This window comes from Bos indicus x Bos taurus, chromosome 19 (genome assembly GCF_003369695.1).
Source record: "Bos indicus x Bos taurus breed Angus x Brahman F1 hybrid chromosome 19, Bos_hybrid_MaternalHap_v2.0, whole genome shotgun sequence".
Taxonomy (NCBI): domain Eukaryota; kingdom Metazoa; phylum Chordata; class Mammalia; order Artiodactyla; family Bovidae; genus Bos; species Bos indicus x Bos taurus.
In genome coordinates, this window is record NC_040094.1 from 57,066,508 (window position 1) to 57,204,628 (window position 138,121).

The 138,121-nt window shown below is 54.3% G+C and overlaps 4 protein-coding genes and 1 non-coding gene across 16 annotated transcripts; 2 read left to right on the forward strand and 3 right to left on the reverse strand.

The window, feature by feature from the left end:
• Window positions 1–7,799: 7,799 nt before the first annotated feature.
• LLGL2 (LLGL scribble cell polarity complex component 2) lies at window positions 7,800–43,314 on the reverse strand. 2 transcript variants are annotated; one of them, XM_027518722.1, is made up of 26 exons: window positions 43,182–43,314; window positions 32,483–32,573; window positions 20,598–20,695; window positions 19,334–19,415; window positions 19,013–19,128; window positions 18,567–18,725; window positions 16,672–16,834; window positions 16,406–16,538; window positions 16,025–16,079; window positions 15,304–15,458; window positions 13,615–13,832; window positions 13,440–13,507; window positions 13,163–13,316; window positions 12,969–13,073; window positions 12,063–12,355; window positions 11,798–11,948; window positions 11,366–11,516; window positions 10,606–10,722; window positions 10,338–10,504; window positions 9,642–9,906; window positions 9,228–9,381; window positions 9,016–9,044; window positions 8,745–8,792; window positions 8,489–8,531; window positions 8,314–8,375; window positions 7,800–8,147 (listed from the first exon to the last, which is right to left on the reverse strand). In XM_027518722.1, exons 2-26 carry the CDS (start codon window positions 32,555–32,557, stop codon window positions 8,140–8,142), a joined length of 3,069 nt encoding a protein of 1,022 aa, XP_027374523.1. In that variant the 5' UTR covers window positions 32,558–32,573; window positions 43,182–43,314; the 3' UTR covers window positions 7,800–8,139. The 2 variants fall into 2 exon arrangements, with proteins under 2 accessions (XP_027374523.1, XP_027374524.1); XM_027518723.1 differs by lacking the exon at window positions 43,182–43,314 and adding an exon at window positions 34,766–34,860.
• Window positions 43,315–44,341: 1,027 nt separating this feature from the next.
• TSEN54 (tRNA splicing endonuclease subunit 54) lies at window positions 44,342–51,740 on the reverse strand. 5 transcript variants are annotated; one of them, XR_003506875.1, is made up of 11 exons: window positions 50,767–50,876; window positions 50,442–50,606; window positions 50,267–50,330; window positions 50,098–50,181; window positions 49,641–49,739; window positions 48,506–48,558; window positions 47,477–47,569; window positions 46,639–47,282; window positions 45,759–45,831; window positions 45,330–45,446; window positions 44,342–44,844 (listed from the first exon to the last, which is right to left on the reverse strand). XR_003506875.1 is itself a non-coding variant. In XM_027518727.1 (11 exons), exons 4-11 carry the CDS (start codon window positions 50,161–50,163, stop codon window positions 44,694–44,696), a joined length of 1,284 nt encoding a protein of 427 aa, XP_027374528.1. In that variant the 5' UTR covers window positions 50,164–50,181; window positions 50,267–50,330; window positions 50,442–50,606; window positions 50,955–51,740; the 3' UTR covers window positions 44,342–44,693. The 5 variants fall into 5 exon arrangements, 4 of the variants coding, with proteins under 4 accessions (XP_027374528.1, XP_027374527.1, XP_027374526.1 ...); XM_027518727.1 differs by lacking the exon at window positions 50,767–50,876 and adding an exon at window positions 50,955–51,740 and having other exon boundaries at window positions 45,771–45,831; XM_027518726.1 differs by having other exon boundaries at window positions 45,771–45,831; window positions 46,778–47,282.
• A 236-nt stretch (window positions 51,741–51,976) lies between these two features.
• CASKIN2 (CASK interacting protein 2) lies at window positions 51,977–66,112 on the forward strand. 2 transcript variants are annotated; one of them, XM_027518735.1, is made up of 20 exons: window positions 51,977–52,120; window positions 53,246–53,796; window positions 58,214–58,265; window positions 58,809–58,906; window positions 59,269–59,414; window positions 59,517–59,612; window positions 59,700–59,830; window positions 60,017–60,125; window positions 60,447–60,555; window positions 60,777–60,871; window positions 61,314–61,575; window positions 61,704–61,825; window positions 61,937–61,997; window positions 62,111–62,202; window positions 62,400–62,510; window positions 62,589–62,690; window positions 62,769–62,907; window positions 63,046–64,494; window positions 64,587–64,809; window positions 65,195–66,112. In XM_027518735.1, exons 2-20 carry the CDS (start codon window positions 53,703–53,705, stop codon window positions 65,283–65,285), a joined length of 3,582 nt encoding a protein of 1,193 aa, XP_027374536.1. In that variant the 5' UTR covers window positions 51,977–52,120; window positions 53,246–53,702; the 3' UTR covers window positions 65,286–66,112. The 2 variants fall into 2 exon arrangements, with proteins under 2 accessions (XP_027374536.1, XP_027374537.1); XM_027518736.1 differs by lacking the exons at window positions 51,977–52,120; window positions 53,246–53,796 and adding an exon at window positions 58,038–58,128.
• TMEM94 (transmembrane protein 94) lies at window positions 65,921–102,611 on the reverse strand. Of its 6 annotated transcripts, none has more exons than XM_027518731.1 (32): window positions 102,078–102,611; window positions 89,043–89,175; window positions 79,377–79,496; window positions 78,532–78,659; window positions 78,118–78,254; window positions 77,756–77,958; window positions 77,239–77,390; window positions 76,631–76,733; window positions 76,320–76,406; window positions 75,997–76,113; window positions 75,566–75,622; window positions 75,213–75,317; window positions 74,953–75,117; window positions 74,557–74,772; window positions 73,719–74,034; window positions 72,991–73,164; window positions 72,529–72,631; window positions 72,199–72,416; window positions 71,102–71,283; window positions 70,844–71,012; window positions 70,513–70,628; window positions 70,303–70,402; window positions 69,851–69,959; window positions 69,497–69,686; window positions 69,191–69,268; window positions 68,855–68,940; window positions 68,344–68,425; window positions 67,978–68,126; window positions 67,801–67,895; window positions 67,610–67,703; window positions 67,282–67,452; window positions 65,921–67,120 (listed from the first exon to the last, which is right to left on the reverse strand). In XM_027518731.1, the coding sequence occupies exons 2-32, from the start codon at window positions 89,064–89,066 to the stop codon at window positions 67,048–67,050; spliced, it is 4,119 nt and encodes a 1,372-aa protein (XP_027374532.1). In that variant the 5' UTR covers window positions 89,067–89,175; window positions 102,078–102,611; the 3' UTR covers window positions 65,921–67,047. The 6 variants fall into 6 exon arrangements, with proteins under 6 accessions (XP_027374532.1, XP_027374535.1, XP_027374531.1 ...); XM_027518734.1 differs by having other exon boundaries at window positions 70,874–71,012; window positions 102,078–102,607; XM_027518730.1 differs by lacking the exons at window positions 89,043–89,175; window positions 102,078–102,611 and adding an exon at window positions 85,055–85,236 and having other exon boundaries at window positions 71,102–71,280.
• A 19,814-nt stretch (window positions 102,612–122,425) lies between these two features.
• On the forward strand, window positions 122,426–122,528 carry LOC113878609. The gene has a single exon (XR_003507038.1). It is a non-coding gene; the product is annotated as a U6 spliceosomal RNA (small nuclear RNA).
• Window positions 122,529–138,121: the final 15,593 nt, after the last annotated feature.

Sequence of the window (138,121 nt, forward strand, 5' to 3'; positions counted from 1 at the left end):
ACTTTTTGTTTATAACAGCCTCTCCCAACTTCCCTTTTTCCTCTATAAAAGAGATTCCTTTATAAAAAGTTTTCTTTCCTGCAGAGGTGTGTGTAGTTGGCATTAATTGCTGTCCCATGTTGTAATTCTTTGCTGGTAAAATAATTGGCTCTTAAAATTATTTTAGGTTAACAGACTTTTACGACTGAAATGGAGGCTGCCTTCATCTAACCTTTTGCTTCAATTACAGACAACATTGATTCCCTCTGTGTCCAGGCCGAATCAATTCCTAGAAGTGGAATTGCGAGGCCATAGGGTGTGTGATTTTGTATAACTCAGAGAGCTCCAAATTTTCCTCCGTGGAGGCTATACCAGTTTACACTCCCACCAACAAGAGAGGAGACCACCCATCTTCACATGGCACTGAGGCAGGATATCATCCAACATTTTTTCCCCTCTGAAACATGACAAATCTCAGTGCCCCCACCGGACTCCTGTGCCCCTGCTGACCTCTGGCCTCTCCTCAACTGGGAGCCCCACCCAAAATCACAGTGGGGGAGGCTGACGCTCCAGGTTGTGCCCTTTCCTTGGAGGGTTCTCCACTTAGCTCCTACCTGCCTCACACCACTAGACCATTCAGGTATGACCTAAATCAAATCCCTTATGATTACACAGTGGAAGTGAGAAACAGACTTAAAGGACTAGATCCGATAGACAGAGTGCCTGATGAACTATGGACGGAGGTTCATGACATGGTACAGGAGACAGGGATCAGGACCATTCCCAAGAAAAAGAAATGCAAAAAAGCAAAATGGCTGTTCGAGGAAGCCTTACAAATAGCTGTGAAAAGAAGAGAAGCGAAAAGCAAAGGAGAAAAGGAACGATATACCCATTGAATGCAGAGTTCCAAAGAATAGCAAGGAGAGATAAGAAAGCCTTACTCAGTGATCAATGAAAAAAAAATAGAGGAAAACAATAGAATGGGAAAGACTAGAGATCTCTTCAAGAAAATTAGAGACACCAAGGGAAAATTTCATACAAAGATGGGCTCAATAAAGGACAGAAATGGTATGGACCTAACAGAAGCAGAAGATATTAAGAAGAGGTGGCAAGAATACACAGAAGAACTATACAAAAAAGATCTTCATGATCCAGATAATCACAATGGTGTGATCACTCACCTAGAGCCATACATCCTGGGATGTGAAGTCAAATGGACCTTAGGAAGCATCACTACAAAGCTAGTGGAGGTGGTGGAATTCCAGCTGAGCCATTTCAAATCCTAAAAGATGATGCTGTGAAAGTGCTACACTCAATGTCAGCAAATTTGGAAAACTCAACAGTGGCCACAGGACTGGAAAAGGTCAGTTTTCATTCCAATCCCAAAGAATGCTCAAACTACTGCACAATTGCACTCATCTCACACGCGAGTAAAGTAATGCTCAAAATTCTGCAAGCCAGGCTTCAGGAATATATGAACCGTGAACTTCTAATGTTCAAGTTGGTTTTCTAAAAGGCAGAGGAACCAGAGATCAAATTGACAACATCCGTTGGATCATCAAAAAAGCAAGAGAGTTCCAGAAAAAAACATCTATTTCTGCTTTATTGACTATGCCAAAGCCTTTGACTGTGTGGATCACCACAAACTGTGGAAAATTCTGAAAGGGATGGAGATACCAGACCACCTGACCTGCCTCTTGAGAAGTCTGTATGCAGGTCAGGAAGCAACAGTTAGAACTGGACATGGAACAGACTGGTTCCAAATAGGAAAAGGAGTTCGTCAAGGCTGTATATTGTCACCCTGCTTATTTAACTTATATGCAGAGTACATCATGAGAAACGCTGGGCTGGATGAAACACAGGCTGGAATCAAGATTGCCGGGAGAAATATCAATAACCTCAGATATGCAGATGACACCACCCTTATGGCAGAAAGTGAAGAGGAACTAAAAAGCCTCTTGATGCAAGTGAAAGAGGAGAGTGAAAAAGCTGGCTTAAAGCTCAACATTCAGAAAACTAAGGTCATGGCATCCGGTCCCATCACTTCATGGGAAATAGATGGGGAAACAGTGGAAACAGTGTTTGGGGCTCTCACAGATGGTGATTGCAGCCATGAAATCAAAAGACACTTACTCCTTGGAAGGAAAGTTATGACCAACCTAGACAGCACATTAAAAAGCAGAGACATTACTTTGCCAACAAAGGTCCATCTCAAGGCTATGGTTTTTTCAGTGGTCATGTATGGATGTGAGAGTTGGAGTATAAAGAAAGCTGAGCGCTGAAGAATTGATGCTTTTGAATTGTGATGTTGGAGAAGACTCTTGAGGGTCCCCTTGGACTGCAAGGAGATCCAACTAGTCCATCCTGAAGGAAATCAGTCCTGAGTGTTCATTGGAAGATCTGATGTTGAAGCTAAAGCTCCAATACTTCGGCCACATGATGTGAAGAGCTGACTCATTTGAAAACACCCCGATGCTGGGAAAGATTGAAGGCGGGAGGAGAAGGGGATAACAGAGGATGAGATGGTTGGATGGCATCACTGCCTCAGTGGAGATGAGTTTGAGTAAACTCCGGGAGTTGGTGATGGACAGGGAGGCCTGGCATGTTGTGGTCCAGGGGGGTCACGAAGAGTCAGACCCGACTGAGCAACTGAACTGGACTGAACTGCCTCACACCCACCTCTCTGCACATCTGGAGCCAACCTGGGTGGAGCTGCCACAAGCACTCACGTTACCTAGGAGGGCCACTCAAGCCTGGTTTGAGCAAGGAGTTGAAAGTGCCTTGGCCTTTGCCAAGGAAGCAGCTGTCCTGAAGGAACACAGCAAACGGGTAACGTCAGTTACATGTGACTCATGAAACTGGTGTCTTTAAAAGTCTGTACGCTCTGCTTCCCCACCACCAGTACTGAGCAAGGCAAAGGGCAATCAGGTTCAGAGGGCTCCTTTCACCTGCCAAAAGTAGATAACGATCGATCGGTTGTTGCATTGAAAACGACATACCATTGCCAGCGACATACCTGGGTTATTTCACAAAACATGATGGTGAGTGAAGAAACCAGTTGTGAAAGAGTTATAGAGTCACTGTCTGATTCTATTTATATAAAGGACAAAAAGAGGAAACTGAGCTAAGTTAGTGCCAGGGTGGTGCCTGGGTTGTGGGTGGGAGGTTGGTAGTGACTAGGAGGGTCACAAGGAAGCCTCTGTGGGTGATACTGTTCAGTTTGTGAAGGTTTACTGGGTTGTTCTCCTTTGACTTGTGTTATTCTGTATGCATTTTATAATAAATAGCATAGAGAAAGAGCTCTGTTTTGTCCTCGACTAATAATGACGATAATAATAAACATAATAAACAATAGCTAACACTTCAGGGCTTACTGTTCTACATCCTTTACTACAAGTTCACTTAACACTTTGCTGCTGTTAGTCGCTAAATCGTGTCCGACTGTTTGCAACCCCATGGATTGTAGCCCACCAGGCTCCTCTTTCCATGGGATTTCCCAGGCAAGAATCCTGGAGTGGGTTGCCATTTCCTTCGGCAGGGGATCTTCTCTACTCAGTGATTGTACCCAAGTCTCCTGCATTGGCAGGTGGGTTCCTAACCACTGAGCCCACAGGGAAGCCTTCACTTAACTCTTAGAAGCACTCTAAGAGATGGGTGGTATAAGGATTCCCATTTCATGGATGATAAGACTGAGGCACACAGCTGAGTGTCAGAACTGGGATGCCCACTCAGTCTGGCTCCCAAGGCCTGGCAGGAGAGCTACCAGCTATACATGGAACTTCAATTTGTCCAACCCATTACAATGTGTCCTGTGAGCACTGGAGCAGACGGAGAGCTCCATACTCCCATCTCCAGTCTCCAGCCTTCTCCTGGGTCCTCCTCTCTCTCCTGTTGATCCAGGTCAGCACTTGTTTCTCATTCAGCTGGGACTTCCCTGGTGGCTCAGAGGTTAAAGCGTCTGCCTGCAATGCGGGAGACCTGGGTTCGATCCCTGGGTTGGGAAGATTCCCCTGGAGAAGGAAATGGCAACCCACTCCAGTATTCTTGCCTGGAGAATTCCATGGATGGGGAGCCTGGCGGGCCACAGTCCCTGGGGTCACAAAATGCTGGACACGACTGAGCAACCAACACACAGCTGGGAAGGCAAGGCCGCTTCTGAGCCCTTGAACCTCAGCTCCCTTCCCAAGCTTCATTTCATCCAAACCTCCCCAAACCTTAGGAAGGGGATATGGTCTCATTTCATAGATGGGGAAATGGCTCAGAGAGGGTAAGTGGCTTAAGGACATGTAGGCAGTAAGTGAGGAATTGGGGACCCAATTCGAGGCTCCCACCATGCTGCTCCACGGCACTTCTGCTGGGATTGGCTTTGGAACCAAGACAGGCTTGGTTCCCCGTGCCCCCCACCTCCTGGCTGTGTGGTTTCCAACAGCCTCCAGGGAAGTCCTCAGATAAACCAGGGGAGAGGGGCGCCACCCCCGCCTCCTCCTTCCCACCTGTCCTCTTCCGCTTTGCTCACAAGGGCTGAGATCACCTCCTCCACCTGTGTGAGTCCTCTTCTGACTCCACACACACTCCCTCCCTCCCTCCTGAGCAATCTCCTCCTCTCCTGGCCTCATCCACCTCACGATAACCTTCACCTCCTTTGTTTGGGTCTTAACTGGGAGCCCGGTCCTGTGGGATGTTCCAGATTCTCATTGAATCCTTACAGTCCTCTGAGGTCCGCCCTATTATTACAGCCCATTTTACAGATAAGTAAACAAAGGTGCAGGAGTGAGGTCAGATGACCTGCAAGGTCACACAGCCGGTCACAGACAAAGCCAGTGATAAAGAGTAGGATTGGCCCGACTTTCAAAGGTAGGATGCCGAAGGCCCTCAGATGTAAGTCTCCAGACCAACTGTCTCCAAGGCCCTTAGAATTGGCAGCGACCCTCCCGCTCACACACCGTCTATCTGGCAGCCTTCCTAGTCAACTCACCCTCTCAGTGCCTGCTTTGGCACTCTTGCCACCTCTTCCTGGACACCCCACTCCTCCACAGGGATTAATCCCCTTTCCAGAGCGCACCAAGTGCTTCCGTGTCTGCATGCCTAGCCACACAAATTGCCACTCACGTTCCCAATATGAAAATGTTTTCTGAACTGAAATAGTCGAACCACCACCATAAGCTCACTCTTCGAAGCACAATGTACTTAAGGCCAAGCTCATCCTTAATGGGCACAGGGTTAATCCATTTTCAAAATTTTCAGAGATCTCTAGGTATTTTCAGTGTGTGTGCTTGCTGTTGACTTCCTGTTCGAGCTGATTAACTGGATCATTGCTGCAGCCACAAAGCCCCTCTGAGCCATGGAAGTGTTGGCTCTGCCATTTTCTTCTGGTTTATTGGTGTTTGCATTATTAGTAGTATCTCCAATCCTTAGTTACTTGGCAGGAAACTTCATGTCACTTGTCCATTTGTGTGAGTTAACTTAGCTAAACGGATAAAACATGCAGAAGCCCCCCTAAACGGGCAGTCACAAAAGCATGCCTTCTTCCTAGGCAGGGGAAGGGCTGCCCAGCTCCCCTGATGTGACGTTCCCACTCCTTCCTTGGCACCCACTTTTGGTGCAGGATCCTGACCCACAGACTGAAGATCCCAGTGCCAACCCAAGTTCAAAACAGCAAAGCTTAATTTGTGATAAAAGATAAAGACGTCTTGGAATTACCTGTGGTCCAGTGGCTAAGACTCTGCACTCTCAGTGCAGGGGGTCCGGGTTTGATCCTTGGTCGGGGAACTAGAGCCCACAGGCCACAACTAACAGTTCGCATGACACACGTGAAGATCCCACATGCTGCAACTAAGACCCGGAGCAGCCAGAGAAAAAAGGATAAAGACATCCTGTGCATCAAACTCTTAAGATGTTTTCCCTGATCCTAACAGGGTCAGCACCATCATTAACCCATTAACCACACGGACTCAGAAACCTCGCAACAGATCAAGAAGGAATACTATTATCACCCAGTTGCCAGGAGAAACTGAAGCAGAGCAGGTAAGTAATTTGTCCAAGTGCGACTTGCTGGGGTTGAAGCTACAGTGGTCTCTAGAAGAGTTACTTTAGAACTCATCTCCATTGGGTCAGTGATGCCACCCAACCATCTCATCCTCTGTCCCCCATTCTCCTGCCCTCAATCTTTCCAAGCATCAGGTTTTTCCTAATGAATCAGTTCTTCACTTCAGGTGGCCAAAGTACTGGAGCTTCAGCTTCAGCCTCAGCCTTTCCAGTGAATATTCAGGGTTGATTTCCTTTAGGATTGACTGGTTGGATCTCCTTGCAGTCCAAGGGACTCTCAAGAGTCTTCTCCAACACCACAATTCAAAAGCATCAATTCTTCCATCTGGGTAAGCCCCTACTATTCCTCCAAGGAGAAACAAGGGAGCTTGAGTGGTCCAAGTTCCCAAATTCAGAGCCTGTCTGTAGCGGGACATGCTGGAGGGCAGGTACAGAGGATGCTCCCCCGGGGTGTCTGTCCTGGAACCTGGAACTCAGCTCCTCCTCTGCTCCCCATGCTAATTGGTGTCCTTCCAACAGGCCCTTTTCCAGCTCAGGCCAGGGGGTCTCCTGTGACTCAGGGCAGTGCCCTTGCCCCCACAAGGCTCCCAGGGCTCCCTGACTGGCCCCGGCATTTTCACTCACTTCCTGCCAACCACCCTTGGCTCTTCACTCGTTCCGCTGCAAGGAGACCATTTCCTCGTGTGCTGCTGTGCCTCCCTGCCCCCCAGCCAACTCCTGGTCACCTCTCCTGTCCCAGCTTATGCCTTTTTTTTTTTGGCTACTCCACAAAATGTGGGATCTTAGTTCCTCGAGCAGGGATCAAATCTGTGTCCCTTGCACTGGAAGCTCAAAGTGTTAACCAGGGAGGTCCCTCTAGTCACAGCTTAATGTCACCTCCCCAGGCACATTTCTCCCAGGCCCCCGGATTTCCCTCATCCTAACACTTCCTGCACTTGTAGGGACCATGAGTCCCACAAGGGCAAGGCCACCTTGTCTTGGCCACCTCTGAACCTCAAGCACCCAGCACAGAGTAGGTGCTCGATGAAGATGGGTGGGGAACTTCATGGTGGTCCAGTGGTTAAGAATCCGCCTGCCAGTGCAGGAAGACACGGGTTCAATCCCTGGTCCAGCAACTAAGCCTGTGTGCCACAACCACTGAGCCACGCTCTAGAGCCTGTGCCTCTGCAACGAGAGAGGCCACCGTAATAAGCCTTCGCTCTGCAACTAGAGAAAGCCCGTGCACGGCAACAAAGAGCCTGTGTGCCTCAATCAACACCCAGCACAGCCAAAAGTAATTTAAAAAACAAGATACCAGGTGGGTAAAGATGTAGGCCAAGAAGAATCAAGTCCTTGGCTTGTCGAGACCTTAACCTCCAGGCACTGACCCCACCTGGGTGGCACCCCATAGTCCTTCCCTAAAGTCCAGGAGAAGCCATCAGGTCAACATCCTGTGAGCATCTTCTCCTCCTGACAGCAGAGAAAGGCCAGCCAGGAGTGGCCAGGGCCCTCCTACGGCCCCCCACCCAGGGATGCAGTCAGACAGACTCAATTCGGTTAACTTGTTATCATTTATTCCCAAAGAGAGAAGGCATGTGGTATTCAGATACAACCATGTACAGTTCATGTATCTGATTCCAAATAGCATAAAAGAACCGACAGGTTCTCCTGAGCACCAACCTGGTCCAAGGGATGGACCCCAGAGGGCAAAGGCAGGGAACCCGCTAACCATCGTTTCTATTTACATGGAAAAATCTCTGCACAAGTTAAAAAAAAAATTAAAATCTTTGGACCAGTCTGGTGAAGAGGTAATAAGGTGTTTATTAAAAACTTTTTCATCCAGAGGCAATTAACATTTATAATTTAAAACCCAACCCACTACAAAAGGGGAGGGGGGGAAGGGGGGTTCAAAATTGTGCAACATTAACAAAGGAACCAGGAGAGTCAGGGCCCGGGGAGGGACAGCCCCGGGCCGTGGGGGTCCCCACTCTCCTGAGGCCAGGAGCAGCGGCAGGCTGGACCCTGGGGTGCCCCCAGCACCTGCACGGCCCGGTGCTGGGCTTCTTCAGGTAGGTGGGGCCCCGCGGAGGAGCCCTCAGTAGTGTGATCACTGTGCAGGCTGCACACACGTCCCGTTCACTCCGCTGCAGGAGACAGGAACACCAGAGCGTGAGCCCAGACACGGAGGCTTTCCGGCAAGCGGGGGCACGTGTCAGGGCTGGGATGAGCCTAAGGGTCCAGGAGGGTGGGGACGGGGCCTCCTCCTTCTCCCACACCCCCCAAGCCCGCAGCAGCGCCCAGGGCCCCTACCTCCCCCGTTGCTGAGGCTGTATCCCACAGCCACTCGCTGAGAACGCCAATCGCCACAGCTCCTGCGTGGGCAAAGTCGGGGCTGTCACCGTCCATGGGACTCTGGACAAGAACCCTCACGCCCACAGCTCTCCTGGCACTGGGGCCCGCCCCGGAGAGGCGGACAGTCACTCACCCTCGGTCTCCCTCCAGCGTGCTCTGGATCTCCTTCAGAACCCCTGCAGGGCAGAGGCGGGGAGCAGAGGCCCGGTGAGGCCGGTGCGGGTAGGGCCGGATGCCCGCCTCGCTCCCCCTTCTGCTGACCCGGTGAACCGGCCTGCCCTCTTCAGGAAACCAGCTCGCGTTTCCACCCTGGCCTTCCAAGTACCCCCCACCCCCACCCCCACCCCGAACATCCCTCCTGCCAGCCCACAACTCCTGCCCCAACTCACTCTCGTCATTGAGCAGAGCGTGCTCCATCACAGGGCCCGACCTCCGCTCTGAAAGGCAGAGGACAGGCCACGTGAGCCGTCGGCCCTCTGCTGCCCTGGCTCCCTCTCTGTGGGGGCGGGGGTGCTGGAGCCGGAGCCCAGGACCGCAAGGGAAACTGTGTGACCCCCAGCCCAAACGCCACATGACCACCTGGGCTCCCCGACCCTCCCCAGCTGCCCTCGCCGCACCTCTGCCCCCACATGCCCCCGGCCCCAGAGAGACCTGTCTTACCCTCTCCATCACTCTGGCTCCCTGAGTTCCTGTGGGGAAGAGACCATAAGGATCAGGAGGCCATGAGGCTCCCCATTCTGGCTGGGAAAGGGTGGGTGGGGTGGCTGGCTGAGTTTCAGGGGAAAGGGACTCTGAGCAGCCCCAGAGCGGGCACCCCAGGGAAGGCGGGGCGAGGAACGGGTGGAGCAAAGGCCACCTGCCCTTCCACCCACCTGGCTCGGCCCAAGGACTTCTCGGGGCCTGATCCGTTGCGTGGGCGGCTGCGCTTCTTTGATTCTGCTGAATCCACCAGACATCGGGGCTCAACTAGCCACTTGGTGGAAAGAGAGAAGCGCTCAAACTCGGAGGGTGAGATCAGGTAGAAACCTGGGGGTGGGGTGGAGAAGGCTGGCAGGTGAGGGCAGCCCGAGTTGGCCCTGCGGCTGTCAACAGCACTGCACTACCCACCCCCAATCCCCACACTGGGGGGTCATTAGGGATCAGAGCCTCCGAAAGTTCTCTGCCTAAGGAGCCTGGCTTTGGCCGAAATACCCCAGGCTGTCCTTCCCAGCAGCCCCCACGATGCAGTGGGAGCCCCAAACCTGGCCCAGGGGGTGGAGGCCCCGCCGGGCCCGCCCCCCACACACCTTGGCCGTATTTGGTGAAGACGCATGAGGCGATGCCGCTGACGTCCTCCCGGCGGATGCAGCTGTACCGCACCTGGGGCTTGAGCAGGGGCAGCGAGACCACCTGGACGTCGCCCAGGTTGGTGAGGACGGCCAGGTGATGCTCCCCATAGTCCTCAGCCCGACAGCTGCCGAAGCGGGCTGCGCTGACCCGCCGCACCCGCGAGCCCTCCAGGGCAGTCAGCTTCAGCTTCAGCCGGGCACTGACCTTGGGCAGCGTGAACACCTAGGGCGCAGGGCAGCCAGTCACATCGGTGGCTGGACCAGTTCGCAGTGCTTCATCCGGCCAAGCGAGGACTTCTCGCGTCCCTGCCCGGTGTCGCTGCTGGGCCTGGCCCTCTGCCGCCTACCCAGCTTCCTGGCGAGGCCTGCTCAGCCCCAGTGCTCCTGCCCTCGGCACTCAGACGTGTGGTTACTGTGCTTGGACTGTGAGGATGCCAGGGTCTCTTAGTTCCCTGTCTGCATCTTCTCTCCCTTCCACAGACACAAGTCCCGCTTCAGTGTCCCTACCACTGACCCTGCGGACTCCACCAAGACCTCGCTTCTCTCTGGTGCCTCTGCAGCCCTCACACAACTACATACACAACTTTAAAGGAGTCCCAGTGGTTGTCCTTTGTGGAGGGATCCCTGGGGGCCCCGCCTCCTCCCGTAAGGCACCTTGAACTGCTCCTCCGACACGACGAGCAGCTGGTGGCTTCCCTGCATGTCCGGGCTCTTTGACAGATCGTGGGCCACTTCCAGGGGCTCGGGAAGGGGCACACTGTGTCCGTCCAGCACCAGGATGCCCACCACGGGCGCTCGGTGCATTAGCTGGATCTCCTTGGCTGCAGGATGGAGGTAGGCGGTAGGGATGGAGGTGAGGTTGGAGATGCCACCCTGCTCCCAGCCTAGGCAGACAAGCACCCTCCCCCTGCCCAGCACTCACCCTGCTCTGCCCGCACTGGCTCATCCATTCTCCGCTCGGCAGGGGGCACGCGCAGGGCAAAGGCGTAGACAGTACCGCCATTGGTGCCAGCCCACAGCGAGGGGCAGTGGCGGGAACCTGCCAGGAGGCCAAGGTTTACATTTAACCCCTGGCTCTGGGGCTCAAGGGGAGCTGGGAGACCTGGCTCACTACCCGTGTGACTCCAAGTTCAAGCCCGCGAACTTCACAAGCCTCACTTTCTTCCTCTGTGAAATGGAGCTGCTGTGGGCCCTGCCTACGTCCTGGTGTAGACAGGAAGGGCCTGCAAGGCTCCCTGACAACCAAGGGCCCTGAGCAGATGATCCCAAGCCCAGGACTGCTCAGCCCTCGAGATACAGCAGCAAAGAGCCCTCGGCCCACCCTTACCCTGGCAGGAGAAGAGACACAGTCAGACAGCTTCCAGAGGACCTCATGCATGTCCCAATGCATGCAACCACTCTAGGAAGAAGCCACGCCACCATGTTATGGGGGAGAAGCAAGACCCAGAAAGGCTAAGTGACACATTCAAGGTCACGCTTCTAGAGCGCAGTGGGGCCTGGGTATGAAGCCAGGGCGACCAGACTCAGGCCGCATAGAGAAAGAGGCAGGTGCGGGGGCTCCAGCTCTGCCCGAGCTCACGAAGGGGCAACCCTCTTAAGGGCAAATCAGCCAGCAGTTTCCAACACACCCTCAAGCCAGAGGATGCTTGCCTGGGCTCCCCCATCTCAGACCAGCCACTCACTGTCCCTCAGGTAGGTGTCGGCGAAGTAGAGGGTCCGGACGAAGCCTGTGAAGGAGTCCTCTGCCGACCGCGCCTCGATCTTGCGCTGCACAGGCGCCAGCTCCATGTTCTGCAGGCCGGTCCGCTCTGCCCTGCTGCTCCCCTCCTGCACCTGCAGCGGGTGGGCGTGGCCTGAGGGTGGGCAAGGGCCTTCCTTCCCAGGGGGCATCGGATTGCTCCATGCTTCCCTTCCAGGGAGGACTGGCCACCGCGCCCCCCCGCCATCCGCCTGGTCTCATGGACCGGAGGATGTGACCCCGAGGTGTTACAGAGACTGCCGTTCACACTTGGGGACAGAGAGGCAGGGCGATAGATCCGAGGTCACGGGGTCAGGCGGGGGGTAGATGAGCCGGAGCCCGTGGCCGAAGCAGGCACGGCCGGCCCTGGCCTCACCTCTCCCGGAGGGCCGGCGGGCCGCCGCTTCCTGCTGGACGCCCTGCTTCGGCGGATCCGGCGGAAGGACTGACGCAGGGACTTCTTCAGGGACTTCACGCGGGACAGTGGGCCCTCCAGGGCGAGCTGGTCGCTGGGGTGCAGCGTGCACCTGGGGGCCGGGGGGGACGTGGGGCCGTCAGCACCGTCACGCTCTGGGGCACTCCCTGCCGATTCAGGCGCCGATCCCAGACCCGGTCCCGGCCGCCCTGGGTGGGCTGCTCACTTGACAAAGACCTGCCGCCTCTGCTGGTGGTCAAAGAGGCCGAAGCCATGGCTGGTGCCGAAGGCCACGAGCCGCCACTCGGAGTGCAGGACCAAGGAGGTGACCACGGCCGGGGGCTGGCACTGCACCAGCACGAAGGGCTGGAAGCCGGGCTCGAAGTGCACGGGCCCCGGGCGGGCACACAGGCGCTCGTGGCCCTTCCAGCGGTAGCCCTCCTGGTCCCGCAGCAGGTCGGCCTCCACCTGCTCCACTGTGTGCTCCGCCTCCTCGTCATTCAGCTCCAGCACGAGCACCTGGGCGGATGGCAGATGGGCTGAGCCAGCCCGGCTCCAAGGGACAGCTGGGCCCGAGGACCCCGATGGCAGGGGACCCAAGACACACACCAAGGCCCAGGGTCACAAGTGCCCAACCTCTGGCCCTTAATTCTGGCTTCTGGAGAAGTCACCATCCCAAAGGCCTCCTTCTAATGGGATCTGGGAACTCCTATTCACTGGGAAAAGTCAAGGGCAGGTGATGTTCCTGTCGACACCATCAGTGGGCACTCAGGAGACTAGCTCCTGGCCCAGTGTGTGCATGCTAAGTCACTTCAGTTGTGTCTGACTCTTTAGACCCCATGGACTGTAGCCCACCAGGGTCCTTTGTCCATGGGGATTCTCCAGGCAAGAATACTGGCATGGGTTGCCATGCCCTCCTCCAGGGGATCTTCCCGACCCAGGGATCGAACCTGGTCTCATGCCTCCTGCATGGGCAGACGGGTTTTTTTTAACCACCGAGTCACCTGGGAAGCCCAGGCTCCTGGCCCTGCTGTCCCCAACGCCCCCACACAAAGCTGAGAAGGAAGCTCCTGACCCTGGACCCTCTGACCACTCCTCCCCGCTGCTCCCCACGCCCAGCCCGGCATGCTACCTGCCCTGCTGTGCCGGCCACAGCCAGGTAGCCGCTGTATTTGCAGAGGAAAATCTTCTGGATGCCCAGCCGAGGATCGTCACTATAGGGGTCAAAGGAGCCCACCTGCCAAGGGAGAGGAGGCCCGTGAGTGGCCTTCAGCTCTGGGCCTGACCCGCCCCCACACTCCCTGGTGCCCAAGCTCAGGGCCTCACCTTGCGGAGGGGTGGCCACTCTTCCTCGCCCTGGGCACTGAGGCTTTCGTTGGGTTCTGTGTCGGTGAGGAACACCCGCACGGTGCTGAGTTTGTAGAGCAGCCGCAGGCAGACGCCCGAGGCGTCCCAGAACCGCACCGTGCCATCCTCATGCCTGTGGGCGGAACCCGCCTGCCGCCCGTCAGAGGGCTGCCGGGCCGGCACGCAGCCCTCTAGGCTCTGCTCCCACCCCGCACGTCCCATCTGGCAGGAGAAGAGTGCCATTGGCATCACCTACCCTGTTAGCAGCAGGTCCCTCTGCGGCGGGGCCGGGGCCAGGCTGGTGCCGCCGTCAATGGGCCACTCCTGGAGGAGATGATGAAGTTCACGGGCGGGGCGGAGCCTGCGGTGGGGCGGGGCTGGCCCTGGGGGCGGGGCCTGCCCTGGGCGGGGCCGGGCCGAGCCGCACATACCATGGTGGAGAAGTGTGTGCTCTGCCGACTGCCAGCTGCTATGATGCGTTCCCACAGCTTCAGTGGGATGTTGGAGACGTGGTGGGAGCAGGTGATGGCAGAGCAGTGCAGGGAGGCCAGGTAGGGAGGCTGGACTGGAGGCCAACCAGCCGTCTGCAGGTCAATCACCACCAGCTCCTCCTCGGCCAGCACCACCAGGGCATAGGGGTCATCGAAGGCTGTGGGGACAGGCCAAGGGTCAGGGGCTGCAGGAGCCACAAGGAAGCAGTGTACCCGGCCCGGCCCGGTGGAATCAGAGGCTCAGGGGCTGTAGCCAGGGAATCTGCATTTTACAAACAGGCTCAGGGACTTCCTTGGTGGTCCAGTGGCTAAGACTCCATGCTCCCAAGACAGCGAGCCTGGGTTCAATCCCTAGCCAGGGATTGAACTAAATCCTGAATGTTGCATCTAAGGATCCTGCATGCCACAACTAAGACTGGGCACAGAAAAATACATAAATTTAAATAAATATTTAAAAATAATAAATTATTTAAAACAGGCTCCAAATCCAACAATGCATAAAAAGAACTATATGCCACGACTAAGTGGGTTTCATCCCAGGTATGTAAGGTATCCCAGGTATATCAATGTTTGAAAATCAATTAATGTAATATATTGTGTCAACAGGCTAAAAAAGGAAAATCACATGAGTATAACACTGGGTGCAGAGAAAGTGTTTGACAAAACCTAATACCCATTTATGATTAAAAAAAAAAAACCTCTCAGTAAAGAGAAGAATAGAGGGGACTTCCTCAACTTGACGAAGAATATCTAGGAAAAAACCTACAGCTGATGTAATAATCGATGGTGAGAAACTTGAAGCTTTCCCACTGAGATCAGGAGCAAGGCAAGAAGGCCTCCTCTCAACACTCCTATTCAAGCACTAGCTAACGCAGTAGGACAAGAAAAGGACATAAAAGCTATGCAGATGATTGGGAAGGAAGAAGGAAAACTGGTTTTGTTCACAGATCATCAGTATAGGAAATCTAAAAGAACTGACCCAAAATTGGCCCTGGCTGCCAGCACGCTGTCAGATGTGAGGATGGAAGGGGCTGAGAAAAAGAGGAAAAGCAGGTTCACAGTCTCCCTCCAAAGAGCTGCCGGCGAGGCCTGCAGAGCACAGCCCAGGGTGACCGGAGCCGTCCCACAGTCCCCCTCACCCGGAGGCCTCGGGCCTGTCAGGTCAGAGCCGTCCAGGGACGAGTCATCAGGAGATCTCCCGCCAGGCCTCCTCTCCAGATTTCGACACCGGCCCTTTCTGGTCTTGCTTGTCACCCAATTTAGGAAGCTGACTCAGCGCTCTGTTGGCCTGGCTGAGCTCCAGGAGGCCAGCTCGAATGGCCCCACACTGCTATCTGCCCCACCCCACAAGGAGGGCTTCACTATGTCCAAGTGAGTGTTAAAGCCAATAGTGCAGATCTGGCCCCCTTTGGGCTAAGTCCCAGGTGAGCCACTGAAGGACAAGGAGAGCTTTAGGGCGGGTGGGAGGTGTGGCCAACAAGGACAAGCCCCAGGCCAGCAGGGAAGGAGAGGGAGCAGCCCCCGGTGGGGCTGAGGGACGCGGGGCGGCAGCGCTGGGATCACCTGCAGGCCCCCCCTCTTTGTTTACAGGTGGGGACCCGTCCTCCACACCCACTCCTGCCCGCCTACCAGCCGCAGGGTCCACCTCGATGAGGACAGTGAAGTCAATGACGCGGGAGGTGAAGTCGAAGGCTGTCTGCTGGCCGTTGTGGACCACCGAGATGCAGTGGCGGTCCCCGTAGCTGGCCCGCGGCATGCCACCCTGGAAGATGGTGAAGGGCAACCTGGCAGGCACAGAAGAGCAGGGGTGGGCTGGGGCTCACCTCACGGCTGAGCCAGCCGAGGGACAGTCCTGTGACTGGCCTCCAGGGCAGGGCCTGGGAGGGCGGCCAGTCTCAAGGCGAGTGTGCACTCAAGGTTCCCGGGAGAGGCTGGGGCGGACCCCTATCTTGTCCCAACTCAATAGCCCGGGAGAACGTGGGGGTGAGCAGCAGGGCACGCAGACTGTGGGCTGAGTCTCTGCCACCAGGCCCACTTCAATCAGATCCCATCACCCTCTATGCTTCTGTATCAAGTTTCCCTGTATGATTCTGTTTGGTAAGACAGAGTTTGGAAGCTGCTGATCTGAATTCTCTCTCCAGGAGGGTCAAAGGGAAAGAAAGGGAATTTTTTTTTTCAGGAATTTGCCAGAGAGAGATATGAATGGCCCCCTCTCTGTTGCCTGGAGGCCCAGATGTGGAACCCAAAGGCATCATTTATGCACCACCTTCCCCAGGAAGAGGCCTAAGCAGCCTTTTTAGCTCCCTAGGAAGACTCTAGCAAGGCAATAGGACAGGGCACTGACACCTACCCCTGCTTGGTGGTCAGCCAGAAGATTTTGGTAATAGCTTTGCAAGGAAAAGGACCTAAAAGAGAAGGAACGAGCTCGAACGCTCCTCCCGCTTTCAGAGGCCCGTGGGCCACAGCACCGACCCCCGCGCACCCACGGAGCACATCTAGGCTTAGGAGTCTTGGCCGGAGCAGTTCCCAGAGAAAGCCACAGAGTGGGTGTCAGAAAACCCGCTGTGTGGCTGTCATTACTGCCTTCACCCTCTCCACCCTCTCCGGGCCCTGGCTTTTGCTCCTCTGAGTTGGGCACCTACACCTGGAAAGCAGGAGGTCGCCTGGGGACTGGAGAGGATACTGCCCCGCTCACTGGTGGGAGGTCCCCGGTGGCAGGCAGAGCACTGACCATAAGGCACACAGCTTCGCAGGGGCTCCGGCTTCTGGCTGTTGCTGGTCAAGCGCCATTGGCAGTAGCTGCCGTCAGAATGGCAGCTGACGATCAGACGGCTGTCCCGCTGCCAGAAGACGTTTTCCAGTTGCTTCATGGCGGGAAAGAAGAAACAGCGTGCGTGGGCTGGGGTTGGGGGGTGGTCCCATCGCCTGCGCCCCCTGCCTCAGACAGGGGCTGGATGTGTCAGGTGGGCGTTGGGGAGAACCAGGTGGCACCCCTACCTGGCTGCTGAGGAAATGAGAGAGCACGCGGCTGCCCTGCAGGTCCCAGATGACGACGAGGCCCCGGCTGTAGCCGATAAGGATCTGGTTGGGGTCCCGGGGATGCTCCTGCAGAGCCTCCACCATCTCAAACGCCCGCCGCTGGCGGGCCTCCTCTGGCAACCTGGGCAAAGGGACAGTGTGAGCCAGGTCACCGGCACCGACGCAGCATGGCTGAGAGTGTCGGCCATCCATTAACTACATACACGGCACCTGCAAAGCAGTGGGCGCTGAATGTGTCAAGCGTGGAAAGGCTGCTAGGACGCATCATCAAGGGGAGAGAGAAGTAATGCATAGAGAGGGACAGTAATGCACAGAGATGGAGAAAACCCTCCAAGGATGCAGACACAGCGGGTACGACCACCAGGAAAGGCAAGGACGTGGTTTCTAGGAAAGTCCATGGGGTGGTTACCTCTGGGGGAGGGAGGGAGCTGTGACTGAGAGGGGCAGGAGGGGGATCCTGGGGGAGGGGGGCGGGGCTGGCAAAGTTCTGTCTTTTCCCAGAGTTGGCTGCATGGACACTCGCTTAACAAGAATCTGTTAAAACGTACATTCAAATTTAGTGCATTTCTGTAAGGCAGTGGCATTCCATAAAAGTAGTTTTTGAGCCCCACAAAACAAAACTCCGTTATCAGTTCTCGTGGCCTTGAGCCCCTCCTTTTCTGGGCCTGGAATGCTGATGTGAAGTCTGGAGGTGCTGCAGCCAACAGAAGCCTATGAGGCAGCAGGCATGGGACCAAAAGCCAACAGCAAAGATGAAATGGAAACAGCCCGAATCCTGAGGGCGCTTCTATGCTCAAACCCAAACCTAACTTGCTACATTTAAAACAAGGATTTAGACTCATAGGAGGGATTCCCAGGGCACTCAGGCTAGGAAAGCCCAGCAAGGGCTCCTCCCTGACCGACTAAATGCCCACTGGTGTGGGTGAGGTGGGCGCTGGCTTGGCCACACTGAGGAGCAGGTCCTTCCACTGTCCTGCCTGCAAACCAGGAGGCCCTGGTGAGCACCAGCCACGCCTGGCTCCCTGCAAACAGTCCTGCTCCAACCATGGTCACACTGCCCAGTGTGAGTCTACCCTGCCCAGTGCTCAGAGGGACCCGGACCCAGCCCCAAGCAGGAATCTTCCCAGCCCAGCAACACCCAGCTCGGCTTGACCACCACCTGGGGCCTGAGGACTGCGAGTATGACAGGCCTGGGCCAGAGCCCTAAGGAAGCTTGAGCCTGAAGGGGCTGCAAATCCCAGCCCTGCCGTCTCCACGGGCTCCTGCTGGACTCCTCCATTGCCTCCCTTTGGGACCTGGCACCCCCTCCCCACCCCCAGACCTGATCTGAACTCCTCTCTACTTCAGACACCACCGTCCAGGAGCAAAGATTCTGAAATGATCCCAAGAATCCTACAGGTTGTGGCCGTCAGGCGCCTGGGGCTGTGGAGCCTGCCTGCGAGTGAACAAGCAGCCGAGACTCCAAAACGTGAGCATCAGCGGAAACTGCCCATTTGACCAGGGAAGTCTGGGCCTTGTCTGCCCTGCAGCAGAGCCCCCAGGCTTTGAAAGGGGCGGTACCGGTGCCAGGAACACCGGGCTGAGAGCGGCATCGTTACACGGTCTTTGTGAGCCTCCTTTTCCTCCCCGTTAAATGGGATGACAAGTACTCCCAAGACCGATTTTGGTGCTGGGGTGCTAATACTTTGGAGGGCAAGATTCTCAGTTTGGGGGACAGGTTGGGGGGTGCTCAGAGTCTGCCCTCCTGTCCCCACAGACTTTCCAGGAGAGAAATGATAAGCTCCTGAGGCATCACTGGGGCGGAAGGGAGTGGGCCGCATCCACCCCGAGGGCACGAGGGGCCTGGGGCTCACCACTGCAGCACGGCGTCCGAGCTGATGGCCCGGTCCTCCAGCGTGCGGAAGGCTGGCAGCCGCACCGCAAAGACGTTGCCGCTCTCGGTGCCCAGGTAGAGCAGCTGGTGGGAGGAGTGTGGCAGGACCACAGTGATCTGCGTGGCGCTGGGGGCAGCCCTGAAGATGGGAAGGACAGCCTGTGAGCCAGCTGCTGCCCAGGCAAAGGGGGACCCACAGTGGGGGCAGGGGGTGGAATCCCCTGACTCCCTCAGTGGAGCCAGGGATGCCCAGGCCTGGGGTGCCCTTTAATGGCGTTCACGGCGATTCAGACCGGATAAACATATTTACTCTTTTCTGCCAAGGCTGCAGACCGATGGCAGAGAGCTGGGGCTCAGAGAGGATGGGGGGAGGTGGCCCGAAGCCCAGCCCGCTTCCTGGCTGGGGGCAACAAGACGAGTTCTCACCCTGGGGGGCCGCGCAGCGTGAACGTCTCATCTTCCTGCAGCTCTGACACCCCGCCTTTGACCTTCAGGCTCCACAGATGCAGGCTGTTGTCATCCAGCAGGGTGACCAGCTGGCACTGGGGAGGAAACGGGGTGGGAGTGGCCGGTCTCGTTAACCAGGGCAGGGCAGTGTTCCCGTGGCCTCAACACAACACACCGACACACTGGGGCTGCCCAGGGTGTCAGAGATGCGGGTCATGAACTGCGGCTGGGGAAGGGCAGGTTTGTCCCGGGTCCTCTCATTAGCACCAAACCCAGTAAGAAGGGTGTGGGGTGGCTCACCTGGCCAGGCAGGAAGTGGATCTGCACCACAGTGTTGTTCTCGCGGTGTAGGCCCATGAACTCCACACCTGGGGCACCATAGCTAGGAGGAGAGGGCTCAGGAAACAGCTCCAAAAGGCAGGACCCCCAACCCCCGGCCTGCCCTCGGAGTGCAAGTCCTCAGCAGAGGAGGGCTCCCTCCCCCAGGCAGCGGGACCCCTCTGTGTGGGGGGTCAGGTGGGGAGGAGGCAGCAGTAGGCCAGCCAAGGACAAGGTCCAGCAACCTGACCCCCGAGGGGCAAGTCAGCCAATCAGGGAGGGCTGCCTTGGCAACTGTCAGCCTGCCCACTGCAGCCCCTGGCCTCCCTGAATCCCAAAACCTGACCTGTAGGAGACCATCAGCCACCGCATGGTGGCACCCGTGAGGAGACACACAGCGGGCACCTGTGGGCCCACCCACGGCAACCGGGGAGCGCGAGTCTTAGCACTGAGAGCTGCAACCAGGATATGGCCGTGGGGCGGCAATGATTAACCAGCTGAGGGAGGGCTGAGCCCTGTGGGACCTGGCTTCTGCCCCCCTGTTCATACACCAGCCCCTGCCTAGCTCCCCGCCCCCATCCGGCAGCAGAGGAGCAGGAGGGAGTTTCAGCTTCGCCGAAGGAGGTGCCAGCTGGGCTCTCCCCACGTGACCCCTACCCCCACTTCCCAGTCCCCCTGGGTCCCACCCTGGGGCCTCAGGTCAGATCCAGGGGTGGGACTTCCAGACTTGTAGCCCAGCCCAGGCCAGACGGCCTGAGCAGTGATCCCCCGTCCTGGCTTCTGAAATAGACCCACTGGACCATGTCGACCCTCAGGCCAGGGAAAGACTGTAGGGACAACCAACCTGTGTGCGTGCGTGTGTGTGTCTGTGTAGACTGTCCCTGCCAGTGTGTGTGTGTGTGTGTGTGTGTGTATGTATGAGGGAGTGCACATGATCAGGGGTAGAAACTGGAAGAGCAGCTCCCTTAGCACAGCTCCTCTGACCCAAGGCCACCCTGTCTCTAGTTTGGGGCCAGTCGATTGATTCTTCTGGGGTGGGGGTGGGGAAAGAAAAACAACCACAGCACCACTGCTTGGCCCATCCCTGGCCTGCACTCGCTGCATTCAGGGCTGACTCCTAAGAGGGTACTTGGAACGTCCCTGGAACGAGAGGGGTCATCTGCAACTTCTTTTTATACGGACAGTGGAGGAGTCTTTTCTCGAATCTCACCAAGGCCAAGGCCCCCAGCCTTTCCAGAAAGGATACAGCTTGACAGCTCCGGAGCGGGTGCCGATGGCCAGGATGCGCAGGGAGGGGCTGTAGCCGAGGGCGCTGGGCTGGTGGGGGAAGCCATGCTCCACCGTCTGCAACGAGAACCAGGCATGCACGGGCCTGCAGACACGTCCCCTCTGCCCCTCCACAGCTGGGGGCAGGGGTCAGCGCCGGAGGGTGGAGCTGCAGGACAGAGCCACCCGTAGCAGGAAGGAGGAATTCAATCGCATCCGGGTCCCTAGCCGGACCCACCTGGGCCACACCCTCTGTCCATTCCTGACCTGGTCCTTGGCCACGTGGCCCTCACTGGGAGCTCATTCTCCCCAGACGCCTCAGGGGCCCCCTGCTCTCCAGGAACTCTGACACGGTTACTCCACCGCCTACACTGTGGGGAGCCCACCCAGCCCTCCTGCCAGGGTGTGGGGCAAGTCTGTGGGGCCGGCACAGGGCAGGCACCAGGCGGTTTGGAAGCCTGGCTGCATCACAGCTCCAGGTGGGCGTGTGGGGTCCAACAGAACCCACAGCCGCCCTTCCTGACTCTGGGCGACCCAAGGCTCCTCCGGGGCTGAACACCTGCCACTGTGAGCTCTCTTCCACCATCTTCCCCCGGTGGAAGCTTCTGGAGTGCTTGTCACAGACACATGCCTTTGCTCATTTCTCTTTCTAGAAATAATACATGTGGTAGAAAACCTGGAACATACAAAGGAGCCCGAGAAAGAGAACAAAAGTCACCCACACTCTCATGACCGAGCAACCCCTGCTAGCAAGGCCGTGTGTCCCACTGAAGACGTGTGTGGCTCTATACTTGCAGATAGCGACCTCAGAGGAAGGCAAACACTCTATGTTGTCACTTATATGTGGAATCCAAAAAAATACACCCAACCAGCGAATATAACCAAAAGAAGTAGACTCACAGATACAGAGAACAAACTAGAGGTTACCAGTGGGAAGGGGTCAGGAAGGGTATTCAGAGGTGGGGAGTGCGCAGTACAAATGACTGAGTCTAAGACGGGCTCAAGGACGTATCGTACAACATAGGGAATAGAGCCAACACTTTGTAATAACTGTGGCTTCCCCGATAGCTCAGTGGGTAAAGAACCTGCCTATAATGCAGGAGACCCCAGTTTGATTCCTGGGTCAGGAAGATCTGCTGGAGAAGGAATAGGCTACCCACTCTAGTATTCTTAGGCTTCCTTTGTGGCTCAGCTGGTAAAGAATCTGCCCACAATGAGGAAGACCTGGGTTTGATCCCTGGGTTGGGGAGAGCCCCTCGAGAAGGGAAAGTATGCTGGCCTGGCGAATTCCATGGACTGTACAGTCCAAAGAGTAGGACACAACTGAGCAACTTCAATACTTTGTTCAGTTCAGTTGCTCAGTCGTGTCCGACTCTTTGCGACCCCATGAATCGCAGCACACCAGGCCTCCCTGTCCATCACCAACTCCCGGAGTTCACCCAGACCCACGTCCATCGAGTCAGTGATGCCATCCAGCCATCTCATCCTCTGTCATCCCCTTCTCCTCCTGCCCCCAATCCCTCCCAGCATCAGAGTCTTTTCCAATGAGTCAACTCTTCGCATGAGGTGGCCAAAGTTCTGGAGTTTCAGCTTTCAGCTTCAGCATCATTCCCTCCAAAGAAATCCCAGGGCTGATATCCTTCAGAATGGACTGGTTGGATCTCCCTGCAGTCCAAGGGACTCTCAAGAGTCTTCTCCAACACCACAGTTCAAAAGTGTCAATTCTTTGGTGCTCAGCCTTCTTCACAGTCCAACTCTCACATCCATACATGACCACAGGAAAAACCATAGCCTTGACTAGACGGAACTTTGTTGGCAAAGTAATGTCTCTGCTTTTGAATATGCTATCTAGGTTGGTCATAACTTTCCTTCCAAGGAGTAAGCGTCTTTTAATTTCATGGCTGCAGTCACCATCTGCAGTGATTTTGGAGCCCAAAAAAATAAAGTCTGACCCTGTTTCCACTGTTTCCCCATCTATTTCCCATGAAGTGATGGGACCGGATGCCATGATCTTCGTTTTCTGAATGTTGAGCTTTAAGCCAACTTTTTCTCTCTCCACTTTCACTTTCATCAAGAGGCTTTTGAGTTCCTCTTCACTTTCTGCCATAAGGGTGGTGTCACCTGCATATCTGAGGTTATTGATATTTCTCCCGGCAATCTTGATTCCAGCTTGTGCTTCTTCCAGCCCAGCGTTTCTCATGATGTACTCTGCATATAAGTTAAATAAGCAGGGTGATAATATACAGCCTTGACGAACTCCTTTTCCTATTTGGAACCAGTCTGTTGTTCCATGTCCAGTTCTAACTGTTGCTTCCTGACCTGCATACAGGTTTCTCAAGAGGCAGGTCAGGTGGTCTGGTATTCCCATCTCTTGCAGAATTTTCCACAGTTTATTGTGATCCACACAGTCAAAAGCTTTGGCATAGTCAATAAAGCAGAAATAGATGTTTTTCTGAAACTCTCTTGCTTTTTCCATGATCCAGCAGATGTTGGCAATTTGATCTCTGGTTCCTCTGCCTTTTCTAAAACCAGCTTGAACATCAGGAAGTTCACGGTTCACATATTGCTGAAGCCTGGCTTGGAGAATTTTGAGCATTACTTTACTAGCATGTGAGATGAGTGCAATTGTGTGGTAGTTTGAGCATTCTTTGGCATTGCCATTCTTTGGGATTGGAATGAAAACTGACCTTTTCCAGTCCTGTGGCCACTGCTGAGTTTTCCAAATTTGCTGGCATATTGAGTGCAACGCTTTCACAGCATCATCTTTCAGGATTTGAAATAGCTCAACTGGAATTCCATCACCTCCACTAGCTTTGTTCATAGTGATGCTTTCTAAGGCCCACTAGACTTCACATTCCAGGATGTCTGGCTCTAGGTCAGTGATCACATCATTGTGATTATCTGGGTCATGAAGATCTTTTTTGTATAGTTCTTCTGTGTATTCTTGCCATCTCTTCTTAATATCTTGTGCTTCTGTTAGGTCCATACCATTTCTGTCCTTTATCGAGCCTATCTTTGCATGAAATGTCCCCTTGGTATCTCTAATTTTCTTGAAGAGATCTCTAGTCTTTCCCATTCTGTTGTTTTCCTCTATTTCTTTGCATTGATCGCTGAAGAAGGCTTTCTTATCTCTTCTTGCTATTCTTTGGAACTCTGCATTTAGATGCTTATATCTTTCCTTTTCTCCTTTGCTTTTTGCTTTTCTTCTTTTCACAGCTATTTGTAAGGCCTCCCCAGACAGCCATTTTGCTTTTTTGCATTTCTTTTCCATGGGGATGGTCTTGATCCCTGTCTCCTGTACAATGTCACGAACCTCCGTCCATAGTTCATCAGGCACTCTGTCTATCAGATCTAGTCCCTTAAGTCTATTTCTCACTTCCACTGTATAATCATAAGGGATTTGATTTAGGTCATACCTGAATGGTCTAGTGGTTTTCCCTACTTTCTTCAATTTCAGTCTGAATTTGGTAATAAGGAGTTCATGCTCTGAGACACAGTCAGCTCCTGGTCTTATTTTTGTTGACTGTATAGAGCTTCTCCATCTTTGGCTGCAAAGAATATAATCAATCTGATTTCGGACTGTAAATGGAAGTAACCGTTCTAAAAAATTTTTGTTTAACTTTGGGGTTTCCCTGGAGGCCCAGTGGTTAAGACGCTGTACTTCCACTGCAGGGGGTACAGGTTTGGCCCCTGGTTAGAGAATACGTATGTATACATATAAGTTTAAAATTTTTTAATAAAAATATAAAGTATAAATTAAAAAAACAAAAAAAGCAGAGACTTAGGTGGGACCGCACCACACGGATATATGCACACACACACAGCTCTGTATTCGGTCTTCCTACCTGAAGCCAGCCCAAGCTGTTCAAAGCACCCAAATGACTTTTAAAAAAATTATTATTTTATTTAAATTTTTGCTGCACTTTGCAGCTTGTGGGATCTTAGTTTTTCAACCAGGGATTGAACCCAGGTAATGGCAGTGCCAAGTCCCAACCATTAGACCACCAGGGAACTCCTAAAATGACTTTTAAATGGTTGAAGAATAGTCTTCAGGAGGAGGAACCCTAACTCACTAGGCCTCTATTATTGAGTATTTACTTTGTTACCCGAGGTTTTGCAACTGACGGTTACACTGATGACTATTCTTGCTCTCTTATCTCTGCTGTAACTAAGTATTTCCTTAGGCAGATGTCCTGGGGTGGAATTACAGGTTAAAAACGTATGGATGTAAACACTAGAGACTGAGATTGACAAACCATCTTCAGGAGGGTTTTCACCTGTTTCTTAGTCAGCAAACCTCAACCCCTGGTCCCCACCCCAGGGGATACTGAACCTGTAGAGCTAGGTTAGAGTGGGACACAGGATGTCAGCCAGCTAATTTGAAGATTTTTTTTTCTTTTAAACCATGGAGACTGTCCTGCAGAAAAAGGCTTCCCCAGTGAGGCAGCTCTCTGTAGCCCCAAGGCTCTGCTCTGGGCTTCACTTGGCCTCCAAGGAGCAGAAAGAGATAAGTCCTGGTGACAGCTGGGGCAATAGCTTAGCAAACCCAACTGCTGCCTGCCTGCCCGCCCTGACCAGTGGATCCAGGAAGGAGGCCCTGTGTTGGGGTCGACCAGGGGACGAGAGCTCCAAAGAGTGGCTATTCTGGGATACACAGGTGTGGGCCCCCGCAGGCCTGGTTCTCTGCCAGGGACACAATCTGCCCTCTAAGTGGCTGTACCTGGAAGGGGGCAGCAGTGGGACGGCAGGAACCCCCACCCGCTCCAGTCCAGGTTCCTGTTCAGCTATGTAAAAAATGCAGAGCCTGGAAAAGCCTTGGGGAGATATCAGGGTATCTGGAATGTAAACATTTCCCAGGAAAAGGAGGGTGATGCGGTGTGTGGGACAAGCTGCCCCAGGAGCCCCCCCCGGCCAGCCCCAGGTTGCTGGGGCCTCCCTGGGCTGACAGCATTTTCCCATCACCACCAGCAGCAGCAGCTCAAGGCCAAAGCCTCTGGAATTTGGAGGACTCTGGAGGAAGCACCCAGCAGGAGCCTGGTGGGGGGCCCAAGCCCTAACGCCCTGTAAAATACGCACAAGCCACGAGTAGATCCTGCGCCCTCGCAGTGTGGCTACCGCCACTAAGGAACTGAACTTCTAATTGTATTTAACTTCAGTTCAAGGATGGGCCCTCACAATTCAGTAATTAGAAAACTTGCCAGGTTATGTTCTTGGGTTCCAGAGCAACAGGGGCTGGAGTCAGGCAGACCAGAGCCTTGAATTTCCTTTTTCAACTGTAAATCTTCCAAATGCTAAATATAGATCACATATTCCAAAAGAAAACGTAATGGCCAAATTGAGATGAGTGGTAAATATAGAATAATCCTTTTTATTTTAAAAAATAATTTAAGAAAATCTAGTATCTGTTGACTACATGTTGAAACAATAACATTTGGATATATTGGGTTGAATACCTCATCAAAATTAAATTCACTTGTTTAAAAAACTGTAATGTGGCTCCAACAACATTTTAAATTGTGTACGTCTCATATTCCCATCAGACCAGGGTGCTGCCTTAGACATGTCTACCTCGGGGTATCGGTAGGAAAGTCAAGCCAAAGAGAAAACAGCTTTCTGTCAGGGGCTCAGGCCACACGTTATCCTAGCAATGCATCAGCAGGAAGTTCTCCTAATATCTCACCCGAGTCACTCCTGCTGCAGGTCACTCTTTCCTCCAACGCAGCGGGAGATAAAGGTCAGGTCTACGGTTCAATCTCTTGTACTCATAGCTCATTTCCTTTCGGGTCCTGAGGACACTATGCCACCCTTCCCTCCCAAACCACATTCTTTCTCATAGGCTGGTTTAGAAAGAACAGGAACTGAGTCAGGCCCACGAAACTTAGAATCCTCAGCTACCACTTAAAAGGTGTTTGCAGCTGCGCGGGCTACGTTGCCTCATCTCATGGGTGGTCCACAAGACGACCCTAAAGACTGCATTGAGCAGGGCTGCCTTTGCCTTGGACAAGATGAGCCTTAGGGCTCAGCTGGCCTCACAGGGCAGAGGCCTGCTCCTTAAGGCCACTGCCTCCTTCAAAGATTCTCTCTCATTCCCTCATATCCCTCAAGGCGTCTTCTCCAAGTTGACAACTTGGGAGGGACCAAAGCTCCCTCAAAAACAAATTAATGGAGGAATTCCCTGGTGGTCCAGTGGTTAACACCCCATGCTTCCAGTGTGGAGGGTGTGGGTTTGATCCCTGGTCGGGGAAACAAGACCCCACATGCCTCACAATGTGGCTGAAACAAAACAAAATGGGAGAGAATTTAATGGTGACCCTAACTGGCTCAGTCAATCCTAAAGGAAATCAATCCTGAACAGTCATTGGAAGGACTGATGCTGAAGCTCCAATACTTTGGCCACCTGATGTGAAGAGCCAACTCATTGGAAAAGACCCTGATGCTGGGAAAGACTGAAGGCAGGAGGAGAAGGGGACGACAGAGTATGAGATGGTTGGATGGCATCACCAACGCGATGGACATGAGTTTGAGCGAACTCTGGGAGATGGTGAAGGACAGGGAAGCCTGGCGTGCTGCAGTCCATGGGGTTGCAGAGTCAGACTGAGCAACAACTAACTGGTTGGGGCCAAGAGAGTGGATTCGAGTGTAATTAGTGTGGAGACGGGGGCTTCCCCAGGTCTGGGAGTGGGCACAGTGGCCCTGCTTCCACAGGCAAATATGACCCACGAACCCCTGACTGAGGCAAAGCGACATGAGGAATATGTGCTCGGGGACCCAGCAGAACAAGGAGCCATGGGGACCCCAGGCCAGTTATGAGGGGCCCCGGTGGTCTTGCTGGGGTTTGGATATGGGGAGAGAAGAGAGGTCAGTGAAAGCCTGGAGGGGAACAGGGAGGAGGTGGACCCTCAGGGCCAGAGACACTGAGAGAAGCAGAGGCTTCCACGAGGCACTGTGGCCTGCACTCTGGCTGCCCCTCATGCTCAGGTGCCCCTCCCTCCAACTCCTCTCAGCCTTTGAAGACTCGATTCCCCCGCCTGGAGCACTGGGCCCAGGTGGGCAGCGTTCCCCCAGGCACGGCAGGTATCAGACCTCCCTTAAAGGAAGCAGCCCCCAGGTACGGGAGGGGCTCAGCCTTGGGGTTAGGGGCCCCTGTGTGGACTTCTAAGGCACAGAGCAACCCCCATCAGCCCTCCGCCCAGGACGCAGGCCCAGCCCTCCCAGCCGCCTCCAGCTCCAGTTCAAAGCAGAGGCTGACCAGAGCCTGGCAGCCGTGGGCTGTCCTCCCCTACCTCCCGGGCCCAACATCCAGCCTACCTGGCACTGTCCCCGCCCTGCTACCTGGCTCAGGTGACCTCTGCCAAGAGAAGGGAGAACAATGAACGCTTTTGACAGGGAGTTGGGAAAGGAGAGATTTGTAGGAGCTGCCAGACTGCAACATAAGCCTGGTGCAGAGAGAAAGCCTGTCTGTCTCATTCGGGTTCCCCGGAAGGGAGAGAGCAGAGGGAGGGAGACAGCAGAGGTCCCCGCTGCCCCCAGAAAGGGGGGACCCTATCCAAGATCGAGGGCTGAGGAGCCCCTAGCACTTGCCGGGGGCGGGGAGGAAGGCTGCCCAGGGGCGCCTGGGGGTGTGCTGGGGGGTGGAGTGGGGGACAGGGAGGCACTGGCCCAGACTGGGTGTGGTCAGCCCAGATTCCTGGCGCTGGCAGCAACCTGGCCCTCCCTGGGAGCCTGTCACCTGACACCAGGGGCCCAGCCATGCAAAAGCCAGGACCAGACCGCCCTGGACAGGGGCAGCTGGTCAGGAACACACTGTTTGTTCAGGGCCTGGGGTGGGGGAGGGTGGTCCCAGGCAGGAAGGGCCCGGGTGCCCTTATCAGCCAGCTGGCAGGTCTCACTAGGGAGGCCGGGCCTCGAGGGATTTTTCAAGGAAGAGATTTTACTTGAGTGACGTGCCCTCGGGGTCCCTTCCTCCCTCCTGTGGGTCCCACAGTCCCTACATGTGGTCCCCGGCGGCCCTGCTGGCATAGCCAGCTGACTCCTCTGTCCTCCTGACTGGCCCGAGGATACAGCACAAGGCACAGGTGAGAGTCAGGGCCAGCACCCTGAGGCCTCGGCTGTGGGCAGATGGAACTGGGTGCTGTGTTCCGAGTTGGTGCCCCTCCAGGTGCTCAGGCCATGCAAGCATGGAGCCCTCAGTTTCACCTGCAGAAGCGGGAACACTACCACGTGAGTCGTCAGGAGGAGGCGAAGACGAGGCTGACTCTGTAGGGCATCAGCCATACGTGGGCGCCATTCAAAGCAATTTAACTCACTCAGCATACCACCAGGGTGGAGGGGTTACTATAATACCCACTTTGCTATGCTATGCTATGCTATGTCACTTTAGTCGTGTCCGACTGTGTGACCCCATAGACGGTAGCCTACCAGGCTCCCCTGTCCCTGGGATTCTCCAGGCAAGAACACTGGAGTGGGCTGCCATTTCCTTCTCCGATGCATTAAAGTGAAAAGTGAAAGTGAAGTCGCCTAGTCGTGTCCAACTCTTAGCGACCCCATGGACTGCAGCCTACCAGGCTGCTCCGTCCATGGGATTTTCCAGGCAAGAGTACTGGAGTGGGGTGCCATTGCCTTCTCCAATAATACCCACTTTACAGATGAGGAAACTGAGGAGCAGAGAGAGTGATGTTTCTGCAGTCACTCAGTGAGCTGGCATCTAGACCCAGACCACCTGTCTCCAGAGTCCTGGCCCCTGTGCTGCCTGGCCCCGAGCCCCCGGTGAGCCGGAGCTACCCTTCAGACAATCAGCCCCCAGCAGGGGCTTTCGAGCATCTGTCCACAGACAGAGCTCCTTCCCAAATACACAGGACATGCTGCTCTCTCTGAGGCACCTCCCTGGCAGCGAGTGTCAAAGAGTTTCGCCAGAAGATGCTGGAGGGAGAGACCCAGTCCTGGTTTAGAAGTGGGCATCTGCAAGCCGCCTGGGACTGGCCGATGATGGTGCCAAGTCCCACTTCCCAGCTCGGTGCCCTGCAGACCAGCCCTTCCAGGGCCGACATTGCCTGCTTCCCCAGATGTGAGGCTCTGAGCTCCAGCTCTGTGCATCCCACTGCCTGCTGGGACCTGGTCACACACCTCTGCTGGAGGGTGCCAAGACCCTCCAAATTCAACCTTGAGCCAGATAACATTCACAGCTGTGCTAATACTGGAACCACCAGCCACTTAGGCCCCTCGACTTACACACTAACTCATTTAATCCGCACACCAACACTGCGGGGTAGTTTCTACCAGCCTCTCCATTTACGGATGAGGAACTTGTCCAAGGGGGCGACAGAAGAGATGAGATGGCTGGATGGCATCACCAACTCGATGGACAGGGGTTTGAGCAAACTCCAGGAGATGGTGAAGGACAGGGAAGCCTGGCATGCTGCAGTCCACAAAGTTGCAAAGAATCAGACATGACTGAGTGACTGAACAAGAACTTGTCCAAGGTCACCTGGCTGGTGAATGAACCCAGGAAGGTACCTGACTGGCACCACGTCTGGAGACGTTTCTGGTTGTCATGTCGGGGAGGCAGGGCCGGGCATGCTGCTGCTCCTGAAGGCCCCAAATGTCAACAGTGCCAAGCCTGGCGCCCCACCGCCACTGCTGGGCCCCACCCAGTCAATGCAACATCTCCTAAGGGTTACCTGCTTCAGAGTGAAAGGTTGAAAAAAGTCCCAGAAGCACCTTAGCTAATAAGTCATAAATGAGATCGCTCACACCCCTGCTCAAAACCCACCAGGCTCTGTGTAGCAGACCCAGACTCCGAGGTTCCACCCTCTCTGGACCTCACGGCTGGGGGCGGGGCTTGGGCTCCCCCATCACCGAGGATCCAACCTCACCCTCCAATCCTGACCCTCCAGGCTCCACTGCTCACCCAGAGCCTAGATGAGTCTAAGGCCCTCACCTTCCCCAAAGATCTCCCAAGACTTCCCCCACTTCAGACCATCAGCCCTCTTCTTTCCACCAGATTATAAACATCCTGGAGGGCAAAGCTCTTATCTGAGATTCTCAAAGCCTCAGCCCTGGGCTGTGTATACAGTAGGTACTCAAAGCATGTTTCTCAGAAGTGAATGGAAGTAAGAAGGAATTCCAGGAGCCTCCCCTCCCTCTCCCCAGCCAGGCCTGGGGGTGGGGCAGCCGAATTTGGGGGCACGGTGGGGGGCCGATTCCTCTACCTTGGCCCCACCCCAGCTCCACCCTGTTGTTCCACAGTTGGAACTTGGGGCGGGGGTTCATCCCTCTTCGCTGAGCCTGTCTATCCGGTTTGCACCGGAATCAGCCACCTTTTTGGGGTGTAAGATCCCAGCGTCATCAGGGGCAATGGAAGGCAACAGCGATCACACCCAGGCCCCGTGGTGGGTGCTGAGGTTCTGAGACCCGCACTCAACACCCATGAGCTGTTCCCTTGGGAACGAGAATGGCAGCTCCCCCGTTCATAACACCTGCGTGTGCACACACACCCCCACCCCAAGGCCTAAAAGCCCCACCCACGGCTTCCTTACCCCAGTGGGAGGAGGTGTTCCTTTGGGGAAGCCCTGATCCCAGAGGCAGGTACCCTCAGAGCCACAGGTCAAGAAAATTAGAGGAAAACGGCAGAGCACAATGGGACCCTGACTAGCCTTAAACACGCCCCTGGGAGCTCCCTCTCCCTGGGAGGCACACAGCCCCAGAAAACAGCAGCTGGCACTCCCGGGCCACTGTACCCAGCCCTTAAACGATCTAATTCCACATGGTCCACATGATGGGCCTACGCAGTGTGTGATGGGCACTGGCTCCCCCCACTTCTAAGAGGCTAAGCTGGATTGGAAGCCCACCCGTCAGCATGGCCTGGAGGGATCCTGGGTGCCCCTCTGAGGGGAGGAGCACCTTGCTGCTCCCTTTCCTGCCATCTGCCTTCTGGAGGGGAGGCCGGGGCCTAGATCAAAGTAGAAGTGAGAGGGGCTAATTACCCCGGATTGGCTTCAGGTTGCTAGGTGGCCTTGGAGCTAATAAACCACGCTGTGCTCCTTCCCCTTTACAGCCCGGCTCCAGCCTTCCCAGGCCCAGCCTTCAAGGAAGCCCTGTGATCTTGGGAAAAGGACACTCACTTTGGGGGGCGGGGGGCTTAGGAGCAGGTTAGGGTGGGGACAGTCATATGTCAACCCACACCTTCTCACAGATGCCTCTCCCCACCCGCCCAGGCCTAGAACCCGCCAGAAGGAACCATGCCTCCCCCCTGCAGGGAACACCGTGTTTTCCTTTGGGGATGATTTGAGGAGGGAGGGGACAGCTGTAGCCTGTGGCCCCAGGGCTCCAAGGAAGCTGGCATCATGGGAACAGGACTACACTCTGCAGGACTCACTGACATCTCATCCTCCCTAGCCCTAAGCCTCCCCTATAACCCCGGGGGAGGTAGGCGGGGTGCATGGTTTTATCCCCACGTTACAGGTGGGGAAACTGAGGCTGGGAGAGATGGAGAGACTTGCCGAGGTCAGAGAGAGATGAGGGGCAAGGAGAGCCCACTGCTGGGCATCCTGTTCTCCTCGTCCAGGAAAGCTGCCACCCAGACCCCATTTCCAAAACCTAGATCCCGGGGGCACGGTGGGTGGCGCCAAGTAAGCACTCTAGTCCAGGTAAAGGCGACCCCAGTACCAGCCCCCGCCTGGGGGGAGGGTGACACCTTTTGTTCGTTTGTTTGGCTGCGTTGCACTTAGTTCCCCAACCAGGGATCAAACCCGCACCCTTGGCAGTGAGAGCACGGAGTCCTAACCACTGGACCACCAGGGCAGTTCCTGGGGGAGGGATACTTTCATGCCCGCCATTCACACCCAGCCGGCCCCCGGCTCCCCTTACCTTGTTAAACTGGAAGAGGTCCCTCTTAAGCCTCTCCCTCGCAGGGTCGTGTCCCGGCCTCAGGAACCTCCTCATCTTGTTGTGCGGTCCCCTGGGGAAAGCAGGGAACAGCTGAGTGCCCGGCGAGGGAGGCCCCAGAGCCGGGCCCAGCGCCCAGTGCGGGCAGCCTCTCTCCCCGAGCCTGCAGGTGGCTGAGCCCCGAGCCGGGCCTGCTTCACTTCACCCTGGGCTTCCCCATGGCCCATCCCTGGAGTGCGCCTCCCTAACAGGAGACTGGAGGGAGGGAGCCCTGTACCCGGAGGCCCACAGCCAGTTAACACTCTGACGCTTGCTCCCGGCCACCTGCGGCCCTTGTAAAGCCAACGGGAGAAGCTGGGGGAGGAAGCCATTTAGCCCAGCTTTATAGCAACAAGAAGGGCCAGAGGCCCCGAGGTTAATTAAGCTTAACTGTTAACCTGTTTTCTGGAGAACCATAAAACTCTGGCTACCCAGAAAGGGAAACTTCACAAGCCTCTGTCTCCAGAACCAGGGGGAAGTGGGAATGCAAAGGCGGTCCACCTGGGCTCACAGATCAGAACCCAGATGGGAGAAGGGAAAGGCCCAGGGGAACTCCCGCGGCGGGTCAGCACCCCTGCACAGACTCTTCCTTCCGACTTCAGGGAAGGCTGTCCGGGGGCTCTGGGCTGAGGCTGCTCCCACCATCCCACCCTACACCGGGGACCCACGCGGAGCTGGGTCCACCCCCACAGCTGCCGGGGCCTGCGTAGCCCCAGGCTTCCGCCCCACCTCCCTGTCTCATCTCTGGCTCTCCCAGGTCCAGCGCCCCTGGGCTCCGATGGGGTGCGCTGGTTTTCGCACGGGCCCAAGTGGAGGCTAATCAGGAGAAGAAACCTGCTCCCAATAAAGAAACCAGCTCAAAGCCCCCAAACCGCCCGCCCACCACAGAACGCATTCCCCAGTCCAAGGGGAACTATTTCTGGCTCATCCTTGGGGAAGAGGGTGGGATCACATGGGCTCCCGCTTCCGGCTTCCAAGAGCACAACCTCCCACTGACCACAGGACGCCAGGGCCTGTCCTTGGAAACACAGGGGCTCAGGCCCACCCTGGAAACGGCTTCCCATCTGGGGGGAGCCAGAGAAGGCCCCACTCCTCCAAGGACCAGCAGGCAGTCGGGAAACTCCCAGGTGCCTGCTTGACCCGAGGCCCTGCAGCAGGTTTGGGGAACAAACATGGGAAAGTCCCGCAGGCTTCTGGGAGTGACAACAGACCGGGTGCCGGGCTGCAGCAACCTCCTGGACAAACAGCTGAGCTGGTGGCCAGGCATTCCAGCCGTGGGGGAGGGTGCACCAGCTCATCAGCCGGCTGCCCCGGGCTCCTGGGGGTGGCACGCCCCCTCCCCCGGCCCTGGTCACTGAGTCAGAAGTCAGAGGAAGCCAGGAGGGTCGCCCCGGAGGAGGCTGCCTGGAGACTCTTGTAGGGGCTGGCGTCAAGTGGGCACGGGGCCGTCTGCACCGAGGACCCACACAGTGCAAGGGTGACGCTGCACAGCCCGGGGAAGACGTGCGGGGGTGGGGGGTGGGTGGGCAGCCCTACCTGGGAAGGGAGGACGGACGCTCCATCCACCCAGCTGCCCCTCGGGGCCCCAGCTGCCTACTAGCACTGAAACACACTTTTGTGAGTTAGAACAAGGTGTACCCGAACCTCATCCTGGGTGTTCACCTTCCAGAGGACTCCTTGGAAGATGAGTGGAATATCCCCACTTGGCAGACAAGGAAAGGAAGACCACAGAGGCTGGGCAACTCATCAAATCACTGGGAAGAGATGGACAGAATGCAGATTGCCCCCAGGAGTGGTGGATTCCCAACTCTTGGGGCTCTGGGAGGCAGCCAAGGAGGTATACGACAGGACAGAGGATGCCTGGTTACAGCCCCAGGATCAAAGGCACAGATGCATGTAGACACACTCCCACATGCCTTCAGCTCGGGGCCAACCAGGCAGCGGCGTGGCCGCCAGCGCGCTGTGGCTGGGCCAGGCTGGGTGGCCTTGCCTGCCCCTGTCACTCACTCCACCGTGGGCTGGGACACCCGTGGCCTCGGGGGACGGAGTCAGGACCTCAGTAGGTACACACTGCATGTGCTCCTCACTCCAACCCACCCTTCAGAGGAGCTCCCAATACAGAAGCACCGCTCAAGACGAGGCCTAAAAAGAGCCTTCCCATCTCGAAGGAGGACAGCTCTGGGACGGGCTGGACTCAGCTCCAGGCAAAGCCTCGGCTCCACTCACCCCAGACAAGCAGGTTCTCTGCGGAGAAGCTTCAGGAACCTGGGCCTGCCTGGAGCTTCCGGGGGTGGAACAGATGCTATCGACTCAACCGAGTCCTGAGCGGGAGAAAAAGACGTCAGGGAAAAAGCCCAGGGCTGGGGACGCAGAGCTAGGTGGCCCTCAGGCAGTTCCTGGAGGCCGAGAGCGCTGGTCTGCTGTGAGCAGTGGGCGCAGCGCCAAACTCCAGGGCCTGGCACGGAGTAAACCCGGTCCTAGGACTGCGCGTACAAGATCCTCTGACAGCCAGACGAGATCCTCTAGCTCGCCAAGCTTACACCCTGGCAGGGGGGTGTGGTGACTCACAGGTACACGAAATCAGTCAGCGGGCTGGTTTCAGGTAGAGATCAGAGCCTCCAGGAAAATAGGGGAAGACGCTTCGATGGAGGGACCAGGGTGGTCAGCAGGACCCGGTCAACCTTCCCGGGTCTGGGTCTCTGTGTCTGCCGTTCCTTCTGCCTGGGACGCTTTTCCTCCAGATGCTTTAGCGCCTCCCACCCTCGCCTCCTCCCCCGTGGAGCTCGCTGAATGAATGAATGGAGGTGACAATATCTCCACCCCGTCCTGGATGGCGGGAAGCAGTCAGCCATGGGAGGATTCGGGGCAGGGCGTGTCAGCCAGCCAGAACAAGCTTGCGTGTGCCTGCGGGGGCCGGGCACAGGCAACAGGAGGGATGCCATGGGTCGAAAGGGGGTCCTGGTGGGCCACAGCAAACAGCTTCAGTTTGTGCCCACTGGGAACTCCCTGACAGTCCTGGGCAGGGGCCTGACAGGGTCCGCCCTCTCCTCCCCAACTGTGTCCCCCTCTGCTTGGCCCTCTGCCCATCTGTCTGCTAGGCACCCCAACATGAGTCCCATTCACGCTGGTTTCCATGCTTTTGTCTCCACGATTCTCTCTGAAATAACCTTCTTGCCCCTCAGGCAGCATATTAAAAAAATCACCTTCCGTACAGCACAGGGAACTCTGCTCAATGTCATGGGGCAGCCTGGCTGGGAGAGGAGTTTTGGGGAAAATGGATACATGTATCTGTACGACTGAGTCCCATCGCTGTTCACCTGAAACTATCACAAGGTTGTTAATCAGCTACCCCCCAATATAAAAGAAGAACTTTTTTTTTAAATCGCCTTCTGAAAACATCTGTATTTGAACCCATCTTGACCATGCTCGCTCACTGTGCTCCCTCAGCGCTGGACCGCACCTTAGGCTCAAATGATGTCTAAAACCACCGGGGACCCAGGCACCCGTTGAGCTCCATGGATGCCCTCCCCCACCTTGTCATGCTGGTCGTTAAGCTACTAGGAAAAATCAGAGGCCACCTAAGCGGCCAAAAGCAGGGGACGGGTGAGGGGTGCTCAGCCCCACGACGGGAGGCAGACGGTCACGAAAAGGGCAGGAGATGATGGCTGTGGAAACATGTGTCCAGTGTATCCGGGAGTTGGGAAGAATCTACTGAAAATATTTACATAAGTTGACAACACACTGGAGGGGTTATAGGATTACCAGTGATGTTTTTCCTCCTTTCTGATTATCTACCTCCCAGGAAGGGCGATAAGAAGATCACACGGAGTGGGGGCCCAGGCAGCGGTCAGGTGTGAGGACAACCCTGTGCTCACAGCAGGCACTCGGTCCTGTTGGGGGACAATTACCCCTGCCGCCTCCCATCCCCCCGCCACTCTGGACCCCGAATTGAGAGCAGAGGCAGGGAGCAGACAGGTGGGTGGAACCAGCTCTGTGACCTCAGGCTTCAGGGGCCCAGGCCTGGGGTGAAAGGATGTTACTACTTTGCGGGCCATGATCAAGGGTGGGGGCGGCCGTGAGCTTCAGCAGGAAGGCCTGGGAGGGGACTGGCGAGCTCTCAGGTGCTGCCTACTTGTTGGCCAGATGTTTGTTGTTTAGTGGCTGAGTGGCGTCTCTTTTGCGACCCCAGGCACCGTGGCCCGCCAGTCTCCTCTGTCCAAGGAATTCTCCAGGCAAGAGTACTGGAGTGACTTACATTTCCTTTTCTGGGGGATCATCCCAATCCAGGGATCGAACCTGCCTCTCCTGCATTGGCAGGTGTGTGTGTGTGTGTGTGTGTGTGTGTGTGTACGTGTGTGTGTGTACCACTAGCCACCTGGGAAGCCCGCCTACTTGGCCACAGGCTAGTAAAATCACACCTGGTCTTCCCTTCCCATCCTCTGCTCAGACCCCACATGGGTGGGGGACCCACACATACCTGCTGAAGGCAGAGAAGAAACACACGCATGGGAGTGGGCTTGTCTTGGCTCCCTGCCCGAAGCAGCACTTCTGATTGTGTCACAGGGGGTTGGTTCTCATAACAGACGGCTCGGCCCACGCTGGCATGGTTTGGGGCACCTGGGCTCATTTATCCCCAGGAAACAAAGGCTTGACCAAGCCGTGCCAGCCTGTCCTGGAGGTGTGTGATGGGCCAGCCCCCCCTAGAAGGTCCCTCCATGGCCTGGGCTGCTGGGAGAGGCTACATCTGGAAGCAGCGCTCTGGACACCCGGGGCCCACGGGAGGGAAGGCTCCTGGAGCCCCGGGAGCATGATTCCCCTGTTCACAATCGCTGGGAGCACGTCTGGCGTGTGGCACAGCCCCGGCTCAAGCCAGCTCCCCACAGCCTGCTGCTGCTGAAACCGCCCTCCCTTCCCCGACATCCTGTGTGAGGCCCGCGTGTGGCTTTGGCCTCCGTCTGCAGGGTGTGAACACGCCCCTGCACCTCCCACCCTGGGGGAATGGTAAGGCAGGGCTCTAAGCGCCCGGGGCAGCTGCTGACCCCTCCAGCATCTGCCTGTGCCAACTCAGATGCCCATGGCTGCTTTGCTGGCGCCTGAGTTGTCCTGGGAAACCCAATCCCCCAGAGGCACCAGGCAGCCCCTGGCCAGCAGCTTAGCAACCAAACCTTGGCTCAAAGGGCACCTCTGTGGAGGTGGGACTAAAACAGAGAGGAGGCGGCAACCACGATACTGTCGTCGCTGCTGCTGTTAGGTAATAAAAGCGACGGAGGGAGCTGTGGCCAGATACTGCTTGAAGCACTCGACAAGCATCGCCTCATGTAATTCTCCCGGCTACTTATGAAACTGCTAATTCTGAGCGCTAGCAAGCCTGAGAGGAGTCCAAGTCCCAACCTGAACTCCAACCAGACTGCACAGCGTCTGCTCAGTTCAAGCCTCACTCCCAGGACAATGGGGCTCCCCAAGAGCCCTCACCCTCCCTGGCTGGATCCAGGTCAGTCACATCCCAACGGAGCCACAGGCCAGTCCTCCAGCCCTGGGTGGGCCCTCCTGCCGGGTGCGGGGGTGGGAAGTCAGAATGCCTGCGTCTCTCCACATCCCCATTCTGGGGGAGTCAGTCCTCACCTGCAATCTAACCCCAGCCTCCCTCCAGGGAAGTGACAGATTGGGACTGGCCAAGCACGGGGAAAAGCAAAGCCATTCTGGGGAGAAGACAGACTACGACTCGCCTGGGGTGGGGGTGGGTAAGCTGCCTGGTTCATCCCGTCAAGCTCCATAACACGACCTCCGACTTGCCTAAAACTTGGAAGGCCAACCCGTGGAGCTTTCAGGATATGTCAGCCCCGGGACGGACATGCCTCACCTTCCATGGTCGTATCTCCAGTGCTTAGAGCCCTGAGACATGAAAGTGAAAGTGAAGTCGCTCAGTTGTGTCCGACTCTTTGCGACCCCGTGAACTGTAGCCTACCAGGCTCCTCCGTCCATGGGATTCTCCAGGCAAGAATACTGGAGTGGGGTGCCATTTCCTTCTCCAGGGGATCTTCCAAACCTAGGGATCAAACCCAGGTCTCCCACATTGCAGGCAGACGCTTTAACCTCTGAGCCACCAGGGAAGCCTCCCTGACACATGAGAGGCACCGAATTTTATTTAAAGAACTCCCTCACTTCCTGTAGGGCTTCCCCAGTAGCTCACCAGTAAAGAATCTACCTGCAACAAAGGAGATGCGGGTTCCATCCCTGGGTCAGAAAGATTCCCCTGGAGGAGCGCATGGCAACCCACTCCAGTATTCTTGCCTGGAGAATCCCCTTGGACAGAGGAGCCTGGCGGGGTGCAGTCCATAGGGTCCCAAAGAGTCAGACACGACTGACTGAGCAAGGCAAGGCACCTTCTGTAAGCCTGTGCTCACGTGTGACCTTTTTGATGAAGCCCATCCTGACCCCTTTTTAAAGTTGCAACCTGCCTCCCTCCCAAGGGGTCTCAACCCCTGCCTCCACCTCAGTTCTTCCTCTATAGCTCATATTGCCTTTTAGCAGATTATTTATTACCTACACTTATTCCTGGCCACTCAAGATTCCCATCCTTTAGAACAGGAGTCCTGTGACAGCCGAGATCTTTGCTTGGTGCAAGGATTATGCCTGGTGTCTAAACCACACCGCACATACAGAGACACTAACAAATACCTGTTGAATAAATGAACAGCTGGGACTGAATGGGGATCAAGTAGGCAAACATCTTCTCCAGGTAGGAGCCACTGATCCCAAAGAGCACAAGGATGGGGCCGCAGGGGAACTTCCTGTTCTCGTCTCTGGCCAAGGCCGGGCCATGTGCATACCACACCTGACATGGGGCTGGGGATACCCTTATGGACCCTGTCTTAGCCTGATGTTCCAGAAGACCCGGCTCCTTGGCAAGGAGAGCCAACATTATTTACTAGAATCAAACAGTCCTGCGCCCAGATGTCCCTCTCATCAAACCCTGGGAACACTGAGTCAGGTGTCTAGAGAAAGTATCCAGTCTCTGCTGGATTCCTGAAGGGTAGAGTCAGGTGCCTAGCTGCTTCCCTGTCCCCACGCCCAGAGGAGCCTCTCCTAGCTCAAGAATTCACTGTGGCTCCTGGGGAGGGGAAGGAATGGTGTGACTCCTCTGAGGACCAGTTTCCTCTGAGACGCAGGGGGTAAGGGGGAGAGAAGGCCACCCCCAAGGGAGGTGGACAAAGGCCCACAGGGACAGCCCACAGGGAGGGGAGGCTCTCCCAGGGAACCCTGGGGAGCTGGGGCTGGAGAAGGGCAAACAGTACCGGTGGCCCCACGGGGACCCCATCTTCTGTCCCACACCCCACTTCTCTCTGCAAAGGACTCCAGGGCCAGGGAAAACAACGTTGCCAGAGACCTGCCGAGCCTCGAGCCAGAAGGAGCCCTGATAGTGCTATCACCCGAGTGAGATAAGAAGGCCTCTCCGGGCTGAGTACTCAGGATAAGTGGGTCCAGCCGGCCAGTGCCGCTCAAAGCAGCCAACCCAGGGGCAGAGGCCATGGGCCTCCAGGGCCTTCGCCGGGCCCCTGATTCGGGTGTCTCAAAAGCTGCGGCTGACATGTCTGGGAGGGCCCTTCTGCGGACACCACATTGCCCCTGACTCCCGCCAGGGATGCTCAATGTCTCCAGTGGGGTAGACGGTGGGGCGCAGGCTGATGGCAGAGGATCCCACCCTTCGCAGCTCTGCACACCAGCTTCTCTGTGGGAGGGAGGGTCCCGGGGCCAGGAAGTCCTGGCAGGAGATATCTCTTCCCTGAATGAGGTTGACGGAATGCACGACGGAGTTCAGAGAAAAATCTCGTTAATGGTAACAGAGCAGCCCAGGAACACGCTTCCCCTACCCACTGACCCCGCCACCCACCCACCCACCCACCAGGGTGCAGAATGTGTAACAGTCAAGCCCTCCCCAGAGCACAGAGCAGAGGAGATTAGATTGTACACACACACACACACACACACTCCCCCCAGGAAAGGCTGCCCCAGCTGGGGTCTGGCCATCAGGCCTCACTCCCGGCTTTTCTAAGCAGCAGCAGAAATACTGAGGGCCGCTGGAACCGAAGTGAAGTTAGGAGAGACCTCAGCCCTCCAAGAAGCAACAGCCTCATTCTCAAAGTTCTCATTCTCCAGAGGTTTTCAAAAATTGGGATTTCTGGACAGAGAAGCCAACTGCCCTCATGACCCGTCAGGGCTCAAAAGGCCCCGGCATCTGCCCTAAGGCTTGCTGCAAGTGATCGTATGACTTTTATGCTTCGTGGGGAGGCTGAGCAGCCCACCCTCACCTGGTGCCGGCCAGGACCAGGTATCTATGATATTTTTCATCCTCTTGTCAACATCTGTAAAAACAAGGCTCGCCGAGGTTTGGCATGGTTAAGTAACAGAGTCAAGGTCATGTAGTGAAAAATCAGCATGGCACAATTCAAAACTATACCTGAGTCTGGAAAGACACTAAAAATCTTACTGAGGGCTTCCTGGTCGTTCAGTGGTAAAGAATCCACCTGACGGAGACACAGGTTCAATCCCTGGTCTGGGAAGATCCCACATGATGCACGGCAACTAAGCCCATTTGCCGCAACTGTTGAGCGTGTGCTCTTGACCTCAGGAGCTGCAATTACTGAGCCCACGCACTGCAACTACTGAAGCCCATGCAGCCTAGAGCCCGTGCTCCACAACGAAAAGTCACTGCAACAAGAAGTCTGCACACCACAGCTAGAGAGTAGCCTCCACTCGCCACGACTAGAGAAAAGCCCGTGCAGCAGAGAAGACCTAGCACAACCAAAAAAAAAAGAAAAAGCAAGCACTACACCTGAGGCAAGACTATGAAGCAAGAGGGAAGATTTTTCCCTCTTATTTTACTCTTTCTAAAATGCTTCATTTGCCCCAGGGAGCTCCTATTACCTTTTAAATTTTTGAACCTATTACGGGTTATCTGGGATTAAGACACTTTTTAAACGCTACTAAGAAGTTGGGTTTCCCTTGTGGCTCAGCGATAAAGAATCCACCAGCTAATGCAGAACACATGGGTTCGATCCCAGGGTCTGGAAGATCCCCTGGAGAAGGAAATGGCAACGCACTCCTGTATTTTTGCCTGGGAAATCCCATGGACAGAGGAGTCTGGCGGGTTACAGTCCATGGGGTGGGAAAAGAATCCAACAGGACTTAGCGACTAAACAATAACAAAGGACTAAGTTACTAAATGAATAAAACTATATTAATCTGCTGCTAAAGGGGATGCTTCTTTGACTCAGAGAAGGTTAGGGATGCAGGATGACCCAGACCTTTTAAACAACTGCCCAGGGGCTCCCACCGAGACTGGCCCCGTCTAAACTTTAGAGAACAGCAGCAGGCACTCGAAGCACCAAGTTTGGTTTGACTCCTCACTGATGAAAGTGAGCACTGTGTGCAGATGGTTGAAGAAAACCAAATCTGAATGCCCTGTGCATAACATAAAGAAGCTGGCCCATCTCTTCCAGGACCATTCCCATGCTTCAGCTCACAAAACCCAGACGGTCTTCCTCAGAAGCCACTTCTGCCCTTGGCTCCCCGCTGAGCTGGGCCAGGGCTCTTCAGTACTGCTGCTCTGAGTCTCCCACCTGGGGTTTCCTGTCTCCATGACACACAACCCCTTCTTCTTCCCCTCTCTGCTCAGAATCCCCTCCCCAGATTGAAAAGACCCTGAGTTGTAAACTCCGGGAAGGGTGCCTAGAGCCTTGGTTAAGATGCCCTGCATCTGGCACAAGGATCCCCAAGGGAAGGGCGCTGAGTCTACGCCCCGCCCACCTCACCCAAAGCTCACCTGTCTCAGGTGAGAGCCTCAGGGGGCCACTACCACAGCTCTCCTGGTAACCGTCAGTTCTCCTCGCAGCCCAAGCTCAGGGTGCCTGGGAACCGTCCAGCCCCGAGAAAACCAAGAGCAAACTGCACTTTCTTTGACACAACAGAATTTCTCACTTCTCGCCAAGTCCCAGCGTCCCGCTGCGCAATCCCACCACCGTGGCTGTGGAAAAGAGGCTGGGTCTCCATCACGTCCCCCAAAGGGATACAAAGCTGCCTGGGGCGGAGAAAGGCCCCAAGACCCAAGTCCCTCCCGCGGGCTTCCTGCGTCCGGGGATTAGGAGGCACAAAGGGCCGGCAGGCAGAGGGCCCAGATGGCAGGGGCAGGGGCTAAGCCGCCGACGTAACGCGCTCCGGCCCCCGCGGGCGGAGAGAGGGCCGCTGGGGGTGCGCGTCGCCGGCCTCTCCGGCCAGGCGCCTTACACGTGGGGCCCGGGGTCCCGGGGCTCCGTCTCCGCCCGCGGTGACCCTCGCACTCTGCCGGGCCGAGCACCTGTTCCTCGGCTCTACCAAGCCAACACGATTGTGCAAGCCCGAAACCCAAGTTCTGTCTGTGATCGCCGGCGGATCGGGCACGGAAAAGTTCCCAGCCGCACTTTCTACAGGTGTCTGTCTCCCAGACGAGCGGAGCGACGGGATCCGGGGCGAGGCGAGCGGACCCGCGCGCAGCCCTCCCCGCCCGGGGAAGCCAGGGGTCCCGGCCCTCCCCGGCCTTCCCGCTCCGGCCGGCGGGCGCCCCGAGGGGGCGGCCTCGGCCAGGTGGGCCCCGGCCCGCACTCACCTGGAACCCCAGGCCGGCCCCCGCCCGAGGCCTCCGAGTCCTCCTTCAGCCCCAGCCACCGGCTCCGCACGCTCCGCCGCGGGCCCGCAGGCTGCTGGGCGGCAGTCTCCTTCCTGCTCACCTCCGGAGCGGCGAGCAGGGGGCGGGGCCGCCACTATTTACATAAAGGGCGAGCCGGCCCTGAGCGCCGGGCCCCAGCGGCCCCGCCCCCCGGGCCTGGCCCCGCCTCCGGGAGTCCACGGCCGTCGAGGCGGGGTCCCCGCGCCGGCGCCCTCGGGGGGGCGGGGCCGCGCTCGGGCCAATCCGCGGCTCCGTCCGCCCGGGGGCGGGGCCCCAGCCCGCGTGAATATGCACGAGGCGCTGTCGGCCCGCCCCCAGCCTCACCTGCGCGCACCTTGGGCCGCAGGACCTCCGCGCCGCGCCCAGTGTCCCGCCGCCTCCCGGAGGAGGAAATAGTTCCCGGAACGCGCGCCTGCCCCGGGCTACCTCCCAGGACCGGCTGCAGAGGGGAGCGGTCCCTCCCACGACCCGGCCCCGGGCTGCCCCGGAGGGAGGGGCAAAGCCCAGCCTGCTCTTCTTCTTGCAAGCGCCCAACCCTATCAGGGAGGGGGGCCGGTGGACACAGGGCCAAGTTTCGGGACCGAGAGCTAGGTGCTTTGGGATCGGGCGTCGCCGAAGCACCTCCTCTCCGGGCGGGCCCCAAGCCTGAGCCCTCCTCCGAGTCGTCGACAGCGGCAGCAGCAGCAACCGGGGTTTTTAGCACAACGAGGGAGGGCAATTGGAACGACGAGAGGGGAGAAGAACGGGGGGTGGAGGCCAGGCCAGAGGCCTGGGCCGTGGATGGCACGCTCCACCGCACAGTTTGAAACGACTAGCGTTCGAGCCACGCTGACGTGGCGCCTCTCCGCCGCCCCTCTACCCGGAGCCGTCTGCGTGGTGTAGTGCCAACCTCCCACTTCGGACTACCTTTCAGAAAGCCAAACTAACTAGAGGTCAGTGACTTCCCGGAGAAAGGCTTGGGGTCGCATTTCTGCCCTCCCACAGGCTGCTCCTAGCTCTTGCACCGGAGAAAGCAGCGCTGTGGGTGGGGAGGGCCTGGGGCCCAATTCCGAAGGATGGTGGGGTAGGGAGGACTCTTCCAGTAAATCCAGCTACAGCAGTAAAAGGATATATATATATATATTTTAATGGCTTTGGCTTTATCGCATGAAGCAGGCACACTCTCATTTAAAGGCACAGAGTCTTCTGCCCCACCTCGCTGGCCTCTTGGAATCTAGTCCTGAATTCCAAGGGGATTACTGCAAGGCAGCAGTCTCAGACCTGGGGCTTAGAAGCGCTGCAGCGGCCAGGTAGCGGGGCAAGGCTTTGCTCTCCTGTGGGCATCAGACACCCAAGGCCAAGGCCCAGACTAGCCTCTGAAGCTACAGATCAGAGTCTGGGTGTAGGAGGCAACTGCGATGGTCCCTGAGAGTGGACAGTCCAGGTCCCCCAGGGCAGACCTCAGCTGGGTGGTCAGTGTTCCAGATCCCTGGGCAGCGTGAAGTCCCTGAAGCTGTAGAAGGAGATGTCTCCATGATCCACCAGGGCAAAAATCAGAGGGACATCCCCACTCTGGTAGGACAACCGCTTGAGGGTGCAGAGGTCTGGGACCAGCTCATCAGATCTGCAAGAATCAAGGTTAGACTGAGACCTGGCCAGAGCCCACCCATAAGTTTGGGAAGCCAACCCTCCTAAGCTCCCAGGGAAGGCCGATGTATGACAGGAGTTGGGGGGACGAGAAGTCTGGCCCTGGGCTCTCCTGTCTGCAAACCACATGGCTCTGATTTTCCAAGTAACACCCAGGGCCCTGGTAGGGTAAGGAGACTGGGAATAGTGAGGGTCTTGCCTCTCTTTTAGCCCGGAAACCCCTCATTCACATCCTTCTGCTGGCTGAGCCTGGAACTGAAATGGCCCAGGAGAGAAGCTACTCGAAAAGGACAGGAGTGAGAACTGAGGATGAGGACGCTTGGGTTCCCGTAGCACTAACTGGCTGTGTGACCTCTCTGGACCACTGGTTCTTCTCAGGGACTGACAGATTAGCGGGGGGCATGGAGGGGACATCCACGTGGTTTACAAGAGGACTCGCAGCCACGCTCACTGGTCTCATACCCGCTAATGCACAGCCGGACATAGGGCTTGCCAGGGTTATTCTTTCGGAAGGTGGCCACGGCGTCAGCCTGGTAGACATCAAAACTGATCTCCAAGCCCCCGGGCTTCTCCAACAGCCTGAGGACAGAGTGAGAAACCTTAGGAGACAGGGGCACTCCTCTCCCACCTTTTCTTTCCATACCACCTTTTTCCTCCCCGTTTCAGGGAGCAGCCTCCTCCAGGGAGACTAAGGAGGAGCAGTGACCCTATCTCAGAACCGGTGGGATAAATCATCAATCTACTTGGCTCTTACTCCTGCGGATATACAGGAGTATTATTACCAGGGTAGGGGCCCCTGAAATGATCCCCCAGCTCATGCCCAACCTCAGGAGTCAAATCCCAGCTGCCAACTCCTGCTGGCGCCCCAAGTACTATAGAGGTGGGCACTACCTGGAGACTCACCGGGCACCTCCTTCAGCAAGGTGCGTTGTCTGCAGCACAGAGATCTGCTGAAGGACTGAGGCTACAAGGACGGTGAAAACAAGGCGCTCGTGAGGAGAGTCGACCATCCAGACTCCCTGACATCTCTGAATCTGCCATCTTGTTTGGGGTTGCCAGATTTAGCAGATTTTTTTTTTTAAAGTATAGGTATGTCTCATGCATGGAGAAGGAAATAGCAACCCACTCCAGTATTCTTGCCTAGAGAATTCCATGGACAGAGGAGTCTGGCGAGCTCCAGTCATGGGGTCACAAAGAGTTGGATACAACCAGGCGACCAACACACACGTCTCATGCAATATCTGAAACATACTTATACTTTAAAAAAAAAAAAGTTATTTATCTGAAATTCAAATTTAACTGCTCTGGCAATCTCACTCTAGTTCCTTACAACACAACACATTCCCATAAGGATTGTAGTCCTGAATATATTAGCACTGTTCTTGTCTTATTCTCTACTCTTAACATGTAGGGTATATAGGAGATCTTCCTTTCATTTGGCCAACATATCGCCCCCTTGTTCCCCTCTAACAGAGGTGGGAGAGCACAGGACCACAGCCATCCACATGCATCTTGTTTATGATTTTAAGGATGCGGTTGTAGTTTACATTCCTCCTCGCCTCTCCTCAGGCACAGACCAGGCTGTTTCTAAACCTTCCCAGGAGCCTCTTCGCTGCTTCCTGCAGTGGACAATCCTGTGGGTTCCACTCCACCTACCGCTCTCTCCTCCCCCATCTTCCTTAAGCCTCCATCAGCTGCAGTCAATGCACGCCGCTTTTAAAGGCATGTGATCCCTCAGCTGCCCGTGGCCTGTGGCAGGGTGATGTGGTACCTGGGGAGTCGGCGCGATCGGGACTCAGCAAGGGGGTGACAGGCTGGTCCCACAGGTGTGGGGGGCGGCTCTGGGTCTTCTGCAGGTGCCGCCTCTGCAGCAGCTGCTTGTACTCCCGCCAGCTGGAGCAGCGCTGTACCTGGGGGTCAGCGTTCACATCCTCGCGGAAGTGCTGGGCCTCTGCCTGCCGCTCCCGTTCCCGCCGAGAGAGCTTCTCCTTCCGCTGGTTGAGCCTCTGGCACCAGGACTCGGCGTCCGTCTCCCGTCCAGCCACGTTGGCCGGGAGCAGCTCAGGAGCGGGGGCGAGCAGGAGGGTATGGCGGCTGTCTGCAGCCATGTTAGGGAAGGAGATCTGCTCAAAGTTCCAGCGGGGCTTAGGAGCCCCCGTGACCCCGTCCTCTATTTTGCCATTCTCTGGGCTGCATTGTGCCCCCTCCCTGCCCAGACCAGGGCAGGGTTTCAGGGACCCCAGCAGCTGAAGGGGGCCCATGGGGCTCTTTATGGGGCTTGACTCCTGGGGTTTCTCCTCTGAGCGGCAGCTGTTCTGGTTCTGGGGAGGTGGGCTGCAGGTTGCTGGGCTCTCGGGTGTCCCATCCATCCCCTGCAGGGGGTTCTGCAGGGCCTTGGGCTTCTTATTAATGGACCTGAGGGAGAGGAAACGCAGCCCATCTGCTCCTGACTGCTGAGGTGCACATGACCTCCATAAGCCCTACTGCCTCCCTGAGCCCCTGCGGGAGCCACCCCAACCCAACTTTTAAGCCCAGGCATTCTCCAAGGTCCCGAACACCAGCACTTCCACAGAATTCTCCCTGTGGGGTGGCCATGCGGGGAGCATTACTGAGAGCTGGAGCTCCTCCTCTTCCTCTTGCCCTCCAGGCACTGGGCACCACCGTCCAAGTTCAGCTGCCGCTCGTAAGGGGACAGGACAGAGCTGTGGGTGAGAATGGGTGGGGGGCAGGCAACTGATCCACCTCCTCAGTCTGGTGCTCCCCTTGGAATGTGTGAGGGACTGGCCCAGAGTAAGTCAGCGGGCCAGGGCTAGAAGCATAACCAAGGGCTGGAGCCCCAGGCAGACCCCACACAGAGTAATGGGGGAAGACACAGGGGCCTCCCTGCGCATCTTTGTCCAGGCCTCTGGGTCTCATCAGTGGTACCTTTGAACAGAGGTTCCCTGACACCAGGGCTCCTGCAGAGCCAGCAATAAATAATTAACACTGGTGAGAAAAGTCAGGAGAACTGGAAAACTTGGAAAATAAAGAAAAATGAAAATAAAACCCATGGATACCAAGGTAACATTTTGTTTCCTACAAACACACATATTGACTGTCTTTCTCCATATCTCTGTCAAAAATGACACTGTACTAACATACTGCTGTTTGGTCCTTTTTATATTCAACAATATAGTATGGCCCTTTATTACAGCATTCTTCCCTGCCAGGAGTTTTTCTTATGGCTGTGAGGCTGTACTGTCCATTATAGTAGCCCTAGATACAAGGGGCTATTTAAGTTAAATTTAAACCTATTAAAATAAAAAATTCCACACAAGCCACATATACTGGACAACACAGACAGAATATTTTTGTCACTACAGAAAGTCCTATCAGATAGTGCTGATCTAAGGGATAAACTCTAATCTGTGTGACCATGTTTTCCCTGTTGGGCTTATACGAGGTTTCCAAGATCACTGATTTTGCAAAGTGATGGTGTTTTGTGTAAGCTCCCCTCAACACAGGTTCTGTGGGGTAGTGCTTTTGTTCTCTGCTCTTCCTCAGCAGCCAGCAGAGGGCCAGCACCCAGTTAGTAGTCAGTGTTGGGCTTAGTCGCTGGGGACTAGGATAAATTCGAGGGAACTAAGACAGGGATTTACCTTGGTTGGAATCGTCGAACCACATAGCCGAGTCTTTTCAGGTGGCTGAAGACCTCAAAAAAAGAAACCCGAAGTCAGACGTCCACTTATGGAAAAAAACTGTTCTCCAGACAGAAGCCATTCACCACACCCCGAGATTCCAAACCCTGCTACCGGCAGGACCATACTCTCTCATAAACACCCTCCCCACACTGAGGTCTCAAGTCTCTGAGTTGCTGTCTCTCACTGGCCTTACTCTGGGCACGAATGACAGCAGTTTCTTGATTTAAATGCAAATCCCCAAAAGCTGATAGCTGATGGACCAGGGAAAAAACTTAAGCCAGAATATTTTGATACCAAAGCTGTCACAAGTGAAGCTCCTGACTACAATACAGACAAGACAACAGAGGGGGTGGACATCCTGCCGCCCCACAACACTTCCAAAGATGGGTGGGTTTTTGGATGAACCACATGTTCCTCCATGTGGCCCTGCATCCATATATGAGCGATGTACGCAGGTATGCCCCAGCTTGCTTGATCTCTCAGTAGCATTCAACGTAGCCAAGCCCTTCTTCCTGAAAAGACCTTCTTGTGGTCTCTCTGATGCCCCCTCTCCTGGTTTTCTCCGTTGCTGGACACTCCTCACATCCATTATCTTCCCCCTGACCTCCTCATGTTAGAGTGCCCCAGATTTCAGACACAGACTTCTACTCTGGCCACACCTCCCTACAGCCCAGTGGAGTCTGAAATATCCATGCCATCAAGATCTCCACATTTATGTCTCTAGCCTTGTGCCCCTCCTCCTCTGTGTTTTTCTTGGCACTCAACTCTGAAGTCAAACATCCATTTGCTTTCTTACCTATACATTACCCAAGCGCCCCCACTAGGACATAAGCCCTTGTCAGTCTTGGAGCCTCAGCACGTGGCTTGTTGTGTAGTCACTAAGTTGTGTCTCTTTTGTGACCCCGTGGACTGCAGCCCGCCAGGCTCCTTCTGTCCATGGGATTTCCCAGGCAAGAATACTGGAGTGGGTTGCAGTTTCCTTCTCCAGGTGACCTACCGGGTCAAACCAGAGTCTCTTGCATTGGCAGGTGGGTTCTTTACCACTGAGCCACCAGGGAAGCTCTTGTAGGTACTTATAAAGGGTGGCTGATACCTGGTACTGCAGGAAAGTCACTGTGTCCTCAGTCAGCAGCAGCTGGTAGGCCTCTTGGATAGACAGCGGAAGGTCTTGGTGGAAGAGCTGGATGGAGCCCTGAAAGTGCAGCCCATAGCTCGGCTTGTGAACCCTCCCTATGGTGGCACGGCCAAGGGAGCAACTTCCCCACTCTGCTATCTGCGTGCTACACCCCCCACCCATCACGGCAAGAATCAGGCCGGCCAGGAAGGGGAGGGGGGAGAGGGAGGCAGCATCGTTACTAACAGACTGGAAAGCCTGCTCCCTGAGTGACATTCTTGTCTCCTGCTCTAGAAAGCAGATTACAAGACTCCCCCCCACCCCCCCACCCCCGCCATCCGAATACTCGGTTGTAGATACTTTTTCCCCCAGAAGAAACGCCCTTCCGGTTCTTTGGTCACAATCCCCTCTCCACTCTCCCAGGGGCCCCACTCACACACTCCAGCAGATACAAGGCCTCTTCTGGATGAAGCCGCTGCCGACCCTGCTCTGAGAAGCCCATGGTCTGCCAGAATTTACCCTGCGGGGGACCCAGAGCAGATGTCACAAAGGAGCCCGGGAAGGCAGAGTAGGCGGGTCCCGGGTCTCTGAGCCCCGCCGCTCACCGCAGGAGACTTCAACTCCACGAAGCCTTCTTCTGGTCTCCACTCGGCGGCCACCAAACTGCCCCTGGCGAGGAGCGGGGAGAGGGGTCCGTCTCAAGCCCACCGGATCAGACTTACGGGGTCCAGCCGCCCAGTCCGCCCCGGCTCCGCCCCCGCCCCGGCCCGCCCCTCTCACAGGCGCTCCACGCGCTCCTCGGCCAGCAGCTGCCAGAGCTCCTGGCGGCACAAGCGCAGCCGCTCGGCCTGGGCCTCCGAGCCGTCGGGGAGGAAGTCCTTGGGGCCATGCGAGCGCTGGGGCAGCTTCTGGGACCGGGAACGTGCGGCGAAGAGCTCCGGGGCACTGGGGGAGAAAAGGCCGCGGCGTTAGCGCCGCGCAGTCGGGGCCGCTCAGCCCAGGCTGGAGATCCCCGGCCCGGGTGCTCCGGGCCCGCTCCCGCGCCCACCCCGCGGCCACGGCTCCCGCCCCCCACCCCCAACCCCGAGGCCCGGCCACGCCGCACCTGAGCACGCGCCCGGCCGGAACCTCCACGGAGGCCGACTCAGGCTCGGGATCCATCGGGTGGGGCTGGCCGACGCTGCGCGCGCACCGCCCTGCCCCACCCCTCCCGCCCCGCCCACCGCCGGGAGTCCGCGCGGCCCTAGCGCGCGCGGGTTCCACCGCCGCTCCCCGGGGCTCCGGTCCACCCACCTGCTTCCCACCTTCCTGGGTGTCCTGGGTCCTAGCGCCCGGCTACAAATATGCGCCGCGATTACTAGGGGGCGGAGAGCTTGCTAGTTTCTGGATTTGTAGGAGCTCCCCCTCTCCTATCCCCCGCCCGCCTCTGGGGCTCCTCTCTAGTAGTTCTCGAGAAGGCTGGCGTTTGAAAGCGTGGTATGAAGAGTTATAAGCGTGACCCTCCCCTCCGCAACCCCGGACTGCCTAGTCCGCACCACCCAGGCTGGACCGGGAGGAAGGCGGGGTTAGAGAAAGGAGAATGCTGGGTTCCCCAATTCGGCTTCGTACACTGAGGGCCACCACGGGCCGCCAGGTGCAGACTATGGGGGCCCGCAGTTCCTTCAGGTCCTTCTGTTGAGTCCCTGCCTGGGGGCTCGGAAGCCGGGCTTCCAGGACTTGGGAGGGGCGGCGGGAGGCGCTGTCCGACCCACGACGGTGCTGAAGCGCCACCCCAGCCGGTCGTTAGCGCCTCCCGGAGCCTGGGGTCCCCGCCGCCGCCGCCTCGGGCCGTCCCCACACGGCCCGCTAGGTGGCACCATCGCTCCGACCAGGGGCCGTCGGCCTGTGACTTCGGGTCGCGGGCGGAGGTCGCCGCGGGAGTCCCGGGAAGGACGAGGGGCGAGAAAGAAGAAAGGGGGGGGGCTCCCCAAGTGGGATTCCTGGGTCTCGATTCCCGGCCCATCACATCGCGTCCTCTCTCGCACCCCGTCACACACACGGTGTCTCTCCCGTCCTTCTGAACTCCAGAGCCCCGGGTCGTGCCCGGACTCCAGTCGGGACCGAGGCTCGCTCTCTAGTCCCCGCCCCCTCCCCGCCCCCACCGCTTCACCTGGACGCATGCGCGGACGCTCGAGCCCGGGGAGGTGGGGCGGGGCCTCGCGCGGACCGGGGCGGGGCCCCGCGCGGATCGGGGCGGGGCCGCAGCCTTTGATTGACAGCCCGGCTGCGCGGCCGGGACGGTCCCTCCGCTCCCGATCCGGTGGGAGGGAGGGGGGAGGGGCGGGATTTCCTGCGGGAGGCGCCGAGCCGGCCTTGGAAAAGGAGGAGAAAAGGGGTGGGGGGGGGCAGTGGGAGCCGCCGTCCAGGGGGCCAGGGACCGAGCAAGACCGGCCGGACCCCCGGCGGGGCGGCTGGGAAAGGTGAGACTGCGGGGCCTGATCTGGGGGTCAGCACTCTTGAGGGCCGGCACAAAGTAACTTTTCTTGCGGGATCCGCGGGCGCCTTCATCCGTCGGGTCTTTCTGTCCTCCTCGCGCCAGTACACCGTCTCCCCGCATCAATCCCTCCGGGCGCTTGGCCCTCCCGGTCCTTCTCGCCGCTTTGTTCCCCGGTCGGCCTGGGCTGGGCTGGGTTGGGGGGTTGCGCGGCGCTGGACTGGCATTCCGGGGGGCGGGGGAGCCAGCCCGACCCCATGCACTGCCAGGGGCGCCCTCCCCCAATGTCGGGCCGCGGGCTTTGAGCTGGAGTGCCATCTGGTTTGGGCTTGGGACTTATGGGGAGTAAGAGGACCCCAGCTAGGGCCCCAGGCCTGCCGCGGGTCTCATGCCACGGGACTCGGGCAACAAATTCTCGGCCACTGAGAAACTGACGTAAGCTTTTCTAAAGTGAAGTCGGGACTGTGGGACTCAGATTCAGGCTTGGGAGGGCGGACAGCCCCATTTAGCAGCGGTACCCCAGCTCTCATCTCTGTTCTCTGCCCGGCTGTTTCTTCATCCCGCACTAGGGGTGAGGATGGGTCAGCAACAGGTGCTGTAAAGCCTCACTGTCCTGCAGGCAGACCCTCCGCCAGAGATGGGGGGCCATACCTCCCCACTCCACCTTCTGAATTCATAAAGAGCCCTGGGGCTAGGGCTTCCGGTGATCAGGGCAGAGCCTAGATGGGGAGGGGTGACCCCTACCAGTCCGCCTGTGCCTGACCCTCCCAGGCCCCACCTTCTGGCCCACCACTTGTCTGTGGGTGTCAGAGCCTCAGGCTGTGGAGAACAGGCTGCTGGCCCGACCTGCCCCCGTGCGTCGTGCTGCCAGGGCCCCTCCTGCCCCGGGTTGAGGTGCTGCCAGGTGCCCTGGGGCCTCGGTGACTCAGCCTCCCCCTCCCAGAACACCCCCTCCCGGCCTCCCAATACTCCTCTCATGCATGGCGGCTCCCTCCCGCTTGGAGTGGCTCAGCCCCTCCCTTGACTCAGAAGGGCAGCCAGGGTAACTTGGGGGCTCCCTGGAAGCCCTGTCCTGTTCTTTTTCTGAGCCCTGCTTCTGGAACCCTTACAGACCCAGCCTTCAGCAGACCCTCAGTGGATCACACCTTCTCCAGACCCCCGAGACCTGGCCGCCCCTGCTGCCCAAGGCACGAGGGAATGCTGGCTTCTCTCTGGGTGAGCACCGGTGCTCCTGAGCCACGTCGGGAAGATTGGCGCCCCCAGTCCCGGCCCATTCCTGGGCTGTCGGAAGCTGCAAGCTGATATCCGTCCAGATTTCCACACAGCCTCCACCCCATCAGAGATCAGCTTTCCTGCTTGTGGCGGCAGCTCACGAAGCACCTTGAAGGAGTACCCGTCAACGCCTACCAAGAAGCCCACTGCCTGGGACACCAGACACACTCCCCACCACCGGACACCTGGCCCTCCAAAGGGCCAAGGGATGGCACCCTGACACCTCAGCTTAGACCAGTTTCCCTGCCTCTGCCCTGGACCCCTGAGCCCTGAGTCCAGCCCAGGGACCAGGAAGGATGGGTCGAGAACAGGACCTGATCCTCGCTGTCAAGAATGGAGATGTGACTGGCGTGCAGAAACTGGTGGCTAAGGTCAAGGCCACAAAGACAAGTGAGTACTTGGTGGGGTGACTGTCTACCTGAGACCCTCCTCTGAGTGCCAGGCTATAGAGAGAGGCCTGGGGGGAGTGGTCACTCTGATCTGGGGACTTGGGGTGGGAGTGCCTCAATGTGGGAACGTCAGAGAGGAAGTTGGGTCCCCCTTGCTGTGTATCCTTAGGCAAATCTCTTAACCTCTCTGGGCCTCAGTTTCCTCACCTGTAAAGTAAAAGGGTTGAAGTACATTCATTCTAATTTTGGGGGAGTGCCTACTGTGTGCCAGGCTCTGTTCTATGCTCTGAGCTCTAGCAGTGAACAAAACCAGCCCAAATTCCTGCCCTTGTGGATTTGCCTTCAGCAGGTGGTTTTTCCAGTGTGTTCTTTGGAGCCATGGGGTTTCTGGCAGTGGGTTGGGAAAGACTGAATAGGTAGCGCTCCACCCCTGGCCCCTCAGTCCAACCAGAGCATCTCTGTGTTTTTATCAATTTGATGACAACATTTGTGAGACAGCTTTTTTATTATTATTTAGTCACAGCAGTGGGACACGTTTATTGTGGGCTCCTCTGAGTGTAAGATAGCTTTTTAAAAAGAGAATTCTGCTTAAAAGAGGGGTTTTCCTGGTAGCTCAGCTGGTAAAGAATCTGCCTGCGATGCAGGAGACCCCGGTTCGATTCTTGGGTCGGGAAGATCTGCTGGAGAAGGGATAAGCTACCCATTCCAGTTTTCTTGGGCTTCCCTGGTGGCTCAGCTGGTAAAGAATCCGCCTGCAATGCGGGAGACCTGGGTTCAGATCCCTGGGTTGGGAAGATCCCCTGGAGAAGGGGAAGGCTTCCCACTCCAGTATTCTGGCCTGGAGAATTCCGTGGACCGTATAGTCCATAGGGTCGCAAAGAGTTGGATACGACTGAGCAACTTTCACTTTCTGCTTAAAACAAAGTTCACATTATCTAACCGGTTACTGAAGCCTACTGGGGGTTGTGTGTTCAAAGTTAATTTCCTGAGAGAGAGAGGTCTCTCTGCAGCCTGGTGTCTCTAGTCGATAGGGCTGTGAGGGCTCCGTGTACAGGTGGCCACACCTGACTTCCAGCTCCTGAGTACCCCTGCAATGAGACCCGCCCCCCCCCCCAAGAAAAGTAGACCTCTGGGCTTCAGGGCAAGCTCCCTGGACTGTCCCAGGAGGACACTGGACTTGTCCCCTGAGTTCCTCGACCAACAGGGACAGGAGGGGAGGGAGGATCCTTCTCAAGTGCTGGGGCTCTAGCCCCAAGACACAGCTTGGGCCTTGCACAGGAAGGAGTCCCCCGGGCTACCCGAAGATGTCTGATTATCCCCACCCACACCTGGGAGTATGGGTGCCCAAAGGAAGGATTTTAAGGGCCTGGGAGTTGTGCACATGTGTGAGTGCCCCCGCTTCCACACCAGGGCAGGACACCCAGGTTGTCGGGAGATGGAAAGGGTGCTCTCTGTGCCCTGGGGAAGTGGGTGCAGGGTGAGCCCAATAAGGGGAAGGTGCCAAGAAGGGCCCTAGAGACCCAAGAGTGGGAGCCACTCCCCTCCTCCCTGCACCTCGGTGTTGTTTTTGGCGATCTGCCCAGTGGGGCCTTGGCCTCATAGCCCTGGGGCCTCAAAGTGAGGCCTTCAGGGAGGCAAGTGGCTGGAGGCTGGGGGCGGGAACTTTGCAGCTGGGGTCCTAGGCTCTGGGAAGGTCCCTGGTGCTCGGGGGAATGTCTGTGGGGGAAGATGACCATTCCCCCACCCCCACCCCCAAGGGATTTGCACAGACATAGAGTCATAGGGTCCGGGGACTCCCTGTCTCTCTGGGACTCCCTGTCTCCTCCTCTCAGAGGGAAAGCTGGTGACAAAAAGGAGATCCCAAAGTGACCTTTGCAGACCCTACGGCTCTTCCCTCATGGCTCAGTTGGTAAAGTATCTGCCTGTAAGGCTGGAGACCTGGGTTTGATCGCTGGGTCCGGAAGATCCCTGTATTCTTGCCTGGAGAATCCCACAGAGGAGCCTGGGAGGCTACTGTCCATGGGGCCATATTGTAGTTGCCTCTATTCCCTGTGAGACAGGTACTTCTACATCCACTTTACACATAAGGAAACTGACACTCAGAGAGGGTTAGTGATTTGCCCAAGTTCACACAGCTGTGGCGTGGCAGATCATACCACAAGCCCGAGCCCCCCTCCCTATGCTACTGCACTCGGCTGTCCATCAGAATCATCCAGGGGTAGTTCTGAAAGTGCCGACTCCCTGGTCTCCCCCAGAATTACTGAATCATCACAGATAGCCCTTGACTTTGGAGAACCAGAAAGTTCTTCAGGTGATTCTGAAGCCCAGAAGGGTGAAGGGAACTGCCGGAAGGGAGGCGTCAAGGGCTCCCTCTTTCCCCTCTGGGCGGTGGCTCGAGCTTCCTGGCTGTCCAAAGAGGGGTGCTCCCTGAGCCTCCTCCGTTGGGTAGCAGGTCACTGGGGGGCCGGCCCTCCCTGCCCGCCCGGGTCCTCAGGGTGCAGGTGCCTGGGAGGAGAGGGCGACCGATGCCCGGGCCTGGCCTCCGCCCTTCCTTCCTCCTCCCTGCTCTGAGCTGTCCCCTTCTCCGACCAGAGGAAATGGAGTGGGCTGGGGGTGGCCCGCTGAGCTCACATCCTCCGCCCGAGCCTAAATCAGGAGCGCGACCCTTCCACCCCCAGAGCCCGGGCCTGGGAAGAAGGTGGTGGCGCAGGGGAAGTGCCTGGAGCCGCTGCCAGGAACCTAGGACCCTCCGCCCTCCCCTCCAAGGTCCCCAGCCCAGTCACTCAGAGCCTCTCCCCCACCGCCTTTCCGGCCATTGTTCTGGAAAAAAAAAACACACAGAGCCACCCAGGCTGGCCCTACCCTTGTCCCCGTCATGTTGTCCTGCCACTCCCCGGAGGGGCTGCCTCTTGGCCGCCCCGGACCGTCCAGGCGGGCAGCAGGTGGAGGGACTTCCCTGTATTGACCTCCTTGCCCTCACCGAGGCCCAGAGAGGTCCTAGGGCTGGCCAAGGTCACACAGCCGGGCGGAGGAAGAAGAATCTGAACCATGCGCTTCCTGCTCCTCGGGCCTCTGTTCTGTCCACTGCACTGAGTGGTTCCGTGTAACGAGGACTTTCCAAGGGGTCTGCAGGATGGCTGGGAGCAGCCTCCACCCCCTCGCGGCTTCGTCACGCCTCGGCTCTTACCTTTCTGGTGCAGCGCCATTCGGCTCGGCCCTAAACGTAGCTGTCCCCCCTCTCCCTGTCCTGTGCGCCTCCTCGCTGCAGGCTTGGTCCCTCCCTATTGGAATGAGGCCCTTTTTTGCTGGGGTATTCAGGGGCCCACCGGGGCCTGGGGGGCAGGCCTGGACCAGCATGCTTGGCACTGTGCCCGGCTGGGTTGAGCCAGGCCTCCTCCTCCTCCTTCCCGGCAGGGGTGGGTTCCAGCGGGAGGCAGGGGCCGCCTGCGACAGCACTCTCCTCTCCCTGAGGACCGCCGCCCCCCGCCTCCCGCGCCCTGGCTCACACGTGGAGCACACCTGCATGAACCCTGTCCCTGAGAGGGGACTGATCCGGTATCCTACCCCTGCCCCCTGTTCCTCTTGCCACCCCCTGCCCCGGGGCATGGAGCTGTCTGCCAGGAGCTCATGGGGTGCAGAGTCTGCAGTTCCTCCCCTGACAGGGGCCGGTGGGGGGAACAGTACCAGCTTTCACTGGAGACACCGCATCTCGGGAGTATGGGCTAACGTGTAAGGAGCGCTAAATGCTGATAGCTCCCGTCTTTCACGAGGGTCAGGCGTTGTACTCACAACTCTCGTACGTGGCTTCTGTGATCAGCCCGTTTTACAGATGAGGACCCTGAACTGAAGAGGTTAAGTGACTCTCCGCAGATCACACAGCGAGTGCCTGGCAGAGCCGGGGCATGGTGTAGGTCTGCATGATGCCACCTTCCCCTCTAGCTCCACTCAGGGATGCCCCCCGGGCCGGGCACGTGGCCCTTGGGTCCAGCCCTGGCATCCGCCCTCTCACCCTCAAGCTTCTGGCCCCTCTCTCTTCTCTCTCAGCCCCCTCGGCCCTGTGGAACAATGAGACTGGCTCCTCGGCCCATTCAGGCAGGAATGCTAACCATGCGCTCGTGGGCCTGTCCTTTGAGGGCACGGCAGGCCGGGGGGCCCCCCCATCTCCGCCCCCTTCGACTATAAACACGTGGGGCTGGGGACCCAGGGAAGCCAGGCCACTGCTGCAGCAGCTCCTTGCAGTCAGCGCCCTCCAGCTGATGGGCTGGGGTGGAGGGCCACAGGGACCAGACAGCTTGGCAGGCCATGGGACAGGTGCTTTTCTGCACTCCGAGAGGTCAGCGGAAGCCGAGCGGTGGGCAGGAGGGACCCTGGGTCAGGGGTGGGTACGGGTACCCTGACACCTCTGCTCTAACCCCCAGAGCTCCTCGGCTCCACGAAGAGGCTCAATGTCAACTACCAGGATGCTGATGGGTGAGTGAGAGCCCCCCCCAGTCCCTCTTGAAAACGGCGTGGTGGGGGAGGGGCGGGGAAGGATCAGGGGCCTGGAGTCCCTTTCCCTCTCAAACCCGGCCCTGGAAGCGTGTTCGCTGAGTGCTCTGGCCCGTCTGCCTGCGTGTCTGCCCGTGGGGCTGCCCCTGAGTGCAGGGAAGGGGCCTCTCTGAGGGGCCTCCTTGGGTCTGATTCCTGCTGGGCCCCATTTTCTCCCTGGAGGGTAGGAGCCCTGGGGCTCCTGCTCCCACGGCCCCCTCCCCTGGGCCCGCTGAGGGGGAGGCCAGACAAACAGGCCTCTCAGCCCAGACACTAAGCCCTTTCATGCCGCAGCCCAGCAGCTCTGCGCTCCCACGGCATGGCTGGCAGGGTGTGTGTGTGTCGGTGGGGGGGTGCGGGGGGGCGGCCACAGTGGGCAAGTAACTCAGCCACGCCAGCCCCCAGGATGAGTCTGCCCTGGAAGACCAGGATTTTGGGGGTGGAGACTGCTCCCTGACACCCCTGACCTGTGTCCCACCATGCCAGCTTTTCGGCTCTCCACCATGCCGCCCTGGGGGGCAGCCTGGAGCTCATCGCCCTGCTGCTGGAGGCTCAGGCCACCGTGGATATCAAGGACAGCAACGGTGAGAGCCCAGGGTACCCCCCACCCCAGACCCTGGGGTCACTGTGCCCCTGCCACATCACGGCAGTGCCAAGGCATGTGGGCGTGGCTTCTCGGAGCTTGCAGACGCTGGACCTCGTCAGTCTTCACAGCCTACTGGGGTCGTGGGTGGTACTGACAGCCCATTATCCAGCTGGGGAAGTTGAGGTTACAAGGCCACCAGATCCTCTGTGGTGGGCATGGTGGGCTTCTGGCTTCAGCCGGGCCTCTCCCTGGCCACATCTAGCTTCCTCTGGGTCTTCTCCCCTCCAGCCAGGGCTCAGTTCTTTCCCCCAACCCCAGGCCGTCCCAGGACCTCCCTCAGAAACCCGTCCCCTCCTGCAGGTATGCGCCCACTGCACTATGCGGCCTGGCAGGGCCGCCTGGAGCCCGTGAGGCTGCTGCTGCGCGCCTCTGCGGCCGTGAACGCTGCCTCGCTGGACGGGCAGATCCCACTGCACCTGGCTGCCCAGTACGGACACTATGAAGTGGTACGTGAGCCTGCCAGCCTACAGGGCGCTGGGGCTGGGGGCAGGGGCCGGCATAGGGGGCCCGGCCAGACCAGACCCCTCACCCGGCTCCCCCCACCCCAGTCAGAAATGCTCCTCCAGCATCAGTCCAACCCATGCCTGGTCAACAAGGCCAAGAAGACACCCTTGGACCTGGCCTGTGAGTTTGGACGGCTCAAGGTGAGGCCTGCTGCCCTTGGGGTACTGGGTTCTGGGCGTGCGTGGGGTCTCTGGGGGGAGGCCCTACCCAAGTGCCGGTTGCCGCAGGTGGCCCAGCTGTTGTTGAACAGCCACTTATGCGTGGCGCTGCTGGAGGGGGAGGCCAAGGACCCGTGCGACCCCAACTACACCACGCCCCTGCACTTGGCTGCCAAGAATGGCCACAGAGAGGTCATCAGGTACCCACCGGGGACCCCCCGGCTTCCTCCTCCTCTTCCTATGGGACTGATCACGTCCCCTCAGTGCCCTGCCCTGCTGCCCCCTTCACCCTGGCTCTGGATTGCTCTCCCAGCCCCCAGCGATCAGCTTCCTCTCCTTCCGTACCTGCTGCCCCCCACGCCAGTCACTCGCCCTCCCGTCTGCAGGCAGCTCCTGAGAGCCGGGATTGAAATCAACCGCCAGACCAAAACAGGCACGGCGCTCCACGAGGCCGCGCTGTACGGCAAGACCGAGGTGGTGCGGCTGCTCCTGGAGGTGGGTGTGGACCCCTGGTCACCCCGCAGGTGTATACAGATCCCCGCCGGGTGCCGGATCCAAGACCGGCTGGGGAAGCAAGAGAAGGACTGTCCTGCATGGGTTGGGGCCCAAGTAGCTGGAAAGCAGACAGACATGGTTCGAGCCCCAGTTCTGCCTTTCACTGGCTGAGTGACCTTGAGCTCGTCCCAGAACAAATTTGAGCTTCCATTTCCTCGTGTAAAATATGAAAACAGTAGCTACTTCCTGGGTAGCTGTGGGAATTGGGAGAAGCAGCCAACCCGGTGCTCAGCACAGGCTGGCCCTGCTCTGTACACCTAGGGCGGGGTGGACGTGAACATTCGGAATACGTATAACCAGACGGCGCTGGACATTGTGAACCAGTTCACCACCTCCCAGGCCAGCCGGGAGATTAAGCAGCTCCTGCGGGGTGCGTGTGGTGGGGAGAAGACCCAGCCCAAGGGCTTCAGAGCCACTCCAGAGGGTCCCTGGGAGTGGAGGAGGAGCACATGTCACATTCCTGGGGCTGGCCGGGGGGATGCTATGGGGATGAGGGGGCAGGGACCTGGGGAAGGGTCATGAAGGGGCCTGGAGGGGTGGGAAGATGCCCTGGGAACCCTCAGATGACACCCGTCATCCTCCTTATCTCAGAGGCCTCAGGGATCCTGAAGGTCCGGGCGCTCAAGGATTTCTGGAACCTCCACGACCCCACTGCCCTCAACGTCCGGGCAGGGGACGTCATCACGGTGAGGACCTGATGTAGGCATTCCTCTGAGAATACAATTGGTTGCCGTCACTTACTTGGGCACCTGCTGTGGATCAGGATTGGTGTTAAGGTCTTTATTTGCACGATCTCATTGAACTTTTTCCCTTCTAAGTAAGGTAGGCGTTCTTACCACTTCCTTTTTTAGGGCTGACAGAATTGAGGCTTAAAAGAATTAAAGTGATTTGTCCAGAGTCACAAGCTAGCCTGCAGTGGAGCTGGGGTCTGAACCCAGGCTGACTCCAGACTCTTTGTTTGCCCTGGAGGCAACCCGGGGGTTGGGCTGGATGCTGGCAGGGGCAGGACTGTAGGCCCACTTGAGCATCAGGGGGCGCTCCCTGGGGGGAGGGGAGGAGCTGGACCACGGCTGCAGGCTGGCCACTTGGCGCAGGAAGTGACCATGCCCCCCTGCCTGTCTGCCACAGGTGCTTGAGCAGCACCCAGACGGCCGCTGGAAGGGCCACATCCACGAGAGCCAGAGGGGCACTGACCGTGTGGGCTACTTTCCCCCGGGCATCGTCGAGGTGGTCAGCAAGCGGGTGGGTGTCTTGGCACCCCGCCTCCCCTCTGTGCCCACCCCCCTGCGCCCAGGCTTCTCTAGGATGCCGCAGCCCCCTGCCGAGGAGCCCCTGCACCCCCTCACCTATGGCCAGCTGCCCCGGGTGGGCCTCAGCCCAGAGAGCCCAGGTACGTCCTCCCCGGGAGCGGGTAGGGCGATGCTAGGCGCCGGCATGAGCGTCTGGCTCTGGCCAGCTGCCAGCCAGCTGTGGGCGGGGCCCACCGGGGTTCTGACCGCTTGGCTCCTGCCCCCACAGCAGGTGACAGGAACAGCGTGGGCAGCGAGGGCAGCGTGGGCAGCATCCGCAGCGCCGGCAGCGGGCAGAGCTCCGAGGGCACCAACGGCCACAGCACCGGCCTCCTTATTGAGAACGCCCAGGTGGGTGGGGGGTGGGGGGCTCTTGGGACGAGGGCTGGACCCCTTCTCCTCCCCTTCCCCCGCTCCCACTGCCAGTTCCCCAAACAAGAGACATCGCCTTCCCGTCTCCAGCCGCTGCCCTCTGCCGGAGAGGACCAGGTGCCTCCAGGACTACAGCCCGCGTCCCTGGCAGGTAGGAAGGGAGGCGGGGGCCTGGGTGGGCCAGGAGAGATGCAGGTGGGGCAGCCGAGGACTTGGCACCCCTGCATCCTGTCACCCTGAATGCATTTCTCTCCGTCCTTAAAGACAACCCGAACCACCGCCCTCTGGCCAACTATCGCTCGGGGGAGCAGCACTTCACCCAGGACGTGAGGCCTGAGCAGCTGCTGGAGGGGAAGGTATGACCTCCACTGGGGAGGTGGCTATGGGCCCAGAGGAGGGGGCGGGATGGGCCTCAGCATGGACTTGAGTTCCTGTTCGGACCAGGCCCCTGGGGTGGGGCTGGGGTTGATGGCGGGGCTGTGGCCTTGGCACTCAGCCCCCTCCCACAGCAGGCTCAGTACCGTTAACAGCACCCCCTCCCCCCAACTTGTAGGATGCTCAAGCCATTCATAATTGGCTGAGCGAGTTCCAGCTGGAGGGCTACACTGCCCACTTTCTGCAGGCCGGCTACGACGTGCCAACTATCAGCCGCATGACGCCTGAGGTCGGTGCCACAGCGGGAGGGCAGGGCAGGAACCCGTGGCCAGGGGAGGGGGCCTGACGGCATGACTTTGTGTGGCAGGACCTGACGGCCATCGGGGTGACCAAGCCTGGGCACAGGAAGAAGATCGCCTCGGAGATTGCCCAGCTGAGCATCGCCGAGTGGTTGCCCAACTACATCCCGGTGAGTGGGCGGCAGGCACGAGCTCCCACCGCCGGCTGAGCCCTCCTGGCTCGGGGGCTGATGGTGCGGCTCTTGCAGGCGGACCTGCTGGAGTGGCTGTGCGCCCTGGGGCTGCCTCAGTACCACAAGCAGCTGGTGAGCAGCGGCTACGACTCCATGGGGCTGGTGGCTGACCTCACCTGGGAGGAGCTGCAGGAGATCGGTGTCAACAAGCTCGGTGAGGACCGCCCTGGGCCTTCTGGCTCGGCCTCCGCGTGCCTCTGAGGGCCCCCAAGATGTTTCGGGGTCCAGGAGGGATGAAGGGCACCATCTCCAGCCCCAGCTCACCCTGCCGCCTCTATCCGCCTGCTCTCAGGTCATCAGAAGAAGCTCATGCTGGGGGTGAAGCGGCTGGCTGAGCTCCGGCGGGGCCTACTGCAGGGGGAGTCCTTGGGGGAAGGCGGCCGCCGGCTGGCCAGGGGCCCGGAACTGATGGCCATCGAGGGGCTGGAGAATGGGGACGGGCCCCCTGCGGCCAGCCCACGCCTCCTCACCTTCCAGGGCAGCGAGCTAAGCCCGGAGCTCCAGGCGGCCATGGCAGGGGGTGGCCCCGAGCCACTCCCCCTGCCCCCTGCCCGCTCCCCCAGCCAAGAGAGCATTGGGGCTCGCTCACGGGGGTCCGGCCACTCACAGGAACAGCCTGCCCCCCAGCCCAGTGGCGGGGACCCCAACACCCCACAGGAGAGGAATCTTCCAGAGGGCACAGAGCGGCCCCCAAAACTCTGTTCCCCACTTCCCAGCCAAGGGCCCCCGCCTTATGTCTTCATGTACCCCCAGGCCTCACCCTCCAGCCCAGCCCCTGGGCCGCCTCCGGGCGCTCCCCGGGCCTTCTCCTACTTGGCCGGCCCCCCGGCCACTCCTCCGGACCCCCCACGGCCCAAGCGCCGGTCCCACAGCCTCAGCCGCCCCGGCCCAGCTGAGGGGGAGGCCGACGGGGAGGCCGAAGGGCCAGTGGATAGTGCCCTGGGCAGCTACGCCACCCTCACTCGGCGACCAGGACGCAGCACCCTCGCCCGGACCAGCCCCAGCCCGACCCCAACGCGGGGGGCTCCCCGCAGCCAGTCCTTTGCCCTCCGGGCTCGCCGCAAAGGCCCCCCGCCCCCGCCCCCCAAGCGCCTCAGCTCTGTCTCTGGCTCCACCCCGGAGCCCCCACCACCAGATGAAAGCCCGGGGCCCAAGGAGGGGGCCGCGGGGCCCCGGAGGCGAACACTGAGTGAACCCACAGGCCCCTCGGAGCCCTCCGGCCCACCCACCCCAGCCGGTGCCGCATCGGACACAGAGGAGGAGGACCCGGGGCCCGAGGGGACACCCCCGTCTCGGGGCAGCTCAGGGGAAGGGCTCCCCTTTGCGGAGGAGGGGAACCTGACTATCAAACAGCGGCCCAAGCCGGCGGGACCCCCACCCCGGGAGACGCCGGTGCCCGCCGGCCTTGACTTCAACCTCACAGAGTCAGACACTGTTAAACGGAGGCCCAAGTGCCGGGAGAGGGAGCCACTGCAGACGGCACTCCTGGCCTTCGGAGTGGCGGGCACCACGCCCAACAGCCCTGCCCCCCAGCCCTCACAGACCCCCAGCGAGCCCCCCGCGGCCTCTCCCAGCCCTCCCCAGCCTGACCCAAGCAGCCTTCCCACCCCCGGAGCTCCAGCCCCTCTCTCTCCCAGCTCCCCGGCCCAGCCCCTCGGGCCCGCCCTGGAAAACAATCGGCGGCCCGGGGAGACGGAGCCCCCGGCTGCCCCCGCCACCCTCATCAAGGTGCCCGGAGCAGGTATGAAGCCAGGGCCTGCAGGGAGAGGGTGGCGTGGGCAGGGCCTGTGTCCGGCTCAGCTGAGTCACAAGCCAACCTCTTTGTCTCTGCAGGAACAGCCCCCAAGCCTGTGTCCGTGGCCTGCACCCAGCTGGCATTTTCCGGCCCTAAGCTGGCTCCCCGGCTCGGCCCCCGCCCGGTGCCCCCTCCAAGGCCGGAGAGCACAGGGGCCGCGGGCCCAGGCCGGGCCCAGCAGAGACTGGAGCAGACCAGCTCGTCCCTGGCAGCTGCACTGCGAGCCGCGGAGAAGAGCATTGGCGCTGAGGAGCGAGAGGGGTGAGCGTGCTGGGAGAATGGGAAACAAGGGCAGCTTCCCCACCCCCGCGTCCTTCCCCTAGGGTCTGGGCATGATGGCGAGGGGACATCGGTGTCATGGCAATCAGATCCTCAGGCGGGGGGGGGGGTCCCCACAGGGAGGGGTCACGCAGATCTGGCCTGCAGGCAAGTGGCACTTAAGAGGCAGGCGAGCTTGGACCAGTCACTTCTTTCTGTGAAACCCAGCGCCTCTGTGGGAGGAAGGGTCCGTGACTCCCATGACCTTGGGAAGTTGTGAGAAACGGGACGAGATGCACACCTGGTGCTCGCCCCAACCAGGCCCCACGCCCAGGGCCAGCAGGGTGCAGACCGCTGGCTCGTCTGACCTGGCCCTTCCCTGCCGCAGCACCCCCGGCGCCTCCACCAAGCACATCCTAGACGACATCAGCACCATGTTCGACGCCCTGGCTGACCAGCTGGATGCCATGCTGGACTGATCTGGACCTGCCAGCGGCCCTCGGTGGTGCCCACCGCCACCTCCCGCAGCGCCCACTGCCTTTCCCCCTCAGCGCAAAAGACGCCCCCACCGCCCGAGCGGGGTCCCTTCTGCCGCCCCCAGCCTGCGGCCGTCCCCACAGCAGCCCCGTGCAGAGCGGAGGGGACTTTTCAGAACCTGACGTCTCAGCAAAGCACCCCCACCCCACCCCCAGCATGTAATCTGAGGGGAGGACCCTGCTTCTCGGACAGGGGCCCTGGTAAGAGCTTCCTGTCCTGGAAGAGTGGTGGCCGGGCTTCTGGGGTGCCTTCTCTGTACCCCCCCACCTTCCCAGTGTCTCAAGTGCCTGTGCCAAGGTCCCCTGGCCGTCCACCGTGCGGTCCTGGCACCCTGAGAGGCTGGAGGCGGCAGTGCGTTTGGCCCGGCCCCCACAGGTGCGCACAGGACGTGTCAAGGGCCAGGGGTCTGCTCTCACTGTCAGCGGCACCCAGCCAGCCTCGGGCCCGCCCCTGCCTGCCCTCAGAGAGGCAAAGCTGTCTGCAGCGGGGCCGGTGGATTAACCGGTCCCTCGAACAGATCCCCAGAGTCCGAACGTTTCCAACTGTAAATGTTATTTTTTAAGCAGAGAGAAATGCGTATATTTTAAATGGAATTTATTCTATCTATAACTGCCTGTGAGGACACAGTGGGGGAGGGGCTTCGGACCACAGCGAGAGCACCCACTGCCCGCCATGGGGCTGCAAGCCTGACCTGCCTGGCCCAGGCCCCAGCTCTGTAAGCATTTAACCTCTTCCCCCAACTAACACCAATGAAAGTGTCATTCCACCAGACCGTGCTCTGTGTGTTTGGATGTGCGCCGTGAACCTCTGAGCCCAGGGGTCGTGCCTGAGCCGGACCCAAGCGCCCCCGCCAAGGTGCAGGGTGGGGAGAAGGCCTGGGTCCCCCCATCTCACCTTCAGGGAGGGGCTCCCTCGCTGGCCCAACCCTTGGGTGGGCCCTTTCGTGGCTGCCTCAGGGATCAGCCACAGGTTTTGCTTCAGGAGTTTATAAGTTTTAATACAAACCAGTCTGTATTCATTCCCAAAAGGCTCATTTCCAGTAAAAAATATACACCAGTAAAAACATTCTCACAGGGTAACTGGGGCTGAGGCTGGAAGGAGGTCCCGGGCTGCGCCCCCAGGACTGGCTCCACGGCCTGCCCAAGGGTGGCCCAGGAGGAGGTTCTCGGACCAGGCGGGGGCTTGGCTCCGTCTTCGGGCCCCAGCATGAGGCCCCCCACAGAGGAGGAGCGGGCTTTGCCCCAGGAAGACAGGACGATGGGAGCCCGGGGAGGGGCTGGAGCCCCGGCCTCCAGCGGCGCCCTGGAGGACCGTGGGCATATCCCAGGACTGCCCTCCCACCAGAGGCCCCATGGTCCACGGCTCTGCCTAAAGGCCAGGGGGCCCTGGAGGGGGGCAGCCCACAGGTGGAGAGGGCTGAGGGCCCCTCTGCTAAGCACACGAGGTCATACATTCAAGAGCCCGGGGGTCTCCCCCTGGTGAGGAAGAGCCAGACGGTCCTGGACTGAGGCTGCAGTTCCGTGTCTCTGAGGAAGCCCCGGGGCGGGAACCACAGCCGGGTCTGACACCGGGAGCTGGGACTCCAGGGCCATGCGGTGCAAGAGCAAACCCTGACACGTTCATGATATCAACTCCCCAGACACAGAAATGGGTGTGGCTTCAGCCCCAGACACCACGGCATCTATGGCCGCCACGGCCAGCGGCTCAGAAAGGAGAGTTCATGCCCAGCTTAGTTTCAAACTGCAGCTTCTGTCGCTTCTGGTAGCGGACGCGGACTCTGGTGGGGTGGAGATTGAAGACCAGGTTAGCGCAGACGCCGAGGCCAGGGATGGACAGGACGCAGAGGATGGGGTGCGGGCAGCAGGAAGGGGTGAGGCAGGAGGTGACCAGGGAACACGCCCGAGCCCAGAGGGGACACACGCCTGGCCGGTGGCTCACCGGATCTCGTGCAGTTTCACGACCTCGTTGGTGACCACCACAAGGACCAGAGACAGGCAGCCCAGGAGCCACGTCAGCAGAGGCACGTCCTCCAGGCCGAAGTGGACGTGGCTGTCCCTGTGTGTCCACAGCTGCAGGTCCACTGCCGTCTGGGCCACCTGCCCCAGCAGCCTGCAGGAGGCGGCAGCCCACATCAGCCGGGGGCCCTGCTTCCTTCCCTGCCCTTCTCGGCAGGAGGCGCACCCGGAGGGTGCCGTTCAGCCCCTGGCCCAAAGCCCACCTCGCATCACAGCCCCTCCCTGGCTCCCGCCCTCCACCCGAGACTCACACCACGGGCACGGTCACGGCCCACCACAGGTTCGTCAGGGGGCTCTTCCTCCACAGGGGCTTGGTGCGGTGCACATGGGTGATGGAGATGAAGACTGGGGAAATCGTGGCGCGTGTCAGACCTCCCACGGCCAGAGGCCCTGTCCCCGGGGAGTCCCCCCGGCCCACACCCAGCTGCAGGGCGCCCCTCACCAGTGTGTAGGACGATCAGGGCAGCGGCAAGCTTCTGAGCCGACAGCAGCCCGTTGGCGAAGTTGTCAAACCAGGCTGGGGCCTTGTCGACGTGGCTGCCAAGGCAATGTGTGGGCTCAGCCTCCTCGGGGCCCCGGGGAGGTGGCCCCAGGGGTGAGGGTTCGGGGCGGGACCCACCTGGGCAGCATGATGGAGGAGCAGTTGGTGAGGTTGCGGGCCCGGGACCTGTCGCAGAAGCTCTGCAGTGTGAAGGCAAAGCAGATGAGGCACGAGCTGATGGTGAGGCTGAACTTCAGCAAGAAGCACAGCAGGAAGTAGTGCTGGGTCTGCGGGAAGCGAAGACCCGTCACTCAGGTGCCTGGGTTCACAGGGTCCTCGGGAAGTGGGCAGGCCCGGGGGGGATGAGAGCAAGGAGCTTTCCCAACTCTATACCTCCCGCCCCCTTGGCCTGATGGAATCCCTCCTCGCTCCCCCAGGGCTCAGCCCCCTCCACACTCACCTTCCTTGGGAAAAGCCCAGGCCCATGGGCTCCATGTCGCTTACCTTCTTAGGAATGGACTGAAGGTTCTTCCCCGTTGCCATAGACATGATGGAGCTATGTGGGGGCTTTCCCAGTAAAGAAATGCTAAAAAACAGGGATTCGGTGAAGGATAGGGACTGTGACCCTGTGTCCCCCAATTCTCTTTTTTTTTTTAATTGCGCTTTTCTTTTTTTTTAAATATTTACTTTTATTTATGTACTTGGCTGCACCAGCTGATCTAGTTCCTCAACTGGAATTTGAACCTGGGCCCCCTGCGTTGGGAGCATGGAGTCTTAGCCATTGGACCTTCAGGGAAGTCCCCATGTCGTCCAATTCTTCCCTAGGAGAAGCTTTTCAGGAGTCCCAAGAGTGAGGGCAACTCTGCTGGGCAGACAGGCTACAACAAGGAAGGGCGCCCCCTGGAGCTGGGCGGCCCCCACGGCGGGGGCACTAGCGTGGCTTCCTAAACCTGGGCTCCTGGGGACACTCGGGGACATCCTGATCCTGGACATGGGGGGCGGCCGGGCCTCTCACCTGAGCAGAGGGTAGCAAAAACAGGACAGCCACAGGATGTCGGTGGTGCTCAGGATTGGCGGCAGCTGGACGAGGCAAGAGAGGAACTGGGCCAGGAAGAGCCGGGAAGCCCGATTAGATTCCAGCGAAGAGTCAGATGCCAGGAGCCCCGGGGCTGCCTCGCCCTGTACCCAGAGGGCTGGAGGGGACACGATTCTGCCAGCGGAGGTTCTCAGAGGCTCTGGGGGCCCCTCAGGCTGTGCTGCCTCCTCCCAGCCTCTCAACTGGTCCCGGGGCACAGGAGCCGGCGGTGGGGAGGGGGGTGCGGTGCCAATGCCCACGCCAGCCCCACCTCACCTGGATGACCACAAGCGTCAGCTGGCACTGCAGCAGGAAGAGGAAGCACTTGCGGATGCCGTACGTGGCGTGCCGGGCCTAGGGAGTGGGAAGGGCAGGGGGTGGCCATGATCAGACCCTGCAGCTGATACGCTTCAGCCAGATGTGGCAGATGTTCACATTAGCGAGCGGCTGGGGCAAACTAAACCTCCTGGGAGAGCTGCACCCGGAGGTGAAGTGCCCCCGGGAGCCCAGGCAGGTCCTGCACAGCAACTCCCCACCCTAGCAGGCTCTGACCTCTGCCCCCCGGCATGCGCGAGCCCCTACCTGCTCGATGAGCCGGATGATGCTGATGGTCTCCTCCTGGCGGAAGGTCAGCGAGCAGGGCAGGCTGTTGAGCTGCCCCGAGAGCTGCAGGGGGGAAAGGCCATCCGAGGCCTGGGCCATGCTGGTGCTGGTGGCGTAGCCGAAGGTCTCCCAGGAGCAGCGAGACGGGTACAGGGGGTCCAGGGCGATGCTGCTCAGCATGGGAAGGGGAAAGGGTGTCCATCAGCTGGGGTCCGCCAAGACCCCATCCATCTCCCAGGGGACGGAGCCAGCACCCCCGGCCCCCGCTTCCTTCTCTCCCCACCAGGCCCAGGCCGGTTATGGGGAGTCCTGGCTCTGGGCTGTTGCACTGACCTGACGTCACTCTGGAGGAAGAGGCAGCTGTTCCGCAGGTTGGCGGAGCTGCCCAGGCAGCAGGTCACCTCCCCGTACTCCTGCATGATCTTGATCATCTCACACATGGCTGAGGGGGCAGAGTTGGGGGCACAAGGGTCAGGCACGTGGAGCCCCACTTGGGGCGCTTGGCAGAGACCCACAGGCCAGGGCAGGAGACGACAGAAATCAGGCCCCTCTTTGGAGCCATCCTACCCCCAATGTCATAAACATTCTACGAACGCTGTCACTTCTGAGTCCCTAGAATGGGCTACGCTGGGCTCCTGCCCACGAGACTCCCCAGCTCCTCCCAGCCCAGCTTCCTCTGCTCCCTGCATGGGAAACCAACACCCCTCCGGAGCCCGTGGGGTGCCAGGGGCTGGCAGTGCTCCACCCAGGCCCAGGCTGGACGAGCGCCCAGTCACAGCACTCACTCTCGGGGGTACAGTCGGTGAAGAGGGGCACCAGCAGGGGCACGTTGTCGATGTTCTGCAGGTGGGGCCGCACCTGGTGGATGCCCCGGGGCAGCTTGGCCTGCAGGGAGCAGAGATGCGCGTGGCCTCAGGGCCCCACCTCCCTCACTGGCTCCCCTGCCCTGGACCAGCCCCGTTGCCAACCCCAAGGCTCCAGGGGCACAGTAGTACCCGGTTGCAGTCTTCCAGGAAGCTGGGGAGGTCGCTATCCGTGGGCTGGAAGCTAATGAGGTCCGAGTGACCCTCCTCCTCCATTAGAAGGAGTCCTTCCGCGTCGTCTCGGGATGCTGCAGGGACAAAAGCCTGTCCCTCACCATGGGGCCAACCTTCTGGGGGCCTTTCCTAGCCCTGAAGATGGCGCAAAACTTCCTTCTCGAGCTCTCCTCTCCCCCCACCCCATAGACTGTAGCTACTGCAGGGGATCAGAGCCAGGTTCCCAGGAGGGATCCCGGGAGGTTCTTTCTAGCTGTAGCTCCCAGGAAGGGGGACGGCCCACACCCACCTCGTGTCCACACCAAGCCTCTGCCCTCACCCTGGTTCAGGTCGTCGTGCAGGGAGCCAGCATGGCTGGGGCTGGAGGGGGGGATCTCGGAGCCGGGCATGTCACCATTGGGCGTGAGGGAGATGTGGCAATTCCAGCCCGTCTCCAGGCCCATCTTCTCTGCAAACACCTGCACCAGGCAGACGGTGATGACAAGAGGGGCCCCAGAGGCCGTGGGGAAAGGGGCAGCGGGAGCACAGGGGTCGGTGGCTCCCCAACCTTGCTTTTGAGCTCATCCTCCAATGAGAAGTAGACGAAGCGGATGCAGGCGTTGACCAGCCCGTCGATGAGGCGCACGATGTCCAGGCGGGCCTGGTACTGGGAGGACACCATGCCCATGAAGATCTGGCCACTCAGGGCCTGCATGCAGTCTTCCTTCTCCAGCACCTCCCCGATCCCTTCTTCAGGAGGCAGCAGACGCAGAGCCCGGCCAGGACACCCAGGAGCCAGCGGGTTCCAGGAGGCAGCCCGGGGCCACACACGTGGGCGCCACGCCCAGATCAACGAGCACACGGGCCCCAGGGGACCACACACATGTACAACCAAGACAGAAAAGGAGCCGACAGACACGGGGGCGGACGGGGACGGTGGGGGAGAGACAAGGAAAGGTACTCATCAGTCAGGTGACCATCTCTGGTCTAGGGCCAGGAGGCGGGCCCCACCCTCAGCCTTGGCTTCAGTTCACAGGCTCTTGGGTCACAAGACCCCGGAAGGCTGTGTGTCTGACGGAGTGGGGAGGGGTGCATGGAGCTCTGAATCCCTCTGTTGTAGCAGTGTTTGCGACCAGGTCTTTTGTCTGATTCCAATCAGGCTAAGGCTCTATACACACTGCTGCTGCTGCTGCTGCTAAGTCACTTCAGTCGTGTCCGACTCTGTGCGACCCCATAGACGGCAGCCCAGCAGGCTCCCCCGTCCCTGGGACTCTCCAGGCAAGAACACTGGAGTGGGTTGCCATTTCCTTCTCCGATGCATGAAAGTGAAAAGTGAAAGTGAAGTCGCTCAGTCGTGTCCGACTCTTCGCGACCCCATGGACTGCAGCCCACCAGGCTCCTCCGTCCATGGATTTTCCAGGCGAGAGCACTGGAGAACACTACTGCTTTCCAGCCTTCAGAGAAAGCGCTTTTCCATACGTCACCCAGCGGCAGCAGCACCGCGGCCGTGAGCGGGACACAGGTGACACTAAGGAACCTGCCCACGTCGCCAGGAGCCACCACGGCGCTCCAGGTCTAGTGCCCGCTGTCCCCTCTGCTAGGCTCTCACCCAGGCCCCCGCAAGCTCTCCCGGCCCCTGGCCCCGGGGGACGGGGCCCACGGTACCGTCTGAGCTCCAGCTGCCGCGGCGGGCGCTCAGCTTGATGGGAATGGTGCTGGGCAGCTCGCACGTGGTGAAGATGCTGTTCTGGCCGGGCGCCTGCACCAGCTCGATGCACTTGCCATTGAGCTGGGAGGACAGGGCACAGCTCATGGGCTTGTAGGCGAAGGCAGAGCAGTAGCCAGACAGGCAGGCTCGCTGGTAGAAATCCAGCACTTTCTTTCTGCCGGGGAAGCAGGGCGGAAGTGAAACGAGCAGTCCCAGGGTGTCCCGACCTCTGGGTACCCAGCCAGAGCCAATGGTTCTCACCACTGGCCATGTGCCTCCTCACCTACCTGTCGGAACCTGAAAGAGGGTAGATGTCAGCTCCGTCCCAGAAGTCTGTGCAGGCCTCCAAGACCACGTCAGCCGTGCCGTGGGACAGCATCTGCTCTGTGCCTGAGCAGTGGAGGACCAAGCCCTGAGTGCCCCAAGCCACCGCCCCTCCCGACGACCTCCGAGGACATACCGCCACCCCTGAGAAGGATGCTAAAAGGAGCCCCTGGGTGGGGGGCGGGCCATGGGAATCCCCCAGGCATCATGGCAACAAACCTATCGGCAAGGCCACTGAGTGCGTAACGTGGACACGAGGCCGCCGGTCCTCCAGACAGTCCCACGACCCACGGCGTCCACCGTCCCAGCCCCCGTCCCCAAAGCCCATCTCTGCCACGTGTGAAGTCTCGGCGAAGAGCTAATGCTCCCTAGAGAGAAGACACCCTGAAAAGAGCCCCGCCCCACCACACTCCCAGGAGGCTCACTGGTGGTGGTGTCCTTGATGAAGAGGCTGATCATGTGGCTAAGCGGGGGCCGCCGCTTGGTGACGCAGGACAGCCTCCCCAGCGAGTTCTCCTTCATGGTCTCAGCGCTGGGGAGACGGTAGAGTGCGAGGTGGTTCCCCTGCTTGAAGAGCTCCTTGGCCCCGGGAGTGAAGCCTGCAGGATGGGTGGATGGATGAATAAACAGATAACATGCAGATAAAGGGGCCGATCAGAAGCTCAAAGGGATGCCGGTGCTCTTGACCAAGGCCACACCTGGCCCCGGTGTGTTTGGAGCTGGGGTCTCTGGGGGGATCCCCACCCCACACACCTCCCTCCCTTCCTGGAGGGGAGAGAACCCCAGTCAGGCCAGGCTGCTTCCCTTCGTCCATCCACCCCACCGGCAGTTATCTTCCCAGATAAGGGAGCGCCATCAAGCGATGGCGCCTGGTTAAAGGGGCTGATCAGGGAATTCCCTGGTGGTCCAGTGCTTAGACTCTGGGGTCTCATTGCTGAGGGCACAGGTTTAATCCCTGGAGGGGGAACTAAAATCCCACAAGCCACATGGCACAGCTACAAATAAATAAATGCATGGATGGGTAAATAAACGAATACATAGATGAATAGATAAAGGGGCTGATCCGAAACACAAAGGGCTGCCGGTGCTCTTGACCGAGGCCACACCTGGCCCCGGTGGCCCAGCCCCTGGGAAGAGTCGCCAGGCTGCATACCGATGAGGCGGGCGAGCTCACAGAGGCCCCAGGGCACACGCACGGGCAGCACGGCGCTGCGGCTCTCCTGCAGGGCGACGTTGCACAGGTGGTCTGAGAACCGGCAGAGCCGCTCGGTGACGCTGGCGTCGCACAGGTTCAGCAGCACGTTGAGGCCCAGCGGCTTGAGCGAGGTGAGGTGCAGCTGCCAGTTGGAGTCATCAAACTGGATGCAGGAGGGGTTCTGCTGGTCCTGGGACAGGCTGAGCATCTCCAGGTGGTAGTCACACACGAAGTCCTCGGCTTCGTAGGGCTCGCCCTCTGGCCCGTGCTGCGTCTGGAGGAGAGAAGGAAGGCAGGGAGCTTAGACTGAAGTTGGAGGGGGTGATACAGGCAGCTCCCCTGAGAGAAGGCACCCCCCCAAGCAGGGCGTGCTCCTGCTCACGCTCTCCCAACCCTCCCCACACCCCTCTGCACCCATCTGTGCTCAGCCACACTGTCATCAGCTCAGAGGAGGCTGTCGAGACTGGGCAACAAACGGCGAAGCCTCTCTCTCAGCCAGAGGAAGTATCTTTAGAGGGAGATCTTTACTGGCTTTCTGTCTCTTGAAGGCTGCAATCAGGAGGAAGGGTCTTGCCCCAACCAATTACCACCGTCGTCACCAAACCCGAAAAAGGGGGAGGGGTCTACTCTGCGGGAGAACCAGGCACGAGGCCTCTGGAGCTGAGAACAGGGGCCGGGATGTCTGAGCCCCGGGCTCCACCCACCCGGGCTGGGCGGCGCCTCTGCAGCACCGCCAGCAGAAGAGGCCAGGGTGCCTCACGACGGATGAGGTGGCCGCTCCCCGGGCTCCCCTCACCTTGCTGGGGTCGTCGTCTTCGCCGCCCTCGGTGTCCCTGCTGAAGCTCACGCTGGAGCCAGACAGGTGTTTGCTGCGGCCGTGTGCCCGGTGGTGAGGGTGGGGCTCGGACGCCTTGGGACCATCGCTTGGCCAGTGGCCGCCGCGCTCCTGCTCATTGGAAAGGTGCAGCGGGGCGTTCAGGGAGCTGGCCAGGAGGGCGTCGCGTTCGTGGGGCTGAGGAGAACAAGGAGCACAGGCCTCGGACCCCGCTCCTGACGTTGCCTCGGGCCAGGAGGCCGGGCAGTTACGGCCCCCCCGGGCCCGTCTCAACAGCAGTTCCTGAGGCCTGAGCCCTCCTCCTCCTCCCGCCTCGCCTCGCCCAGCGGGAGGCCGCCAGCCTGGCCCAGGCCGCACCTCCTCCTCCACCTCGGGATGGCAGAAGGAGCGGGTGGACAGGTCGTCTGTGAGGTCCTCGTGGCTGCTGTGCGGGGGCTCCACCTTCCCACTGAAGAACAGCACGGTCTCCGGGCTGGGGTTGGGCCACGACAGGATCCCCTGTTTGTCCACACAGCACAGGACCTGCAGGGGGATGGGGGTGCGGCATTTCCCAGGCTGCCGGGGTGCTCCGGAGAGCCGCCTGACGAGGCGGGGTCCTCCCACGGGGCCGCCCTCACCGTGACGGAGCCCAGGCTGTGCAGCAGGCTGGAGCTGTGGCTCAGTGTGGGCGACGTCCCCTGGATCACCCGCAGGAAGTGGCCCCAAATGCAGCGCAGCATCTCCTGGGGGCAGAGACAAGGTGCTTGGCCACATTTCCCTGGAGATGGCCTTGGGGACCGATAGAGGAAACGGTCTGGGGGAAGCGTGTGCCCCCCCAGCAGTGACACGTTACCCACATGGGACGGGGGGCCAGAGGGGCTCTGAGAGGGAGGCTCAAGGCCATAATGCAGGGGCACCTGGGGGCTCCAGAAGGGGCCTTGGGGAGCTCGGGCTGGGGGTACAGGGCCAGCATCCATCCGGGTGAGGGTACCTGAGAGGACACGGCTTCTGTATAGCTGCTGAGAGTGTCCTCCGAGAACTTGGCCAGCTGCACAGAGAAGAGGGCGTGAGACTTGGGAAGGAAACTGCCACCGTCCCGCAGGCCTTGGAGCCGGCGGGTGGGGGCCTCGCACCTCTCCATGAAGGACACCGGGCAGCCCCGGAACCCGTCTGCTGAGAGCAAGGGTGGATGGATGCCTGGCCATCCCCGGGGCCTAGTCTGGAGACCCTGCTGGCTAGAGAGGCGGAGCCCTCAGAGAGCTACCCAGGGCCGGCCGTGTGCTGGGCCGCAGGGCGGGAGGTGGGGTGGCTGCACTTCTGCCCTCTTTGCTGGGGGCACAGCCCCCTCTGTCTTTCTGTTCCTGTCTTTGGCTCTTTCTGCACTGTCCCACACCCCCTCCCCGAGGCCCGGGAACTACTGACCAGGGAGCTGGGGGAGGCCTTGCTCATCTGGGCCAGGACACGGGCTTCTCCACAGGCGGTTGCCAGGACCCAGAGGACTGGGAAGAGCAGGGGGAGGATGGGCAGGACGCCATTCACCTGGGAAAGAGCGAGCCCTGCTGAGGTGCCTGGGGCCCTCCCCTGAGCAACAAGGACCGCTGAGGACAGCAGGCAGGAAGTGGGGAAGGAAAGTAGGTGCTCCAAAGCGGAAGTCTGGGAGGCCCCTGGGCTGGGGGTGGGAGGGGCAGTCAGGGCACCACGAGGGGACCCAGTCTCTGGGGAAAGAGAGGAGAGGGCAGTCTTACCTGCAGCTGGAGGAGAGTGTATTGCCAGGTGGTGACACCTGGGGCATTGAGCATGAAGCGCAGGGCGTTAGTGATGAGGAAGCTGGCCTGTTGGGGACAGGAGAGACACTGCCTTAACGCCACCCCTCCTAGGGGGGACTCAGGCTCTAAGGCACCCCACCTTCTGACCACTCACACTCCCCCACCCCTGGCACTGGCCGGCTCACACCTGGACCCTCCTGTCTTTGCTCACAGGCTTGTCTGAGTCTGGCTCCCAGGGTCCCCGAGCCCCCAGCCCCCAGCTGCCCCCGCCACGGCCCGGCCGCACACACCAGGACCACGGGCACCGCGTAGCGCAGCATCACCGACTGCACTGTGAACCTCTCGTTGTCCAGAGCGGTCACCGGGCGGGACAGGGCCATGTCCAGGCACCACCTGCAGAAAGAGATGGTCCTACACTCAGGCGAGCCTTGGGTCCTGCAGTTCCCCGCTCCCCTCCCAGGCCCTGGCCCTGGGAGAATGGCCTCCAGGCCACTGTGGCCCATGGCCACCTCTGAAGCTGTCCCTTCAGAGTCCAGACTGAGAAGGGGTCAATCACCCAGTCGAAGAATTCTCACGAAAGGGACTTCCTTAACAATCCACCCTGCAGTGTAGAGGACATGGGTTCGATCCCTGGATGGGGAACTAAGATCCCACATGCCGTGGAGAAACTAGACCGCGCATCACACCTACTGAGCCTGCAAGCCACAACTGAGACCTGACACAGCCCAACAAACTGGAAAAAAAAGAACCTCACAAGAAGCTAAAGCGAAGGCCCCGCAGATGCCTGCTCTAAGGGGCCCGGGTACGAACCAGGCTCCTTCCTGTCGCCATCGCCGGCTCACGGCTCACAGGGGGAGGCTCTGGGGGGAGAGGTTGGGGGACAGCGCAGCGCCCCCACCTGATGTTGTCGATCACGGGGGTCTCGAGGACACGGAAGAGCCGGTGCTGCTGGGGGTTCTGCGGCCCCTTCTTCACTTCTCCCCGGGGGGACGGGGGTGGTGAGAAAGGGGGGAACAGGTCTCCCGGCTCCAAGACGATGTGCTCGTCGTCCTGCCAGAGATGAAGGGGAGCAGGCGGAGGGTAATCAGTGGGTTCCGGGGAAGCCACTCTTCCTTGACCATTCCAGCGAAGCAGAGACATCTCACCAGGTTAAGGACCATCAGTGAGCAAGGAGTCACCTGGGGTGGGTTGGGCAGAGCCTGGAGGATGGGTTTCCTAGCAACTTAAGGATCACAGGGAAGGAAGAACATGATGAAGAGAAAGATGTCCCAGCTTTTCTCCATTTTTCCTAGAGCGCATGCCAGGAAACCCGTGAGCTGGGCAGCAAGCGTCAGGATTAAGCCCTGGGACCCTCCCACCACTGCTGGTGGACGTTCCCACAAAATTTCCAGGGAAGGAGAGGAGCCCCCAGCTACCTTGATGCCCCGCAGGGAAGCAAAGGATTCCTGGCCTGGCCTCAGAGCTATGATGTCGCCTTCTACCAGCAGGCTAACCGGCAGGTTGACGAGATGTCCATCTCTATAGGCCCAGTGCAGAGACCAAGATGGTGCGAAGGGCATGTGGAGGTCTGGATACATGGCATCTGGCCACTTGACCTCCTTGCCATCCCTGAGGGCATCTGATGAAGGTGGAAAGACAGACACAGCCTCACCCAGAGCTCCGCACACACCAGCCGGATCCAGCATGCTCTCCTCGCTTCCCCAGAAGGCCTGTGTCAACCCGCACCACTCATTCCAGCACTGACCCCGCTGTAGGTCCGCGCCCTGCCTGGCCTCACCTTGGATTTGGTCAATGATGCCCCGCAGTCTCCGTTCTACCTCCCGACGCTTCAGCCGATCTTGCCGCCCAATGAGGACGAGGTTGAGGAGCAGCAGGAGGAAGAGCGCTGAGGCGTTCACCAGCTCCACCCCGCGGCTGGCAGCAAGAGGGGAGGGCGTCCTGGGGGTCCTGGCCAGCGGGGGGTGGGGGGCTCTGCAGCCCAGCCAACCCAGGGCCCCACACTGCCCTCCCCACTCCCTTCTGCTTCTGACAGCAGCTGGCCAAGCAGATTCTCTCTTGACCCAGGCTCTGACTGCGGGGGGCAGTTCCCTGTCTCCCGGGTGGGTACGGGGACAGGAGAAGGACAAGCCCAGACCCTGTGCTGCGAGAGGCAGGAAGAAACCCCACCCACCCAGGGCCGAGGGCTGCGTACCTGCCGGCTGGCTGGCCCCCGCAGCAGGCGAGCAGCAGGAACACAGCCAGGAGCATGAGCGAGGCGCCCGGCCAGTGGAAACAGGAGCAGCGGTTCCCATGGTGCAGGAAGCTGCTTCTCCACATCTCCTGGAGGGGAGGAGCCGGGGAGTGAGAGGCCAGGGGACAAGCGGGGGACAGGAAGGGGCCGGGACTCTCCGACCTGCTAGGATCTGACTGCCTTCCTCCCCAGCCCACCCGATCCTTCCCCCGTGGCTGCCTCCGTCATCTTGCTTCAGTCCCGGCTGGGGATCAGGACACCACTCTGAAAGGAACCGTGACTCCTTTTTGATTATTAGGGATGCCTCAGTCGGGTCATGCTGCCCAGGAGGACAGGGTGAGTCCCAGCCCTGAGAATGGGCCTCCCAAGCTTTTCCGCCACCCCAACTGTACAGCCCTATACCACGGCCACAGGTGTGGAGCCCTGGACCAGGGTCACAGGATAAAAATCTCTGGGACTGACCAAGCCCCATAGCAACTGTTGCCATGAGCCTCCGGATCTAAACCAGCCAGTCCCCCGACCCTGTATTAGGTCAAATACCCACCCTATTATCAGTCCTATGGCGTCCCATCACCTAACGCCATCACTCCAGTAGGAATTTTCTCTGTCTTGAGGCTATAAAAATTGGCTGCCAGCCTTTGAAAGGGTTCGGCTCTCCCTCGAGCCGGCCCACTGTGCTAACAGCGGCTCCCACTCTAGAAAACTTTCTTCTCCTCTCATTCTGCCTCACGTCTGCAAATTCCTTTCCCACCCGCGCACGGACCAGGACACCAGCTAGGCTCTGGGCTCCCGGGAGGACGCGTCACCTTCCACGTGAGACATTTCTTCCGCTCCTTCAGGTGTCCATCCAGCACTGCCTCCAGCTGCTCCTTCAGAATGCTGAGGGCCTTCCGGGTGGACAGGCCCAGGGCCAAGGGCGGCTCGCCCTGGAGGGGAGAGGGGGTGGCGCTCGGCATCCCACGGGAGGCCCAGGCCCCCTCCCCTCCGGCCTCACCAGAACCTTCCTCCCTCCTCCCAAGGCCTCGCCCTCCCTCCCCCCTCACTAGCCCCTGGCAAGCAGTAGGGGTCATGAGCATGTTCCCCACCGAGTGAAAAGATGTGCAGGTACACAGTCCCTGCTCTTCAAAGCCCAGTTTAACACAAAACTAGAGGGACTTCCCTGGCAGTCCAGAGGTTAGGACACCACGCTCCCAATGCAGTCGGCACAGGCCTGATCCCTGGTCGGGGAACTAAGATCCCGCAGGCCACCTGGCGCAGCCAAAAAGTAAAATAAAACGGGACCAGAAACACCTTTCTAGGCTCAGCGTCTTCTAACTCTCCTTTCACTCAACTCCTGACCCACTGCCATCAGCAGCCCAGTACCACTTGGGCCGTGCTCACCGCCCAGCTCCCCTTACTTCACTGGGGCCATCTCTCCCAGTTCTCCGGCTGGAAAATGTGGATTGTTTAAGTGTGAGGGGCTTCCCTGGTGGCTCAGCTGGTAAAGAATCCGCCTGCAATGTGGGAGACCTGGGTTTGACCCCTGGGTCGGGAAGACCCCCTGGAGAAGGGAAAGGCTACCCACTCTGGTATTCCCGACTGGAGAATTCCATGGACTGAACAGTCCGTGGGGTCAGTTGCAAAGACCAACTTCCGCTTTCTAAGTGGGGAGAAGAGAACTAATCTAGAGGTACTAGCTTAAAGTTCTCCTTAGTAAAAACGTGAAGGAGAAAAACCCCACCAACTTCTGTCATCACCAGTTCATTAAAGGGAAGCTACTGTAACACTGATGGCGGGAAGAACACAAGCTCAGAAAAAGGTTGCTCCCAGGCTGCTCCTTGCAGCAGCCGCTCCCAGGAAAGGGCCTGTACCGACCACACCCCGCACTCCCGCTCGCTGAGGGTGGGTGAACGAGGCACGGACCGGGTGGTTGGTGGCACATTTTCCTCTGTGGCCCCACAGCCTGACCTCTGCCATCGAGACCCCCTCTCCTGGGCTTCTCGCTTCCTCTGTCCTGTCCACCTACCCCGCAGTCCCTCCTGTGACATCTCCACAACACTGTGTACGTTTCCAGGGAAACATCAGCCACAGGAATTCGCCTGCCAGCAATAAGCTTCCAACTCCTAAATCTGACCTGTAGCCTGACCACTGTCCTAAATTCTGACCTGTTTCTGAACTGATCCACAGCTCTTTCATAGGTATCTGTGAGTTGACACGTGCGAAACCCCGAAACTGCCGCCCAGCTCTCCCCACCAGAGCCAGTAGCCCTCCTGCAAGTTACCACCTCACCCAGGCATTTCAGCCCCTCCCCTCAACCCCTGCCTCCCCTTCCCGCCTCCCAGTGCCTACCTTCTATCCCAGCCAGGGAGCGCGCATCTGATCAACTGACCCTGTTTCCCTTTAAAATCCAGCCCAGACTCCTGAGCATGGTCTGGGATCTTCTCCAGCCTCTTCTCCTGCTGTTCCTGCCACATGCCCAGCTCCGTGAGCTCATGTGCCAACATCTTCCTGCATTTTCCTAGCCAAGAACACACTCCCTGCCCCAGACAACTCTTACTTCTCTGAGACTCGGCTCAAACACCACCCGCTCTGGGAAATTTCCCAAAGCCCAGGGCTGCACGTACTGCAGGAGGCTGGTATTCCAACGGCACCCCAGGGCGCCCTGGCTCACAGGCGGCGCTGCAGAGCGCTGTCGCCATAGGTCTGCTTGTCTGGCTCCCCCACCAGACAGACAGCCAGTTCCTTGAAAACAGGTGGTGAATTCTTCCATGTCTATACTCTCCCACCAGACACAGGGCAGCGGCTCAATGAATACTTGCTGAATGAATGAATGAACGAACGAACGTGTAGCTTCACGGGTATCAAGGACACCTTAATGAGGGTTGTCAAGTGTTCAGCCACTCAATTGTGTCTGACTCTGTGACCCGATGGACTGCAGCCTGCGGGGCTCCTCTGTCCATGGGATTATTCTCCAGGCAAGAACACTGGAGTGAGTTGCCATTTCCTGTTCCTGGGGATCTTTCCGAACCAGGGATAGAACCCGCATCTCTTGCATCTCCTGCGTTGGCAGGCAGTTTCTTTACCACTAGTTCCACCTGGCAAGCCCAGCCCAGGACCTACGGCAGAACTGCCTAGAGCTTTTACAAATGTGCAAGTCCAGGTCCCCACCCCAGACCTACCCAATCAACGCCTCTGGAGGTGAGGCCCACTCTGGGTGGATCTGAGGCACAGATCCCCAGCTGGCGGTCCAGGGGAAAAGAAGGCCCCCGGGAAAGACAGGGCCTGGGGGAGCAGTGAGTCTTTCCCAGGGCAACCTGAAGAGCACCAACGTGGGCTTTCACCAGGGAAAGTTCTGAGCAAGGAGAGGGAAGGCCTAGCCCTGGGGCGCCAAGAAAGGGTCTGGGTTTATCCACTGGGTCCCGGCCAAGCGTCACTAAGCCAATGGGGCCCTGGCTGCCCGGGTTCACAGCCCTGCCTCTCCGTTCCTACACTCGGGGTCCTGCCCTGACTTTGTCCACTAATGTTTCTGGATTTCCTCCTCCCTGCGGGTCTCCATATTCCCTCCACTCCATGGCAGCCTAGCCCCTCACCAGATACACATCTCCACCACTAGGGGTTGATGGCCTGAGGTGGCATCCCCTGGCTGCAGACTGGGCACCGGGGGCTTGTCGCCAGCTCTCTCAGCCTGAGGGGTGAGGATGGACCCCAGAGTGGGTCCCACCCAAAGACCTCCCAGCTCCTTCACTTGAACCCCAACCCCCCATCCCTGCTCTCCACAGAGGCTCTGGGGGATTATGAGATGAGAGCTGCCTCTTCCAAGAGGGAAGAACTGGTCATTTCAGCTCAGGAAGAAATGGGCCTCCAGGCAGGGAGCTGGCACCCCCTTAAGGGTAAACACCTCCCTCTGGCAGGGATCCGGGCCGAGAGCCCATGGTCCAGAACAAAGGAGTACCAGGTAAGGCCAGCACCTCTGCCTAGACTCCTGGCTGGAGGGAAGAAAGCCTCCAGGGGCAAGAAGGAGGAAGAGAAAAGCAAAGGGTGACCAGGGGTCTGTCCAGGGCCAAGGGGCTGGCCCCGGAGGGGGATGCCTGCCCCTCTCGTCCCGGAAAACCCCGGAAGAAGAGAGTCTGGGAGGCCCGCCTGTCCTCCCCCTGCCCCGTCCTCCCTAAGGCTCAACCCTCCGAACTCCCTTCCCCAGCAGGGAGTGCGAGTTCCCAGGGTGGACTTGCCTAGGTCAGGTCTCCAGAAACTAAAGTGAGTACACCTCCTGCGGGCAGGGGAGGGCTGGCTGGCAGAGGTGGACAGGCTGTGCGCCAAAGGGCAGGAGAAAGCAAGGGCGACAAAGCCCACGGGGCTGCGGGGTCACCCGGAGAGCGGCTTGGGCCGGAACAGGTGCCAGGCTCAGGAAGGCTAAGGGAGCAGCCGGGGCGCAGCCTTCCTCTGGCCGGGCCTTTAGACCATGGACACTCAGCAACTGCCCTCCGCCTGCCCTACAGCTGGCCTTTACCCGCTGTCTTATTTCAGGCACCCCAAACCCCCTGAGTCCCCCACCCACCGATCGTTTAGCTCCTTCTCTGCCTCCAGGTTCTTGGAACCTAGAGTCTGCTCCCCTCCCGGGGTGGAAGGAGGGGCCAGAGAGTGGCAGAAGCTCCAGGGGCAGCGGGAGGTGAGCACGGAGCCCCCGTGAGTCAGCCCCCCGCATGTTGTGTCTGGTCTGGAGCACCCACTCCAGACTGGCGATTAAAGGCAACACAGCAAGGGGAAAATGAGCCATTGTAATTATATGCCTCCTGAGGAAAGCACCTGCCCACACAGAAGCCCCAGGGCCCGACACCGCCCTTCAGTCGACTCTCCGCGGCCCGCAAACCCAACTGTTGTGGCTGCACACGAGGCCTGATGACAACCCCCTCTCCAGCAGGAGAGCCCGGGTGTGGGGAAAACCACTGTTTCTCTGCTTTTCCCGAGGCTTTCCACCCACAAGGTGTGAGAAATGAAGCGGAGGAAATTGGTGAAAGAAAAGGCTCCTGGCGGCCCTTCTCAAAAGCACTGAATGAGGCTGGGCACCCACAGTGGGTTCGGTGCAAGGCTGGGGCTGGTGTGAGAGATAAGAACCCAGGTCACACGCACTCCATCTAAGGTCTGCTCCTCTCCGTCCACCAAGGCCAAGAAGGGCGAGGAGAACCTGTCCCAGAGGGATGCTCAGAGGCTCCTCCTCCCCACCCCCAGGCACCTCCAGGAGGCTTCGGGGGTCAGCAGCCAGGTCTCCACGCCAGAGGGGAGGGGCGGCCCTGCTTCTTCCCCGACACTGAGGTTTTCTGGGCAGAAGCAACCATGTCCCACTCTCTGAGCTGCTCAGCCTCCACTCCCGAGGCCCCAGCAGGGGTGGGCTCAGGAGGGCTGCCACCACACCCCTCACTCCCTCTCCATCTCATCACCAAAGGAGGACACGGGTCAGGCCCGGGGATTCAGGGAGCAGCAGGTGGTGACGGATCTCTGTCTGGTCCAATCAGAACCCAAGGAACCTGCTCCAGAACCGAATCTGCTCCCCAGGGCCCAGAGCTAAGCATCTGGGTCAGTCTAATGAGGCTTCAAGAGCCAGTACACCTGGGCTGCCCTGTGCCACCATGGTCAGGCTTCTCCGGTGGCCCAGAAGCAGAAGCCCTCAGCCGCCCACCCCCTCCGGCCCCCAGACCCGTCAGGACTCCTCTGAGGTTCCCTCAGCAAAGCAGCCATCTTCTTTCCTGTTTGACCTGTTTCAGGAAAAAGTGGACTCAAGGTCCCCTAGACTCAGGGGGACCAATGATGAACTGGCCTCGGCCACAGCACAAAGCCACTAGTCAGAACCAGCTGACCCTCTGCCAGGTCCCCTGGGTCACAGCCTTCATGGCCGGTGCAGCGGGCAGGGGACCCAAAGCTGGACTCCACGATGTTGGAATCACCGGAGCAGAGATTCGGCCACTGTCCTCCAGGACATATGACAAGCATCACCACGAATCTCATCTGAGCTGGGCCAGACAGACCCGAATCGACTCCACCGACAAGCAACTCAAAGCTTTAAGCAGGGGCCCCTCCTCCTCTTCCTCATACGGACCGGGCACTTTCACCCACCTCCTGCGGACAAGACCCAGGAAGAAACCCTGGTGGCTCCTGTCTCAAGACCCATGTGGTCCAGGGGGAGACGCCTCCTTCATGGCCCCGAGGACGGGCTGGCATCCAAGCCTTGTATGTGGTGACCTGGGTGCCGGCATGCCGTGAGAGGGTGCCCCACGGGGAAACGCGGGCTCCCGTCCCGCTCTGGGTGACCATGGGTGACTCAGGGGCTGGGTGGGCGGCTCCACACCCCGGCTTCCTGGTTCCCACTCCCAGGCTCCTTCCACAGTCCTTGCTCCCTCTAATGCAGGTCCAGCCTCCACCTTCGACCCCACCGTTAATCCAAAGCCTCCAACACAAAGCAGGGAAGCCGGGTGGGCGGGACGGGGCTGTCAAGCCCAGCCGGCATACTCACTTTGCCGCCTTTGCCCTGAGGGGCCGTCCACAGCTCTGCCCGCTTAAAGAGCATGGGGCAGCACCTGGGCCACAAGCGAGTCAGCTACCGGGCTGCCAACACTGCCTCCAGGGAGGGCGAGAAGGAGACGGGGAAACAGAGAGGGTGAGGGAGGGCAGGGGAGAACAGGGGAGAGGGCTGGAGCACGTGTGAGCGAGGAGGACCCTGCGCAGCGGTGGCAGCAGCGGAGTGGAGCTTCAATCTGCTGATTAATTCAGCCTGTTCCCAGTCATGCTGCAGATCGAGGGAGGGAGGAGGCGGAGGAGGAGACCAGGCTGCCGTGCAGGAGGGCGGGGCAGGGGTGGGAGAGAGGGGAAAGCTGGCAGCGGCTCTGCCAGATGTCGGGGGCTTGGCCCATTCAGCAGGGGAGGCACCGTGGGGAGCCCGGAGCTCGGGAGGCGCCCACCAGAGGAGAGGCTGGGCAGGAAATGGTTGCTGTCGGCCCGCAGCCCCCAAGGCAGCTGCCGGCATCAAGGAGGACCTGGCCTCTCACCGCCCCAATCCCCTTCCTGGGGCCCGTGTCACTGGGCGAGGTGAGGGGCCCTACCGGGGGAAGTCCCCCAGATCCCTGACACTCCAGCATGGAGCCACGACAACCACAGCCCTCTCCTCTGTTAGAGCTGCAGGAAGGAGGGGAGGGGGGGACTTGAGAGTTATTAATAGCAGCACATCCTAGAGGAGGGGAGAGGACTGACAAGTGAGAAAACTGGAGCAGTGACTTCCAAGAGGGCAGAAACCGGGGGACCGGAGAGGGAGGGAAAAGCCCCTGAAAGGAAGCCTCTGCGGATCCCAACAACGGACCAAACTCCTTCCCACCAGGTCGGGGGGCCTCCAAGAGCCACTCAGCGGTGCCATGCAGAGCTCAGCCAGCAGCCGTCCGCCGACTGCATGCAGACGCTCCTGCCCAGGTGCTGCTGGGACAGGACACCGGGCCTCGTCCCCAGAAGAAAGTGAGGCTGCGGACCTCCTGGGGCTTCATTCAGGGCCTGGGTGTCACTCCGGGACCCCGAGTTTGACACACAGGAAGCTGTCAGAACGGACCCCCTGGATGACGTAGGGGCAAAAGACCCTGGGAGTGGACAGGAGAGTTCTCTGCCTCCCTCCAGGCCACCCTGAGGCTGGGGCAGGAACACCTCAGCGGAGATGAAACGGTCTAACAGGTCGAAAACCTGAGTGCGGGCTGGACCTGAGACAGGCTCTCCAGGGCTCTGCTTCCTAGACAACACCATCTCCTCTGCAGCCAGCCTCTCCCCTCCCCATTCTCTAGCACAGTTCCCCGGGGGGCCCACCCCAGGCCCCGCCAAACCCAGAGCTGAGTGGGGATAGGAAAGGAAGGGCCTGGGCTGTCCAGGGGTTAAGGGCAGGAAGTCTCCCGGAGGACGGGGGAGGAGGGGTTGGCTTCAGAGGCAGTCACTCTGATTTTGGGCAGCAGCTTTAGCAAAGTGCCCAGGAAACTCCTGACCCCCAGCCCCGGCTCCCAGGGCACACTCCCCTTTAGCTTTCTAAAAAGACACTGCTCTGGGGGAACCACAACTAAGCAAGCACTGTCTCTCCTGTGCAACAGCCCATAGGGTTTAACTCAGGTGCTCCACAGCCCCAGCACAGCCTTCCGGTGTCCGGTCCCCCCTTTCCAACACTGTCCGCTGCAGCAAGTGCAAGGGGAACTTCTGAGAAGGAGAGACCCAGACCGTCACTGCCAACGGCACATCCACCACGGGCTGGAGACGGGAGAGCGGTGCCTGCCGAGCACACTGAGGACAGGTAGGTCACAAAGAGGAGGGGGGCAAGATGCAAAGGATCAACCGGCAACAGCCAAACGGTTGCCAGGCAACGACAGGCAGCCTCACCAACAACTCCCAGCATGTCAGCTCACCCACTCCCGTTGGAGGCCCCAGGGATCCACTTTATAAGCCTACATTTACACAACTCACAAGGAACCTCAGGTAGAAATGTCATCAGATCTATTACTTAGCTGCTTACCCTATAAATTCCTCAACTAGTCTGTCTGTAAGCCAAAGGCCATCCCCTGGGGGCCTAGAGTTCTACCAACCACAGGGAGCATTCCATGAATACAACTGATGATGGTGGTGATGGTGCTTTCTAGAACAGGAGAGCATCTATCCAGAAAGAAAAAGAAGAGGATGAAGGAAAACAAACCCTCCCCAACAAAAGGCATCCAGCCTGGGTTCACAAGTGTTCTTTGGGCTTGAGAGAGAAGCCAGCCCCTAGACCACAGAAATCTGTTTCCCTGATTCAATAGTAATGGATGTTTCAGCCACAGGCTGGAACCAGAGGAAGATACTGTCCTCTGTTTTGGGGACATTCAACCTCACCCAGGCAGGCCACCTCATCACCACATCGTAACCTTCGGAGGGAGGGCGCTCCCTGGAATTGAGCAGTGCATGGCCCTTGCAACTGTACGCAGCAGCCTTGCACCCAGGCTGGGGGTGGGACAAGTGCAGCCTTGCCTGCGTGCCAATCCCTGCTAGGATGGACACTTGCACAGCAGCCAGAGGCCTCTGTGAGCAGGAGGCTGAACACACCTGCCTTAAGCTCAGGTCCACGAGCCTGCTCCACAGCCCATCCAGAGGCACGTGAATCCTGGAGCTGAACATGTCAGCAGTCAGCCAGGTTCCAGTGTGTGGACCCACGGCTCCTTCCCCAGACCTCCCAAGGTCTCTTTGGCAGGAAGATCACTATCATAAGTTCAAGTCAATAAATATTTACTAAGCTCTTTCTACATGCCAGGCTCTATGCAAGGAGCCAGGGACGCTGAGATAAAACGGGACAGACAGATGGTGTCAACACGGCATAGCAAGGACGACGGTGGAGGGGCTGTGAATGCTGGAAGAAGGGACTCCGGAGGGAGGAGGAAGTATCTGGAGAAGGTCATGCTTAAACCAGATCTTGAATGAAAGAAAAGTAGAAGTCTGGCAGGAAAAGGAGGGGGAGGGGATTAGGTAACAGCCTAAACACGAAGTGTGTACCCAGACTCTAAAGCACTCAGAATTACCAGTGGTGGGACTTCCTTGGCAGTCCAGTGGTTAGGACTCTGTGTATCCACAGCAGGGGGCACAGATCTGATCCCTGTTCAGGGAACTAAGATCCCAGAGGCCGCACAGCACACCCCCCAGAAAAAGAATTACCAGTGGTAAAGACCACGGCAGGGGAGGTGTGGGATGCTGGGCCAATGGGCAGAAGTGGGCGTGTGGAGGGCTCTGGACCCCATAGTAAAGGTTTTGGCAGGCGACACAATGACTTTTAAGCAGGAGCAACAAAAGGTCAGCTCTGTATTTTGGGTAGCTTTCCCTGCCCACCCAGTGGAGACAGGGGGTCAGAGACAGGGGGACCTGCTAGGAATGTGTGATGGGAGTCCAGGCAGAGATGTAGGGGAATCTTCGTCCCAGGAGAGGGGTACTCGGATCGACGACAAATCTACCTCCGCGTAAAGATGGTATATGTGGAGGCTGGGGGTGCCCAAGTCAGGCTGGGGGGTGCCGCCTGGACCCCTGGGGGGCTCACTCCCAGCTGATTCAGCAGCTGTGCCTGGAGTTTGACTGGGGAGCTCTTCCCTAACCAGAAAGAGGGCGCCGGACAATACTCAACAGGGCTCGGCAGGCTTGGGCAGAGAGCAAACAAGCGAAATTACACAGCCCTGGGCGAGGAGTGGAGACTGGCTGGGAGCCAACCCCGATCGAGAACTGGCTCCATGCGGCCACGTTCACTGGTCCACCCTCTGCCCTTGAGTCACAGCTCCTGGAATCCGTGCGTTCCGGCCGTCAATGGCCTCATCGAGGGATCAGATCACGTGCTACAAGCCCCAGAGCCACACACCCCACCTCTCACTTTCAGTGTCAAGCCCCCTCACGAGGACCTCCCAGGCAAACACAGTCGGGAGAGTCCAACAGAAACACACACAGTCCCCAGGAGGGCAACCATCGCGGCCTACCTCGTGCTTCTCTTTCAGGTCCATGGGCCCAGAGTACTGCAGGCATGCCCAGAGGACGGTGGTCACCCCCAAAAGGAAGGTTCCTCTGCAACATGTACGAACCCCAGTGACTCTGTCACAGTCACCGTGACATCTGGGGGAAAAAGAAGAAAGAGGTTCCATGGGGCTGTTTCTGTGAAACACAAGAGGATCACCTCAACAGTCGAGCAGGACATGGAGGAGACGGTGCCCTGACCGCTGGGCCCCAGCCTGTCCTGGCAGCTGGCAGCTTTGTGAAGTCAAGAGGGAGACGGCTACAGAGGGGATGCTGGAGGGCTGTAAGCTTCCCCTCTTTTAACCTTCATTTTTGGAGGCATGTACACTTTGTTCTTTGACTTGCTGCCTTTCAGCGAGTAGGAAAAGCCATGGCTCATTAGCTCTTTATTTTTGGAAGCACTGCATGGCATGCAAGATCTTAGTTCCCCAACCAAGGATGGAACCCGCACCTCCTGCAGTGGAAGTGCAGAGTCTTAACCACTGAACCACCAGGGGAATCCCTCCTTGGCTCTTTAAAAGAGAAGGTATGGGACTTCCCTGGTGGTCCAGTGTTTAAGACTACGCGTCCACTGCGGATGGTGTGGGTTCGATCCCTGGTCAGGGAACTAGGAATCCTGCATGTCACACGGTGCAGCCCCTCCCCCTAAAAAGTGAAGGTAAACTGGAATCTAGATACAACTGGAATAATCAGGCAAATGGTGGAGAGAGCAGCAGAGATGATTGGGGTAGAGACATGCTTGCTCCACCTTGTGGGAAACACACACCGTAAGCAAATGCGTGCACGCCCAGGGCCGCGGGCCTCTCTTGCACCTGGTCAATGGGGCAGTGCTCAGTAGGCACCTGGGCGGGTGCCCCAGGCTGCAGGGTCCAAGGCAACAGTAATGCGGAAAATGAAGATTAGTCTCACCTCCCCACCTCCTACTCCCTCCCCATATAACCCCTGACCCTCACCCATACACACTTTATAATTTCAGACGAGTGTTTGGGTGAAGAGTGCGTGCATGCGTGAGTGCAGGCTAAGTTGCTTCAGTCGTGTCCAACTCTGCGACCCTATGGACTGTAGCCCGACAGGCTCCTCTGTCCATGGGATTCTCCAGGCAAGAATACTGGAGTGGGTTGCCATAACCTCCTCCAGAGGATTTTCCCCACCCAGGGATCGAACTCGTGTCTCTTATGTCTCCTGTATTGGCAGGCGGGTTATTTACCACTAGTGCCACCTGGGAAGGCCAATTAGCTGCAGAGAGAGCAAACTAACCTGCTCTCTAACAGTTCTCTTGGGGCCGACAGCACAGCCTTATTAAGAGGAGCTGGTCAGAAGCCCAGGAGAACTGTCTAGAAACAATTAAAAAAAAAAAAAAAAGCTGTGTCCAGAGGACCCCAGGCAGGAGGCCCAGGCGTGGCAGGCACTAAATCCGACCCACAATCCCATCCGATCCCTCACGGGCCTGCATGGCTGAGTCTGCCCGTCCCTCTGCTCTGCCAAGCAGGGCTCACAGTCCCAGAGGTCAGAGGCAGCCAGCTGACATGGGATCCGGGGAGGCTGAGTGTGCATCTCCCAGAGGCCGCTCTGACTCGGGCACCCAGGCCCTGTTTACAAGGACAGCTCAAGGTCCCCATGACAGCCCATCCCAGCGGGGGCTGGAAGAGACAGTCACTGCACAGAGAGAGGCATCAGGAGCCATGCGGAGATTCCGCTCAACTTCTCCGCCAACACTACCAGGGTGAGACGACTGTGCGGCCAGCTGGAACCGCAGCAGCTCCGAAAGGGCAGCCAGGAGCACGACATTCTTCTGTGAGTCTCTGTGTTCCCATCACTCCATACATGGGATTCTGGGAGAGAGCCGGCCCTAACTGCCTAATCTGAAACCAGTAGCTGTGTCCTTAAAGGGCCAGGTCTACTCCCCGCCCATGGTGAAAAAACCCACAGGCTTCAAAGCCAAACACCGGTGGGTTCAAATCCTGGCTCCATCATGTGCCAAGTGCCAAATGACCTTGGCGAATCACCTGCCTCTCTGAGCCTCAGTGTACCTGTTCAATGAAAGGGAGTGATGATGCCTATTTCACAGTATTAATATTGACACACTTCACTCAGGTCCAACTCTGCGACCCTATGGACTGTAGCCTGCCAGGCTCCTCTGTCCATGGGGTTCTCCAGGCAAGAATACTGGAGTGGATGGCAGTGCCCTCTTCCAGGGGATTGTCCTGGCCCAGGGACTGAACCCACGTCTCTGACGTCTCCTGCACTGGCAGGCGGGTTCTTTACCAGTAGTACCACCTGGGAAGCCCAACACACACCCACAAAAATGACTAAAATGAAGAATACCGACAGTACCTACTGTTGTGAGGACACGAACTGGAAAATCACTGGTGGGACTATCACATGGTGTAACCACTTGGGAAAACGTTTTGGCAGTCTCTGATAAAGTAGAGGTGACTGCTGAAAAAGGCGGGGGTTAGAGGCACCAACCTCTGACAGCACCACCGCACCCTCGGAGTGTAGTGGAAAGTCCACATGTAACTTTACAGTCAGCCCTCCAATTTATAGTCCTGCGTTATGGATTCAACCCACCATGGATCATGTAGCACTCTGGTTCGTATTCAGTGAAAGAAATACAGATATAAGTGGACTCATGCAGTTCAAGGGCCAACTATAAACACTTATTACATGACCAAGTAATCAAAATATACACCCTCACAAATATTCATAGCAATTTCATTCAAAGTAGCCCCAGATTGGAATAATGCAAATGTTCACTCACAGGTGGACAAATGTCCACTCAACAGTGAAAAAACTAAGATCATGGGATCCAGTCCCATTACTTCATGGCATATAGATGGGGAAACAATGGAAACAGTGAAAGATTTTATTTTCTTGGGCTCCAAAATCACTGCTGACAATGACTGAAGCCATGAAATTAAAAGATGCTTGCTCCTTGGAAGAAAAGCTATGACAAACCTAGACAGCATATTAAAAAGCAGAGACATTACTTTGCTGACAAAGGTCCATATAGTCAAAGCTATGGTTTTTCCAGTAGTCATGTATGGATGTGAGAGTTGGACCATAAAGGAGGCTGAGCACCGAAGAATGGATGCTTTCAAACACCACAGTGTTAGAGAAGACTTTTGAGAGTCCCTTGGACTGCAAGGAGATCAAACCAGTCACTCCTAAAGGAAATCAATCCTGAATATTCATTGGAAGGACTGACGCTGAAGCTGAAGCTCTAATACTCTGGCCACCTGATGTGAAGAGCCAACACATTAGTAAAGACCCTGATCCTGGGAAAGGTTGGAGGCAGGAGAATTAGAGGTTGACAGAGGACAAGATGGTTGGATGGCATCACCAACTCAATGGACATGAGTCTGAGCAAGCCTCGGGAGATGGTGATGGACAGGGAAGCCCGGTGTGCTACAGTCCACGGGGTCGCAAAGATCCCGAGTGAATGAACAACTACCACTCACAGGTGAATGGATGAACGTGTTATGGTTAATGCGTATAATGGAATTCTACCCAGCAACAAATACATACATGCAACCGATACGTACAACAATGTGGCTGAATATGAAAAACATCTGATGAGTAAAAGAAGCCACTCACAAAAGAGTGCCTACTGTATGACTCAATTTACATAAAATTTATTATTGTTGTTTAGTCATTAACTAGTGTCTGATTCTTTGCGACCCTATGGACTGTAGCCCACAAGGCTCCTCTGTCCATGGGATTTCCCAGGCAAGGATACTGAAATGGGTTGCCATTTTCTTCTCCAGGGGATCTTCTAGCCCTAGGGATTGAATCTGTCTCTCCTACATTGCATGTGAATTCTTTACCACTGAGCCACGTGGGAAACCCATATAAACTTTAGAACAGGCAAAACTAATCAATCATGGCAGCAAGCAGATCAGGAGTTGCCTGGGGTCAGGGAGAGGGAATGACCACAAACGACACAGAGATCTTTTGTTTAATATTGTGACTGTGAGTGGTGGTTATGGGATGTATACATTTGTCAAAATTCTTTGAACTATATACTTAATGGGTTGGCAAAAATATTTGTTCGGGTTTTTCGCAACATCTTACTTTTTGGCCAACCTGATAAACAGGTATGTTTTATTGTATGAAAATAGAGTGCTTCCATAGAGCTGATTCTCAGAAAGTACAGTGGAATCTGAGGTACAGCCGATCTTTAAAATGCCTAGCACATGCCAGATGTGGCTGATCTAAAAGAGAAGGCTAATGAAGCATTTATCCAGGGCCGACAATGGCAGATACTTGGTAAGTCTAAGGAATGGTCCTGTTTTCAAAGAACTGTAAGATGAGGTCCCTTCCCTAGAGGGATTTAAAATACAGTGGTTTGGGCTATTCTGAAAAAAAGATAACTAAAATTCAAGTTGGCCTTGAAACACTAAGTGAGAACTGCTAACAGGTGCGTAGGAGGAAGACTTACCTAAGCAAGAGTCACGAGTCCAACCAAGGCACCGAGGAAGAAATGCAGAAGCCTTTTTGAAAGACAGAGATCTGACCTATTCGGTTAGAGCAGAAGGCCTGAGTAGGTCAGAGTGAAGAAGTAAATGAAGGATCACACAGGACAGGGAAATCGGGAACTCTTGCAACAAGGCGCCCTGAGGAGTCACTGGAGGTTTCTGAGCAGGCCTCGGGATTTTAAGAGGGTAGAGAATGGATCAGAGGAGAAAGGGAAAGAAATTACAGGCAGACGAGTTAGAAGAAAATGACAGTCACCCTGGTTCACTATGACGAGTGTCTCAACAAAGGAGGCAAAGAGAGTGACCTGGTGGACGCTTCCTGGCTCAGAACCAGCGTCAAAAAGAGCCAAGTAAGTGATGAGGGCTTTCCGGGGGTCCAGTGGATAAGATTCCTCCTGACAACGCAGGGGACACGGGTTCAATCCCTGCTCCGGGAAGTTCCCGCAGGTCTCAGGGCAACTAAGTGCGTCTAGAGCCCGTGTTCCACAACAGGAGAAGCCACGCACCAGCCTAGAGAAGAAAACAGAAGAGCCTGCACACGGCAGCAAAGGCCGCGCAGCCACAAGTACACGAAATGTTTCCTTTTTTAAAGAGAGCTTAAGTGGGTACCCAACGTTCAGGCTGAGGACTAGCTGAGGAGCTGGCTGTCCATATCTCTCTGTTAGCTATGGTGGCATTCTAGGCACACCCAACCCATCAAAAGCATAATTTGGTGGACTTCAGCTAAACAGCGGTGCCCAAAGTGTACTGACTGATGCGGGAGGGAGGGAGGCTTTTAATCACAAGTCTCAGAGTTCTATCCTTGGTGGCATCCTAGTCAGTAGTTTCATCAGTGACTTGGGTGAGGAAACAGACGGTATGCTAATCAAATTCTCGGGTAGCACAAGCCTGGAAAGGAGATCAAAGCCAAGCTCCAAGAAGATCTCAACAGGCAGAAATGATGGGCCAAATGTAATAGATTCAACTCAACTGTAAGACATTCAATATTAATTCCTGTCCTTAGGTTCAAAAACTACTGTATAAAACATTCTAAAGCAATTATCCTTCAGTTAAAAATAAAAAAAAAATTTTTTAAACACTACTGTAGAAAACACTGTAAAGCAATTATCCTTCAATTAAAAATAAATTAATTAAAAATTTTAAAAAAACTACTGTATAAAACTACTACAAATGGCTTGTGTGCTAAGTTGTTTCGGTCGCGTCTGACTCTTTGTGACCCCATGGACCATAGCCCGCCAGGCCTCTCCCTGGGAAGATGGGATTCTCCAGGCAAGAATACTGGAGTGGGTTGCCATGCCCTCCTCCAGGGGATCTTCCCAACGCAGGGATCGAACCTCCTGCACCAGCAGGCAGGTTCTTTACCACCAGCGCCACCTGGGAAGCAGTTTCAAAATAAATGGCATGGCCACCCAGAGTTCATTCATATTTAGGTCAAAGAACTGATGCTTTCAAACTGTGGTGCTGGAGAAAACTCTTGAGAGTACCCTGGACAGCAAGGAGATCAAACCAGTCAATCTTAAAAGAAATCAACCCTGAATACTCATTGGAAGGACTGATGCTAAAGCTGAAGCTCCAATACTTTGGCCACCCGATGAGAAGAGCCGACTCAGTGGAAAAGACCCTGATGTTAGGAAAGACTGAGGGCAAGAGGAGAAAGAGGCAACAGAGGATGAGATGGTTGGATGGTATCACCGACTCAATGGACATGAGTTTGAGCAAACTCTGGGAGCTAGTGACAGACAGGGAAGCTTGGTGTGCTGTAGTTCATGGGGTTGCAGAGTCGGGCATGACTTAAGAGACGGAACAACGATAACAATAGACATGCTGCTGCTGCTGCTAAGTTGCTTCAGTCGTGTCCAACTCTGTGCGACCCCATAGACGGCAGCCCACCAGGCTCCTCTGTCCATGGGATTCTCCAGGCAAGAACACTGGAGTGGGTTGCCATTTCCTCCTCCAATGCATGAAAGTGAAAAGTCAAAGTGAAGTCGCTTAGTCGTGTCCGACTCCTAGCGACCCCATGGACTGCAGCCCACCAGGCTCCTCCGTCCATGGGATTTTCCAGGCAAGAGTACTGGAGTGGGGTGCCATTGCCTTTTCCAATAGACATGCTAAGTACCCCAAAAGAGAAAAGTAAGTCTCCTGCTTGCACATTTCAGAGCACACCTGAAATAATTTGCTCATTTGTATATCATACACTGAGAAGGACACCGACAAAAGCGGAAGGTTTCCAGGCAGAAACTGCCAGGTTGGAGAATCTGTGACATGAGAAATAGTGGAAGGAGCTGGACACCCTTAGCCAGGACACATACCAAAAACATGTCAGGTCTGAGCAGGGCTAGAAGGGCCTGAAGGCTGCCAGGGGAAAGAAGGGCCAGGCTCACTCTGGGAGGCTCCAACAACAGGGCCTAGGCTAGGGTGAGGAAGCTACAGGGAGGCAGACTGGGACTTAACATGAACAATATCTTTTCTTCGTTTTTGTTTTTTGGCCACAAGGCTTGTGGGATTCTCAGTTCCCCAACCAGGGACTGAATCCGGGCCACGACAGTGGAAGCCTGGAATCCTAACCACTGGGCCACCAGGAAACTCTCGAGCAATTTCATTACATAGTTAAAATTGCATTTAAAAAATGGAAGAGGCTACCTGAGAGGCAATGGGCTCCCCATCACCAGAGGGATCCAAGCAACGGTGGGAAATTATGGAGCTAATAAACACATCAGGCAGCAAATAAGAAAGACATGACCTTCTATGGTCTCTTCTAATTCCAAGAGACTCTGAAATCAAGAAATCCAGGAGCATTTACCTATGAAAAGATGCTCAACTCCACTCACAGGAAGAGACATTCAAATTAGACTACCCCAAGGGAACAAAGCTGGAATATTTTCACCACCGGACTTCAAGGTTTTGTAAAGCTACACTAATCAATGCAGTGTGGTATTGGCCTGGTAATAGAATCTAGAAATAGATCCAGACAAATATGGTTGATTGATTTTTGAGAAAGGTACAAAGGCAACTCAGTGGAGAAAAGACAGTCTCTTCAACAAATCATGCTGGAACTAAATAATCAGATATTAAAAAAAAAAACCCAAAGTTTGTAAATATAGCTTGCACCACACACAAGAATTAACCAGTAATGGCTCCTAGAGCTAAATGGAAAAGTAAAAAGAAGAAATAATAAGAGGAAAACCTTTGCTAACTTTGGGTTGGGTTTCTTAGAGTCAATACCAAAAGCTGCTGCTGCTACTGCTGCTAAGTCACTTCAGTCATGTCCAACTCTGTGTGACCCCATAGACGGCAGCCACCAGGCCCCCCTGTCCCTGAGATTCTCCAGGCAAGAACACTGGAGTGGGTTGCCATTTCCTTCTCCAATGCATGAAAGTGAAAAGTGAAAGTGAAGTCCCTCAGTCGTGTCGGACTCTTAGCGACCCCATGGACTACAGCCTACCAGGCTCCTCCGTCCATGGGATTTTTCAGGCAAGAGTACTGGAGTGGGGTGCCATCGCCTTCTCCAAATACCAAAAGCACAACCTACAAAAGATATTAATAAATTGGAACTGAGTAACTGATGACAGGAGTGGGAGGAAGAATTTTCACTGTATATACTTTTGTGCCTTTTGAATGTACCTCGTGAATGCACATGTATCTTTAAAAAAAAAAAAAACAACAACAGCAACCTCTCACTTCTGGGTATATACCCACGAGATGTGACATCAGGGATCCAAACAGGTATGTGTACACTCGTGTTCACAGCAGCATTATTCACAACGGCAGAAGTGGAAGCAACCCAAGCGTCCATCAACAGACGAACGGATATACAAAATGTGGCTGATGCATACAATGGAATAGTAGTCCATCTTAAAAAGGAAGAACATTCTGACACGTGCTGCAACATCAAAGAACTTTTAAGGCCTACACTATGTGAAATAGTGAGTGTAAGTCGCTTAGTCACGTCCGACTCTTTGTTTGACTCCGTGGACAGTAGCCCACCAGGATCCTCTGTCTGTGGAACTCTTCAGGCAAGAGTACTGGAGTGGGTTACCATTCCCTTCTCCAAGGGATCTTCCCGACCCAGGGATTGAACCAGGTCTCCCACATTGCAGATAGATTCATTACTGTCTGAGCCACCAAGGAAGCCCAAAGTGAAATAAGCCAGTCACAAAAGGACAAATACCATATGTTTCTTCTGACATGAGGTTTCTAAGGAGTCCAATTCCTATAGACAGAAAGTACAATGGTGGTTTCCGGGGACTAAGGAGCAGGGAATGGGGGGTAAGTGTTTAACAGGGACAGAGTTTCAGTCTGGGAAAATAAAACAGCTCTGGAGATGGATGGTGGTGATGGCTGTATAACAATATGAATGTACTGAACACACCGAACTGGTTAAAATGCTAAGTGTTGTGCTTTGTATATTTTACCACAATATATTAAAAAAGTCAGCAACTTCTGATTTTGCAATTGGCTCTGGCTTTTATTACAAGCAGTGCGTTCCATGATGACTTTAGGGATGTTTATGCTCAAATTCAATAAAGGCTTTAAAAAAAAAAAAAGAAGATACTGACATTAAGAAAACTAAGTTCATATTATATAATTATACTATTCATATTCATACTATTCATTCATATACTATTCACACTATAATATTCATATTCTTAACTGTAATGTTTCTAGTTTCCCAAAGGCCACTGTGAGCCCTGAAAGTCTCCTTCCCTTGGGGACCCCTCATTCCCCATCACTTTAGGCCTCCGGATGCAGGCATCAGCTCAGGTCTAATCTGGCCCTTAACCTACTTGCCATGCCATGTGATCCTGTTTACTACTGGCTCGGCAGCCGCAGGCAAAGCTTATTATTAAGCTGGTCACCAAACCACACATTCTGGCTGGCCGGTCCATTCGGAAGAAAAACATTCCTGCTGCAGCTTAGCCTTTAGTTCACCTGTGTACTGTAAACAAATCTGGGCCTACTCAGAAACCGGGGTTCAAAGAATGTTTTTAAAGGAGCCTATCTTTCAGGTAGAAAAAGATGCTCTCATGCAAACAAGGCTGACACACAGCAGAAACTTACACAGCATTGTAAAGCAACTATACTCCAATAATAAAAGTTTTTTAATTAAAAATCTCATTTGGAGAACAAAAAGCACTTAGCAACTTTTGGAAAAAATGAAATAAATTATGATGTATGGATTAAAAAAAAAAAAAAAAACAGGACTTCCCTGGTGGTCCAGTGGTTGAGAATCCATCTGCCAACGCAGGGGACACGGGTTCGATCCCTGGTCCAGGAAGATTCCACATGCCTCTGGGCAACTAGGCCCATGTGTCACAATGACTGCAACCACTGAAGCCTGAGTGCTCAAGAGCCCACACTCTGAACAAGAGGAGCCACTGCACTGAGAAGCCCTCACTCAGCAATTGGAGAGCAGCCCCTGCTTGCCACAACTAGAGGAAGCCCTCAAACTGCAACAGAGACCCAGTGCAGTCAAAATAAATGAGTAAATAAAAACAAAAACGCTGACACAATAATCAGATTTAAAAGATCAGCACCCACTGATCAGCAGAGATGTGCCAACTACGACTGGGAACCTTGACACTTAAACACCAGGAGTGAGTGGATTTGGGAAAAGCTATGATCAGAACTCAAACTTGAGTTGGGTGAGGTTCAGTCGCGCCTTGGGTCGTAAGTTATGGTCTCCAACCTCCAGGGTCTAATGCTCGATGATCTGAGGTACAGCTGATGTAATAATAATAAAAATAAAGTGCACAATAAACATAATGCACTTGAACCATCCCCAAACCATCCCCCCATAATCCATGGAAAAACTGTCTTCCATGAAATCGGTCCCTGGTGCCAAAACGGTTGGGGACGGCTGGGTAGCTCATGTTTACAATAGCATGCTTCCCTCTCCATACAGAAATCGTTTCCCAAGCTCAACATTAGGGAAGGACCAGTGGGAGGAACCAAAGGATTGCAACCTGCCTTTCTCATGAGTTCCGCAGGAGTTAAGCTTTCCAAAAGGCTGATTCTCAACCCTCGGAGCTGGTACTCCCTAGCAACTTCTCAAAATAGAAATGTGAAGGGCTTTCTGTTGGCTTCCATCTCACCGCCCAGCCCTGGCTCTCCCGGTCGGGTCACCACAAACAAGGAGGGGGTGGAGGCGGTTCAAGGGCAGTTAACTCTCACTTCTTTGGCAGCTGGTTATCAACGGGATGGTTTGTACTTCACCTCCCTAGGCAAGGCACTTCTCCATGGTCTCTGCCAGTTTCCCTACTTGTCGTTCTGACAAAAATCAGTGAGAAAGGAAGTTGCAGCTGAAATAAGCCTTCCAGGGTATGTGGATTTTATGTGAACATCTAGCCCCAGTTTCACACTTAATGACAGTCTACATTCTGGTGTCTTCTGATCTTTATAGTGATTTTTTTTCTATTCCATGGATCACTTTTACCTTTTTCTTTTTTTTTCTTTTACCCAACTTTTTAGATAATGAACCTGGTGCCCTTTTTTCTTATTTAAAACTACCTCACTGGAACACGCTCGCTCTTCTTTTGCCCAGATCACCATAAAGACATACCACCATAATATTTCTTCTTCAGTGCTTCTTGACTTTTTTCTGTTTCCACACTGCTCTTATACACAATCACACTCTCTTAATAACACCTCTAATTACACTGCCAAGTTCCCTGAAACCAAGAAAGTGCTACCTTGCCCTGACTCCACCCGCCCCACCCCCGCCTCCCCTGAGAATCACTAATTTACACCCACAAAGATATACCACAATAACTATTAATCAGCCAGTGAACTACTTGTTGGTTACTTAAAATTAATAAATGCAAAATATATTAAGTAAATGCTAGACCCCATGAAAAGGGATTCTCTGGCGGCTCAGATGGTAAAGAATCTGCCTGCAATGCAGGAGACCTAGGTTCCATTCCTGGGGTGGGAAGATACCCTGGAGAAGGGAATGGCAAACCACTCTATTCTAGACTGTAAAAATCCCATGGATAGAGAAGTCTGGTGGGCTACAGTCCATGGGGTCACAAAGAGTCGGACATGACTGAGTGACTAACACACATATACACAAAGATCCCATGCAAGGGATCCTATACATACAGGCCACCTCATTTAAGGCTCACAACCACCCTGCAAGAGGCTGAGAAAAAATAGGGAACTTGGTTTTCTCAGATCACACCTAGGAAAGGACATGCTCTAATGGGTAAAGAGCTCAAGAATCTGGACTTGATGACCCTGGTGACCCTGGCCCTGGCCCTTTGCATCTCTCAACAGTTAGTCCCAGGCCTCCCAGGTGGCTCAGTGGTAAAGAATCCACCTGCCAATTCCAAGACACATGGGTTCGATCCCTGGGTGGGGAAGATGCCCTGGAGAAGGAAATGACAACCCACTCCAGTATTCTTGCCTGGGAAATCCCATGGACAGAGGAGCCTGGCGGTCTATACAGTCCATGGGGTGGCAAAAGAGTAAGACACGACTTAAGGACTAAACAACAGTTAGTCCCCACATCTGTAAAATAAAACGTTAAAACTCCCTCTTGACTTCCATCTTCTAAGAGTACCCAGGCTTAACTGAAGTGAGTGTCTTGGATAAAGCATGAGAAAACTAGCGTTGTCCCGGTGGACAAAATAACACACCAAGAAGGAAAATAGGATTCGACACAGAACTCCCTGCCTTTTTTTTCCCCCAAAAGCCACACACACACACACACACAGAGGGTGGGATGGAGCAGCACGTGACCATATCAATGAGCACGCCGAAGTGCAGCCGGTGGTTACACACCAATGAAAGAGCAGGGTTTCCCTCGTATCTGGCACCGGGCAGGGGCTCACGCTGCACACGAGGGACTCTAAGTACTGGCTTCAGCGGTGAGCCGCTGAGGAGCCAGAGCACAGCCGAGGCAGCAGTTTAAAGGGTGGCAGTGACTCCTGCTGCTTCCAAGGAGTCTTGAAACCTTCGGGAAAGGTAGAAAGGGGCGGGGAGGGGGAGGCCAGGCACGCTCCAAAATGCAACGTCGCCGCCGCTCTGCGCGGAGAAGCAACCTCCGGCTCCGTCCACCTGGACATCGGGGTCGTGATCAGCACGAGGGCCCGGGCGGCATTTGAGAGCGCGCGCAGGGGAGACAACCGTCCGAACTGAGGCCGGGAGGGGGGCACTCCCAGGGACCCTATGAATAAACTGGACGCCAGCGCTGGAGGCCGTCCGGGCCAGGGCCCAGGCACGGTCATTCCCGGGGCAGGGAGTCTTTTGTTGGCTGGAGGCTTCGATTTTTGACGCGGGACCCCCAAGGGGCCAAGCCAGGGCCGAGGGGCAAGTGTGAGCCCCTGAGAGGAAGGAAATGGCCAAGAGCTGGAGGCAAAAGCCAGTTCCTTGACTCCTCCACCGAAAGGGATTCCCTCGAGGCCATTCCCTGGGTGCAGACCCCAGACTCCCCTCCCCTCGGCCAGGAATCCCGAGGAGGCGGAAGGCCGGACCCCACGCCCCTGTGCTCCCCTTGCTTCGGGCCACGGGCCTTCTCGTACTTACCGGGGCCGGGGGACCGGTCTTCCTCCCCCGCGTCCTCTCCCCTCCCTGCCCCCTCCTCACTTCACGTCCCCTCCTCCAGGGGCCGCGGCCATGTCCGTTACTGGCAACTCCAAAGGGGTTTGCCTCCTTCTCCGACAATGGAGACCGCTAGCTCGCTCGCTAAAGTCCTGGGCGCCGATTGGTCAAAATCCGAGACGGGGAGGATTTCCAGCTTCTTATTGGCAGAGTGGAGCGCGAGGCTGTAGCCACAACCGCCCCTCTGGGAGCCTGGCGGAATTGAGTGCCAAATGCTGCCGGCGGGAGAGCTCACAACCGCTGTCCATCCTTGAGCGTCGTTCTCCGGCGGTTTCTGAGCCAGCGGTCTCAGTCAGGGAGGAGGGCACGGCTTTCAGCTCGATTCGTTTTCCCACGGAATTATCCTGGGAAGATCGACAGGACCTTCCGCCCCCCGCCTTTCTTTTTAAAATGAGCCCTTTGCAGAGCAGAGCGCCTGTGTCTCCGACTTCTAACTACCCTCCTTGTTGCTGGGAACAAATGCCTAGAGACACCTCGACGCTCAGAGACCTTGGAGGGAGTCCCTGGGGACCACTACTGCTTCCAATCAAAGCTGGAGAATCTAAGGCAATCCTGCAGTTTTCTCCTCAGCTTAACTGAACTCTAAGGGGAAAAACAAGTTAAAAAAAATTTTTTTTTTCTAGATAATTAGAGACATCGCCTGGGAGACCTCTCTTGGGAAAACAAAGCAAGCTGTGTCAGTATTTGCTTTTCTTTTCCCAGAGATCTAAGTCTGGAGAGTTAGGGTTTTGTTTTTTGGTTTTGCGTCTGTTTATAAAATTGAAGGACAGTCATGGCTGGCCCTGGGAAGTAAGAGCCCCTTTTCCCTATTAATGAATTTAATTATGTAATTTAAATCTCTCTTTCTTTGCAGCTGGACAAGATGGTGCCATTTCGGTGCCTACTCTTGTATGTTTGAACTGTTTTATCTGTGTCTAGAACTGGTAGACTTGAATCTTAAAACTGGTGGAATTGTGTCACTTTCCTGCAAACAAAAATCTGCAGTTTATCTCTGCAAATAGAAAAAGTCCAAATCTCTCTGCCTGACGTTCAAAGCCCCTCATAAATCGACTCAGACATACATTTCCAGGCTTAACTCCCACAACTGAACTATTCCTGCAGCCACAGATTTACCGCTATCCCCTAGATGCCTCTGGGACTCGCCCACCTCTGCTCCTTTGCCCAAGAGGATTCCTGTGCTTTGCAGATTCCTTCCTACCAATAAAGCCAGTGTTCAAATACACACCCATCCTAAAAGTCTACCTCAAACACTACCTGCCCAAAAGCCTTCCCAGACTTTTAGTCATTGAAACTCTCTCTATAGCCTTGTGCTTTTGTACCCTCATTGCATCTCTGCCTTTACAAAAGTGTGCTTTGCACAGAATAATTTTTGTAGGACTTGAGGCTCCTTGAAGGCAGCTTGGTTATCCTGGCAGTCTCCACAGCACCTTACTTGAAGCCTGGTACCCAGTAAATGTTTGCTGAATTGAACTAGTCCACTGTCTATATCTTACTTCTTTTTACTTCATCCTAGAAGGCTTTGTTGTTGTTCACTCACTAAGTCATGTCCAACTCTTTGCCACCCTGTGGACTGTAACTTGCCAGGCTTTGCTGTTCATGGGATTTCCCAGGCAAGAATACTTGCGTGAGTTGCCATTTCCTTCTCCAGGGGATCTTCCCGACCCAGAGATTGAATCTGCATCTCCTGGATTGTCAGGCGGATTCTTTACCACTGAGCCACCAGGGAAGCCCCCACCCCCACCCCTCCAGCATAAGCTTATATAGCCGCATTGGTGTTACCTGAAAGATGTAGGGTTCAGCTGCTTGCCACTCAAAAAAGCCAATAAACCAGCCAGGTTGCTGGAAAGGAAAATTTGCTTATTTCAGATACGGGCAAGTGGTGGGGAGAGCAGTTCAGTTCAGTTCAGTTGCTCAGTCATGTCCGACTCTTTGCAGCCCCATGAAGTGCAGCACACCAGGCCTCCCTGTCCATCACCAACTCCCGGAGTCCACCCAAACCCATGTCCATCAAGTCGGTGATGCCATCCAAGCATCTCATCCTCTGTCGTCCCCTTCTCCTCCTGCCCTCAATCTTTCCCAGCATCAGAGTCTCTTCAAATGAGTCAGCTCTTCGCATCAGGTGGCCAAAGTACTGCAGTTTCAGCTTTAACATCAGTCCTTCTGATGAACACCCAGGACTGATCTCCTTTAGGATGGACTGGTTGGATCTCCCTGCAGTCCAAGGGACTCTCAAGAGTCTTCTCCAACACCACAGTTCAAAAGCATCAATTCTTCTGTGCTCAGCTTTCTTTATAGTCCAACTCTCACATCCATACATGACTACTGGAAAAATCATAGCCTTGACTAGACAGACCTTTCTTGGCAAAGTAATGTCTCTGCTTTTTAATATGCTATCTAGGTTGGTCATAACTTTCCTTCCAAGGAGTAAGCATCTTTTAATTTCATGGCTGCAATCACCATCTGCAGTGATTTTAGAGCCCAGAAAAATAAAGTCAGCCACTGTTTCCACTGTTTCCCCATCTATTTGCCATGGAGTGATGGGACAGATGCCATGATCTTCGTTTTCTGAATGTTGAGCTTTAAGCCAACTTTTTCACTCTCCTCTTTCACTTTCATCAAGAGGCTCTTTAGTTCTTCTTTGCTTTCTGCCATAAGGGTGGTGTCATCAGCATATCTGAGGTTATTGATATCTCTCCCGGCAATCTTGATTCCAGCTTGTGCTTCTTCTAGCCCAGCGTTTCTCATGATGTACTCTGCATAGAAATTAAATAAGCAGGGTGACAATATACAGCCTTGACGTACTCCTTTTCCTATTTGGAACCAGTCTGTTGTTCCACGTCCAGTTCTAACAGTTGCTTCCTAACCTACATACAGGTTTCTCAAGAGGCAGGTCAGGTGGTCTGGGGAGAGGAGAGGTCTGTCCAAAGGCTGACTCCCCAGCCCTGACAAGCAGGGAGCGAAAGCTTTGGTGGCTAAAGGAGGGGGCTACATGCAGAAACCACACAGTCACCTCTGACAGTCGTCTTCACATTGGTCATCGGTGGTCTGACCAGCGTCATCTTGGTTGTTATATGTGCAGTTAACCTTCGGTTTCAGAGGCAGCTTGTTTCCATTTCTTTGAGGCCAAATCTCAGACCTGTGACAGCTTATTCCACAGTTACAGTCTGGTCATCATGTAGTTAACTTATCCACCTGGTGAGGGTTTCAGCATCTATAAGACAAGTCACAGGATATGGCTCAGAATATTATCTGTAGCCCTTGAGCAGGAACTAAAGGTCCTTGACTATGCTTAATGACTAGACTATTATTATTTGGCCTCCTCTGACTGTTTTCCTTTGTTTCTACATGTTCTCACTTCTCTGACAAACTTATTCTTTGACTAAAGTGTTCCGCAGACAAAAGGCAGGCAGAGGACATGGGGGGCAAGGACCGTAGGGTCCTGCTCTGTTTCATTTGGAAGGTTAGCAAATGTGACACAGTCATCCTGCCCTGTTCCACATTGTACCCCAGTCACCTCTGCCCATACTTAGTTATCTCTTCTGTTAGGTTTTATGAACATCACTCAACAAATCTGAGCTTTATTCTGAGAGATCAAAAAGCCACTGGAGTGTTTTATGGATTTTTAGAATTTTTAAATTTATTTTATTTTTGGCTGTGCTGAGTCTTGGTGGGCTTTCTCTCGTTGCAGTGAGTGAGGGCTACTCTTTGCCATGGCATGCAGACTTCTCATTACAATGCCTTCTCTTGTTGCGGGGCACAGGCTCTTGGTGCCAGGGCTCAGTAGTTGTGACCCAAGGGCCCTAGAACACACACTCGGTGGTTGTAGTACACAGGCTTAGTGCTCTGAGGTGTGCGGATTCTTCCTGGATGAGGAGTTGAACCCGTGTTCCCTGCATTGGCAGGTGGATTCTTATCTACTGTGCCACCAGGGAAGTCCCCGTTGGAGGGTTTTAAGTGAAAGAGTGTCCACGATCTGACTGGCATTTTTAAAATCTTCAGTTTGGCTGCTGAGTAGAGAATGGGTCATAAGGAAGCAAGAGTGGCTTTGAGAGGACCAGAAAGGAGGCATGGCACTAAACCGAGCAGCCCCTTGCTAAGGTGGTGGCAGCTGGGCGGCAAAAAGTAGACAACTTAAGAGATCTTTACAGGTAGACTAGGAAAAACTTAGTGATCAATTGAAGGTCTGGGGAGAAAGAAGGTTTCTACACCCTGGATTTCATATGACTGTCAATTATTTTTTTAAATCTTTATTGAATTTGTTACAGAGTTGCTTCTGTTTCATGTTTTATTTTTTTTGGCCAGAAGGCACGTGCGATCTTAGCTCCCCAACGAGGGACTGAAGTGCGCCCCGTGTATTGGAAGGTGAAGTCTTAACCGCTGGACCGCCAGGGAAGTTTCGCATATGGTGTCAGTTGTAATGACAAAGTATTTGTTCAGCTCCAGTTGCCTCCAAAGGGGATAATTTAGAGCAAAGTACTGAAAACATCAGCCAGAAAACATTCCTCTATTTATTTATGACTTCGCTTCATCTAGATGGAGATACAAGAGGTGAGTCAGGAAATGTGAGTAAGTCAGCAGGGCTGATTCAGGGTTTTGAACAAGGAGTGACGCGCCGAACCCCAGCCACACGGCAGCGCGCTCCTCCCAGCTCGTACTGGAGCGTCCTTCGTCTTGCGCCATCCTTTCAGCCTAATCAGGTGTTTAAAGGTGACAGGGTGAAATTGTTTAAGCTTTAACTTGTCTGAGCTAAACACCACAATTGGAATGAGTCCCTTGCCAGAAATCACCGTTTCGGGATCCACCTTCTGCAAATGGTTAGCTGCTGCCAGAGTCTCAGACCACCCTATGGACACTTACAGGCTCTTTGAAAGGATGGACCAAATGATCAAAGGACGTGGACAGTTTACATAAGAAACTACATATTAGGGCTTTTACAATTTTTATTGGAATATAGTTGATTTGCAATGTTGTATTACAGCAAAGTAAATCAGTTATACATACACATACACCCACTCTTTTTTGCATTCTTTTCCCATATAGGCCATTACAGAGTATTGAGCAGAGTCCCCTGAGCTATACAGTAGGTCCTTGCGAGTTATCTCTTTTATCTACAGCAGTGTATATATATGTCAGTCCTAACCTCCCAGTTTGCCCCTCCCCCCACTTTTCCCCTGGTAACCATAAATTTATTTTCTACATCTGTAACTCTATTTCTGTTTTGTAGATAAATTTGTTTGTACCCTTTTTTAAGATTCCTTATATAAGCGGCATCACAGATACTTGTCTTTCTCTGCCTTACTTCACTTAGTGCGACAATCTCTAGGTCCATCCACGTTGCAGGAATTGTTACTTTGGCAGAAAGTTTCGATCTCGCTAATAACCAAAGAACATTAAATTAAAACAAACCCAGAGGAGCCGTTTCTCATCTGTTCTGTTAAATAAAATAATAAAATTTAATAATGCTGAAGCTGTAGTGAAACTGGTAAGTTTAAACATTAATTTTTTATTGCAATCTACATTGTTATAATATCTGTGCTGGGCAATCTGACAGCAGGTGATAAAGAACCAAAAAAGGATCAACTCTTGATTATCTCTTTTTATGATAGTACTGCTTTAGGAAATAATTCCAACCCTTTGTGTATGGGGGTTGGGGGGGGGTGGCAGATACAGCAATGAACAAGTAGATAAAAATCCTTCCCCTCTAGGAGCTCCCATTGTAGTTTGGAGGCATGAGGGGAGTTGCTGACAGATTAAAAAAAAAAAGTAAGTAAAATAGTGTGTCAGATGGTGGTAAATGATAAACAGAAAAATAGCTGGGGAGGTGAATGGAGAATGCCGAGGATTGGGTTCGTTTGAGATGCGGAGACCACAGAAAGCTTCAGTGAGAACATATATTTGAGCAAACACCTAATTAAATGCATTTTGCACTAGGGCATGGCAACCCACTCCAGTATCCTTGCCTGAAGAATCCCATGGACAGAGGAGCCCTGTGGGCTACAGTCCATGGGGTCACAGAGAGTCGGACACGACTGAAACGCCTTAGTGTGCACGCACGCACTCATCTGTAAGTGTTATTGTATACACAGCAGGTCTCTGGATGATGTTGGTCTGGACTTTGGAAATATAATTCAGCCCCGACCTGCGAATTCTCTGGATAACACGTACAACCCTCTGTACTTTGTTAGAAGTTATTCTCAGCAATGTGTGTGTGTGTGTGTGTGTGTGTGTGTGTGTTTTAACATAGTTGGTTCTCTTGCAGGATCTGATGGCCAACACCCACTCCTTGAATCTGTTAGCAGAGTGGGGTGGATACGAGTGGGGCCTTGTAGTATAAGCAGGGGCTTGATATTTCTCAACTACTAAATATATTTGTTTTCTTGTTTCTTTGTTCATTCAAATGATGACAAGGTCCAGAGGGTGGCATGGGAGTCAGGGGCTGAAATAACCTGGTTGTTAGGGATTCTTATCACATAAGAGGGCAGGAAACTTAGTAGCCAGCTTGCAACTACAAGAAAGTTAAGTTCGAGATGGAAAACACAACATCATGATCATAGTCAGCAATACCGTGTTACATACTTCAAATTGCTAAGTGAAGTCGCTCAGTCGTGTCCGACTCTTTGTGACCCCATGGACTATACAGTCCATGGAATTCTCCAGGTCAGCATACTAGAGTGGGTTGCCATTTCCTTCTCCAGGGCATCTTCCCAACCCGGGGATCAAACCCAGGTCTCCCGCATTGCAGGCGGATTCTTTACTAGCTGAGCCACCAGGGACTAGGTCTTTTTTTTTTTTTTTTGCTGCACCCGTTTGGCTAGTGGGATCCTAGAGTGCAGAGTCCTAACCAGTGGGCTACCAGGGAATTCCCTAAAAGACCAGGTCTTAAATGTCCTCCACACACAAAAAAAGAAATGATAATTAAGAGACATGTTAGAGGTATTAGCTAATACTACTATGGTGATCATCATTGCAATACGTAAAAATGTATTATTAAATCAACAGGTTCTACCCTTGGACTTCCCTGGTGGTCCAGGGGTTAAGACTCTGTGCTTCCGACACAAGGAGCGTGGGTTTAATTCCTGGCCTGAGAACGAAGATTCCACATGTGGTACAGTGTGGTCAAAAGAAAAAAAAATGTGCTCCCCTTTAAACTTGTTATTGTTTGGTCGCTAAGCCATGTCCTACTCTCTTGCACCCCCATGGACTGCAGCCTGCCAGGCTCCTCTGTCCATGGGATTTCCCAGGGAAGAATACTGAAGTGGGTTGTCATTTCCTTCTCCAGGGGATCTTCCTGACCCAGGGGTCAAACCCACATCTCCTCCTGTGTTGCAGATAGGTTCTTTACCACTGAGCCACCAGGAAAACTCACCCTTTAAGCTTACACAATGTCGTATGTCAAGGATTTCTCAATTTAACAAAACAACAACAACAACTTAGCAACTAAGCTCCTGGATGGGGTGTCCACTCAGGCTTATAGTAGAACTCGGAGCCAAGTGTGAAAGGTGGGGTCCCAGAGGACCACCTCAAAAAAGGGAGTTTTCAGGATGAAAGAAGCAGAATGGTCTGGAAGGAGCCACGAAAGCATAGAAAACTATGCTGCTGCTTCCCTTCCCAACTTGGATTTGGGAGAATTCTCCCTCCACTCAAGAGCTTCAGGAGCAGTGGCCTCTTCATGGGAAAGCCACTCTCGGGTGAAGGAGGGGGTAGCCAGAGTCCTCTGAAGATGCTGAGGCTGTTGGAGATTTTGTTCACAAACAAACAAGGGCTTCAGGTAACTCAGGAGGAAGGTTTGGAGGGGATGGAAGTGGAGGAAATGGCCCAGAGGCTGTGAAAGAGGCACTGATAACAGGGCCTGGCATTTGGAAACGGGCCTGAGGATAACTGGGAGGTGAGGCAGCTGAAATGGTCTGGGATGTTGGTTCTTGACTGGGCAGCTCATATGTTCCTCCCTCAGCTGGCAGGAGCCGTTTGTCTCTAAGCTGTAAGTGACATTTTTAGGAGAAAGTGGTAGCCATGTCTCACTGATGAAGGCCTTGTCTTGAACCCTTTGATTCCCTTGAGGGGTCTTCTGGGAGAACTTTGTTGTAAATGATGCTGAGAATGAGGCAACACTCATTTGCTCTCCTGAAGAACAGTCCTGAAACAAGGGCATGACTTTACAACAAAATGCAAGCACCTGGCTACATTCCATTTCCAGAATCTTTGTTTTGTGGCCGAAGGGCTGAGTCCTAACCATGGGACCACCAGGGAGCTCCCACTCTTTCTGAAATTTAAATCTCTGGATGACGTGAATATCTCCATAAAGACTTGGTTCATAATGACCTCAAACAACTCAAATGTGCATCAACGGAAGAATAGACAAACAATGATGGTATATCCATGCAAGGGATCGCCCCACAGCAATAAAATAAACAGACCGCCGATACACATCACGACATGAGTGAATTTCACAGACATTATTCTAAAGGCAGGAAGTCAGAGAGGGTTACACACCGTGATGCCATTATATGAACGCCTCAGACAGGGATTGGGGTGTAGGTGAAGACTGACATCAAAGGGGCCTGAGGGGGACTTCTCTGATGGTCCAGCAGCTACAACTTTGCACTCGCAATGCAGAGGACTGTGTTCAATCCCTGGTCAGGCAATTAGACCCCACATGCTGCAATCGAAGATCTCACGTGCCACAACTAAGACTTGGCACAGCCAAATAAGTAGTTTTTAAAAAGAGACATGAGGAAAATTTGGAAGGATGAAGCAAGTGTTGTCTACATCGATTAGAGTGAGACTTATATAGGTTTATCTATTTGTCAAAGCTCATCAAACTATATGCCTAAAATCTGTATGTTTTCATGTATTTAAATTATACCTCAGTAAGAAAGACATATATAGGCACATATTCTTACTGAACTATATTTAATATTAAATATATATATACACATATATGGATATATATGCATATATGTTCAGCCACTAAATTGTGTCCAGCTCTTTCTGACCCCATGGACTACAGCACGCCAGGCTTCCCTGTCCTTCACTATCTCCCAGAGTTTGCTCAAATTCATGTCCAGGATATATGTGTATCTATAGATAAATATACATAAATAGCTATTTATATATAGATATACGCATATATCATTACAGATATAGAGAGGTGGTGGCTCAGACAGTAAAGAATCTGCCCGCAATGCAGGGGACCCAGGTTCAGTCTCTGGGTCAGGAAGATCCCCTGGCAAAGGGAATGTCAACCCACTCCAGTATTCTTGCCTGGAGAATCCCATGGACAGAGGAGCCTGGCGGGCTACAGTCCACGGGGGTCACAAAAAGTCAGACATGACTGAGCGACTAACACTTTTCACTTTCATATGTATAAAACAGTCTCCTCTCTCAACGGGGTAAGGTTTTCCCCAGGGTCATTTAGCAACATCTGGAGACATTTTTGGTCATCAGATTGAGGACTACTATTGGCATCTAATATGTAGAGCTAAAGAATTGTTGCTGAACAAGCCACAGGCCCAGGACAGCCTCCACAACAAAGAGTTACCTGGTCCAAAATGTCAGTGGCACCAAGGTTGAGAAACCCTGTGTAGCCTCAGGTGAGACACCATCACTGTGTCCTCTTACTGATCTTTGGGATTCCAGGTAGGAGAGGCTTCTGTGTTGCTTCCTTTCCAGAAATAACAGCAGCTCACTGACAGCCAGATCTTCTGAGTGCCGCCAAAGCAGCCATTGTAATCTTCCAGCATGAAAGCCACATTTCACCGCTTATCAGTGATTGGGAGCATTCTTGCCTAGAGAATTCAGTGGACAGAGGAGCCTGGTGGGCTAAGGTCCATAGGATCGAAAAGAGTCGACCGAAGCAACTTAGCACACACGTGCTCCGCCTGTTGTAGTCAGAGAGTTTGGTGCACTTCATGGAGGGGCTGCGGCAGAGAATCCTGCTAGAGGAGGTCAGAGGCATTTTTCTGGGGACCCATGAAAGTTATTATTGCTGCAGCTAAGTCGCTTCAGTCGTGTCCAACTCTGTGCGACCCCATAGACGGCAGCCCACCAGGCTTCCCAGTCCCTGGGATTCTCCAGGCAAGAACACTGGAGTGGGTTGCCATTTCCTTCTCCAGTGTGTGAAAGTGAAATGTGAAAGTGAAGTTGCTCAGTCGGGTCTGACTCTTCTCGACCCCATGGACTGTAGCCCACCAGGCTCCTCCGTCCATGGGATTTTCTAGGCAAGAGTACTGGAGTGGCTTGCCATTGCCTTCTCCGAAAGTTATTATTACCTGAAGTAAAAGGAGAATGCTCCCTTGCCCACCCCATGCTTATAAATAGAGAAATGAGACAGGTTTGGAAGGAAGAAAGATGAATTTGTAGATGAAAGAGGAGCCAGTGGAGACAGGAAGCCATAGGATATGGTCCAGGTGCCAAGTGACAAGGCAGCCGGCATCCTTATGCCCCACCCCATCCCCAGGAACTATTGCCAGCACTTTATCTCCAAACACCAACTCGAGGCTTCTTCATCTGGCATTCTGGACTCCTTCTTGCACTGTTTCTTAGCACCTTAGATATGAATATCATGTCATTAACCAGCTTTTAAGCTCTGTGAGAGCGTGGACAGCACTTTACTGCTCTGTAATCCCTCATAGATAATCAGAGTGCTGGCTGTTTACATGTACCTTCGTGTCCTCAAAGTGGTACCAAAAGTCCTGAAAAGGAAGGAAACTCTCTTTGTTTAGGAAAATACTTGATAAATATTTTCAAGAAAGACAAGACCGAAAAGGCCTAGGTCAGCAAGCGCCAAAGCAGTAAGAGAATGAGCCCAAATGCTCTGCATGACAAAAGGAACCCCAAAATTGGAGCTGGATGAGAAAGAAAGGAAGGAGCAGAGAGGAAGGCTGAGTGATATGAAGGGAGGTTGAAGCCTGAAGTGCGGAAATGGCAAAGCACTTTTAGGAAAAAATATACCCTGGTATGGATTTAAAATTGCCTGTGTTTCAGGAATTTCCTGGTGAGCCATTGGTTAGACTCCATGGTCTTATTGCCAAGAGCACAGGTTCAACCCTGATCAGGGAACTAAGATCCAGCAAGCTGTGGGAGGCGGCTAGTACATAAATACAATACAGTTGCTGGTATTTCTACAATATAAACCCCTGCATCTCTGCAATCCTTCAACAGAGAGATGTACTCATAAAGATGCCTGTGTGAGTGACTGGCTTAGTGAAAATTAAGGGGCAGGGTATGGACAATGGAACTCCACCAGTAGAATTGTGGGAGAATCCTTGAAGGTAACCAGTTCAGCTGGGAACCAGAAAAGCTCATGAGAACACAAGATTCTGCAGAGAATTCTTTCGAACAGGGTTCAAGTTAATGTTGTCTAGATCTAAAAAGACCAAGGAAATCCCTGCTGATCCTGAACAACATTTACATAGCTGTCACAGGGGTCCTCTACTCTGGCATATGCCGAAGGGAGGAGGCAACCAGCTTCCTCCCAGTGCAGGAGAACACTGGCTTATCTACAGAGCGCGCACGTTAATCAAACAGGATGGAGCGCTTTACAGAAACAGTAAAACATCCTGCAGAGGAGTGCTGTTTGTCAGTGAGCAGTTAGGACTGCAGAGGATAACAGACGTGCTTCCTGAAACATAAACAGCTACTCGTGGTGTGCTCCGCCCCTCTCGGAAGAATACATTTTTCTGCTGGCCTCTGGGTCACTCTGGTTCACCTCCCACATCACTGGTTACTCCTTCTCAATCCCCCTTACTAGCTCCTCCTCTGTTCAGCACCCCAGATATCAGAGTAGGGAGGACCTTCTCTCTGCTCGAGTCTCATGTAAGTCACATCACTTGGTCAAATTCAGTCTTGCCATCCTAAATGCCATGTATATGCTGGTGAGTCCCACACTTATATCAGGCTTAATTTTTCCTCTTCACCCCAGATTCACTTACTTAACAGCTCCACTTAGATGTCTAATAGGCATCTCAAATTTATTTTTTTTTTTTAATATTTTTGATGTGGACCATTTTTCAAGTCTTAATTGAACGCGTTACAGTATTGCTTCTGTTGTTTACGATCTGTTTTTTTTGGCTGCAAGGCATGTGAACCCCTAGCCTCGGGACCACCAGGGCAGCCCCATAGGCATCTCAGATTTAAAGCATTCAAAGCCAAGTTCACGCCCCTTTCCTTTACCAGCTCCTTTCTTCCACGTCCCCGCTGCACAGTAAGTGGCACTAGCAATACCCAGCTGCTCCAGCTAAAACCTGTCTCTCATCCCTTCCCTTTCCTCACTTTCTGTATTCGACTATCAGCAAACTCTACGGGCTCTAATTCCAAACTACCATCCTAATTCATCCACTTCTCTCATTCCAACTCTCCCACTCTGGTCCAGGCCACTCTCAACACCTGCTGTACTACTGCAACAACTCCTAATTAGGACCCTGTTTTCTTCTCCAGCAACCCCCCAGCCCACCAATCCAATCTGCACAGTGGCCTGAGGGATCTTTTCATAGCATGACACACATCACATCACTTTCCTGCTTGAAATCCTTGCACGGCTTCCCATCATACTTAGACTAAAATCTCAGGTGCTCGCTATGGTGTATTAGCTATCTATTACTGTGTAACAAATTGCCTGCAGTTTGGTGGGTTTTTTATTTTTGTATGCTGCTATGCAGTTTGTGGGATTTTAGTTCCCTGACCAAGGACTGAACCCAGGCCCTCGGCAGTGAAAGCACAGAGTCCGAACCACTGGAGCTCCAGGGAATTCCCCTAAACTTGGTATTTCAAAAACAGTAAGCATCTATTATCTCAGACAGTTTCTATTAATATGAGTCAGGAATCTGGGAGCAGCTTGGGTGGATGATTCTGACTCCCAATCTGACATGCCCCTAGTCAAGATCCCACTAGTTTTTCAATTAAAAAAAAAAACCACACATTCTCAAATGATTTATTTATTTTTACTTTTCGGCCATGCTTTGAGGCATGTGAGATCTTAGTTACGGGACCAGGGATCCAACCCTCACCCCCTGCATTGGAAATGCAGTCTTAACCACTGAACCATAAGAAAAGTTCCTTAAAAAATTTTTTTGAGTACTGATGTCTATCTTCTATATTTTCTTGTTTATTTGTTCATTGTCTGTCTCCTCCATGAGGACACAAGCCTCATCGGAACAGGAAATTGAATCTATTTTGGTCACTTCTGCTTTCCCAGCACTTAGAACAGTGCCTGGCACATATTCATGACTTTGACAAATGAGCGAATGAAGGGCTTTCCAAGGTCTGATGAAGTACCTACAAGAATATGCACCTGCTTCTGACTTCATGCTTTCTAAGCATCCTCTTACAGAGACCTGAGTCTCATCACCAGCTAGGGGATGTCCTGGGAGACACATGTGACTGATAATATCATAATAGTTAACCTTTAGGTTAACCTTTAGGTTAACCCAAGGTTAATATTGTAAACCCTTGTGTAGGGTTTACTATGTACTATGCACTGTCTGCTTCATATAACTCATAATAACCCTATGAGGATAGAAATACTATCATTCCCATTTCAGAGGTCAGAAAAGTGAGGCCCAGAGGGTCCAAGTAGCTTACCACCAGATCACAGGGCTAATAAGTGACCAAGCAGGAGTCAAGCCAGGCGGTCTGGCTCTAGAGGCCAAGTTTTTTTTTTTTCTTCAAACAGGTTTATTGAGATATAATTCATATGTCATATACAATTCACTCATTCAAAGGGTGTCATTCAATGGCTTTTAGTATGTTCACAGAGTTGCGCCACGTCACCACACCAATTAGAGAACATTTTTAGCACCCCGAAAAGACACCCCATCGCCCCTAACACTCAATTCCATTTGTCCCCAACCTCCTCCCCCAGTCTCAGTAAACCTAGTCTACTTCCTGTCTTTATGGCTTTGTTTATCCTGGACATTTCGTGTAATTGGAATTATACAGCTTGGGACCTTTAAAAATTATTTATTTTAGGTTCCACGAGGTCTTCATTGCTGTGCGCAGGTTTTCTCTTGCTGCGGCCAGCAGGGGCTACTCTGTAGCAGCCCCTACTCTCTAAAGCACAGGCTTTAGGGCTTGCGGGCTCGGTAGCTGTGGCACAGGGGCTTAGTAGCTCCACAGCATGTGGAATCTTTCCAGACTGAGGATTGAACCCGTGTCCCCTGGCAGGTGGATTCTTAACCACTGGACCACCAGGGGAGTCCCAGCCTGTGATCTTTTGTGACTGGTTTATTTCACTCAGCACCGTGTTTCTGAGATTCATCCATGGTATGATATATACCAGCACTCCACTCCTTTTCATTATAGAGTAATCTTCTAGCATATGGATAGGCCACGTTCTGTTTACCCATTCACCAGCTGGTGGCCACTTGAGCGCTTTTCACTCCTCATCTATTATGAATAGTGTTGCTATGAACACGTGCAGATGTGTGTCTTTGTGTGGACGTGTTTTTCTTTGGTAGATAGCCACCTATGAGTGAGATTGCTGGGTCATGTGGTGCAGAAACCAGGCTCTTAAATGCTTCACTATACAGCCTCCTGTAGTGGATAAATACCTTAAGCCAAATGGTCAGTTTGGCTTAAATGATATCAGTCTTTTAAAAAATATATATATAAAAATATTTATTTGGCCACCCTGGATCTTAGTTGCAGCATGTGGGATCTAGTTCCCTGACCAGGGATCAAACCCAGTCCCCCTGCATTGGGAACACAGAGTCTTAGTCACTGGACCACCAGGGGATGCTATCGGTCTTGAGAGTCTTAACACAACTGACACCTGCCTGACCCTAGAATCTGATCACTTCCAGGTGACCCAAGAGGTGAGCGGTTGGCCTGAGAATGACAGAAAATGCCTCCAGAGGAAAAACTATTACCAGTTTCAGATTCCTCTATAAGGTCCTTCCCGAACAAGGCTTATGCTACTTCATTTTCTAAGAGGAGAGATGGATTTGAATCCATCCACCTGCATCGTCTCATCTATGGTCCTTTCGGGTCAGGGGCAGAAACATATGAGGTGACTGGTTAGTGTCTGGAGGTGCTGTCAATATCTGAAAGTAGAATACCCTTTTTTTCCAGAAAATTAGTCCTTTAGGGATCAAGTGCCACCGAGGTCTTTCCCAGCCCTTCAGCTCAGGCTCAAACCACCTGTCAGCCCCTTAGGACTGAGGTTCATCCACTCACAGTGATGGACATTTCTCCCCAGGAGCTTGTCCCACTTCCAGGGTCAGGACGTGTAGATGGAAGCAAATTAGCTATGGGACTCTCAAGACCCACCAGCCTTAGAGAAAGATCAGAACAGGGGCTTTCCTGGTGGTCCAGTAGTTAAGACTCCTCACTCCCAGTGCAGTTCGATCCCTGGTCAGAGAACTAGATCCTACATGTCACAGCTGAGAGTCTGCATGCCACATCTAAGAAGCCTCATACCATGCACCAGCACTAAGACCCAGTACAGCCAAAATAAATCCTAAATAAAACATTAAAAATAAAAAAAGAAGGAGCAGGGCAGATTTGCCTGAGGGAAACACCTGGGACTACCCCTCCAGGTGTCTCTGCTGAGCTCTGGACAATCCTTTGTCAGGTTAGTGGTGTCACACCCCTCAGGTGTGACCCACCTTGCCCACACCCCTCAGCCCACCTTGCCCACCCACCACCTTGCCCACCTGAGGGGCCCAGCCTTAGGGGCCCACTGGCGCAGTAAGGACTGCAAGATCAATGTCAGTTCAGAAAGCAGGTGCCCCCGGGGAGGCACGCCGGGGCTCAGGAGAAGACAGCCCCAAGCCTGAGCAGGTCACCGAGGGTGTAACCGCCAACGAACACAGGTTGTTGCCTTGGTTTTGTTTTGATTTTATCATGGGTGTGGTGACTGTGCTGTTCAGAACCAAACGAACTTTAGTATTGCCTGAATGTCTTTATTGGACTGAACTTCAGGTCTATTTGCTGTTCTCAGAATAAACCCTTGAATTCACTTGCCACCTTTCCTTTGGGTGAGAGTTGGACCATAAGAAGGCTGAGTGCTAAAGAATTGAAGTTTTTGAATTGGGGTGCTGGAGAAGACTCTTGAGAGTCCCTTGGAGAGCAAGGAGACCAAACCAGTCCATCCCTAAAGGAAATCAACCCTGAATATTCACTGGAAGGACTGATGCTGAAGCGCTAATACTTTGGTCACCTGATGCGAAGAGCCGATTCATTGGAAAAGATCCTGATGCGGGGAAAGATTGAAGACAAAAGAAGAGAGCGTCAGAGGATAAGAAGGTTAGATAGCATCACTGACTCAATGAACATGAATTTGAGCAAACTCCTGGGAGATAATGAAGGACAAGGCAGCTTGGCGTGCTTCAGTCCAGGGGCTCACAAAGGGTAGGACGTGACTTAGCGGCAAAACAACAACAGAGCGTTTTTTCGATGATGACCTAGGACATCCCTGTGAAATGGCCTACAGAGGTGATTAACATCTTATCGTATCTGTAGCCTAGAAGGCCGAGAAGTAGGACAACCAGGCCAAGTGGTTTTGCTTAGGATCACGTAATAAATGGGCTGTGGGTTGAGGACCGAAGGTAAGTCCTAAGCTTGTCATTCAACACACCCTGTCTGAGAGCTTAAGCCCAGTTTACGAGGGGAGGGGACATGTGGTGGGGGAACAGATTCCTGGGGCCTGCACCCCCGAGCCCTCCGGATCCCAATCGATTCAAACGTGCCCCTTCGGCTTCTAGACTGGAAGGGAAAATCCTGGCTTAACTTGAAGGTACAGTATGTAGCTGTCTTTGTTTTCTTTATCCTCGATAAACACCCAGGGGAATCCAGGCTATTCCATAGTTGCAGAAGAACAATTTGGCTCAAGTTATTCATGTGTAGTTGAAGATTTAGAAACTGAAAAAGTGATAAAGACCAAATTTACCTGATTTGGGGGGATGGGGGGAAGCGGAGGGAAAAACTCAATAAGAAAAAACACACAGTTTTCTATTTTTCTATTTGGCATTGTAATATCAATTGCTTGATAGAACTCATAATTCCCAAGTTAAGAATGATGTTTAAGAGGTCATCTAGGGGGAGAAATTATGTTCCTGAAACATAAACGTTTGAATTTCCCCTACCAAATGAATTCTCACTGAAAGAAGTATTGCTCCTAAAGGGGGGAAAAATCAGTTCTTGGAAGATGAAAAAAACAAGATTTTGTAAGAGTTTGTGGTCTTCCAAAACTCAACTCTACCCTATACAATCTTATTTCTTAGTATTTAATTTCCTTCATGAAGGAGAAATTCAGTTTACTTTTTCCCTCTTGGGGGAAATTTTTTGTAAAAAAAAAAAGTTTAAAACACTGCTCTAGGACTTCCCTGGTGGTCCAGTGATTAAGAATCTGCCTGCCAATGCTGGGGACGCCAGTTTGATCTCTGGTGTGGGAAGATCCCGCTTGCTGCAGAACAACTAAGCCCGTGCCCCACAAACTACTGAGCCCAAACTCTAGAGCCTGCGCCCAGCAACGAGAGGCCACTGTGATGAGAAGCCTGTTCATTCACCGCAGCTAGAGAGCAGCCCCACTCGTTGCAACTAAAGAAAGTCTGGGCGCAGCCATGAAGACCCAGTGCAGCCAAAAATAAACATAAGTAAAAAAAAAAAAAAACAACAAAGAAACAAAAACACTGCTCTAAGAGAAGTTTCCATGTCTCATGGAAAGACTCCTTCAGCCACAGAACATCTCTAGCTGCGATTTTGTCTAGAAGTCTTGATTATTACTTGGGAGTCAGACTCCCAGGGTGGCAGCACTGGAATGGTGGCAATCAGTCCTGCATAGCCTGGAGGGTAGCATCACGCTAGGATCTGCCAGGGCCATGGGTGAGCACTGAGAAAGGAGAGCTTCCCAGGGCTCAGGCTGTCTTTTTCCCCTTTGCTTCCACATGGCTCACTCCAGGGGTCGCTCCCATTTGGAAATGGCTAATTTCAAGAGCATCACAAATACAAACTTTGAGAAGGAAAGTGGGAGAATCTCCCTTAAATGTTGTGTTGGTGCTCACACCGAATCATTGTGACCCTCGTTATTTAAAATCAAACATAAGTCCCAAAGGCTTCCCTGGTGGCTCAGTGGTAAAGAATCTGCCTGCCAATGCAGGAGCCTCAGGACACTACGGTTCGATCCCTGGGTTGGGAAGATCCCCTGGAAAAGGAAATGGCAACCCACTCTAGTATTCTTGAAATCCCACAGACAGAGGAGCCTGGCGGGCTACAGTCCATGGGGTTGCAAAAGAGTTGGACACAACTTAGTGACTAAACAACAACAACGTGTGTCCCAAAACACTTGACCTTGGACAGAACCTTCAGACCAAGAACCTTCCTTGCTGCTGTTTCCCAGGGTCTGTTATGCAAAGGCAGCCCACTGAAGGTGGTTGCTTGGGGGGTCGGGGTGGAGAGAGAGGTACTTGGACTGGAGGTGGACAAGGACCCACTCTTGATCAAATGAGATGACGCACATGAAGATCCTGGGTTAGATGAGATAATGCACGTGAAGATGCGTGGCTTGCAGTATCTGACTTTCGGAATCTTAGTTCCCGACCAAAGGATTGAATATCTGCAATGCAAGCATAGTCTTAACCACTGGACCACCAGGGAATTCCCTGTGAAGATGCTTTTATGCTGCAAAACTATATAAAGTATTTCACAAATCCTCTCCCTAACGGTGTGAATAAGCTACATGAAGCAAGGCAAGTTTATTTAAGGGTGATGACCAGATCCTTGCCTTGATTTCAACACAAAAACTTGGAACAATTGATGGCTCTTTATAAAACTTCTTTGCTATCTTTGAGTTATAGGGGCTTCATGAGAGTGTGTGATATACTGTCAGCTGTCAGTCCACCTGGCCTTCTGCGGCCTCACCTCGAATTGCTGGCTGCTTAGCTATTTTTCATTGCAATCCCGTCTTTTCTTCTGTGTCCATAGAAACTAGCAGTTATGCGGGGACTTGTCCTTTCACGGGGCCTTTAAGATTCTCACAGCTTTGCTCTGAGCCCGAGAGCTTTCCAGCTTCAGCCAGATATAGGGCTGGTGCACGTACTGGTGGTGTCTTCAAACTTGAAGCAGAAGTGTCCCCTTTTCCATTTGAATGCTGCCTGAGATGTGTCCCACTGAGAGGGTCCTGGCTCAGGATTTGCTTGCGGGGGATCAGAGGCTCAAGACTTCGATAAGCCCATGAGTCAGTCGTTCTGCATAATAATCAGTGCCCCCAACACGAAAAGACACATGTACTGAGAACCCAGCTTTCCTTTGGCCGAAGAATGTGCATTAAATCTGTTTCATCACGTTTGCGGCTTTTAAGGGCTTGTTTGACAAAGGAGTTTGTGAGAAAGTTCCTAATAAGTTTGGCAGCTGACACATCACTGTTCTTTCAGCTACGGAGGCAGCAGGCTGTGAGGGTGACAAGCGGGGCCCAGGGCTTCCCTGGTGGTCCAGTGGCTAAGAATCCGCCTGCCCGTGCAGGGGATGTGAGTTCGATCCCTGCTGGTGGAAGATTCCATACGCCGAGGGGCAACTAAACGCAGGAGCCGCAGCTACTGAAGCCCGTGCACCTAGAGCCCGTGCTCCACAACAGGAGAAACCACCACCTCGAGGAGCCCCCTTGCTGCAACTAGAGAAAGCCTGTGCCAGCAGTGAAGACCCAGCACAGCCATAAATAAATACATAAAGATTTTTAAAATACCAATAAAGCACTCTTTAAAAAACAAGTGAAAATGTTAGTCACTCAGTCGTGTCCGACTCTTCGGGACCCCATAAACTGTAGCCTGCCAGGCTCCTCTGTCCATGGAATTCTCCAGGCAAGAATCCTGGAGTGGGTTGCCATTCCCTTCCCCAGGGGATCTTCCTGACCCAGGGATCGAACCCCGTGTCTCCCACATTCCAGGCAGATTCTTACTGGGGCCCAGTCAATTAAACCCATGTTTGAATAGCAGACCTGATACTTACCAGCTATGGGACCTCTCTCTCGAAGCCTCAGTTTCTTCACCTGTAGAATTTGGGTAACTAGAGAAACTTCTCACTGACTTGTGCCTTTGTTTGGTTGGTTGGTCATGCCATGCAGCTTGTGGGATTTTAGTTCCCCCACCAGGGATTGAACCTGGGCCCTTGGCAGTGAGAGCAAGGAATCCCAACCAGAAAGTGAGATAATGAACAGAAGATGCTGAGCCCAACGCCTAGGCCACGGTGAGTGTTTAGTCAAAGGCAGATGCAGTCCTTGTGAAATGGGGAGCTGAGTAAGATGGAGGGAAAAATCTGACTTGGAAGAAAAGGAGTTAAGTGGTGTGCTTTGGCAGCACACATCCTAAAATTGGAACAATGCAGAGAATATTAGCACGGCCCCTGTGCAAGGATGACATGCAAATTTGTAAAGTGTTCCATAGTTTTGAATTTCTGTATGACTCAGGAAACTCAACCTGGGGTTCTGGAACAATCTGGAGAAGTGGGAAGGGGTGAGATGTGAGAGGGAGGGGGTGTATGTATGTATACCTATGGCTGATCCATGCATTATGGCAGAAACCAGCATAATATTGTAAAGCAATTATCCTTCAATTAAAAATAAATAACTTTTTTTTAAAAAAGAAAATAAAAAAGGAGTTAAGTGAAATTCCACACAGAGTTTTATAAACCTTTTGTTAAAAAAATTATCATATTTATTTTGGAATATACCTATTCATGCACACGGATAATTCAAAAGAAACAAAGAAGGGTGAAAAATAGGTCTTCCTCCCACCCCTCATCTCACAGTTCCCCTCTGTGGGGCAACTAATATGCTAGTTTCCTGAGTATCTTCCCAGAAATTTTCAATACTGAAAAAATTTGTTTGAAATAGACTCACAGACTTAGAAATCAAAGTTATGGTTGCCAAAGGGGAAAGAGATAAATTAGGAGTTTGGAATTAACAGATACCTACTACTAAAAATAAAATAGGACTTCCCTGGCAGACCAGCGCTTAAGACTCCACACTTCCAATGAGAAGTAGGTTCAATCCCTGGTCAGGGAACTAAGATCTCACATGCCAAAAACAAAAAGGTAACTAACAAGGACCTACTGTATAGCACAGGGAACTGTACTCAATATCTTGTAATTATCTGTAAGGGAAAAGAATCCAAAAAAGAATATGTGTATATATATATATATAAATGAATCATTTTGTTCTACACCTGAAACTAACAGACCATCGTAAATCAACTATACTTCCTTTTTTTTTTTTAATCAACTTCAGAGGGAAATGAGTTTTGAAGGGCAGAAGACACTGAGGTAGTAAAGACAGCTGCCTGTGTGTTCGTGTTGGACCCCAAGTGGAGGGAGTATTTTGAAAGCATATTTAGTTCTCTGCGGCCTGAGCCAGACTGGGTGAAGTCTTCTTAGCTATAATAAGACCCACAGGCTCAGAAAAGCAATATGATTCAGAAGCAGGATTCACAGCTCCCCACGCAGAGCCCCTCATATGAGGCAGACGCTGTCAGGGCGGGGCAAAGTCAAACTGTGAGATCTGAACTCTGGACTGTGGACTCATTCCCCACATTCCCCGTGTGCCAAGCCCGCATTGCCAACATTCCCCGAGGGTTTAGGGCCTCTGCTCTCCTCCCGGACAGGGATACTCTGGGTCACATAGTTTTGCCTTCAGCTGCTGGAGGGGCCGGAGGACAGGTTAGAGGAGACAATGATCAGAAGCCAAGGGTCCCTTCCTGCATTCTCCCCACTGGCCTCCTGGAGTCCAGTTTCTATTCTGTAAAATACATATATATTTATCCAGGATCCACTGGGGAAATTTAAACCTGCTCAAGTCCCAGGACGCACCTGTTTAGTAGATAAACAGGGCTATTTGTTACTCTACTGTTAACACAGTAACCGTGCATAAATATGGAGCCAAGAGAGGTCACCCACTTGCCGCCAATCTTCTGTCAATCAAAAGGGTACTGAATCACCAAACCGAAAGATTTTGTGACCTCGGTAACCCATTCCAGTACTTAAGTTTACATCAGAAAGTTTTCACTTGGATCTAATCTGAATTCACCAAGCTGGAATTTATCCGGCATTCAGTCATTAAGGAAAATAGTGGTGATCATCTTCCGTGTACTTGAGACACTCATTAGCCTTTGTCCCTTTAATACTAACTGAGGGACTTCCCTGGTGGTTCAGTGGCTGAGACTCCACATTCCCAGTGCAGGGGGCCCAGGTTCTATCCCTGATCAGGGAAATAGATCCCACTTGCTACAACTAAGGAGAAGGCGATGGCACCCCACTCCAGTGCTCTTGCCTGGAAAATCCCATGGACGGAGGAGCCTGGGAGGCTGCAGTCCATGGGGTCGCTAGAGTCGGACACGACTTGAGCGACTTCACTTTCACTTTTCACTCTCATGCATTGGAGAAGGAAATGGCAACCCACTCCAGTGTTCTTGCCTGGAGAATCCCAGGGGCGGGGGAGCCTGGTGGGCTGCCGTCTATGGGGTCGCACAGGGTCGGACACGACTGAAGCGACTTAGCAGCAGCAGCAGCTGCTGCAATGAAAGATCCTGCATGATGCAACGAAGATCCCGAGTGCCACAATTAAGACCCAGCGCAGCCAAATAAATAAATATTTTAAAAACATATTAAATGAAAGCCCATCCAAGTTCTTTCATCTTCCATTTACATTCAATTTCTAACCCCTCATTTACTCCTGTGACTGTGGGCTCTCTTTTCTCGGCCTCCAATCCAGGCCAGAACTTTCTCGGTTCAAAATATCAAGAAAGACCTCTGACAGCATCTTTTACTCCACTTTTCTCTCTCCATGCATCCTTCAAAACTTTGGAGCTGCTTGCCTCGTTCGTCTCAGGCTAGCACGTCTATAAGCTCAGCTATATAAAGCAGAAGGTTTTGCCCATCTGACATTCCTAAATCTCAGAGGGAGTGAAGATGACACTCTCTTCTGGTCTGTAGGCAGCCCTGGTATTTATATTGCTCTGAACTCATGATGATGCTTGTAGAGATTTAATTTTCCTAAAGCTCAAATGCTCACATTAATTTGGGAGAGGGTGGAGATTTGATTTCTTGAGCCGAGCCAAAGACTGAAGGATGGAGTTTGATTCCTAGACCTAAAAAGGCTTCTGGGAAGACTGTGAAACAAGCCACTTTATTATTTTGGAACTCAGAAGCAGCAGAACAGAGATAGCCTGAGTAAACTTCCCGGGGTTTTGTGACCGGGTAAAGTCTCATGAAACACTCAGATAGACAAAAAAGAAGTGGAAGAAGGAGGAGGAAAAGGAAGAGTTTGAAAAGTAAAAAGCATTATAACTGATGTATAAGCCATCCTATCCTGTTTTCAAATAAAACAAGCTGTAGGAAGCAAGCAGGTAGACTTGAGAATTCCCTGGCGATCCAATGGTTAAGACTTGGTGCTTTCACTGCTAAGGGCCCAGGGTTAAAATCTGGTGGGGGAACTAAGATCCTGAAAGTCGCATGGCCAAAAATAGAGATAATTTTTTTTTAAAAAAAAGAGGAACTCCCCTGGTAGTTCAGCGGTTAAGGCTCTGCCTTTCAATACAAGGGATGTGGGTTCAATCCCTGCTTGGGGGGGGCAAGGGGTGGGGTCAGTGCTGAGATCCCACACGCCTTGCAGCCAAAAAAACCAAAACATGAAACAAAACTATATTGTAACACATTCAATAAAGACTTGTAAAATGGTCCACATCAGAAAAATCTATTAAAAATAAGGAAAGCAAGCAAGTAAAGATATATTACTGACTATTTCCCACAATATCCTTCCATTATTATGACTCAGGACCCTGAAGTTTAATTAGATGACATAAATTGAGCCAAGTGCCTAACACAGAGCCCTGAAACATAGCTGGAACTCAGGACAAGTTCATTCTCTTTCTAACTGTATTGCTATTAACAAAAAGGGTTCATCACTTTGCCGACACAGGTCTGTAGAGTCAAAGCTATAGTTTTTCCAGTAGTCATGTACAGATGTGAGAGTTGGACCATAAAGAAGGCTGAACACTGAAGAATTGATGTTTTTGAATTACAGTGCTGGAGAAGACTCTTGAGAATCCCTTGGACTGCAAGGAGATCAAACCAGTCAATCCTAAAGGAAATCAACCCTGAATATTTATTGGAAGGACGGTTGCTAAAACTGAAGCTTCAATACTTTGGCCACTTAATGCAAAGGGTCAACTCACTGGAAAAGACTCTGATGTTGGAAAACATTGAAGGCAAAAGGAGAAGGGGATGACAGAGGATGAGATGGTTAGCACCACTGACTTAATGGACATGAATCTGAGTGAACTCCAGAAGATAGTGGAGGACAGAGGAGCCTGGAATGCTACACTCCATGGGATTGCAAGGAGTCGGACACAACTTAGCAACAACAACAAGGGTTAAAGGAGTAATGCAGTTGACATTCTGCCAGCTGCCAGTTAAACCCTCAGCTATATGGTCATATAAAACACAGGCAATAAAGGGCATCTGTAGCCAAACTGCCCAAGAGGATTGTTCTCAGAGACAATCTGGTTTAAGTTGTCTGGCCACCTTGGGAGGGGCCTTGAGATGCCACTGAGTTCCTGCAATCAGTCTTGTTTCCCTTAGTCTTGACAATTATCTTAATGTCATAGTCCAAGTCCCGTAACAACAGTAATAATTATCACAAGCTCACTTTTCTTAAGAGCTTACTGAGGACTAGGCTCTGACTTAAACACACTCCACACATTATTTCACTGAGGCTCCAAAGACAAAATGTTCAGACACTGAGGATCCTCGCCAGATGGGAGGACACCAGAAACCTGGCTGCTGAGCTACTGGAATCTGAAAAAGTTTGAGAAAGCGAGAATAAAATCCATAACACTCTGCACTTTGGTCATAAAACCAAAAGATTAGGCTAGCAGAGACGAAACATGCTTCACAGGAGAAGGCAGGGGAAATGCAGCGTTGGGGTTTATTCAGTAAACCGGGAAATATGACTTGTGTTCTCCGGTAACCACAAAGAATTGAAACGTGTGGTTAAAGATTTAGGGGTTAGGGAGAGCGAGGGGGTGGGTAGTCTTGTTCCTTCTTGGTTTCTGTTCGGGTTCCAGGGAATTGGGGTTTCCATTGCAAAGGGCGCAACTGGATATTTCCTCCACGGTTCATCGTTGGGACCTGGCAAACATTTCCTGGCACTCGGGAGCAGCGAGTCCCAACAGAAGCGAGGTCGAATCCATTTTTGGAGCCAAACGCCAGCATTCCTTTGCGGTGAGTTCTGCAACCTCAAGGTAGAGCTTTCCCTAGAGTGACCTCTAGTGGTGACCACGGGGAGTCGCCCAGTTTTCCAGCCTATGGAAAAATCACCCTAGAAATGTTGGACTCCTTTGTGGCAACAGAAGCCTCTTGGTTCTTTCCCTCACTAACTGCCCTGTGGTTGATGATGACAAGTAGGGCTGACAACATGAGCAAGTCATTCCACTTGCTAATCAAAACCATGATGAATGCTTTCACATAGGGCTTCCCTGGTGGCTCAGTGGTAAAGAATCCGCCTGCAATGCAGGAGACGCAGGTTCGATCCCTGGGTGGGGAAGATCCCCTGGAGAAGGAAATGGCAACCCACTCCAGGATTCTTGCCTGGAAAATCTCATGGACAGAGGACCTTGGTGGGCTACAGTCCATGGCGTCTTAGAAGAGCTGGACATGACTGAGTGACTAAACAACAACTCTGTTTAAGTAAAACATGAAAACTCTGAATATGTTGAGATGTGCCCAACCTCCTGGCTGTGGCAGTAATTGCCTTGTGTTGGAATGAGACACCTGTCCACCTGCCAGGGGTGCAATCTGCCTGGTCACAGAGTGGCCGTGAACATTTTCTCTCTGGAGGGACCTTAAGACTCTATAGGAAAAATAATGGTGATCATCTACAACATGTGTTGAGATCATCTGAGGGTCGGGAGTATAAGTGTGTCCACTCAGGAAAAAATAGCTGAGAGATAAGGCCTGATGTGTTTTTTATAACGACGGGAAGTGCATCCATATGAGATCGCTAAAATGCACACAGGGAAAACTAGATGTGTGTCTAAGAGTTTATGACTCAGAAACATTTTGCATCACTTTGATGACGCATTATCTTATTTTGTTTCATTTTCACCACAACTGTTTGGTGAGGTATTATTTTCCTCATTTTTAAAATATATTTTTATTTTTTGCCATGCCATGTGGCGTGGAGGATCTTAGTCCCCCAATCAGGGATCGAATCGGCACTCCCTGCAGTGGAAGAGCAGAGTCCCAGCCACTGGACCACCAGGGAAGCCCCTATTTTCCCTATTTTTTTCCTCAAGGAGGAAATTGTTGCCAACAGTGCCAACAGGTGATCGCACCTATCGGAGAAAGACTGCTGGAAGCACCTCTCTCACCGTATAGTGATGAGTGAAAGTCACTGTTAAAGAGATGGGACTACCCAGACCACCTGACCGGCCTCCTGAGAAATCCGTATGCAGGTCAGGAAGCAACAGTTAGAACTGGACATGGAACAACAGACTGGTTCCAAATAGGAAAAGAAGTACGTCAAGGCTGTATATTGTCATCCTGCTTATTTAACTTCTATGCAGAGTACATCATGAGAAATGCTGGGCTGGAGGAAGCACAAGCTGGAATCAAGATTGCCAGGAGAAATATCAATAACCTCAGATATGCAGATGACACCACCCTTATGGCAGAAAGTGAAAGAGGAGAGTGAAGTTGGCTTAAAACTCAACATTCAGAAAACTAAGATCATGGCATCTGGTCCCATCACTCCGTGGCAAATAGATGAGGAAACAATGGAAACAGTGACAGACTTTATTTGGGGGGGACTCCAATATCACTGTAGATGGTGACTGCAGCCATGAAATGAAAAGACGCTTGCTCCTTGGAAGAAAAGTTATGACCAACCTAGACAGCATATTAAAAAGCAGAGACATTACTTTGCTAACAAAGATCCATCTAGTCAAAACTATGGTTTTTCCAGTAGTCATGTATGGATGTGAGAGTTGGACTATAAAGAAAGTTGAGTGCCGAAGAATCAATGCTTTTGAACTGTGGTGTTGAAAAAGACTCTTGAGAGTCCCTTGGACTGAAAGGAGATCCAACCAGTTCATCCTAAAGGAAATCAGTCCTGGGTGTTCATTGGAAGGACTGATGTTGAAGCTGAAACTCCCATACTTTGGCCACCTGATGCGAAGAACTGACTCATTGGAAAAGACCCTGATGCTGGGAAGGATTGAAGGCAGGAGGAGAAGGGGATGACAGAGGATGAGATGGTTGGATGGCATCACCCACTCAATGGACATGAGTTTGAGCAAGCTCTGGGAGCTGGTAATGGACGGGGAAGCCTGGCGCGCCGCGGTCCACGCAGTCACAAAGAATCAGACACAACTGAGCCACTGAACTGAACTGACTGATCAAGATAGTACTTTTTTTTTGCTGCACCACACAGCTTACAGAATCTTAGTTTTTCAATCAGGAGTGGAACCCTGGCCACGGCAGTGTAAGTGCCAAGTCCTAACCACTGGACTTTTAGGGATATTCAACATTAAAAAAAATTTTTATTGTGGTAACATATCCATAGCATAAAATTTATCATTTTTAACCATTTAAAATGTACAGTTCAGTAGCATTAAGGACATTCATATCTTTGTGCAAACATCATCATCACCATCCATCTCCAGAACTTTCTTATCTTTCCAAACTGAACTCTGTCCCCTACAAACACACTCCCTTTCCCCCTTTCTTTGTTGCCTGGCTTAGACTGCAAGCCCTCCACTTTATCTGGTACCTTGCATGCACCCTCAACACCCAATACCCCTTTGGTGGTATTGGTCTGGCAAATCGCAATCTGGCAAAATCAGGCTCTTCACCTGCCCTGTGTCTGCAACCAGGCAGCTGAATGGAACTGGTTAAAACAGGCAACCAGGTGGAGTGGCCTCTTTTACGTTAACAATCGTAAATCTGAGTGCGATCTTAGCACCACCCGCAGTGTTTCCTAAATTCTCTTGAACCCCCACAGTCCAAAAGTTCAGTGTCATGCCTTCTAATCCAAACAAACCTCTTGCACTCGGGTAGTGACCTCACGCATCTAACTGAGAGAAGAGAAGCCATCAGTATAAAGGTTGCCTCTTCCCGCCTCTGCTGCCACCCACCGACCTGCATCTGTTTTCACTTACGAGGCTGCCTGTCCACGAAAATGGATGAATTGCAAGGACTTTGCTCCTCAATTCCCTTCTCTCTCCCTGTCCTAAAGTTTCCCTCTCTACTAGATAATTCCCTTCAGCACACATGCCCTAATAGGTCCCATATTTAAAATCCCTTTCTTGGCCATCCAAATCCCACTCAGTTTTTAAAAGATGTATTTTATTGAAGTATAAATGATTTACAATGTTCTGTTAATTTCTGCTATACAGCAAATTGATTAAATTATATGTATGTGTGTGTATATGTGTGTGTGTATATATGTATAGTCTTTCCAGGTGGCTCATGGGTAAAGAACCCTCCTACCAATGCAGGAGATGTAAGAGACACTTCCTGACCTTCCTGGGTCAGGAAGATCCCCTGGAGGAGGGCATGGCAACCCACTCTAGTATTCTTGCCTGGAGAATCCCATGGACAGAGAAGCCTGGTGGGCTACAGTCCATAAGATTGCAGAGTCAGACGGAACTGAAGCGACTTACATGCACGTGTATATGTATATATATGTACATTTGTACCACAGAGTCTTTTCCAATGAGTCAGCTGTTCGCATCAGGTGGCCAAAGAATTGGAGCCTCAGCTTTAACATCAGTCCTTGTACTGAATATATCATATGGTATATTGTATGCATGTACCACATCTTCTTTATCCATTCATCTGTCAATGGACATTTAGGCTGTTTCCATGCTTTGTCTATTGTAAATAGTGTTGCTATGAATAAAGGAATCCATGTGTCTTTTTGAATTATGGTTTTCTCTGGATATATAATCCCAAGAGTGGGCTTGCTGGATCATATGGCAACCCTATTTTTAGCTTTTTGAGGAACCTCCATACTGTTTTCCATAGTGGCCACACCAATTTACATTCCTACCAACAGGGTAGAAGGTTCCCCAAATTCTACTCTTTGCTCTGCTGCTGCTGCTGCTAAGTCACTTCAGTCGTGTCTGACTCTGTGCGACCCCATAGACGGCAGCCCACCAGGCTCCCCCGCCCCAGGGATTCTCCAGGCAAGAACACTGGAGTGGGTTGCCATTTCCTTCTCCAATGCATGCAAGTGAAAAGTGAAAGTGAGGTGGCTCAGTCGTGTCCGACTCTTAGCAACCCCATGGACTGCAGCCTCCCAGGCTCCTCCGTCCATGGGATTTTCCAGGCAAGAGTACTGGAGTGGGGTGGCATTGCCTTCTCCTACTCTTTGCTCTGCTACATAGCAAAACTCTCACAGAGTTACCTGTAGTTGCTGCCTGCACTTCCTTACACCCCATCATCCCTCTTTCCCCCCAATTCTTTCTCTAATCTCCTCCCCCAGACTCTCACCCCACCAATTATTGAAAATGTTCTTATCAATGTCACCCACAGTCTCCATCTCTCCAAATTCAATAGTTGAGTCTCCATCTTCACCTTGCCCATCCTCTACAGCAATATTGGACACAGCTGACTATCCCCTCCACATGGAAACCCTTAATTTCCCCATCCATAAAATGGGCATAGTCGTAATATCTACCATGTCTGGTTATTGTGGGGACTAAATCAAATAACGTACACAAGGGCTTAGACATTTCCTGGCCTCGAATTAGTGCTCAGCCCCTGCCAGCTAGTCTTTTTTTTTTTTAAGTTTACAATTTTTTAAAAATAAGTATTTCCTCATTTGGCTGTGTCAGGTCCTAGCTGCGACAATCTTAGCTGTGGCAGGGGGTGGTCTTTAGTTGCGGCATGTGGGATCCACTTCCCTGACCAGGGAACGAACCCAGGCTCTCTGGACTGGGAGTACAGAGCCCCAGTCACTGGGCCACCAGGGAAGTCCCCCTGTCAGAATCTTAAATACAGTATTTTCACATTTCATGGGAGGATGAGTTCGTGTAATACTTGTCTGTTGTATGGATGGAGATTGTGGGTGACAACGACAAGAACATTCTCTGTAGCTGGTGGGGTGCGAGTCTAGGGGAGGAGATTAGCAAAAGAACCGAGGCGGGAAAAGGGACAATGGGGTATAAGGAAGTGCAGGTAACTTGTCTAATCAAAACTTAGTTTGCAAAAATAAAAAAGATTAAAAAGCAAAAAGACATCAGAGGCGCAAATAAATTTTTTGAAATGGGAAAAGTTAAGGGAGAAGAAGAGGAAGAGTCTCCTATGTTAGAATATTTATTTTTCAGATATATAATTAAAACCAACATCAGAGGAACTTCTTAGTATTAAAATTGCTAATATGTCTTTCTCGCAGGTGTAGGAACAGTGGGGAAATTTCCACCCTTTGGATACATCACTTGCAATTTAGCTCAGGCCAAAGTGGAATTGACTTCCTGTCCTTAATGAACAGAATGTATTCTAATGAAAGAGTCAGGTGGAAACTGAAACAGAAGGGACAGAGAAGGGCCAGCCTCCTTGAATTTGACTCTGGTATCCAACGGAGAGCTCTGAGGATCAGAGTCCATTTGCTTATCTGGGCTTTTATTTTTAATTTGTTTACAATGTGGTGCTAAGAAGTGCTACCCGCCCAAGACCTTGACCACACCCATGGGCTTTACTGGCATTTCACAGCCTCAGGCAGCTTAAGACCCAGGGGAGAGCTCTGGGGGAAGAGTCCCAAGTTCTCTCCTGCCCATGGCAACTCACATCCTGATTCCTGTAATCTAGGATACTGGGGTAGGAAAATCCCTGAATCTCCGTGGCTCAATTACTCAGTAAGCATTGTTTCTCTCAAAGTCTGCTCCAAAGATGACCAGCCTAAGAATATACCTGCAGCTGCTTATTTAAAATGCATATTTCTGAGCCCTTCCCAGACCTAAGGAGTTGACTATCTCTGGGTCACTGGAACTTACATTTTAAACGTCTCCAAGCAATTCTCTTGTGTATTAAAATGTGAGCACTGCTAATGTTAGAGAAGAATTGTTGGCCCTTTTCTCAATTTTAGGGCTTCCCTGGTGGCTCAGACAGTAGGCAAACTGCCTGCAATGCAGGAAACCTGGGTTCGATCCCTGGGTGGGGAAGATCACCTGGAGAAGGGAATGGCAACCCGCTCCAGTCTTCTTGCCTGGAGAATTCCATGGACAGAGGAGCCTGGTGGGCTATAGTCCATGGGGTTGTAAAGAGTTAGATTCAGCTGAGCAACTAACACTTCGTCCATTTTAAAAACTTGCTATTTGATCTAGAGGCAGAATACAGGACTCAGCTCCAAAGAGGCAAGCAGGCAGCCAGGATATATAGGAGTTTTTTCAGCAAAGACCAGGTGTTTAGAACATCAGAAAGATTCCTGTTAATTAAAGAAAACCAGATATCTCCCATTAAGGAATTCAGCGCTTTTCTATGAATGGGAAGATGCAAGAGTCTGCGCTAACTGAAATCATTTCTTTGAAATGCACCTCAGCTCTCTGGGGTCAGTATCCTGCTTATCTCCTTCCTAAATGCCCTCAAGGTGCCCTGAAGTTGGGGGTGACTGCAGCCACTGAGGGTTTGGCAGCCCCTTTGTCTCCATCCTGAGTCCCTCAGGGCTCACCCTTTGGCGCACTGTATTGTGCGGCTTTGATGGCTGCAATAGCCTTTGTTTACTGGTAAGGCAGACAATATTTTTCTCCACACAGACATCAGGAACTCTGGCCTAAAGGGGAAAAGGACAAGAATCAATAGATGGCTCATATATGGTCTTATGCAAAATAGGAATGACGGAGTTGCAAGGGCGCTATCAGAACCAACTGGAGGGACCAGAGCTTCATGGGAGGCTCCCTGGTGGAGGTGGCCCTGAGCTGAGATTAGGAAGACAGACAGGAGCCGGGTGATGGCAGGGAAGGCATGGAGAGGAGACATTCCAGCCCAAAGGAGCAGTATGCCAAAACCTTGGAGGTAAGAGAATTGTAGGGTCATTCAGGAAGCTGCAAGTCATCCAGAAGAGAAAAGATAGAAAAGTTGAAAGGGCTGAGGCCAGAGTTGTTGGCAGGGGCCAGCCAAGAGGGCCATTTGGGGCAAGCTAAGTACCTGTCCTGTGACCACCTGATTCAATTTGTATTTCAGAGAGTTAATTCTGGCTGCAGTGTAGATAGCGACTTGGGAGGGGTAAGATGATTGGTCAGTCCATCAGGGAGGATGGTAGTGTTTGGACCAGATAGGGTGATAGACATGAAGTCAGGAGACTGAGGAAGGGAAGGGACAGGACTTGGGGTCCCAGTGGTAGGCTCAACATCAGAGGCCACCCTCCAAGCCCGAGAAGAGTGTATGCAGCCTTGGCTCACAGCTGCTGTTGTTCGGTTGCTCAGTCATGTCCGACTCTTTGCAACCCCATGGACTGCAGCACGCCAGGCTTCCCTGTCCTTCACCATCTCCTGGAGCTTGCTCAGACTCATGTCCATTGAGTCGGTGATGCCATCCAACCATCTCATCCTCTGTTACCCCCTTCCCCTGCCTTCAATCTTTCCCAGCATCAGGGTCTTTTCTAATGAGTCAGCTCTTTCCATCAGGTGGTCAAAGTACAAAGTACTGGAGCTTCAGCTTCAGCACCAGTCTTTCTAATGAACATTCAGGACTGATTTTCTTTAGGATTGACTGGTTTGATCTCCTTGCCGTCCAAGGCACAACTAGAACAGAGGAATTTCTAAGATGAGAACTTCCAAGATCAATGGAGCATGTAGGAATAGAATTTCAATGACCCATTTTGGTTGTCACTGGTTGTTTCCATCTCTCCCACTAAGAGAAACTCATAAAAGTGGGCTCAGAGGAAGTGCCTGCAATGGGCTTCCAGGGTTCAGGCAGTGCCAGGGCAGTGTCCATTTATGACCGGCAGGGGGCAGCACGACAACTTACAGAAACCAAAATGAGAAATCGTTTCCGACGACTAAAAAAATAACCGCAAACCACCCCCCAACTGAAACGAGGGACGTTTTGGTGATTAATTTGTGCATTCCAAAGCGATTGATGTGGCTAATTTGTAATTAGCAAGTTTTGCTACAGTTTCAACAGCTTTTCACACCAGGGTATGCCTTGCACTTCTTGTTCCGATTTCTTTTTGTTATTAAACACATATTCTACCTATTACTGCCTCTAGTGTGGATTTTTCTGCCTCTGCGTGGAATGATCTTGGACAGCATTCTCTCAAATTTCTGAGTCTGTTGGCAGAGAGGGGTTTTTAATCGAAGAGACAGTGTAACAAATGTTGAAGTTTTGTTTTGTTTTTCTCATCTACAATTGCTTCATTTCAGCCCAATTACTTAAATTATTTTAAAGTGTTCCCTTCCAAACCTGGTCCATAGGCATACATTTTTGCAAAGACATAATCGGAGTCTGTTTTATCATTTTTAAAAAGAAGCTCATATATATATGTTCTGTTCTGCTAAGTATCTAGTCTCTTCTGAGATCTCACCCACTTCCTGAACTTCAAATATCACATTGCCCAGAAAGGCAGCCACATGTTTATCTCCACTCAACCTCCGGTATTTATTCATCCATCCTTCCATCCATCCATTAATTCATTCCATGCACTGTGCTTCGGACTGGGAATACAAATGTGAGAAGAAGGTGTGGTCCTGTTTGGGAGCTTACAGAGCCTTTGGTGGTGGATGGGGAGGGTGGAGAAGTGAACAGACCATTATGCTGCAGTGAGATTGGTGATCCAGTGGGATTTTTGAGGAAGAAACCCTAAAACTGACTTGGGGGCCTGAAGAAAGGGGAGAAGACCAGCTGAGCAGAGGAAACTGCAAATGCAAAGATACAGACACTCAAAACATCGTGGCATCTTCCAGAAACCACAGTGGTTTAATATTGGTAGAGCGTATGTTGGCTGGAGACTGAGACAGTAAGGCTGGCAGGCAGGGACCAGATCCGTGAGGGTCTTGCACAGGTCTTAGGCCACTGTCTTGTAGATGATGAACAACTTAGTTCCAATGGGTTTCTCACTCTGCAGCTAGAGTGAGAATGTATTGTGAAGATGAAGAGATAACCAAGGTGTACCCAGTGCTTCAGAATCCCACAGAATCAAGCGGCAGGTGGGATCTTAGTTCCCTGACCAAGGATCGAACCTGCGCCCCCTGCAGTGGAAGGTCTGAGTTCTAACCATTGGACTACCAGGGAAGTCCCTCCAATCCCTAGATTTTAGCAGTTCTGGAAAGTCCCGGTATTCCCTTCTCCAGACGCTTCACCCACGAGCCACACTCTTCTTCATCCCAAGTGTAAATGGCTTCCTGGAGTTCTTTCTTAATGTCTGGGCTTTGCACATGCTGTGCCCTCTCCTGGAGCAATCTTTTCCTCTCGGGCTAACCAGAGTCTGAGTTGAAACCTCTGGCCTCAGTCTTCCCTGGTCCTGGACTAGATCAGGTCCCCTGCTCTATGTCTCAAAGCTGCCCCTCCGGAGTGTTATATTCTCAGCAGTGTGTCTTTCCCTTCAGACTGTGAGCTCTGTGACAGATTATCTTGCTATCTCCAGAGCAGAGGCTCAGCTAACATTGTACACAGAAAGAATGAATGCATGGAGCTTTTGGACAATGTACTTGTTATTTCTACCTGCATATTTCTCAGAATGATGAACCCTACCCTTCCCAGGTAGGGTATCAGTATTTTTCTACCTGCCCCTTCCCAGGATATGCCCCCAAGTCAGCCCCATGACCCCCATCTGCTGCCCAGTCAGCTCCTCCTCTAACTTGCAGATTTCTCTGACCACTCAAAACAGAGGCAACTCTTCCCTCACTTCCTCCTCCTCTCTGCTCAGCAACTGAGTCCTTCCCTTTAATTTCTATTTTTTTTTTTTCCTGACACCATACTAGAACAGTTTCAAAGTAGGGGGAAAATATGGGTTTTACAACAAGACAGGTCTAGGTTCCAATCTCCGATCTACTATATTTGGGTTTCCTTGGGTGAGTTTCTAACCTCTTTAAGCCTCAAATTCCCAGTTTGTGAAATGGGGATGTTATACACAGTAGAAACACTGTGACTTTAGTACAAGTCAGGAGGTAAATAGATACCTCTTGTTGTTTCCGTGTCAGATATCTCCTGCTTAAAAACCTGAGAGGTTGTTACTTGTCAGATCAGATCAGATCAGTCGCTCAGTTGTGTCTGACTCTTTGCTACCCCATGAATTGCAGCACGCCAGGCCTCCCAGTCCATCACCAACTCCCGGAGTTCACTCAGACTCACGTCCATCGAGTCAGTGATGCCACCCAGCCATCTCATCCTCTGTCGTCCCCTTCTCCTCCTGCCCCCAATCCCTCCCAGTATCAGAGTCTTTTCCAATGAGTCAACTCTTCGCATGAGGTGGCCAAAGTACTGGAGTTTCAGCTTTAGCATCATTCCTTCCAAAGAAATCCCAGGGCTGATCTCCTTCAGAATGGACTGGTTGGATCTCCTTGCAGTCCAAGGGACTCTCAAGAGTCTTCTCCAGCACCACAGTTCAAAGGCATCAATTCTTCGGCGCTCAGCCTTCTTCACAGTCCAACTCTCACATCCATACATGACCACAGGAAAAACCATAGCCTTGACTAGATGAACCTTTGTTGGCAAAGTAATGTCTCTGCTTTTGAATATGCTATCTAGGTTGGTCATAACTTTCCTTCCAAGGAGTAAGTGTCGTTTAATTTCATGGCTGCAGTCACCATCTGAAGTGATTTTGGAGCCCAGAAAAATAAAGTCTGACACTGTTTCCACTGTTTCCCCATCTATTTCCCATGAAGTGATGGGACCGGATGCCATGATCTTCGTTTTCTGAATGTTGAGCTTTAAGCCAACTTTTTCACTGTCCACTTTCACTTTCATCAAGAGGCTTTTGAGTTCCTCTTCACTTTCTGCCATAAGGCTGGTGTCATCTGCATAGCTGAGGTTATTGATATTTCTCCCGG

Bases quoted from the DNA above. Each gene is read 5' to 3' on its own strand.
- LLGL2 (XM_027518722.1), bottom strand. From the start codon at position 32,557: ATGAGGAGGTTCCTGAGGCCGGGACACGACCCTGCGAGGGAGAGGCTT. The intron at 9,045-9,227 runs GTGGGTGGAAGG...TCTTCCCCACAG, and splicing joins AAGTCCTTGGGCCGAGCCAG to GAACTCAGGGAGCCAGAGTG. The intron at 8,793-9,015 runs GTAAGACAGGTC...TCTGCCTTTCAG, and splicing joins GAGCCAGAGTGATGGAGAGG to AGCGGAGGTCGGGCCCTGTG.
- TSEN54 (XM_027518724.1), bottom strand. From the start codon at position 50,822: ATGGATCCCGAGCCTGAGTCGGCCTCCGTGGAGGTTCCGGCCGGGCGC. The intron at 47,570-48,505 runs GTAAATCCCTGT...TCTCACCCACAG, and splicing joins GTTCGACGATTCCAACCAAG to CTCTGTCCTGTCCCCTTACG. The intron at 47,283-47,476 runs GTAATGCTCCCC...CCTCTCCCTCAG, and splicing joins AGGAGGAGCTCCAGCTCTCA to GTCCATTAATAAGAAGCCCA.
- CASKIN2 (XM_027518735.1), top strand. From the start codon at position 53,703: ATGGGTCGAGAACAGGACCTGATCCTCGCTGTCAAGAATGGAGATGTG. The intron at 53,797-58,213 runs GTGAGTACTTGG...TCTAACCCCCAG, and splicing joins GGTCAAGGCCACAAAGACAA to AGCTCCTCGGCTCCACGAAG. The intron at 61,576-61,703 runs GTACGTCCTCCC...CTGCCCCCACAG, and splicing joins CCTCAGCCCAGAGAGCCCAG to CAGGTGACAGGAACAGCGTG.
- TMEM94 (XM_027518729.1), bottom strand. From the start codon at position 85,108: ATGCTCTTTAAGCGGGCAGAGCTGTGGACGGCCCCTCAGGGCAAAGGC. The intron at 77,959-78,117 runs GTGAGGCCAGGC...CACCTTCATCAG, and splicing joins CATCATTGACCAAATCCAAG to ATGCCCTCAGGGATGGCAAG. The intron at 68,426-68,854 runs GTGAGAGGCCCG...CCTGTTTTTTAG, and splicing joins TTTTGCTACCCTCTGCTCAG to CATTTCTTTACTGGGAAAGC.